Source organism: Gouania willdenowi, chromosome 7 (assembly GCF_900634775.1).
Source record: "Gouania willdenowi chromosome 7, fGouWil2.1, whole genome shotgun sequence".
NCBI lineage: Eukaryota > Metazoa > Chordata > Actinopteri > Blenniiformes > Gobiesocidae > Gouania > Gouania willdenowi.
In genome coordinates, this window is record NC_041050.1 from 21,945,694 (window position 1) to 22,084,080 (window position 138,387).

General features: G+C 40.5%; 3 protein-coding genes and 1 long non-coding RNA gene across 6 annotated transcripts in view; 1 reads left to right on the forward strand and 3 right to left on the reverse strand.

The window, feature by feature from the left end:
- Positions 1–769, forward strand: part of rprd1b (regulation of nuclear pre-mRNA domain containing 1B) — a 9,893-nt gene extending 9,124 nt beyond the window's left edge. Inside the window, exon 7 of the mRNA XM_028451946.1 lies at positions 1–769. This exon is cut by the window's left edge and continues 892 nt beyond it. The gene's annotated coding sequence lies outside the window, so the exon portion shown is untranslated.
- Positions 770–3,774: 3,005 nt separating this feature from the next.
- Positions 3,775–6,082, reverse strand: LOC114466487 (uncharacterized). Of its 2 annotated transcripts, XR_003674443.1 has the most exons (4): positions 5,990–6,075; positions 5,409–5,461; positions 4,467–4,505; positions 3,775–4,183 (listed from the first exon to the last, which is right to left on the reverse strand). It is a non-coding gene; the product is annotated as an uncharacterized LOC114466487 (long non-coding RNA). The 2 variants fall into 2 exon arrangements; XR_003674444.1 differs by lacking the exon at positions 5,409–5,461 and having other exon boundaries at positions 5,990–6,082.
- A 4,773-nt stretch (positions 6,083–10,855) lies between these two features.
- Positions 10,856–37,661, reverse strand: LOC114466478 (protein-glutamine gamma-glutamyltransferase 2-like). 2 transcript variants are annotated; one of them, XM_028451945.1, is made up of 15 exons: positions 37,546–37,661; positions 37,094–37,279; positions 36,767–36,997; positions 36,567–36,685; positions 36,279–36,407; positions 32,170–32,338; positions 31,946–32,078; positions 31,750–31,853; positions 21,811–21,899; positions 20,511–20,664; positions 20,347–20,435; positions 11,875–12,058; positions 11,639–11,799; positions 11,313–11,449; positions 10,856–11,208 (listed from the first exon to the last, which is right to left on the reverse strand). In XM_028451945.1, the coding sequence occupies exons 1-15, from the start codon at positions 37,553–37,555 to the stop codon at positions 11,061–11,063; spliced, it is 2,043 nt and encodes a 680-aa protein (XP_028307746.1). In that variant the 5' UTR covers positions 37,556–37,661; the 3' UTR covers positions 10,856–11,060. The 2 variants fall into 2 exon arrangements, with proteins under 2 accessions (XP_028307746.1, XP_028307745.1); XM_028451944.1 differs by having other exon boundaries at positions 32,164–32,338.
- An 8,161-nt stretch (positions 37,662–45,822) lies between these two features.
- LOC114466475 (pleckstrin homology domain-containing family G member 4B-like) lies at positions 45,823–112,882 on the reverse strand. The gene is made up of 24 exons (XM_028451941.1): positions 112,874–112,882; positions 112,603–112,712; positions 110,172–110,363; positions 108,775–108,895; positions 108,543–108,636; positions 107,917–108,003; positions 94,134–94,250; positions 93,942–94,040; positions 86,895–87,046; positions 80,112–80,250; positions 78,900–79,022; positions 78,627–78,824; positions 77,679–78,334; positions 77,028–77,456; positions 61,940–62,189; positions 61,748–61,837; positions 60,798–61,091; positions 60,510–60,680; positions 60,249–60,426; positions 59,948–60,064; positions 49,947–50,219; positions 49,422–49,660; positions 49,162–49,220; positions 45,823–46,067 (listed from the first exon to the last, which is right to left on the reverse strand). The coding sequence occupies exons 4-23, from the start codon at positions 108,879–108,881 to the stop codon at positions 49,182–49,184; spliced, it is 3,852 nt and encodes a 1,283-aa protein (XP_028307742.1). The 5' UTR covers positions 108,882–108,895; positions 110,172–110,363; positions 112,603–112,712; positions 112,874–112,882; the 3' UTR covers positions 45,823–46,067; positions 49,162–49,181.
- Between the last annotated feature and the right edge of the window lie 25,505 nt (positions 112,883–138,387).

The window sequence follows — 138,387 nt, forward strand, 5'->3', positions numbered from 1 at the left end:
TAATTTCTAGCCAGTTTTGTCTAGCAAGAGAAACAAGTGTCTTCTGAAAAGTAAACAGCCTTGGAAACAAAAAGTAGCAGATCTTGAAGTGTTTTCTTTTTCTGGGTAAATGTGGAAAATGAATAATAATTTCGATGTTACTTATCATGAGGAGAAAGAATAAATCAGGTTGTGAATTTGACTGAACAGTGATATTTTATTTTGAATTGAATGGCCACTTTTCCAGTGAGGAACCTGCATACAACTTCCTACAGGAATTAGTCTGATAAGGAGCGACTGTGGATCATTTTAAGTCTGCCTCTTTATAAACATGGGTAATTTAGAAGCATTTCTGTATTTTTTTATATATGGTTGTTTTAGAGCCAAATAGTCAGCAATTAGTTGGTCAAAGATTTTTTTGGAAGTTTTTCATATTTTATTCTTCAATAGATGTTCATCTTATTCTAACCATTCATCATATTGACAACTGTCAGTTCTCAATGCCACACGCTGCTGTTGCCATTGAAAACCAATGAAAAAAAGTCACAAGTCTATTTATATTTACCTATACCAGCCTGGACTCCTGTTGTTTCCCTGAAGATCAATATACTGTCCTTGTTTCCTAAAGCTGCTGTGAACAGACAGTTTTGATGAATCCTGTCCACAGATATGTTGATGTTCTACTGTAGAATAACCTTGTTGTAGCACAAAGCTAATAATAGGAGGATTTAATTTATTTTTCAAAATGAGCAGATCACCAGGGCCATTAAAAGTGAAACCTTTTGAACAAGTTTGTGCATTTTGTATAGTGGTGTTGTCAGTACTACTGAACATTTGAAGACAGTAAACCTTTTCTTCAAGGCCAGACACAAATACCTATTAAATGGATGTCTGGGTGATCACCATATACATTAAACTACAGATGCCCTAAATTCACATTGATGTTTTCCTTTAATATATTGGTTCATAAATCTGTCACTTTCAGCCTTCCAGGACCTGCTGCCACCACCAAGCTTCAATAAAAGCATCACCTCAGCACGCCTTGCACATTTCACAGTGATATTCAGATTTTTGATTAAAGTTATTACCCGGGATTACAATGTTAATTCTATATCAAAAACGCCCCCAAAGTATTATTGGGATTCCTTCCTGCATCTCTGAGAAATCTTCAATAATCCTGCTCTCTAAGCTGCTTCCCTGCCCTCTTCTGAGAAACGAGCAGTTCAAATGCCAGTGATGTCCAAGAGGGTCCAGCTGCAGAACCTCCATGCCCAGCTCCTCCACGTTCAGCTCCGGAACTGACAGCAGGAAATGACGCGCTCAGCTCCGGAAGTGACATCAGGAAATGAAGAAAAAATCAATAAAACCGATAGCATAGCCATGTCGGCTAGGCACTTCCGGAAGGTTTCTCTGCATTTTAATACCTTTGTTAACCGGATTCCTCAGCAGTGTTACATTGAAAAAACAAAGTACCGTATTTTTCGGACTATAAGGCACACTTAAAATCCTTTAATTTTCTCAAAAATCGACAGTGCGCCTTATAATCAGGTGCGCCTTATGTATGAAGTTAACTACTGTGCTTCAACATACTGAACTGAAAAAGTGTGTATTGTTCTGTATTTTATGTGTGAAACCTGAACAATGGTGAGAGTTATTGTTAATGAGTTGAATAAAGTTTGTAAGTAAGTAAGTAATATTTATTTATATAGCACCTTTTACAGACAGAAGTCACAAAGTGCTTCACAATACATACAGTGCATACAATACAAATTGCAGTTACAGTCACAATAATATGATGGTCATAAAACAACCCTTTATCACTGGAATTTAAAATGCTTTCTGAAACAAATAGGTTTTCAGTTGGCTCTTAAAAGTATCAACGGAATCAAGCAAACGGAAGATCGTTCCAGAGCGTTGGCGCGACCGCCTGGAAGGAGCGATCTCTTCTGGTCTTGTAACGGGTACGGGGGACCATGAGCAGGTTCTGATCTTGAGACCTCAGCCTCCGGGAGGGGGTATAAGGACACAACAAGTCTCTAATGTAGGAGGGAGCCTGACCATGCAAGGCTCTGAAGGTCAGCACCAGAATTTTAAAATTGAAACGAAAAGTGACTGGGAGCCAATTTTGACTTATCAGGTTTGACTTATCTGACTTTTATTTTGCCTAATGCATCATAATAATAACAACCCGGTGCGCCTTATAGTCCGGTGCGCCTTATGTATGAAAATAGACCCAGTCAGACCCATTCATTGATAGTGCACCTTATAATCCAAAAAATACGGTATAATGCACCTCATCAACAACATATAAATTGATCAGCAATTCCGTGAATGGTTTCCAGCATTTGGATTTCCATGAGAGGCAATTGTTTTAAATGTGCTGCTGTCCTATCACAACCTCTTTGTTTTAACCTTAAAATGGGGATAAATGTGGGATAAATTCAATGTTTAAAGATTCACAGCATTAATACCGTAAGTACACATGAAGGTCAAATACTTCATTAAGTCCGTTTTATGATAACTGTGTCATATATTATTTCTTTGTGATTAAAGTAATTCTTACAGCCCAGAGCTCATTGTTTTTTGAAACAATATCAAAACGTTCAAGACGTGGTTTTACGTTAAACGTATGTTTTTTTTTTTTTTAAATTGCAATTTTAAGGTTTTACTAGGATGATATCTCGTGCTCATAATTTATGCACAATTGCATTAACATTACACTAGAAATAATTAATCATATGCAGAATCACATGGCTTGATAATCACTGTATATTGTATATGTAAAATCACAGCTTATAACTCAGATCTAGTAAAAGTAGACCAAGGAATATAGTTATTGCTATATATATATATATATATATATATATATATATATATCATAAATCTAATGACATCAGTAAAATACACAAAAATGTATATTTTGTTACAGTTGTGAATAGGCATACTGTTATTAACTTATTAAGTACACAATGCCAGATACAAATACATTTACATTAGAACCACTAAAACTTACCATGGCGAACACTAACAGTAAATGTTACAATTTAGTTCCAAAGAAGTATCAAACCAGTATTGTTTAAGTTATAAGTAATATGGATCATAATTTGCTAAATAAAGACAAATAAGTGGTTGACAGGAGGCAATATTTAGTAAAGTCAAAAAAAGTACAAATTAAGTTATGTAAGATCAACACAAAACAATATTAAACAAATACAATGGGGTGTAAACACAATGAAACTTAAGGAAGACATCTGTTTAGTGTCTTTATTTAATTTAATTTTAATTCAACTTTATTTATAAAAAGCCAACTAAAAGAAAAAGTCACCATAGTGCTCATAACAAAATATAAAATGAAAAAACAACAATTTTACATAAACAAGCATCAGCTACAGTGGAGAAAAAAACTCTTTTAGAATAGAAGCTTTTATTGTTATTGTACATATGTACAACATTAAGGTGATCTCCAATAATGACATAAAACACACACTTAAATAAAATATTGGAAAAGGAAATATGTATAAATATACATTACCAAAAAAACACTCAGCAAACTTTATACATTACCATACACACAATATAAAAATATAAAGTGACCAGTTAGGAGATAAATAAATATAACTCAGTGTATTGCACTTTGATGTGGATTATTGCACATGTAGTTTGAGTCATGGGAGGAAAAAGGTTATTTTTTGTTCAGGGTTCTCATGGCCCAGGGATATAAACTGTTTGCCATCCTGGAGGTGGAGCTTTGATTGATCCTTATCTCCTTCTGTGGGGAGCAGGGTGGGAGGGGTCAGAGAGGATGGGTTTGATGGTGGCCCAGGAGAGCTCCTCCTGGATGTGAACACCCAGGAACCTGAAGGACCATACTTTCTCCACCAGGTCACCATTGATGATGAGAAGAGCGTAGTCTACCAGGTTCCTCCTGAAGGTGATGGTGTTGTGTGTTTCTTTTGGATATGTGTAGGGACATTTATTCAGAATAATAAGAGGCTACAGTGAAGATATTTGACCATTTTAGATCATACTTTAGGTCAAAGAGTAGGAACTGGTGCAGCTGTTGAAGCAGGTTGTGAAGGAGAAGGAGTGACTAGGATAGGTTCAGTAGAGGTAGGTAGACATTGGGCTCGACTGCACATATTGAGGTGTACTTCCATATGACCCACATCTCTGCACTGTAAAGTGCAACAGCACATCAACATATCTAAAACAAATGGAAGCAAAATAAAATGATTACTACAGACAAAGAATAGAACAAGGACAAAAATAACTTGTATAACTAATAGGAGCAATTTTTTAAATCAGCATTTATATCAGATGTGCATTTACACAATAGGCTGTCTGCATGCATGTGAATCTTACCTTAAAATGTTATTGCATTTATCACATGGACATCAAAGTGCTTCTCCAATTTATATAACTTAAATGACTAGTTTTGGGCAAATGGGGCAGTGATACTGCTTGCAGCACGTTGTGCAGTAGCTCACCTCAGGTTTGACGTCTTTTTTGAAAATTGAAACATACATCTGAAAAAAAAAAAAAAGTTTAAAACATTAACATCAGTGAGTTAAATAGGTTCACTACAACAATAATTCTTTGGTTATTTTGTTTCAAAACCTATGGAAGCCCGTTTCCGCCACTAAAAAAAAAAAAAAAAAATCACCAAGGAAAGTCATAATTATGAGTTAGCAAAGTCATAATTATGAGTTAGTAAAATCATAATTATGAGAAAGAAAGTCATAATTATGAGATAGCAAGTCATAATTAGGAGAAACAAAGTCATAATTATGAGTTAGTAAAGTCATAATCATGAGATAGAAACAATTTTGGTACATCCATCTGTACCCATGGCACTGACCAGAAATCTCCATTTGTTGTTCAATAAACTGTGCTACTTTAGCCACATCAGTTTTATCCTTTCAACGCCAGAGCCTCTTTTTGCTTAGTATCTTTTCAAGGTTGCGTTTACTCAGCATATTTATGTGAATTTGCAAGCAAACAAAGTATTTCATCATTTGTAAAGCCCCATCTAAAGTAGTCTTTGATAGTGGATCAGCCATCTCTCACTGTCAGCTCACCACATGAACAAGCTGCTGTAAATGTGTTTAAGTATCTCGTAATTATGACTTTCTATCTCATAATTATGACTTTCTATCTCATAATTATGACTTTCTTTTTCATAATTATGACTTTCTATCTCATAATTATGACTTTCTTTCTCATAATTATGACTTTCTTTCTCATAATTATGACTTTCTTTCCCATAATTATGACTTTGTTTCCCATAATTATGACTTTACTTGGTGATTTTTTTTTTTTTTTTTAGTGGCGTAAACGGGCTTCCATAATAACCAGATATTTTCCGGTGTAGATTAAAAAAGGCAAAGCCGAGGAGCATTCCGAGATATCTTTAGCTCTGCGATACTGACGAGTCTCGAAATCCTCCGTAATGTCCATGAGGAAGTTCTGTGCCCATCACCAGCTAAAGCAAAAAGGACACGTTTCTGATGCACAGTTGGAAGCATTATCATGCCGGACTGCCGTTAGCATAGCCGTTGGTGTCGGATAACAGTACACTTTCGAGTTACGTACTTTGGCCAATCAGTATAGGAGAAAACCGATAAATGTGGTCGTTTTTCGTATTTCTGTACCAAAGCAAAAGAGCTTCAATATTTTTATATTTCCCAGGGTAAACTGTGAAACCGTTATCATAAAAATGCACTCGATTACGACTGTTATTACAAACTACTGGTATCTGCCACTAATTTCAATGTCATGACATAATAGAAGCTTTAAAATTGTACCTATTTTAAAGAAAAATAGCCCACGTTAGCACAGCCTCATTTAAAAAAAATGCTTTGTGCTAATGTCGTTATTGTATTTTACATCGACAGATCATCTGAAGAAACTAATAGTAATAGTCTGCAGCTGGACCCCTCTCGTCACACTGCGAACGTTGAGGATTAATAATTTTATCGATAATTTAACATAAACAAAACTCTTTACCTACCATGTTCAGAGAAATGCTGATCCGAGAAAAAAAACATGTGTACCACTACTGTCTCCTCTAACAATAGAAGAAGAAGAGTAGCTTCTTCTTCTTTGGTTGTTGACGGCAGTTGGCACCCAAAATGTTGCATTAGTGCCACCCTCAGGAGAAAAGCTGCTGTGCAGGAGCCCATATATGGAGGGTTAGCTTCCGGAGCTGTGTGGAGGAGCTGGGCATGGAGATTCTTCAACTGGACCCCTCTCGTGACGTCACTAGCATTCTGAACCATCCCCTCCAGGAAGTGCCTGCTGCTGGTGCCGCCCCTCCTCAGTGAACATACACGCCCATTCTAGTGTTAGAGGCATGCAAGCGGCCGAAGAACATCTGCTTGGATGGTCATTGTCCTTTCTTATTCAGTCTGCATAGGGAAAATAAACAGACTTTGTTTTTGTACCAAACGATAATGTCTGGTAACCGAAAATGCGTGTTAGACTGCGAAAGTGTAATCCAGTTAAAATGGGAAAGCTGCGTGTGAGGAGAACCGCAGTGCGCACAAATCCAGCTGGGCAGCACAGATGCAGAGGACATTATGTTGCCCTGCTTTCATAAGCCAGAAGCAGTGACAGAAGCGGCTCTTGAACATACGTTGGTCGTGGATCCAATGGCTTGCGTTAGGCTGTGGAATAAACTCTTATTGGGCTTAACCTTAGATACGTCGATCCCAAATATCAGGTTTAGGTATAAGCACTTCTCCCTTCCCTCCGTTCACAATCATTATCATTATACTTAAGTCGGGTGCTGTGTCACCCACTTCAATCCTCCGCACTTGTCACCATAAAATGAGCACAATATACAGTCTACTCTTCCCCACCCCTTCCATTTCCCTACCCTGACGCCCTCTTCCCAGTTCCGTTCCCCCTCACCTTTCTTTATTAAAGTTTTTTTCACCCTTCCTTTAAGGAAGGTTGGTGGTGGTCTCAATTACGCAATGAAATACATTTATTTATTTAATTGCATTAATAAAACATGCATAATTCTCGCAAAAAGATTGCACTTCATGTAGTGTTTATCTTCGACAGCACGTGCAGACAAGAAACAAAAAAAGTCAAATTGTTGTAAAAACCAGATGATTTTTGCTAATTTGGATGTTTCAACAACACTATACAATATTGAAAGTGGGGTGTTAGTCAAATAATTCAGCAGCTGACTGATATTAAATGGGAGATTAATAATAAGGAATAAAAAAAAGAAATGATAATCTTTGCTTATCAGAAATCATTTGTAGTCAAGTAATTACTTACCAATCGCGAAGTGGGAGGCTGAACTCTCAATCACCCCGAGCACTGATTTCTGGACAGAAATTTGTTGTAATACTTTTAAGATGACAAAAAACACAAACCTTCAGCTAATTCAATACAAGGTCCTCCACAGATCCCACATTACCCAACAGAAAATGCATAAAATGGGCTTCTCAGCAACAGACATCTGCTCTCAGTGCACCCAGAATACAGCGGATTCCTATCTACATGCCTTATGGCTTTGCCCCCCAGTTCAACACTTTTGGATTCTAATCACTGAAAAACTGTCCTCCATTTTGGACTGCAGGATTCCTTTATCTCCAAATCTTTGTTTGATTGGAGACCTGACAATGCTTCAACTTCCAGCAAACCAATCACAATCAATCCTTGCGGCACTAGCCATAGCAAAAAAAACAATATTACTAAATTGGAAAGACAAAAAATCCTTAAACATAAACCAATGGCAAAATCTCCTCACAGAATTTATTTCCATGGAAAAGATGTCTGCTCTTAGAAAACAAAAAAAAACAATGTGCTTTGAGGAGCGTTGGACTCCTTTTTTAATTGCATTAAATCTAAATTTTTAAAAGCCTGATGATCTAGCCTGCAAGCGACTGCCAGCACCACTCTTAAAAAAAAAAAAAAGAAATCATTTGTAGTCAAATCGAGACGTCAGTAATCCGAATCGAATCAGAAATTGGGCTGATTGACCACCCCTAAAATGCTGTTTTTCAGAGGTTTGGGTATTGAGCAGACATACTGTAGCTGTTAAACTCTTACACATCGACAGTTTATCAAACATCCCAAGAAAAGAAATTCTGGTATATTCCCTTTTCGATGACTAAAGCAATACTACATTCATCTTGCAAGATAAGGTGGACATGCTCTATGCACAGAAAACTATCAAAACAATCAACACTGTCATCTAAAAGCACAACGGTTCAAAGTCAGAAATGAGTTTTTTCAATTGCTAAAACACAATTTCCAAAACCTTGCACCATTTTCTGAAAACATTAAACAAAAACCTCAGCTTCAAGCACTATTTGCAAAACTGACTCCTTGTGCAAAATGAAACTTTCACCTCAGAACAGATTTACCTGTGCTGAAAACCAAACACTGCTCTCAAATCATAATCTAAGCAATCAAAATGATATACTCTATCAAGCAGTCACTAAACAACATACCAAAAAAACAGAAAACACATTGTTCAAAACTTCTCAAGGAGAGGTACATTTTTAATCACAAAACAAATTTCATATATTTCTGTCATTGTCTTTTGATGAATTAAAACATGTTGTATTGTAAAAGCTCAAAATTGATAATTAATTATCTGCTTGTTGCAATTTTTTTGTTCTTCCTCCTCCTTGTATTCCAATTTTTACAGTACTGTACCCTGCATTTCACAAATGTGTCCTTTGTTTCTGTGATGCTGTAAGTCTTGTTCCTTGTTGATATGAACCTGCAACCAGTCAAAATCTATTGAGCAGTCAGTACTGTAAACAAATGGAAAGCACAATGTTCAGGAACAGACAATTTAATTTAACATTATACAGCCTTCGATGCACTGTACTTCAGTATGCAATACAGTGGGTCAGGCACTTTGTCGATCATCACAAGCAATATTTTCTCTCACATTGTTTCTTCTATCCATTCTTAGACTTTCTCCGTCCCACCTCCAACAACCAGTTTACGCTCTGAACTGGCTTGTATTGGTTGTGTCACACAATTTGACACAAGTGATTGTTTAATCAATGACACGTGTTCTCTATTTGTATTTGATTGATGCCACTTGTGTTTACCAGTATGGATGACGTGACGTTAGAGTGCAGAATGTGTTTTGAGAACGAGAATATGTTTAGAGTTCAGCAGAAAAGTTTAAGTGAGATCTTCAAATTGTGTTTTACCATGTGAAATGGTTTAAGATGTCAACAGACTGCACAATTAGAAAAACTGTAACTGGTCTGCAAGTCAGAGGGTTTGTGCATCAACCAAAATCTACCAGTAACCTGTACAAAATAACTTATTCCAGCCAATTAGCACCATATTGCCACACCCATGGTGGCAAGAGCATAAGCTCACCTTGAGCATCTTACTGATGAAAATGCTTGATTAATTTAATATGACATAGGCCAGCGTATTGGCTGTAACTGTTCAGATTTCTTAACCCAAGTACTGACTATGGTAATGCCGTTGGCAATGATCACTCCACTGGCTGTGATAAGGACTTTTGAAGCTGACTGGAAAAGATGAAAGAAGATGCTTACCTTTCTCAGAACAATCTATTCTTCCTATTGCAAAGATGTGTGCAGTAGGTACAATGTTTCAAGAGGTAAAAGGATAAACAACAATAAAAGGAATACATTGTCTTAATGAATGAAACAATTGATTAAGGAGATGCTGAAAAGGTCATACCTGAACCTGTATTATTATGTATAGGTAAGTTGCCACAATGTAACATTATATTCACTAGAAGTCCCAGGGATTTCTATATCCCCCCAGAAGTCCCAGAGCAGGGTCAAATGAACTCTAGGACCAAACTGACGACTCTGATGGCTACAATTTGCATCTATTCATTTGTAAATGAATCACCTGAGAAATCAGCAGGGGGGAGAGCCTGACTCTAACAATGGAAGTCTGGAATGTTAGGGGGAAGTGCCCTGGAAGCTAAAGTCACAATGCCCCGTTTATTAACTCATTCTGCTTGATGCTGGGGGAGAACAAACACAGACTACAAACATTGAAATAAACAGAGTCACTTGAGGGCAAAAAAACATCAGATTTAATGTGTAGTGTAAATGGGGCCTGAGACAAATCCAGTAAGGACATTGTTACTGAGCACTTCAAGAACCTGGGTGTGCCTCTCAACAATAAACTGTATAATAAGGGCCATAGTGTAAAATTATCTTTTTTTAAATTTTTTTATTATCACAATCCCTTCACAACCTGGTCAAGACACTGATGTGCATCAGAATTTATGAACTTTGATGAAATCATAGCATGTTCAGAATGTGTTCGCAGTATGTTCACAGGTTGGGGTGGGGTAGGGAGGAGCTGGGATAATTTCCATACCTATAGGAATAGCATATTTTCATGCAGCCTTTTGTGCTGTGGGGAATAAATAGCTGACTGCTTCCACCACACAGTCATTAAAAATAAATAATTTTTGTGTTCTTTTTGAATGAAGCTTGTGTTGGAAAGTTGGCATTTAAAAATAAAAAAAGTAACCAGAAAAATTGTAGATGTTATACAAAAAATGACAAAAAAAGGTTGCTGTGTCATAGAGGGTTAAAGCCTCCACCTTATGAGAATTTTAAATATGTATTTCTTACATAGTCCATTAACACATGTAAAAAAACCCAAAAAGAGTTAAAATATCAATGCAACTGTATATAACTATATATTAACTGAAATTCTTCCTGAACCCAGGATGCAGGGCCCCTCCTGTGGTGCGACACTTACTGTCTCATTGACATAACAAAAGCAGCTGAGGACAGGCGTTAGCTCAAATCCTTTGGGTCAAATGACACCTCTCTGGGTTTTATAGGTAAAAAGTTCATTTGACACCTCTGTGGGACTTCTAGTGTTAATTGAGAAATGTTATCAGTAAAACCAATGCTTCAAAGAACTACAAAGTGTCCCTACAGAGATCAGGGTGTTAAGCAATGAAGCTCAGCTTTTACTGCAGGAGACAAAATAAACACAAGATTATGGACATAACATAAAATCAAATTTTCCCATTTGTTATTTAAATTAATGATCAGTTATAATGTGGGTGCCGTTGAACTATGTAATTTTCATTGTTGCACAAAAATATTTATAAAGCTCTTGATGTTCTTTAATTTGTTGCTGTCAAAGTTGACCAGGAGCATACTCGGTCCAGCACTGGAGGGTCTGAACTCAATGTCGGCCTTGGCCTCTTCTTTGGGCCCCACGGTTCCAACCCTGCATGAAGTAAATAAGCAGTAAACAATTAGCATCAACAGCCAGTAAATTTAAAATCAAAAGAACGGAAGCGCAGTTGTGTAGACTTAGGTTGGAGAACTTACTTCAATCCTATGGGCTTGCCATCAGTGAGGCCGAGACCCTCTATGGTGAAGCTACAGTTCTGCAGTGGCTCGGGTAAAGAGTTTAACAGAGTCAGGTGTGCAGTCACAGGTTGGTCCACTTTGGCTTCTCCCAGCAGCTGCACAGAGGAGGATAAACACATAATCAGCCAAGAATCACAACATTTCCAAATAACTAAGGTCACATTACAATCCGATACAGTTCCATCACACACATGTAAAATCATCTCAGATACATCAAGGCCTGTCCACCAGGAGTCAAACTAAATCTGTGAAGCAGCGTTGTCAACCACTGAGTATCTCCTTACCTTGATTCCTATATCCGGTTCATCAAGCACAATTGTCTTCTCTGCCTTATGGAAATCAATGGTCTGCTTATCAATGGTGATGGCAGAAAGCTGGATCAGCCTATCAGAGGTGATCACTCCTCCGTAAGAGTCATACTCCAGTTTAAGAGACAAGTGCCTTTCTAAAAATGAAATATTCCACTGAATATTACTGTTTGGACTTTTTAAGAATGAAACAGGTAAAAATCAGATCAAACCTTCTCCAGATGGCACCTCCACTTTGTCCGATGCAAACCCACAGCTCTCGCCTTGTTTGCCATTATATCCGACTGCCCGGGCAATGAAGAGGAAACTGCAGGTCTTAGTCTTCATGCAGTTGTTTGTAAGGATTGCATTCACTTCAAAGTTTGAGCCTATACTCATGTTGTCAGCCAGCTTGATCTAATAAAAAATAAACAGTAACTCGAAGCATAACAACAATCATCATAAAAAATATAAAGTTGTTTATTGTTATTGTCTGTAAACAGTATGTAAACACAATAATCTATTAACTTTGAGCATTCAATTCATATTAAATGCAAATATAAATCATTTCAGCTTTAAACAATATATAAAAAAGTATTAAACAGTGGCATGGGGGATCATGAAAGTGTGGCGTGTAGCGCAACTGAACTCACTTGCTAAAGCTCATATCTCTTTCAAAACTGTTCACTCGTGCTTCAAAACTAAATTCATTTTCCCATAGCCAGTGCCACCAAAAATGCAAAGAATTGCTTTGGCTAATTTCTTCAAACAGACCGGACATTCTCTTTTTTTTTTTTTTTGTCTGCACATGCTGTCAAAGGTCAACACTACAAGAAGTGCAATCGTTTTTAGACAGCAATGCATGTTTTGTTATTACAATAAAATGATTGAATTTATTTTATTGCATAATTGTGACCATCACCAGCCCTCCCTAAGGAAGGGTAAGAAACACTTTATTAAAGGGAGAATATAAAAAGAGAGGGCAGTGTTACACCTGGGTGAGGGGGGTGGGGGGGAGGTAGAGGGGGAAGGGTGCAGGGAGGAGAGATTCAAGGTAGGAAAATGGAAGGAGTGAGTGGTAATACCTAAAACAGGTATTTGGGATCAACGTGTCTAAAGTTAAGCTCACTACGAGTTTTATCTCACAGTTCAAGGCATGCTAGTGCATCGTAGACCGATGTGCAAGAACCGCCACTGCAAACCCAAGCACTGCCCTGGATCCGTAGATGCAGCCAGGCAAGCAGAAAGAGCGGGGGCCAGGGAGCCCAGGCAACCCCCCCCGGCTGAGCAGCCCCCAGACGCCCCCAAGACACCAAGTCGAGAGGCAGCCACTGCCCCCCACATACACACCCGAGAAAGCACTAAGGAGCCGAGGACCCAACGCACCCCGCCACCGACCCCAACCCCCAACCCCAAGGCCACCCACCAACATCCACCACACCACCCCCACCCTCGCACCCAATCCCCCGCTATCGGCACTCGCCAGCGGGCCCAGAGCCGGCAGGGGCCGGACTCCAGGCCAGAAGGACCCAGAACAGAAGCAGTACCGGGAGCAGCCCGTCCAAGGACAACGACCACACCCCCGGCCGCCCAGGGTAACAAGGGGACGCTGCACGCCGCATCGCCAGCCCCCAGGCGCATCGACCCAGTTCCCCAGAGCGCCCCAGGTCACCTTTTTTTTTTTTTTTTTTTGATACTGCCAGCGCGATGCACCTTAGTTATTGCCATTTTTGAGATTATATCAGTGGAAAGGGTTATAAATGCAGTTTTAGTCCATTTTCGGAAATTTGTAGTTTTTTCACGGTGGCAGACATCACTAACCATCGCGGCCGTCAGATTATTACGTCACCTAGTGGATTTGTCAAAACAAACGTGATTGCCTATTCCTAACTCCTCTCCTAACACCTTTTCTTAAAGCTGCAGTTTGTAAAATAGTTTTTTTTGTTTTATTTGGTAAAAAATTCATAATCATCTTATTGTATTGTATATACAGGAGCGTGACACTGGATTTCAGCCAATCAGAGATCTTTCTACCAACAGATAGCACAATAGCACAAGATAAAGTTCCTACCCTGTCATCTTGAGCGTGAATCAGCAACACTGCCTGCTCGGAACATGTTGCAGCTGGCACTGTCTGAGTGTTCATGCCAGCTGACCGTGTTGACCTCAACATGTTGAGCATTAAAGTTAAAGTTTGTAACTTCTTTTTAGCGTCAAAAATCCATATTCATCTTTGAGCATATTGTAATCCAAGGTGTTCTGAGTGGACAGTGAATCTCTTCTCCTTCTCCTGGCTCTGTATATGAAGTTTATAAATCCAGGAGGGTGATGCTCAGAGCCAATCAGAGATCTTTCTACCAACACGTGTGCTCCATGAGCTGTTTTTGGCGTTACTATTGGTTGCTCAACTGAAGTCAGGTGCGTTCACGAACCCTCGGTAGTAAAAGTGTAATGACGGACGGCCAAGCAGAAGTCTCCATAACAGCGTTAGACACAACAGTAAAACAGCAAATCAAATGGAAAAAGGCAGACCGAGGCAGAGAAGCGACAGTTTAAATCCACAAACACACACACTGGTGTCAGAGAGAGAGAGAGTGAGGACAGATGGGATGGACCGCGTGTAAAGAGAGAAGCTTATTCATGGTGAATTAGTTTAATAGTCAGGATGCGAAGTGATGGTTGTCAGTCCGCTCAGAGCGACAGGCAGCTGGGCTCACAGCCGCTTCTGTGTGTTCTCTGGCTCTCTGGACGAGCCGACAGCAGCAGCTGCTGCTCAGGACAGTAACTACAGAGTGATACGTGCATTCATGCCTCTAAAACACCAGAAAAATCTCCAATAACACAAGTTAAAGTCCATACATTTGTCACTAGTGTTTATTTAGAAAAAAGTCGCTAACAGCGTTCACAAAAAATACCGCTAAGGAAGGTTCAGTTTCAGTTTCGGTTTCAAAACAGAGCAGAGAGAGGATTCTAGAAACTGCAGCTTTAAGGTGACGGCAGAGGCTCCAAAAGCTCCAGTCTTTCTTGCATAATTTGCACACAACTGGGCTTTTGTTTTCCATCTGGTGTTATTAAAAATTACAATGAACACCCGCAAAGCAAAGCAACGACTTCTCCTCTGGTTCTTCCGTAGTCTGTGTATCAGTATTATGGGTATACAGGGAACTTGTGAAATGAGAAAGGTTCAGCGCTGTTTGGAGTGAAAAAAAAAAGTGACTAACTGCAATATCTAGTTTAGTTCATTATTTTTCTGTACGTAATTAATCACAATTAACGCAATAAAGTCCCAGCCCTAATATATAAACATGTTTGGCAGGATTCGCAATCATTGAACATCACGGTGAACTGAACATTCAAAAGCAAGATTCGGGTGCCACTGATGGCGTGTTTTGCAGCGGTTCCGCTAGAATGGGTGATTTTCTTAAAATTTCTGCACCAGCTCACTGTGTTTAGGGACACAAATCTGCTGAGTAGTGCAATTATTGATCATCACTTCACTGAGTCGGCATTTACAATCAGGAGAACAGAGACTGGTATGAATACTCGAGGTAACTCGAGCAGGAGACGTTTGCTATGCCGGTGGCGAGTTGCACATTGCTAGCTAACATGAAAGAGATGATGGAGGAGATGCACAGAGATATTATCAGGAGTTTTGAAACTACAGTTGCAGAGGTTGTAAAAAGGGAGGTCACAAGGGCATTGGCACTTCTGGAGACCAAAAACATCTCATTCGGGTCCACCATTATGGCTCTGGAAAGTGTAGCTAACGACCACGACGAGAGGCTAGCTAGCCAACAGTGTCTATAGAACATTACACTCACTTTTTCAGTTCAGTATGTTCAAGCACAGTACTGGTACATATCACTCCACGAGGCGCCTGACTACGAAGCGCCAAAAATCCATCAAGTGGTGCAGCTTCATCGTTTATCAAAGTTGTACTAAAACATTTTGACATATTAATTTCATACATAATTAGAGGAATACTTAGACATGGTGTAGAAACCAAGATTTCTTTATATGGAGATGATTTGCTTCTATATGTTTCTAACTTGAACTCTTCTATGTCGGCGGCTCTTAGAACACGATAAGAATTTAGACGGTTGTCAGGCCTGATTATAAGGCGCATTGTCGATTTTTGAGAAAATTAAAGAATTCTAAGTGCGCCTTATAGTCCGAAAAATACGGTACTTGTTCACTTAAATGTTATTGTTATAGTGCATAAATCAGGGGAGTCCAAACTTTTTGCAAAGACGGCCAGATTTGGTCAGATGAAAGTGTATGGGGGCCGACAATTCGGCCAGACATTCCTCGAACCATTACCATTGTAAATTAACATGTTAATATGTAACTATATCACTTTGTTGACATTTGTTTTGACAAAGAATAGTACAGTCAAATCAGATAGCAGAAATTTGATAAAACTGTGGTCTGATCAAAAATCAATTCACTGAGACTTTGGAGTTTATTCTCCTCAGAATAAAAAAAATTACCTGCATTAATAAGAAGGGTGATATTGGTGTTTCGACTGCAGTCAACAGGCCAGGTCTGGCTCAAAAGCGGTGGTTTTGATGCGCAAGATGTCACGCAGGTGAGAGTCACTTAGTCTTGTCCTCACGCGGTTCTTGTTAATGTTCATAACCGAGAACGTCTTCTCGTACAAGTATGTCGAGTCAAACAAGCTCAGTATTTTCTTCGCAAGTGTCCGAATCTCTCTATTTTTCTCTTGAAAACTGGTCATAATTTCCTGCAGTGATGGGAAATGTGTGGTATTGGGCTGCGTTTGAGTCAGGTGCCTTTGGAAAAGTAGCAGCTTTGTCCCAAAAACCTTAATGTAGGAATACAGTTGGCTTACCACTGCATTTTGCCCCTGAAGGCTCGTGTTCAGTGCGTTCAGATGTCGTGTTATGTCAACTAAAAATCCAAAATCAGCCAGCCAAACAGGATCAGAGATTTCCGGCATCGGTTGTCTCTTTTGTGTCAGGAATTGTCCGATCTCCTTTCTGAGGGAGTAGAATCGCTGCAGTGCAGACCCCCGACTGAGCCATCTTATGTCATTGTGATACACAACATCTCTATATTCAGCGTGGATGTTGAGGAGAAACTGCTGGAACTGGCGGTGGCACAGGGCTCTGGAGCGAATATAATTAATAGCCTTTATCACAGGTTTCATAACGTGATCATATTTCAGATGTTTGGCACATAGAACTTGTTGGTGAATAATACAGTGAAGTTTTATCGCTTTGCCTCCTTCTTCACTGACTTTTTTGCAGTCTAGCGTTGATAGCCCACTTTGCTCACCAACCATGGCAGGTGCGCCGTCCGTACTAATCCCAGTGATTTTATTCCATTGTAGATTCATGTCATCTATGGTGGAACAAACAGAAGCAAACAAATCTATTCCTCTCATTTGGTCCTTAAGGCTCTGAAGGTCAGGAAGCTCTTCACTCACATTCATTTTATTGTCCACTCCTCTCAAAAAATTCAGTAACTGAGCGGTGTCAGACGCATCCGTACTTTCGTCACATGCTAACGAAAAAAAGTCAAACTCCACTCCTTTTGCCTCTAACTGTCTCTTGATATCAGATTAAATTTCTTCAATCCTCTGTGCCACAGTGCTACGACCCAGGCTAACATTGGCAAACTCTTGCTTTTTCTCAGGACAAATTTTCTCCACTATTTGCATCATGCAGTCTTTAATAAATTCGACCTCAGTAAAAAACTGTGCTGGCGGGCCACATATTATTGATTTTATGACAGGATGCTTTGGGCCGGTGGAAATTTGGACACGGGCCAGATTTGGCCCGGGGGCCGGACATTGGGCATGCCTGGCATAAATCTTCGATTTGCGTTAAACATAGTCTTATCCAGTGCAAATTTCTGCATCAAATATATGACACCAAAAATATACACAAACGTTTCACCTTCATGTGACAAATGCCAACATCCAACTTGATTCAAAAAATTGAATACATACTTTTTGGCTCTGTCTGCAACCGTCAAATTACTGGACTAAAGTTTTTGAAATCATGTCAGTTGTATCTTGGTATAGTTTCTTTGAACATTGAGTTTTCACTTTTGTGGTTGTTATGTACCTTAAAAAATGAAGAGGGAGGGAAATTGCGTGGGAGCAAGTGACAGCAGAAGTCAACTGTTGAATATTTGTTTTCATTTATATATTTATGTTTTTATATAAAATAAGGTTGCTGATTGTTTAAATAATAATCAAATACCGGTAATAAATTTGGAGAGGGGACCGGTGCTGGCTCGTATGCATTCACGGTGGGAAGAGCGAATAAAAAGTACTATAAGGTTTCAAATGTAAGATATCTCAGCCACACACACAGAGCGCTGAAACACTCCGGGTAAAGAAATCAGCCGGTTTATAATAGAAAGAAACAAACAGTGGATTTTTAATGGAAAATTGCTAAATTATTGGAATGCGGCCAGTACAGCGGTGCATTCAATAGCTTGGAAAATACGGTACTAAGATATTTGCAATTTGATAAAATGAAGGAAAACTTCCATTCTGTTGTAAACAATTGCCAAGAGATTTAGAGGTTGTCCATGTTGTTTTGAGAATGTAAGTTTGGTTTCAAGATATGAGTCAAACCAATGGAGAAAAACTGTAATGAAAAAATCTATTGTTCTATGCATGCCAACACAATTTCAATACATTTTTCGTGCTGCTAGGAAAAGATCTTTTTGTACTGCTTGAAAGGAATTTTTACCTTATGTATTTAAATTGGAAGTTATTTCCCTTTCTATAACCCAACCCGAATCCTGAACCATTACTATTTTCCGCAGAATCGATCCTAATCAACCTCAAACTAACCAGCTTCAGTTAGAGGAAACCAAAAGCTTCAGTTAGTGCAATGGTCAAGTCCTCTGGTTTTCACAGTGGCAGCTTGTATTCTGGCATGAGTTTTTTTTCCATCTGAAGCGTATTTTTGCACCAAGAAGCACAAGTAAAAGTAATTCCAAGCAGCACAAAAAAAATTAGAAAATGGATTCATGAACCGGGTTGAAACAGCAGCAGCTGGGCTCTGCAATTTTAACTTTGAAAATCAAAATCAGAAATACTTTATTGATCCCTGGGGGAAACTGCTTTTTTATGAATGCAGAAATATTTCGAATGAAAAGAAGAAACGCTAAAACATAGAAAAGAAAAAGAAAACAGTTAAAACAATTAAATAAAAGTGCACACCTCCAGTAAAATACAACACAAATGTACAAATGAAATACGGATAAATGCAAGAATAGTATAGTGAGCCATCTACCAACTACACTGTAAAATCAAGAAGCTGTTGGGTTAAAGAGAGGAACTGTACACTTTGATTGTCACAGGCAGGTATGATTTCCTGTGGTATTCTGTTGAGCACTGTGGTGGGATCAGCCTGGTTCTGAAGATGCCTCTGTGGCTTACTAATACCCATTACTCTGATCTGTGATAGTAATTACTATAATTACAATTTGTTATGCTATATTTAATTTTTTTTTTGCACAAGTAGACTTTGGTTGCGAACGCAATAAAAAAAACCAATAATGTATACTTGGGTCAAAGGTGCTCAAACATTAGGGCAGCTGAGGCATACAGTACCTGTCAGCAGTAGGTGATTTGTTTTGTTTTTTTTACAAAGGGGATGCATCTTGCTATCCACTTACCCCCTACACTCTCCTTCTCGTTAACCTCTTTCTTCTGGCCCTGCTTTCCGACTTTGTCTATTCTATAATAAAGGAACGTTATACTCAAAGCTTTGATTCATCATAGGAATGGGATCCACACAAGGTTCCTGCTGCTTAACAGAAGGTTTTCCTTGCCGCCATGATGAATTCATGTTGGGTGTGGGATACATATGTATGTGTATATACGTATATATGCATATGTGTGTATCCATAAAATGAAGAGTCCGTCCTTAAGACTGCTCTACTGTAAAGTGCCTTGAGATACCATTGGTTATGATTTGGCGCTATACAAATAAAGATTGATTGAGATTGATTGATTGATTGATTCTCACAGGACACATTACAGTTTAAATAATGCTGCTAGTGGGGGCGTAACGGTTGAGGAGGCGGGCTTAAAATTGTAATCTGATTCTAAACTAATCTAGGGAACTGAATATGCTACAAAATTTAAAAATACACAAACCATTAACATTGAAATTATGAAGTACAACTGTAGGCCTGTTGATAAAATTAAAACATTTCTTTATTTAAACTGAACAGTCATCCATCTCTAAAAACTATACCTACATTATCATGGTTGCGACAATTATAGATGTTATAGATCCAAAAGAGACAAGTACCATCTCTCAAAATAAAAGAACCAAATGTACTTCTTCTGGATCCTTCAGTGAATCCAACAAAGCATACCAAACTACTGATAATATGCAAAATTAGCCTAGATTTAATTTTACTTTAGTAAATGAAAAATGGACAACAAGGAGCTGAAATAACAGTGAAAATGTGATTATAAACTGGAGCTGTTCAAGTACAAAGGTATAACTACTTTCATATTAAATCAATATATCTAGAATAGAACATCAAACTCAAAGTACGTAATAATAGAAGCATGCTTCAAATCATCTCGTGACCCCCACTCAGCATCTTGTGACCTCCCAGGGGGTCGGGACCCCTGAATTGGTCTAAGTGTTCCCTTTGTTTGTTTATTTATTTATTTATTCATGTGTATAATGTCAGTAACTAACCTTAAGATGGAGCCCCGGCTCTTCTCCTCGCTGCTGCAGCTTGTTGTGGTGCTTGGCCTTCTCAAACACCTGCCTCTCCTCTGTGGAGCCTGCAAACCACCAAGATTACCCCTGACTCATGGCTCTTATTGTAGTACAATTCTGCTTGATGGAGTTTGTGGGACCTTCTGGATACTTGTAGTGATGTGTGATGTCTCGTCGTTCATCAGTGCCCACAGCCTTGGTGCTGATAAAACGTCCGACTGATGTTGTGGATCCACTGAACTTGATGAACTCTCCATTTGAGAGGCGCACCAGATCCACAATATCTGCATTGACCTGATACATACATAGACAAAGAGGACCTGTGATGGTTAATTATGTAGAAAACATGTTGGGAAACACTTTTTTTAAAGGGTTTATCTCCCACAGTAGTATGTTAGGACACGCCAGGTGGTTTCCTCACTACAGACGGCTGTAATAGTGCTGGCTTTGTAATTGCATGTAGGGCTGTATTTACATTTGTGTAGAGAGCCCCAAAAGGAGATAAACTGATGTACATTAAAATATACTCAGGAGCCTGAATTTTGATTCAGTGCTTGATTCAATACACTTGCATATTTTTATTTTACAAAAAATAGAAAAATAAAAAAAGAGGAAGAAAATATGTTTAGTTTCCTGGAAATTCCATTTCATTTCAATGCCTTTTTACTGGTGAGGGTGGTGTGTAAAGCTCATTAGAAGATACTTTTTTCAGGACACTTTTTTCAATCAGATATACTGTAATTCACATTCTGATCAGATTGCTCAAGTTGCATGATGATTATTGAAGTACCTAAAGTTTATTGCTAAACAAATAAAACCCTCTTACCATCCTCGGTACAGTATATAACAAGACAATACTTGGACACTGGTTAAAACATATTACTTTCCTTTTACACATTCCAAAAAAATATATGTTGGGCTATTTTGAGTCACTTTGTTGGCCATAGAGGTTTTCGTTGGACTTACCTTCACCTGTCAGGCTAATAACAGGCCCGGTGCACTTGAGCCCCAACCCCGGGCCTGGCTCCAAGGTGGGGCCCCGGTAGCGCCAATCCGGGCGACGTGAACTGCCTTTGTTTTTTAATGTACATATATGGCTATTGAACCGCTCTTAGTCGGAGCCGTCACCTGGGACCTGTTTGCCTTGGGAGACCCTACCAGGGACATTAAGCCCCCGACAACATAGCTCCCAGGATCATTCGGGTACTCAAACCCCTCCACCACGTTAAGGTGGCGGTTCATGGAGGAGGTGCGTTGGCCCTACAATGAAATATCTACTTCTCCAGGATATGACCTGCCTCCCAACCTGAGCAATCTGAAAAAGCCTCTAGCTCCCTGCTTCCCTCATGGATGATCGTCAGAGTAAAAAAAACAACTCTGTCTCTATATATAAAAAATGTTTACAATGAAATGTAATTTAAAATGTTAAGTTAATCTCACCTCAGCAAAAATAAAAGGGACATCATATTTCTTTGTCAGCTCTCCTTCTCTGATGGCCTTCACTGATGCTGGCCCACAACAGAAAATACCTGTAAGGGCCAGAAATCCAGGAAATCCACTGTTTTTAGAAGGTCTTGTGGAATTCAAAACAGCCAAACTAATAGTGTGCGCAATGGTTAAAGGTAAAATAAACTATAAACTGTATACTGTATAAATTCTAATTAAAGCTGCAAGCAGGGGCGGTGTGTAGCTCAGTGGGTTGAGCGCCCGCCCCATGTACGGAGGCTGTAGCTCCTCACCTGCAGCGGGTCCAGGTTCGATTCCCAGCCTGGGACCCTTTCCTGCATGTCATTCCCTGCTCTCTCTCACCCCCTTCCTGTCAAGCAACTGTCATATAAAGGCCACTAGAGCCAAAAAAAAAAAAAAAAAAAAAAAAAAAAAAAAAGCTGCAAGCAGAGTTGAATGGACCCTCGCAACCACACGTATGTCGGGATGTGGCACACGTTGAGGTGTGTTGCATGTCGGGGTGTGGCAGAAATTTTGAGGTGTTGAGACATAGCTGACCATTTTCAAGGATTACATCACAAACTTTCCTGCAATGTTCTGTGCAAATATAGGGCTCTATTCTCCCATGTGCGTAAGTCCAAAAAACCACGCAGCGGTGCTGTTTTTGACTGTGTACTATTCTCCCCCTGTACTTAAGTCAGTCACTGCGCGCCTTCATCCCAGTTACTCACTGTGGGTGGAGCAGCCCTGAAATGTGGGTGTTCCCATTCAAATCTGGCTTTACGCGCATTCTCCGGTGTGTGTAAGTCCTTTTACTCTAACGCGCTTCTAATCCTGGAATAAGTGCAGCGCCCCAATAAGGTGAAACATTATATTGCACTAGAATCAACCAATCAATCAATCAATCTTTTATTTGTATAGCACCAAATCATAACCAACGGTATCTCAAGGCACTTTACAGTAGAGCAGTCTTAAGGACGGACTCTTCATTTTATGGATGCACACATATGCATATATACGTATATACACATACATATGTATCCCACACCCAACATGAATTCATCATGGCGGCAAGGAAAACCTTCTGTTAAGCAGCAGGAACCTTGTGTGGATCCCATTCCTATGATGAACAGCCATCCACGTTATGCTGTGTTGGGTGTGTGCAGAGGAGAGGGTGGAGACAGAGTTGTTGAGACTCTGTAACTCCACACTGAGGATCCCACGGACCTGCAAGACAAAAGCCAGAAGGAGTACAGGAGCAAACACACAAGGGAAGAAGCAGACATAGAGGGAGTGTTAGAGAGAGAAATGGGACCCTCTCCGGTCCCTCTCTAACCTAAATGACATCTCTCTTAATGCCCTCTCCAACCGAGCATGCCAGACCCCCCCGGCAGTCTATGCCTATTGCATCTTAACTATGAGCTATGAGCTGGTTCCTAACTAAAAGCTTTACCAAAGAGGAATGTTTTGAGCCTAACCTTAAAGGTAGAGAGGGTGTCTGCCCCCCGAACCGTGGTTGGTAGATGGTTCCAGAGAAGTGGGGCCTAATAACTGAAAGCTCTTCCTCCTATACTACTTTTAGAGACAAATGGAACAACGAGTAGTCCAGCATTTTGAGAGCGTAGTGTTCTGGGGGGATTGTATGGCACTACAAGCTCCTTGAGATAGACTGGTGCCTGTCCATTTAGGGCTTTATAAGTGAGAAGAAGAATCTTGAATTCTATTCTATATTTTATGGGAAGCCAATGCAGAGAGGATAATACAGGGGTAATGTGATCTCTAGAAATATGGCCTTAGTTACATTTGAAGCCACACAGACTCGAGCATCACTGCTGCATGATTAATTAAAACTCTGACAGACGCAGACTTCTGTCCACGTTGGTCACAGTGATTCAACTATTTTCATACTATGTCCAACGTAAAGTCACAGTTTGATTCACTACAGAGTGAAACAAGTTGTCATATGTGGATGAGGATGGACCAGAAACTGTTCCCACACATATTTTAATGAGGCTCAGCTCAGGTCGCTTTATACAATTAATATTTATAACTGCGTATTATGGAAGCCAATAGTTCTGTTTCACTGCAAACATCCCTCTGTATTAAAGCAGGACGCTCTGCAACCAGGTTATTTCCTCATATCTCCAACGCATCTAACTTGGTCACGCTTTACAGTTATGATGATGATGATGAAGGTGATGATGATCAAGGAAAGAGATTTTAACTGTGACTCAGTCACACTGCAATAATCTGATCAATGATCTGATCAAATCAACATGTTACATTGTTTATCAAATTAAAAGTGAACTTTATCATTTTCACTTATTTCAATCACATTTACAAATGTTGGGAAAATTCCAGGTCCCGTGATTTCTAGACAGCCCAATAAAATCACCGCCTACTTTACGCGGTGGGCGTGTCAGCGGCCTGGCCCGGATAAAATGCGTAGGAGAGAAGCACGTAACTGCAGGCGTGCAAAAAAGCGCTTAAGTCCAGACGGGAGAATAGAACCCTAAATGCCTATGATTTCCTTTTACCAATAGGTGGTGCTGTGACTGTCAATGATGGCTGGGTTAAATTTTCACAAATTTTTTGGCATACAAATGAAAGCTGCTATAATTAAATAGCATCTACTTAGCTCTACAAACCCTCAATAACTACCATAAGCGTAGCACATCATCTATGGGGCGCCATTTGTAAAGATTTGCATGCAAAAAAAAACAGCAGCTTTTTGCCACATTTAGCGGCGACGTTTGTAAAAGTTGCAACATTTAGCAGTACCATTTGTAAAAGATGCGCATGCTAAAATAAACAGCTGCTTTTTGCAACATTTAGCAACAAACCACATTTTAAAAACCTATGTGCATTTTTTAATGTTTTAAACGTTAAATGTTAAATGTAAACGTTAAATCACTCACCAAGTGTAAAGCTAAATTTAGCAAAAAAACACATTTGTGATATTTTTTTCAAATCATCACAAATTTCACAAATATTGCTGCAAATCTGGTCACATAAAGAAGATTGACATATGTTTTGTATCAGTGCCTCATACACAGCAGTTAGAATGTAATAACATTAACAATGGTGTGAACAAGAACAGTGCAAATGGCAACAGTGCAATGGTTTGAGTGTAACCCACGGCAGGTGTGGCAGGGGCTACAGAACATCACAAACAGGGGCTGTGATGTACCAACAGTGGATGGAAGTGCTTCACTGGCAGAGGAGCTCAACTACTTCTTTGCTCGTTTTGAGACCCCACAGCACTTACCAGCCTCAGCCCCGCCCCCACCAGGTTCCAGCACCTCTTCACTCACTATTGAGGAGCGTGACGTCAGAAGGGTGCTCCTGGCAGTGAACCCCAGGAAGGCTGCTGGTCCAGATGGAGTACCTGGCAAGGTGCTCAGAGCATGTGCCCACCAGCTCACGCCCATCTTCAATAGGATTTTCAATCTCTCCCTGAACCAAGCAGTCATCCCCCCCTGCCTAAAATCTGCCACAATCATTCCCGTGCCAAAGAAGTTGTCTCCTGTCAGCCACAATGATTACCGTCCGGTGGCCCTAACACCTATAGTGATGAAATGCTTTGAGAGACTGGTTCTTCATCACATCAAAGGTTGTCTCCCCTCCACCCTCGACACCCACCAATTTGCATATCGGACTAATAGATCCACAGAGGATGCCATCGCCATAGCCCTCCATTCTGCACTCATCCATCTGGAACACCAGCAGAGCTATGTGAGGATGCTCTTTGTGGACTATAGCTCAGCATTTAACACAATCATCCCAGACATTTTGATCACCAAGCTGAACACCCTGGGCCTCCCCCCTCTCACATGTGCCTGGATAAGAGACTTTCTGACCAACCGGCCCCAGACTGTGAGACTTGGACCCCACCTCTCCTCCACCCGCACACTGAGTACTGGCTCTCCACAGGGCTGCGTGCTGAGTCCCCTCCTGTACTGTCTCTACACCTACGACTGCAGGCCAACCCATGAGAGCAACATCACTGTGAAATTTGCTGATGACACCACAGTGGTTGGTCTGATCTCAAGGCACCACGAGTCAGCCTACAGAGAGGAGGTCCTGAAGCTGACAGCGTGGTGCTCTGCTAACAACCTGCAGCTTAACATCACAAAGACCAAGGAGATTGTCGTGGACTTCCGGAGGCACAGAGCAGACCCTGCCACCCTCTACATCAACAGTGAGTGTGTGGAAAGGGTCCACACCTTCAGGTTCCTCGGTGTCCTCATCTCTGCGGACCTCTCCTGGTCAAACAACATCTCTGCGGTTACCAAGAAGTCCCAACAGACACTACATTTCCTGAGAGTCCTCAGGAAGCACAACCTGGACTCAAAACTGCTGCTGACCTTTTACCGCTCGACCATCGAGAGCCTGCTCACGTACTGTATAACTGTATGGTACGGGAGCTGCACTGAGGCAGATAGGAGGAGGCTTCAGAGGGTAATAAAAACGGCTCAAAGGATTATTGGCTGCCCTCTCCCCTCCCTGACGGACATCTACACCTCACGCTGCCTCAACAGAGCACATAGCATCATCAAGGACAGTTCACACCCTGGCTTCCACATGTTCAACCTGTTGCCCTCTGGTAGGCACTACAGATGTATCAAAGCTAGAACAAACAGACTCAAGAACAGTTTCTTTCCGAAAGGCATAACCACTCTGAACTCTCATATGCACTAAATCTACAATACCATACACTGTTATGCAATATTATCTGACTAGTGCAATATACTGGGCAATGTGCAATAGTTTCTATGCAATACGCTGGCACAGTATTATGTTAATACTGATATGAGTGTATGTGAACTTTTTTAAAATCTATTTATATTGTACATACATTGTTTATTTTTATGTTTGTATTTTTATGGGGAGCTCTATCTCATTACATGTTATGTAATGGTAATAAAAGGCTATTCTATTCTTCTTCTATTCTTCTCTATGAGTCACAACATTGCATGGCTTGATCCAGTTGATGCTTGGATGTTGCTTTGTGAACCTCCAACTGCGTAATGAAAATAGAAGAATAAGAGAGATGCACACACCAGTTAAAATAAATACCTAAAAGTATGAATAAACCAAAATAAAATTATTCACACCAATCACACTATCATACCGTCTTCAGGGCCTCTCTCAGTTCCATGTCAGCTACGTCATCTGAAGTGACATTCATCTGAAAGACGTTGTCTGTCATTAGGTAGTCTACAACCAAAGGAGAAAGGAGGGCTGGAGGTTCCCCACCCTGGACTATGATGGTTGACATCATCTGTCCAATAGTTTTGTACACTCCATTCTGAGCATGTGAAATATTCATTTTTGGAACTAATCCATTTGCAGACTCTGGGAGAAAAGAGCAAAAAAAGAATTGTGCAAAAAAGAGTTTTTTGTAATACTAAAAATGTAACAACCATACAGTCAACTGAACTATGGCCTCAGGTATCCCAAATCAAAGAGGGCAACACAAATTTCAATATCATATTGATACTGAACATCAGGAGAAATGACAGCTGTTTGCATGCGAATCTGATCTATGCGTATGTAGCTTAGTCACAACAGCATTGTTTCTCATTAATGATGTATACTGCAGAAACTGCTGTGAATTATTGGAGGGCATTATAAATAATGTTTTTTGATTTTTTTTATAAAACATTTGGTAACACTTTAGTTTAGAGAACACCTATTAACCATGAATTAGTTGCTTATCAGCATTAGTAACATTGGCTCTTAATTAGTCATCATTAAGTGATTATTGATGCCTTATTAATTACTTATTAATGCCTTATTCTTATTAATGCCTTATTATACACTTAATGGGAGTCTCGCAGTCCAAACAGGGTTAGGGTTAGGATTAGAGTTAACGTTAACCCTAACTCTTACTGGTTGTATAATAAGGCCATGCAGAATAAGGCATTAATAAGTACTTAATAATGACGAATTAAGAATCAATATGTGACTAATTTGCATGCTACTAAGCAACTAATTAATGGTTAATAGGTGTTCCCTAAACGAAAGTGTTACCAAACATTTAAAACCACAGCATAGATGTGCATGTAAAATTGTGTACATAACACTGCAAAAAAGAATTACCTTCAAATGCTCCACTGTTTTTAAAGACAGCTTTTCCAAGTAGACGGAAGATATTCTGCTTTCTCTGTGTGTTCATCGCTGGCAAAAGTCACTTACAGCATACCGGTACCCTCAGCAAATCTACCTCTGGAAAACTGTCTGAGGACAGTTGTCCTAACATTCCCTCGGCTGATGTAGATCGGTCTGTAGGCTGTTGTGACCACCCTCTCACTGTGTGCCTTTACTATTCCTATGATTTCTTCTTTGGTCAAAGTTCTTGCAGAAAACATCATAAACATATGGAAGGCAAATTTGACATGAGTTAAAAAGTGAAAATAAACATTTGAATAACACACATTCTTGATTTTTTTTTTTTAACCAGTATCAAAATTATGCTTTTATTACGTTTTGAAATAATATATTACAGCCTAGGTTCACAAAGTGGGGTACGGGTATCCCCAGGGGTACGCAAATTGTCAAAGAAGTTACGTGAATGATAATTAAAAATATGAATAGAGCACCAATCTCTAATGGTGACAAGATTACTTTGCACTAGCCAAATGTGCTGTCAAGATCATGATGCCCTTTGCAACCTTGTACTTGTGTGAAAGTGGATTTTCAGCTTTGACTAATCATGAAAACAAAATACAGTCTTATGTTTGGTAAGAAATGGTGCAAATGTCATTTTAAATGACATAAAACCAAGAACATGTACATTTTATTACCCATGGGGCTGAATTTCTCTTCTTCCTTCTTGGCTATTGGTGTGCTGCAACCAACCTGGACAGGTGCACATCGCCAGCCACTGCACCTGTTTTATTTCATTGCTTTAAAGCTCTTGTTGTTGCAGCACTTTTATGTGCCATCTATTGTAGTGGTGTACAGAGCCACAATTAGAAGACTGTAACTGTCCAAATACCTAACTGTAGTTATGTTATTTCCTGTGTGCAGTGGTGGATTGTGGGTCCAGGAGTTACTATTCAAGTTCTGAGGAAATGTACAGGAGGGCTGCAAAGCTGTACGCTAATGTGTCTCACTGTGCTCTATGCCACATTATGCAACATGCTCACCTGTGCTGGAAGTTCTATTTCTGCAACAATGTACAGATAGCTGCTGGAACAGATTGAGGCAACTTCTTTACCACCCCATGGGAAATTGGAGGTGACTCTTGGTTTCATCACTAGTGAAATGGGAGTATGTGATGCTCTGTTAATCCAAATGATACTCTGAAGATAGCTGTAATTTCACTTTTCAGTTGGTCTTCGGAAGATTCTTTGGAAAATGAAATTTTTCCAACAAGGCCAGTCTGATCTAACCTTGTCCGAGTATTTCCTCTGGGTGTAACAAAAAATGATGAAAAAGGCAAGCATACAACTTCCTTTGTGTATGTTCTGACTTGCCTTCAGCCCAGGTTTCCTGATCGAGCACCAGTACTTCGTGGGATGGATGGCAGATGTAATTGTACAAAATAATACCAATGCTTCAAAAATTTATAATAAATTATAAAAATATTTATTTCGCACTGAAATTCCAACAATGCATCATATAATATAATATAAAATAAAATACTAAATGCAATCTTTAACTTGACCTCATTCATGTGTACATTTAATAATAATGTACAGGCCTATAACTGACTGCACTCAGTGTTCTCACCAGGAATTAGGGGCATCACGTGACATGTGAGCGACTGCCACTGGCGTGAAAATTTTTTAAATTTAAAATTCTCTGAGGGCCAAATTTAGTGAAGTAAAGCTAGATTTTTTTTGCTTTTTTATCTTTGTTACAGCCTTGCCTTATGCTAAAAGTAAAAGGCCTGGTAAACCCTAGCTAGCAGTCAAGATAACGTTAGAAGAAGATGATAGATGATCATATATGTACAGCTACATACACAAAAAGGTGTTCTCTGTATTTAACTCATGAGCATGAGCAGTCGGCTGCCACAGTGTAGCACTTTGGGTTAAGGGACTTGCTTAACATCCCACGGAGATGGCCCAGGTGAGATTCAAAAAAGTAAGCCTTCGATTACAAGCTCGCTTCCTTAACCGCTAGGCCACCACTGCTAACTAATATACCATAGACAACCTTTACTGTGGGTCACATAACCTTTGCTAGCATCCAAGTCACACTGACAAACGGTAGCTTGTCGGTCTGGCTAACTAAGTAACTCCGTCCCAAATTAGTTAAAAAATTACAATTATTAACTAATTGTTAATAATTAGTTAATAATTATTAACAATTAAGGTGCAGTAGGTGAGGGTTTACCTACAGTTTGTGTTGTCACCATGTTTTTCTTCTTCTTCTCACGCATCGAGGTGCAGAGGTTAGGGTGGGGCCACATGATCCAATTTGAATGAATGATTCCATTTTGAAACATTTGGCGTTACACTTGGTGAGCAATTTAACATTTACATTTAACATTTAACATTTAAAACATTAAAAAATGCACATAGGTTTTTTAAACGTGGTTTAACTGTTTATTTTAGCATGCACAACTTTTACAAACAACGCTGCTAAATGTGGCATAAAGCTGCTTGGTTTTTTTGCATGTGAAACTTTACAAACGGCACCCCTAACATTTAACATTTATATTTTACATTTAATACATTAAAAAATGCACATAGGTCAAGGTCTCAAGATTCAGCTGAGCAATTTTAAGTATTATATTACTAAGTTTGGAGCAAATGTAACTGCAAATGTACCAATGTTACTAATAGGTGGCGCTATGACTATGAATACATTTCAAAATGTGGATGTAATCAGACCTGGACTCTTGTGAATTTTGCCACAGACAAGCCGCTTGACATAAGGTCACAGTTTTCTGCATGAATCATCACCAATGCCTTAAGGCTTATGTCACCACATTTGAGGTGAACACGGTCAACCTGCTAATAACAGCACATCAGTGTGTAAAACATGACATTTCCCATCGCCAGGAGGTGGCGCTATGTCTATGAATGAATATTGACATATGGATGTGATCAGAACAGGACTCTGATCAAACATGTAAAGTTTGATGCAGATTGCAGCATGCTATAAGCAGCACGTGATGTTTCATGGCGAAACCAGGGCTATGTCCTGAGACTTTTGAAGTAGATTTTCATAACTTTAGCCAGTATATACAACAGTAGCCTGTTGTATATACTGGCCAAATTTTAAGTGTTTTATAGTTAACCTGTATGCGTCCATAGCTCTTAAAAATTAGCAAAATCCTCAAAGTTTATTTAAAATTGCGGCTTCCTGTTTTATTTTGGGTAAAAGGTTTATTAGGGAATTTTGTTTGTCTTGTCGTGATACATATGTGTATCAAATTTTGTAGCTGTACATGAAACTACTTGTATTAACTACACTAAAGGCCAATTTTCAAGGTGGCGCTAATGAGTCATTTTGCCATTCCCATGTGCAATATAATTCCCCAAAATATAACATTTTTCACCAGTCCCAATAGGCCCTCAAAAATGCAATCACTTCCTATATAAGAATAATAATAATAATGATAAAAACTACTTGCATTACAGTAGGGTTCTATGCACCGTTTGTGCTCGGGTCCTAACAATGAAAGGTACATGTCTGATTATATTTTATGCGTTTGGCAAGTCACAGAACTCCAAAGAAACCAGCACAATGGTGTCAAGTGCAGAAGTAAAAATAGAAAACTTCTCTTTCACCTGTGTCATGGGTTTGTATGTGACCATGTCAACATAGCATACTCAAGCAGGCAAAAGTTTGAGGTGAACCACAACAAAAACCCATATGTTTTTGACCAACAATGTAAACAAAAATTGTGGTCAGTAACTGTGCATGAAATACAAGGTAACCAAGCAGCCATGCAGTGTTTATATAAGTTACCTTCACTTGTCTCCTGCGGGGTGGGATCACTGGTTTGCCACCCACTAAACTCCTCCCCCATGTCAGGACGGGTCATCCAGCTGTCAACCCAAACATGGAAGTTCCTGAAAACAGTGAGGAAAAAAATATCGTATAGCTGCTGTGATGAAATGTAGTTGCACTAAAATGGCAGAGTGGTAGTGTGCTGTGCACTCACCACACTGAATCACCTCCTGACATCCTCTCACCATCTTCATCATAGAAGTTTTCAATCAGCAGGTTGGCGTCAGTATCATGGGCCGATCCAAAGTTAGTAACCACTCGACATGGGATGCCCAGGGCACGGGACACTGAAGGAAGAAGCAGAGCCATGTTACATGACAGTAGTAAGTAAAAACATGTAAAATGAATTGTTCGAGTGGTGAGTCACTGAACTCCAACCTGTGCAAGCCACAGCAGCAAACACCCAGCACTGGCCGTAGCGGACCGGTCCACTCTCTGCCCACTTTCGCAGGATGTCCCCACTGCCGATCCATGAGCCTGGATGAGCCCCACCTGTGAAGTCGCCCCACTCTCCCACCAACACCCCTCTGTCATTGTTACTGTTAATCTGTGAGCAAAGCGTCAGAAGAGGGAAAGAAAGTAAAGAAACCTAATCATACATGAGATAATGTTGCATTCAACCAAATTGTTATAACAAGTCAGACTTCTTATAACATAATTTCCATTGTGTTTCAGGTGTATTCTCAAAAATGTGATTTTGCAATTTATTGACATGTTTTTGTCTAAATGGCTTAAATGAACTTGTCTTAAAGGCTTATTATTTACATTTGTTTCATTCACTGTATACTAATTTCTTCTGTGGTGATATAAGAATTTATTTCCGATGGAAAAGGTACATAACTAAAAATGGTTAAATGAGGATGGCTGTGTTTATGGTGCAGCTGAGAATTCCTCAGCAGTTTGCGCGTGACACAAAATTTAGCTCAAATCTTAATCTATATACAACAGCTGTACAATTTCAGAATCAGAATCAGAAATGTTTTATTGGCCCAGTACAGTTTTTAAGTAAGCACAAGGAATTTGACTTGGTAGTCGGCGACCTTATATCATGCTGCAGAATTTAACATAGTAACGAATAGCACAGCACCTATTTTTACTACAGGAACAGTGAATCTAACCCTTTGCCTTTCCCCCTCCTTTCTCTCACTGACTAAGGCAAATTTACGACCTAACACTTTGCCCCCCTGCATGTCACTGACTAAGGCACGGATACTCTGCTTTCCTCCAAAGAATTAACAATGAGCATGCTTTATAGGTGGACACAGATTTGTAATGCAAAGTTAAAATGTATTTCTCCTACACTGTTTCACAAGAAACCAGAAAATTCCCACAGTAAGGTTACCTACAGTAAAGTTACGTCTTAAGTGTTCCTTATGATTTTCTCTCAGTAATGTTGCAAGCAGTATATTGTGTTTAGTGTTAAACTGACCAGAAAACCATGATCTCTGCTCCCATCTTGCTTTGAAGGTTAGAATCTGACAGTGTTCTGCGATATTTAAACTTCTTTTTCTCAAATCTTTCAAAAAGTATTTTTCACCACACCCACAGAACACGCCCACAAACCAATCACAAGTACACAGCCACCCAAAGCAATTTCATTGGCTGCCGCAAGAATGTCGACTAATGGTAAATGCTTAAACCCGCATAAAGTATGACATCACCATTATAAGACCAAGTGCAAAAATCAAATCTTTGGATTTTGCTGACGCTGGCATTAGTGCCCCATCGCAATGTATTCTTCACTTTTATATTTTCTTTGTAACATCACAGTGTTTTGTTTCATTAGACTTTAAAGGGGACATATCATGCTAAATCCACTTTTTTAGCCCTTAAATGCATTTTGTTGTATATTTAGAGTGTTTAGAAGTACAGAAAAGTTCAAATTAGTCTCTTCAGGTACTTTTTCTTTATATTCTGTTTTGGTCATAATTTTCAATCTGTTTCAATTTCTCTATTCTCTATTACGTTTTTTGAACAATAATATCACAGTATTTGCAGCGGAACTGCCAAATTAGGACATCGACTCCAGGCCCAACACTTCGAGCAATCCGCCATTTTTATTTCTCGCTTTTATTTTGTAGTCCAAGCTCCAGGATGCAGAAGTTACGAGAGGACAAGTCAAAATGTTTGGTTGTTGGATGTAGTAACCCACACGCTTCATTACACCATCTCCCAGCATCAGAACCTTTTCGAAATGCCTGGTTGAGTTTTATTTTTCACGGAAATGTACCCACATCTGTGGGTAAAGTCATTTCAAGGATGACTGCTTCTGCAACCTCCGCCAGTATAAAGAAGGATTTGCTGAAAGACTTTGTCTGATTGAGGGTTCAATTCCTTCTATCTTTGGAGACGAACAGAGCACTTCGGTAAGCTGTAAATAACGCTAAAAAGTGTGACGATAAGACGTCCCTGTCAATGTTTTGTTAGCATTAGCAGTTGCACCGTCTTCATATGTTAGCGCTGTGTGCTCGTTTTAGATCCTTGATGATATGGCCTACGTGATTTAATTTGTCTAAACTTTTTAGTCATTTCATTTTGCCGTTTCTGTCTCCGAAAAGACTGTATTAAAATGCATTTTGTGACGTTAGCTTGGCGCTAGCGTTAGCTCGGTGCTTGTGCTAGCTCACTTGTTAGGGTTCTGCAGGTTCATCATCTTCATTTTCATCTCGCTCCGCCGGGTCAGACTCTGGCTGGAACATGTAAGGCTGGATGGACAAGTCTTCTGTTGTTGACATTTTGTAAATAACGAGTGAATAAAAAGTTTATGCGCCACGAGACAATCGTATCTCTTCTATCAAACTACAAAAATGGCCGAACAGGGTGGAGTTGAACCGAGCGTCACCTCTGTATCCTGAAGAGGGGGCGGGGTATGAAGTGTCTCATTTGCATTTAAAGAGACCGCACCAAAACGAGTTGCTCTCAGAAGCACATCAGAAAAAGGGTAGAAAAGCCTGTAGAGCTATAATAATGAGGAATTCAGACCCAAGCATTGCAGTTACGCTTTATATAGACCACAACTGTATGATTTATATGTAAAAAAGGAAGGATTTAAATGCATGATATGTCTCCTTTAACTAAACATTTTGCATACTCCAGAGGTAAAGCTTCCTTTCTCTGACTGCTGCTGAGCCCGAGCTGTGAGCTAACACAAGATTAAAGCCTGTATATAAATGAGAACCAGACCTTCCACGAGCCCAGAATTAAAGTTGAAATGCCTGGCTCGGAACCAGCTGTGAAACCAGCTGTGGAAAGGCCAACCAAGTCCAGAACTGGACACATCAGATGCACTCTGCAATCAGCAACTACGTTTTCCAGATACAGTCCCTGCTCACCAACATGGTCAGCTAAAGACACGAACAACAGCCTCTCTCATCGGAACTCAAGGTACTCTGAACTTCAAATTCCAATTAGGCCTAAAGTACTGACAGACACAGAACTTTATCTCCATGCTGATCCCACAATGGGGCATGCACACACGCACGCGTACACACACTTTGACATATGCTCTTTGCTAAACGCACCAAAGTATCCAAACCACATCACGCAAGCAAAACGGCCAGTTGCCTATTAAATCCCTGTTCCAGCATTTTCTCGCTAAATAATTTAAAAACATGATTATTTTTGTGTGCCTACAAGCAGCTAAGAAACATGCTCATCTGACCAGATCTCAATCAAGGCTTTTATTTCCTCGTTCCTCCATGTTTGTTCCCGCGCCATCTATACATGCAATTTTCTTCGTCTATTTGTTTTGTTTTATGGCATGCCACTTTGTTTATGTTTCCTTGTCCCCATGATGCACTGCTTTCAACGTCACGTCCTGTTTTTGGTCCTTCGCCCTATACAGTATTTGCTCCAGGTTGCTTTCTCACATTGGAAAAGTCCGCACCATGCTTCGCTCAGAGTCAAACCGAGACCTACATTTTATAGCAGACCAGACTTCGCTTGTTTGCTCAGCACCAGAGTTTAAGGGAGCTTTCACATCGCAAAAAGACCGGACTATCCGAGGAAACGAAGCATGGTGCAGAGCAAAGAGGCATGTGTGAAAGCACTCTAAGCTTTCTCTTTTTACCATTTATTCTTTGCTTTGATTAATAAATGTTTAAACTTAACTATTTGTCTGTGATTCATGTAATAATATGGTTCACAAATGAAGAGGAGACAGTTTGACAAGAATTCACACCCTGAATGACCAAGATATTAATAACTATTCAAGTCATCTAAGACACTATAACTCAATCTTAGATGGCAGCTCGGCTATTGTTAATGTAATATTAATAATAATTAATATTATCATTCTGAAATACCTTGTCCCCCTACACCAGGTTTTAAAAAGCAATATGCCACAATTTTCAATGAAGAGGATGGGTTGTTTTCACTCCGAGTATCACTTTGAAAATAAATTAAAAGTTTAAGGAGCATAAAGAGCTTTTCCAAACAGGGGGTTAAACAGTGACGATTAGCCAGTTACCAAACAAAACCAGCCCTACCATGGCACTTAATACTCTGGTCACATATATGGGGTTCTTCCTGGCTGAACAGTCTCTGTCCGCATCTGACACAAATTTTGGATTATTATCCAGAATCTTCAGGCAGATGTCTAATATTCCTGTATCAAACTGAAGAGACCAAAAAGAGCAGAAGCTTAGTGTAAACAATTGTAAAGAACAACAGCAGTATTGCATTGTTAATATGAATATAAACCCATTGATATAGGCTTAGGTTACACGTGGTATTGTAATATCTTTAATTACTCACCTGATGACATTATAGCGTACCTGTCCAAAGTTCCAAGGTAACCCTTTAATCCGTTTGAAAGTTCCTCTGTAGACCTGTCCGTGCTGGGCCAAAACATACTCCTGCCTCTTTCTCTCACTGTCCATGAATACTCCATCTCCTGTTAATCACACAATGCAAAGGTACAAAACCTTAAGATCCTCCTTTAATAAATGATTCATGTATAATCCTCTCCACTTACGTGGACACCAGGCATTAAAAAGCAGAATAAAGTGTCCCAAAAAGGTCTTCTGCATCTCTTGAGCCACAGTAAGCGAATAGATCCCAATGGGGGCATCAGGAGAAGAATTGATAGATACTGAAATTCTGTTTCCAGCTTGATTGTTGGCAGATGCACTCCACTCAGAGTCCACTGTAGACTCACTGAGACTAAAAGAGACCATAGTGTCTGAGTCTTTTCTGGGTAAGGGACCTGGTGATACAAAGATAGACACAAATAGTAAATCATTTTGACACTGAAAAGCACATAAGATTTAGCTCTTGTGCATTCAATTGAGTTGACAAGCACCAGTTTCCACAATGAATGTGAGCCTGGTTTCAGCAGCTTTGAACTCCTTGCTGTCAGGAGACAGCAATAAAGTAATGCTGAATGGGTGACCCCTCCTGACAATTAAACGATCCTCTCCAAACTGCTCAGTGTGATGGTTGCTGTGATTCATTTGTATGTTCAGATCACAGCGCTCAATCTTCAAAGCTGTATGAAAGAGAAAACAACATGTACAAAAAGGTGAACCTACAGCATTAAAAACAAGAATCTAAATTGTCAAATGCATAAAAATCTGATCATTAAATTAACTTCACTGCAATTTCTCAGATCTGACATGTTTACGCTCAGTCTTTAGTTATGCAATTGTATCCCAGAATATTTGAGAGGATCTGCATCACCAATAAAGCCATCAATGCACAACAAGCTAACCCTTCTTCTACAGTTTAAGGCTAAAAATTGTTCCTCTGTCAAACCTTGACTCATGTTTGTAGAAATGCTCTTGTCCGTCCCGGCTGCTGTGTAGGAAATGCTCTTTGCAGTTTGAGCACTCTCTGAGAGTTACTAACTGTGAAGTAACGGGCTGGGAAGGATATTTTATTGTGTGTGAAACCGGATCGTGACACCTCCCATCTGTCTGGTCCTCATTTAGACATTTCTGTTTTTAGTTTATGTGACAAACTTAGAACACTCCTTCCTTTTTGATCCCAGCTTTGATAGTGCCGATGTGTAAAACTGATCTATTCTCTATTATAGAAACCCAAATAATAGTAAAAACTACATTGATTACCAACTGTAGCAATATATGAAATCTATTGATTGGCCATGCATGTGCACCCACACACATACAGCTCCACTCCACGCGCATGCAAAACGCGCAACGCTTTACAATCAACAATGGCGTTGTCAGAGGTGATGATCATCAGCTGCTGCTCATCACGTCTCGGCAGAGGGAGACTGATCCTCCGCTGCACCTCTGCACTCTACAATGTCAGCATCATTGAACTGTCGGGTCACGCTGCATAAGTTGGCATAGCATTAGCACGGAGTGCTAACAGCTGATCTCCTGAGTAAACATTGGGGCTGTTACACTGAGCAGTATCTCCCGATACGATTGCAAAAACTGCAGACAGCAGCAGCTGAATAAATAGTGCAGTTTGAGCATCCATGTTTAAAAGAAATAAAGGAAAACACCTAAACAAGATAAAAAGAAAGAACAACGCATGTGGCTATGCTAAAACACAGCTAGCAAATTACCTCCGCCAAGTGCGAAGCGGAAGGTTATGTTTTACCCTGTGTTTAGCTGTCTGTCTGTTTGTTAGCATGGTAACTTTAAAGGTTATGAACGGATTTGGATGACATTTTCTGGAAATGTTGATGATGGGACAAGGAAAGGGTGATTTTGGTGATTGTAATAGCCAAATCCACTACTTGGCTACCTTGATGGGTTTTAAAGGGCTGAGTGGCTGACGCGCCCACTGTGTACACCTTTCACTGTCCGATTGACATAAATCACATACAACTTCTTGATATATGCTTATTTTTTCTTTATTTTATGCTTAATTGATTCCGAACCAATGTGTCCATCAAACCATCAGTTCACCTCGACCTCTGGTCTTCACATGGTATAGCATCAAACAGTGTTCGTGGTATTTCTGGTGTTGCGGTCAGAAACTGTTTGAGCTCCACCACGTCAAGCAACATACCCTTGTCCCGGAAGTGGCATCAGATATATAGTCTGACACGCTCATTTAAGACCCACACTTGTATATAGCCAATAAAATGGCCATTACAGTGATGTTCTGGATTACCAAAAATGAGAAAATACCAAAAAATAGGAAAATAGTAGTTGTGCCTGAGCCTGCTCCTTTAAACGCAGTGACTTATGGCTAATGCGTGGTGGCTTATGGGTACCATAAGCCACCACGCAGTGGTAAGGAAGTGCATTGTGGGAAGTGCATTGTGTCCCACCCTGTACTCGTGCTGTACTACACCAATTTATTAGCTAATTAGTTATTACCCTAATCTTAAAGTTGAACACTGTTTATACTGGTATTTGTCATACAAATGTGCTTACCATATGTTTCACTCTTCCTTCCTATGTACACGTACCTTTATCTTAATTGGGACCAGATAGTGGGTGGTGTCCAACCATATTTGGAAGCTGTGTGTGTGGGCAAAAAGTGAGTGCATTACTAGCTAACAGCTCTTGGGGAGCTGTTGAACACTCCACACACTCCACACACACACACACACACACACACACGCACACACACACACACACACACACACACACACACACACACACACACACACACACACACACACACACACACACACACACACACACACACACACACACACACAAGGTATTTATAATCAAAATATACTAAATGAGTGAAATAAAAATAAAGAACTAAACAATATTTATTCAAAAAGTACACAAGACGACAACAGAAATGCACAAAAATATACCAAAAGGCTCCAAAAAAAAAAAAAAAAAAAAAAAAAAAATACACAAAACTAAAGATCTATATAAAAAACAAAACAAAAAAATTACTCCAGAATCACACTACAATGGCAACAAAAAAGTGCACACAGTGCAACCTAAATGGCCTAGCAGTCAGTGTTTTTTTGGATCCTGGTGCTCAAGTAAGCACTATTGATCATGAATGGAAAAACAAATACTTAGCAGATACCACTGTTAGGCCTCTAAGTGAATTTACTTTCGATGACAAGGAGTTAAAGATTTATGCTGTGAACGGTGACATTCGGATGCATTCCCAGCTTGCAAATGTCAATCAACCAAAAGGAGGATGTTCCTGTTCAGAGAAGCTATTCATCTATCCCAAAACCACTTTTTAAAGAGGTGAAGGAATATATACAGCAACTCTTACTAAAAGGGTGGATAGTTAAATCCAAATCGCTATACTCTGCTCCAGTAGTCTGCGTTAGAAAGAAAGATGGCAGCCTGCGGCTATGCATTGACTACCGCCTCTTGAACAAAAAGACTGTTCCTGATTGACATCCCCAGCCCAGAATACAAAACCTGACTGACACTCTTGGTGGGTACGCCTGGTTTAGTATTCTGGATCAAGGAATGGCGTACCACCAGGGTATTGTAGCTGAGGGCTGACACCAGTTCAGTGTCTTCATCACTCCTTGGGGTCTCTACGAATGGGTTCGTCTCCCATTCGGACTCACAAATGCCCCCGCTACATTTCAACAGAGCTTGGAGGAGATGCTAGGGCCCCTCAGAGATGAATGTTGCATCCCTTACCTTGATGATGTACTTTGTTATGCAAAAACATTTGACGAACATGTTGAGATGATCCAGAAAGTTCTCCAGGCTCTTCAACAACATGGTGTAAAGCTAAGGCCAGAAAAACTTTTCAGGCAGGAAGTGAGGGCCAAATTGTGTCAGCTGAAGGAGTTAAAATAGACCCACGTGAGCTTAAAGCTGTTAAAACCCGAGCATCTAAGAACCCACAGATGGTGGGTGAGGTGAGGCAGTTGATTGTTTCTGGGCTAATTTTCAGGATTTCTCCAGGATAGCAAAACCGATCTATTAGCTTCTCCAGTGAAAGCAAGGCTAAATGCAGATTCCAGTGCAGAGTAAAAACAGCAAACGGCAACAGCTGCCTTCTCGAGAACTTGTAACCTGGACAGCTGAACACCAAAAAGCCCTAGCACAGCTGAACACTCTCCTCACCAATCCCCCTGTTTTAGCATATCCCGATTTTATATGCTCCTGTGACAGTGCTGAGATTTTTTATTTGTTTGTGTGTTTTCTTGTTTGTTGCAGCCCAATTTAGCAGGATTTAAAGGGGGGGGATGTAACACAGTTATTAAGGTCTGAATTAAATCCAGCTAAATTGCCACCTGCAACAGTAAACTCAGCGCCAGAGTAGAAATCATAAGGTATTATGGGTAAAAAGTAATTTTTGAACTAGTTCAGGGTAGTATTCTCAACTCTATAGCTATTGAGTTTTGAATTTTGTTGATATGAGATTAGGAGTGTGACAATGTCTCGATACGGCGATATATCGCAATATTTTTTCCCATTGATAGATTATCGATATGCTCCCGCTTAGTATCAATTTTTTTTTTTTGATTTTTATTTATTTATTTTTATCTATTTTTTTCCAAAACCTTTTCTGCTTTTTCACTAAAATGTGCAGGTACGTCTTCACAGAAATTTTGTCACTGTTTGTTGAAGGAACCAATATATTGTTTACTGGAATATTGCACTATACTGGTGTCACTGGTAAGAAAGACCCTATTTTTTGTTTACATAAAGCACTATTGGAGATACTTATTAGTTTACATTGATATGTTGACACTTATTTACAGAAATGTTGCAGTAAAATAGTGTCACTGTTCATAGGACACTTTTTCAATTTATTGTCTTTCAGAGATATAAAATAAAAAAAAAAACATTTTTTCACTTAATCTTTTTTTTCTTGTTATGTCATAGATTATTGTAGATTGATTTCTAACCAATATATTGATAATCGCAGTATCGTCACATCGTGAGATAATCGTTATTGTGAGCTTTGTATCGTGTATCGTATCGTATCGTATCGTGAGGTACCCAGAGGTTCCCACCTCTTTATGAGATATAAAACACAACCAGTAGTCAATGTGCAAGCTGCCAATTGAATGGTCAATTTAAGCTACTAAATGGGTTCATATATTTGTAAATCTGACTCTGAAAAAGTCAGTGCATCACCAGCCACAAACCTCACCGCACATCACTGCACTTTGCTCTAAGTCATGTATAATCTTTTCATTTCCAAATGATGGGCCACATTTTTTTAAAGTGAGACCTCAGGGGGCTGAATTACACTTTCGGCCTGAAAGATCAAACACGGACTCAAAACATAGATATGGTGCTTAAAATTATTCATGAAGGCCTACAAATCAAAAATAAATTGCATTGGCACTACAATGGCCTCACAATGAGACCTACAATTACATAGCACCCTAAAGCAAGTTACCTTCTAAAAACCTAACAGGAGTCACTGCTCGGAGCCAAGACCATTGTTCACACACATCAGCTGTTAGCACTCCGTGTTAATGCTACACCAGCCTATGCAGCAAGACCCGACATCACTTGTAAACTGAGGAGGAAACGATGGGGATGTTTACGGATTCATGGCTCACAGCGCTAACAACGGACTCGATTGTGGAATTGGATGGCTTCCTTTATTCTTTTTTTTCTTTTCTTTTTCTCAAGCCAGTATAGTGACAAGTGTGAAGCTTAGCTATAATGGTGGTGGCTGTGGACAGGGGGAATGAGTAAGTGGTAATACCTAAAGCAGGTATTTGTGATTAACATGTCTAAAATTAAGCCCAGTATGAGTTTTATCCCACATCCCAAGGCGTGCCAGTGCATCGTAGACCAGTATATGTGCAAAAACCGCTACCGCAAACCTAGGAACTGTCCCGGGCGCGCAGATGCAGCCAGGCCAGCAGAAAGAGCGGGGACCAGGGAGCCCCAGGCCACCCCACCACGGCCAAGCAGCCCCCCAGAAGCCCCCAAGATCCCAGGCAGAGAGGCAGCCACCGCCCCCCACACACACATCCGAGGAAGCCCCAAGCAGCTGAGCACCCAGCACATCCCGCCACCGACCCCAACCCCCAACCCCAAGGCCCCCCACCAGCTACCCGTCCCCGCCAGCATCCCGCCCCCCCACCCACCCACACCCAAGTACCCAACCCCCGAGGGGAGGTCCCAGAGAGCCCCCCGCCCGAGACCCCTGCAGAGGAGCCAAGGCCCACGCCCAGCAGACGGCCAGAGCCGCGCCGAATGGGCAGCCGGCGGGCACCTGCCAGTGGGTCCAGAGCCAGCAGAGACCGGACCCCAGGCTAGAAGGACCCTGAACGGAAGCAGCACCAAGAGCAGCGCTACCACGCCCATAGTCGCCGAGGGCACCAAGAGGATGCTGCAAGTCGCCTCTGCCGGCAGGGCGCCAGATCTCCTTTCCTTGATGCCACCGGCGCGATGAGCCCCAGACAGCCCCCCCAAGCCCCCCCCCCCCCACCAAAGGGCCCAGTCACACCGTAACACCACAATTGGATTGAATTTAATTGGCGGCTTCCAACTATTATGCAGTGATGGAAGACGGAGAGCGGTAAGCGGAAAGGTGAGAGTCTGGCTGTGTTTGTGTGCGGAAAGAAGGAGCTGCTGCTGCTCCTGCTGCTCTGGTTCTGCAGCAACGCGCACACACTTTTCTGACTTAAAATCACTGCACGTTGTTTGATTGCGTCATTGCGTCACACGCTACTACTTGGCCTTGCTTTTAACTCACTCCACCGGAGGCCGAATGTGGCTTTTTTTTTGCAATAATCAGCCAAATATATTCGGTTATCGAATATTCGGTGCATCCCTAATTGTAAAGGTTATTAGCTACTATTTTTACCTGGGAGCAAATATTATTCCTGGTTATTGTTTTCCTACTTGGCTTTATTTTCCGGTGATTTGTTCATATCTCTCTTACACTCCGTGGACTAAAGTGTGTTACTGTCCAGCTGTTGCTTCAAAACTACAATCGACAATTACAGCCGACAATAAAAGGTTTGTTGTGTGTTTTTCCCGAATCCCGATAGATGTGATTGGCGCGATACGTCATGTTCTCCCCCTGTCCAATCAGAGCCTTCCCAACCCCCAGACATAAAGCGGAATTAACTAAAGCCGAATAAACCGGTTTTCCATGTAAACCTCAATTCGGGAATTATCATTACCATGTAAACACAAAGCAGAACACTTTAATTCAGAATGGTTTAATTCGGAATAACTATTTCTGAATTAGGAAACATCATGTAACCGTGGCCATTGTCCTATCCATGCAAGTAGCCTACATTTATAAATTAAAAATGCAACAAAAGAGACAAAACACATTTTCTATAAGTAACACAAGTGTAAACTGTGAATTACGTTGATCATATTTATTGAAGGCTTGCACATGAAAACACGCCAATGCATAATTAGGCCAATTAAAAGAAGACCAGGCCAAGTAGGCCTAAACGAGTCACTGAAAATAAGTGTCAGAATAAAGTAATCCAACAATAGGCCAAGTGACTGAATATTCAGTAGGAAATAGTAAAACAAAAATAACAGTCAATAATAATCAATAGCAGATGGCACATTAACTTTACCAGTTATCACCAGTAAACTCCAACCCACATTTCCACACACCCATGCCTATGACACTAGCCTACTGTACAGCCTATATCAGTCAACCCCAACCCCTTTTATTCCCTCCCACTCATATCACAAATGATTATGTTAAATGGGGAGACAAGCCTTCTTCAGCTACATTTTACTTGTTGAAGCCAGACCCCTTTTAACTTTCACCACCATAGCTCAGCTGCAGCTGAGGCGGGCAGCAGGAACAGACCAACAGACGGATTCCACGAAAACTAAAGGGGACATATTATGCTATTTTTCACCATTTCCATTTGTTTGAAGAACCCCAGCAACATAGTATTTGAGGTTTATTTTCCCAAACCCGCTTGTTTTCTGGAGATTTAGCCCTCTGAAAAGTGACTTTCTGACCAATTCTAAAACCGGGCGTGTCTATTGACGCGGACACCACATATGACTCCACACAACAGTTGATCACCAGCGACTTTCTTCACACAGGCCCGCGGACCGTAACCATGGCACCCCTGATTTAGGTGGTGATGCAGTTTTTTCAATTCAGCATTCGCCACATGGGTCACTTAAGGCTCACATCTGTTTTGTATGGGTCAGAAAAATGCCAATGGTTTATTTTCTCCCCTTGTGAGATACGCCTACATTACATATTCATCAGAGAGAAACACGCAAAATGGATTGTGGGCGCATTGTGACGCGTTGAACATGGCAGTCCTGATTACCTGGGGTTTGTACCCTTTATTAGCAAGTTGTTTTAATATCCTTAAACCCATTGATGTGCAGTGTCGATTTTCTAGTGAGAGTTGATTTCTTACCTATTCTCATTTCGGAAAGTCCAGATGATGGATGCTACAGTGTACCTGCTCAAATTTGGCTGTAGTCTTTGCCCAGCCTCCCTCATTGTTAGACCATGGTTGACCACATGGTCAACCAAAGTGGCTTAGATCTCATCAGAGCTGATGGTCCTTGGCCTTCCTTATCCTCCTCCTCTTACTCTCACTCCTCTGGCTCTGCCTCTGTTTCCAATGATGGCACCCAATGCTCCAAAACAGAAGAACCCACCCGTTGCCTTTTAGGGTAAAGCTAATTGCTAATTTTAAAACTGTGTTACAAGTGTGTGCCATGTGATGAGTCAGTGTGCATAATAGAGCAATTAACTTTGGAATTTTGAATGACAGTGTGGTCCTTGTGAAAACAACATTTCTTTTTTTCAGTGTAAACTAAAGTAGGAATTGTGCTTGTAGTGAAGTAGAATTGATTTAGGGGTTGGCGCAAGTACCATTATTTGTGTGTAAAAAAATAAGAAAAACTGTAAATGATGTAGAAAAGGTGTCTTGTACAAGAAAAGTGGGTAAAGAAAATGAGTGAAAAAAGCATGAATAAAAATAAGAAACAAAGAAAATGTATTAAATAAGGAAGATTATTATAAAATAAAATAGAGGCTCCATTGAAATGAAAGTTTTTATTACACAAGATTAAAGATAAACCATAAAATTGTCAGACTAGCAGATAATATATTGAAACAGCAATATTGTTGGAAGTTGAACAACAAACATCAGTTGTTTGTAATTTAAACTTCAGTCAAAGGGCATTAAATAAGCAATTTCAAAGCTGCAGTTTACCCTACAGCCCGAGTCAGCTCTGTGATTAAAATAATATATGGTTAAATATGTCACTCTGGACCTCGAGTATTTCAATAAATCCGAAAAAAAGCAGTCCTGTGGCCCTACTGAGGTCACTACCTGGAGGTCATAGAACCACAAAACAGTTTAACACTGATTCTCCATCTGCCTGAGACTGAGGCAGGCCAGCGCTGGTCAGCATGTGTTCCACAATCTGAAATAATACAACACAAATTGTTAGGATTGCAGCTCATGCTCGTTGAACCTTTTCTTTAAACAAGATGTTTACAAGAGTAAAATTACAATAGTTTTATGGCAAAACATTGAAAAGGTGCAAAAAAAGATAAAAAAAATTTGATCTATCTATGAAGGTCTTTGTATGTCTATCTTGAGCTATGTACTTGGATAAAGGAATCAACTATCAATAACAAAAACACACAGCACTCTGTATGTTTTTTAATCTACATAACACATCAGTTAATATGGTGAATTAATAAGTGGCAAATTGTAGCTTTGAAGAAATCTATGTACCAAAGCACTTCATCTGTTTTGGCTCATGCCTTAATTTGTATGGATTTTTGTGATAGTGGGAGAGTGAGAGCTGAGTTCCATCAGCAGGTCTGCAGTCCAGCAGTGATTGGCCCATGACTAACTCTCCCGACCATAGACATCATATACATTAACGCGTCACTGACCGTTGCTGCTGATTGGAGCTGACATGAATATGCAGCACCATTTTGCTTTGGGGCTACACACTGCTCTAGTGCATTATGTCTATAGAGGACTGATTTATTAAATTGCTCATGAATCACATATTTGTCAAAATACATCAATGCGAGTTGTTCGTGACAAACATCAGGCATGGCGGACAGGCAGACATACAGTAAGTAAAACAAGAACAACTGAGAAAAAAATTAGTTATATTCAGATCTTTATTTAGATGATAGCTTGTATTATTTTTGAGAACAAATTGGCGAGATTCTGAACTTTTGTCACCAAACCATTAAAGGAGCATAGGGCAGGAAATAAGACTCCATAGTGACACAATGGCCATCTGGGTAACTGCAGCCGTCAGCCAATCCGACATGGGGGCGTGCACCGCAGCTGATAATGTGACCCGATGGCTCGGTTTAGGACAGATATTTATAACTGGTGGTCGGGTTCGGTCACATAGTGTCCTTTGCGGACAGCGTTCTTGTAATTAGAATTTAAAAGGTGTATTCAAGGAGTATTCCACTTTCATTTGGCCCCAGTGAGTTGAGGAAGTATTACAGCCTTCCCACTGCAGCAGCTATAAAGAAAGTGATGGCCACTTAACGTTGCTTCATTTAATTGATTTTTAATGTAATGTAATAACGCCAGAGTCATCTGGACATCCAAAAAAGACGTGATAAAAAATATGACACAGTAGATGCAAACCCACGATCTTATGCTCCCAAACGCGCTTCCTTAACCAGCTGCTCCATTGTAACTTTCAAACTATGTGATCAACTCTACGGTTTATAACTATACATCCTACTGTATTACAGTAAGAAATAATGTAAATGTCGAGGGTTAAATGTGTATTCATTTAAATTGACATTTACGCTTTACATTTGCCACAGGTATGTGTCCAGGGAACTTTACTACAGACGTCAGCAGGCATTTTAATGCAGATCAACCATACAGTGTCTTTTCCTAAATGCTCTGCATCCCCAGCATTCTAAAGAAAACAAAAGTTTGCAAAAAAACGTAAACGTGTGTGTGTGTGTGTGTGTTTGTGTGTGTGTGTGTGTGTGGAGGAGAGAGAAAGTTACACAAGCATTACCTTTGAAAAATGTAGCATAACAGCATAACAGCTGGGAATATTTTGACTAAGCTTTGCTATATTAGGGTCAAGTACCTAATTAACATTTTAAAACCTCATATCAACTGAACAAACCAATGAGGAGATTAAATGCTTTCTAACTGTGCTTAAGAAGACAGTAGGTGATCACAGAGGACTTATGTTTAGTAAAATATTCATAGAAATTCAACTGTTTGTTTAATATCGACCATTCAAACGTTCTTGGTAAGCTACTATTTCAGAATTAGAATCAGAAGAGCTTTATTGACCAGGTACAGCTTAGAACAATACAAGAGCCGCCGTCTGCAGAAACTTCCTGGTGATAAGAGATGAGACGACCTTGGCTGGCTGGGGAGCCGAAAGGGAGATAAGCAATGTGATTTGATACAGGCTATGTCAAATTTCCAATAGCCTTCTGTCCTGGGTCTCTCTGCTGTAATCCAATGAGTGGCCTAACTACTACTTCCAAGCCAGGCCTCCAACTTCTCCCAATTGTTATCCATAACGCATAGACGATCCATAAGCAGCTCTTGCTTGCTTTTGATATCGATCAACACATGAGTCTGAGTGTTCAGAGCCCTGCTACATCCTTCAGAAATCACTGGCAGCTTTTCCAAAACAGTCGCAAGCGTAGTACGGACTTTTCGATAGATTAGGAAGCCACCAGCTCCGATCAGCAGCATGCCTACTATCATTATTCCAATCATGTAGATGTCCTCCACGTCTTCCACGGAAAGGATGGACAGACACACAACTCACCACTTGTTCCAAGGGTCAAGTGTGTATCCAGCCGCAAACGTCCCGCTTGGACATGCGGGTTCACCACCCCCGGTTCTTTTCGTTGAAAAAATCTGATCGATAGCACTGAGAGACAAACTAATTAGTTTCATTATTCCGGTTTTGGATGAGTTGCAGAGAGAGGCTCTTGTTAGGCTCACAAGACCAGACAGAGCAGCAGCAGGGAGAGAGATAAGAAAGGAAGGGAGGGAGAAACAGAGAGTGCGACTGTCCTCGTCGAGAGAAGCAAGAAGAGTGCTATAAGCACGTGAAATGGTGTTTTTCCTTCATAAAGCAGTGATATGAAATATTAATATTGGCCAAGAACAAACACGTGACATATCTGTAAAAAATTAGAATGACAGACTTTTGTAGACCATAGGTTGCAGTGTATGAAATGTCAGCCATAGAAAGCTAATTATTATGTAGAGACAGGTTTGAGCCTCCTCAGACCTTCCTATGATTTTTTATGATTTCCTGACATTTTGTGCAAAAACATCTCATGCTCACAAGTAGGTGGCGCTGTGTTTACAGTCAGTTATTTTTATTGGTATGCATTAGTTGTCATAAAGTGATAATTTGTGTGAAGTTTCAGATCGATAAGACCATGAACGTTATTTGTAACGCGTTACTGCCCAACACTGGTCTTGACCCACCTGTTGAGAGCTGCTGGGTTAGTGCAACACACAGCACATACTGCACGTACCTTCTGTTGGATTTCCTTGGTTAAACTTCAGTTGATTTTCCAATCATAAATTCATCACACTGTAATATAAGACACAAAACTGTAGAAAAAAATATCCCCAACTACTTGGAAAAGTAAATGACAATCATTTGTGTAATTTATAAGGTTGGTTAACATTATTCATTCATATATCATTAAAACATTGCAATCTTGTTCATAAATGCTGTGCTGAAAGATCATTTTCAGCTTACTCAGAAGAACAACAGGGTGTTTTTGTTCACCTGTACCAGTGCGTTAGTGTGATGTGGAGCTTTAGAGGTGACACCAAGCTTCTTCCTGCCAATAGCGGGGGATCCATTTATCCTCTGGCTGGGGGTCAGACGGAGTGTTGTGTACGGATATGAACCCTGGGATATGGAGGACGAGTCATCCACTACCTCTGCACTAATGTCAGACAAGTAGCTGCGCTCAGAGCTGGTGAAGACATTTGTACACGCCACAGACGACTCAGTGCTGTCCACTGAAAGAGAAACACAAGCACGAGCATAAACAGGGCAATCACAAAAAAGATAAAAATGAAAAAGATTGATAGATCCATCTAACCTGAGGCTCACTTTCACATATATTTTTAATATAATAGCAGTGGATCTGAATAGTTTTGCTTGTTTCTGCAAATAAAATACTTTGTAGGGCAATCATAAAAGTTAATTTCTAACGTCAAATTTGATTCCTCTTCCTGATTTGATATTACGCTGTAATGGGGAAGAAATGTCGGCCTTCCAGTTTAATAATAAGAGTAGACTCACACAGAGGATGGTGATTTTTCCACTGTTTATAGCTCTGATGCTGATAAAGAAGACTGTTGTTCTCGTTGTCAGTCACAGCTTCAGGAGAGGAGCACACACCTGGATTGACGTTTATTCCCTGGGATTGGTTGCTTGGAAATCCAGCAGGAGGTAGTGAGCCTCGGCCAGACGAGGAAGACGATTGGCTGAAGGTGGTGGAGGTGGTGCTGCCAGAGCCAATGGAGTGAGGCCGGGCATAATCTAGGCCCCTGTGTGAACAACAGGCCACAGGGACTGACACACACAAATACAAAATAATTGGAAAAGTGAGATAATGAGCTGCATTAGATGGTGGAAGACTGCAAATGTGGGACTTTGAAAAACAGTTGACAATCAAGCATTTAGTGTAACAGGAATATATTATTACCATTTCGCCGTTATCTAATGCTTGAGATGGGAAATTACACCATTATTCAAATCAGCTTGACTGATCTGATCTTATCTAAACTGAACTGATCTGATGAAACTGAGGACTTTCAATCTCAAACAGAACATCTATCAGTTCTCACCTACATCTCATCCTGGTACAGTTTACTAATAAACACAAAACATAATTGCTCTAGCATAAATACCCTTCTACTAACAGCAGTATGTAATAAGTGATCAGTTAAGCCATAGAATTATAAGAATAGATGCCACATTGGCTGTAGAGGAGCATGCCTAAAGCGCAGACATTTTGGAACAGTGCTTGCAGAAGCGTTTGTGCATGTACAGTAGATGGAGGTAGGGGACAACTTTATCTCAAAGTCAAATTATTTATAAACTTTTTCACAGACGGTTTGATTTTTTTTTTAAAATGTTACAAATGTAGTTATGGCATAGGATACTTTATTATAAAAATGGCAGTTTTATGACCAAAACAAAACAAAACATTGTCTGATATAACTGATAAAAATACCAGATTTCCCCCTGGATGGTCCAATGAACGGAAAATATAAACAAGATCCCTGGAATAACTTTTCACCGGTAAACTATCTGTAAGGAGTAATATTGACCAAGTTCTTTAGTGAAAAGAACAGCGACAGGACTCATGGAACCCCTCTGCTCTACGTATCTGTTCTATCCATAATCTGTGAAATAGTTCAATAAAATTGTATTTTGTTCAAGGGACAATGGGAACTTAGGAGCTGGACAGCCATGGAAACGTTGTGTCCTACAGCCTGCAACTAATACCGGATTTTTTTAGTGGATCTGCAATGTTGGTGAGTAATGGATTACATGTAACGGCCTTACATAATCAGATTACAAATTATGAGTAACTGTAATCCATTACAGTTCACTGTAAAAAAAATAAATAAAATTGATTCATTCACGGATACATCAAATCTGGAGGCAGATTCCCACACAGAGCTCCTAGAATCCATCAATATGAGGCTTGGTGTAGTTGACTTACTACACAAAGTGGAGTAATTTGGTGTTGCAAAACGTTCAAGTAGTTAATTTTAATTTTAAGATTATGGCTCCCTCTCGGTATTGAGCGTGGTACTTCCGGTTCTGGGTCACCGGTTCATAAGGTCACTGTGCCGCAGTTTGGGCTTAAAAAAGAAGGTCAATATTAAAAACGTTTTTGTACTGCCGAAAGTTATTTAAGTTAATATTTCGTGGTTATTTAAAATTATTCCTGTGACCCCAAACTTCCTTTAAATCACGGGTCACGGAGTCCACTTCCTCCTACGTCTCCATGGCTGTGCTGATGGCCAATACATCTTTTCGCGGTGACATCATCATCTGGAACATTTGCCTTTACAACGCCCTCCTCCATTTTAAGAGAGGTTTACTTTTGCATGACAACCGCTATTTACACTATTTACCACAGACATCACACAAAGGTTTTATTCAATGTTGTACAAATATTTCAGCAGATTAGAGCCATGCACCGATATGAAGGAAAGTTACATCTGGTTGGTTTGGAATCATGTCCATACCAAGAACCTTAATGTTCATGGAAAAACGACCCGACAACATGGCCAGATCTCCAATGGCCTGCTATTTACGAGTACCTCATTAACAGCCCTGGCGTCTACACAATGGAGAAGATGAGGACTTACAAAAACTTGGCTCAGTAGGGAGACGGGAGAGAGGTAAGTCATGCGAGATGTTCTGAGAGTTGGTGAAAATTCAACATGGCGGCTCGCTGCCTTGACTAGTCTACCAACTCTGTTTACTTGCCCATATTAACGCTTCTTACTGTTAAATCCATGCCACAAACGTAAAAGAGATGAAAAATGAAAACAAGCTTCTTAAAGAGACAGTCCTGGATATCCAATCTCGCAGTATGCGAGACAGCGTGATATTCTCAGGCATTCCAGAACCCCCAACGACGACCCAGAGGCTCTGCTGAAAAAATTAATGTCGTCTGCGCTCAAAATCCCAGCAGAAACCGTGAAAAACATCACCTTTCATCGTTTCCATCGCCTCGGTCCACGCAGAGGTGATCACCCACGCCCTATCATTGCCAAATTTGAACACTTTCAACAGAAAATTCAGGTTAAAGTAAAGATTGGGAACTTAAAGGTACGCAATTCGGCATGAATGATCAATTCCCTCAAGAAATAAATGAACATAAAAAAAACCCTGTATCCTATCTTCAAAGAAAACTGAAAGAGAGGCCGTAATTCCAAACTGGTCGTAGACAAGCTTTACATAGATGGCCAACTGTTTAGGGATTCGGACATCACCCCCTGGCTCTACTAAGAAAAATTAAATTAAATTAAATTAAATTAATTAAAAAATTAAAAAAAACAAACAAACAAAGGTAAAAAAAAAAAATAACAGCTGATTTATGAGTGAATATTGAAAGGATAATCCTCCACTCATGGTGTAGTTAAGGTAGCACTATTTGAAAGGTAAAATAAATATGTATGTGTGTGTGTGAGTGTATTTATATACATGTGTGTATATGTATGTTATAAAAACACAAAAAAATGAAATAAAACAATAATAATTTTAACTGTATATGTGTGTGTGTGTGTTTGTATATATGCTATATATTTGCACAGATGTTGGTAAACACGTATAGGCGCGTACAGTCTCACGGGACACTCTCTACCCCATGTCAACTCTTTCTTCTCCAACCCCTAACCTGTTTTTGTTCTCTCGCATCCACTCAATACCCCCCCCAACGCTTTATATAATTACCCCTTGCTTGTCTTATTCTTTTTGGTACTGTTTGTTGTTGTTTTTGTATGTCTGTGCTTTTCACTAACCTTTTCAACCCAGCCCCTTACCCCGTGGTGTTATCGCATGATAAGTATTTCTTCTCTTTTTTTCTTGATTCTCAGTCTCTCACGACACAGCTGTGCACAAATGCTCTCAGACTCTTGGTTATGCTCACATTTGTATGGACTAAACTCCACTCTTTTCCATGTCTCAGTTTACAGTAACATCTTGGAATGTGCATGGCATTCGCTCGCAGGCTAAAAAGATTAAGATATTTGATTATGTATCAAGATTAAATGCAGACATTGTCTTCTTTCAAGAAACTCACTTACTTAAATTAGAAGAAAAATATCTGACAGACTAAAATTTTAAAAAGATATATAATTCGTGTTTCAATTCCAGGCAAAGAGGAGTCTCGGTTCTTTTCAACAAAAGATTACTCTAACATAATCAGCTCCACCATAGACCCAGAGGGCAGATATATTATTATCAAAGTGGTAATCAATAATAAATATTTCACAATTCTAAATCTCTATGCCACCAATAATGACGATCCTGACTTCTTCCACAGAGTTTTTTCTGAGTTATCCGACCTTTCTGCAGACTCATCTTTAATCATCGGAGGTGACTTCAATCTGGCACTCAACACATCATTAGACAGATCCAAAAAGTGCCCAAATACAAAACCATCTCGATCTGCTAAAGTATTAATAAATTACATGGAAGATCTTGCAATAGGAGATGTATGGAGACTAAACAACCCAACTGTGCATTAATCCTTCTCCCCAATTGACTTCTTTCTCTCAAACAATTCCATCGCACATACGATTTCCTCTAAAATACATCCTATAATCATTAGCTATCATGCCCCGATATCCCTCACCCTGAAGTGTGACTCTAATCAGAAATTATCCTCTCTGTGGCGCTTTAATACTTCATTACTTAATGACAGTGAATTTGGAAAAATGATAAGAAAAGAATGGGAGGACTTTCTATTAACAAACGATTCTCTGGAAGTGTCACCGTCCTTACTCTGGGAAACCGGCAAGGCTGTCATCAGAGGGAAGATTATATCATACTCTTCTTACAAGAAAAAACAGGAACAGATTGATGAGAAAAATTAAGAAACTTAAGTAAGAATACGCAGCTAACCCATCTGAACTTTTATGGGAAAAACTCCAAAATACAAAACTTAATCTGGATATCATCTTATCTAAAATAAAACTGATTTTATTTTGCAGCAATTACGATACAAAAACTTTGACTCCAATACTAAATCAGGCAAATACTTAGCAAATCAGCTTAAACACAACAAAGAACACAATTTTATAGCGACAATTTCTGATAATTCAGGTCAAACTTTAAACTTACTTCAGGACATTAACAAGATTTTTCATGATTATTATCAAAACCTATAATCATCAAACTTAAACCCTGATCCTGAAGATATTAAAACCTTCCTCAATAACTTAAACCTACTACAGCTCACCATAGATCAGAAAACCACCTTAGACTCACCATTAACCTTACAAGAACTACAAAATGCTTTGGATAGCATGTCAACAGGCAAAGCACCAGGTCCAGATGGGTTCCCTACTGAGTTCCTAAAACATTTCTGGTCAATGCTGGCTCCAATTTTTTTAGAGTAGTGACAGAGATTAAAAATAAAGGTTACCTAGGAGGCCACATGAATACAGCGAACATTAAATTATTACTTAAACCAGACAAAAACCCCATGTTACCCTCAAGCTACCGTCCCATCTCACTTATTTACACAGACATAAAAAATTTTTCCAAAGCACTCACTTCTAGGCTAGAGAAAGTAGCACAGTCAATTATATACCAAGACCAGACAGGATTTATTAAAAATAGACACTCCACAGACAATGTGAGAAGACTATTTAATTTGATCAACATGGCACAGAACTCTAAAAGAGAAAACAATAATCTTGTCAGAAAAAGCATTTGATAGAGTCAACTGGTCATTCCTCCTTGCTGTCCTTGGCAAATTTGGCTTTGGACAATCATTCATACAATGGATCTCCACCCTGTACTCTAAACCTAAGGCCTCATAACCACAAACAAAATAACATCCCAAAGCTTCACACTGCAGAGGGGAACCAGACAAGGCTGCCCACTCTCAGCTTTACTCTTTGCAATATTTGTTGAACCTCTCGCAGCAGCTGTTCATCAGAATACTGTTGTTAAAGGAATACACTCATCCATTTCAGAACACAAAATTATTCTTAATGCGGATGATATTTTACTCTATTTGGAAGAACCCAAATCCTCATTAGAAGAAATATTTAAACTAATAAACAGCTTCTCTAAATTATCAGACTATTCCATTAACTGGTCAAAATCATCAATCCTTCCATTAACAAAAAATTTATGGAACCCACCAAGCCAAAGCCCTCAATACATACCCGTGTCCCACAAATACCAATAAATATCTAGGCCTAACTATATCACCAAACCTAAATGAATTAATTAAACTGAACCTGGATTCGCTGTTGGATAAAGTCACAGAAGATCTGAGGAGATGGAACAATCTCCCCATCTCACTCCTTGGCAGAATAGCCTCAGTTAAAATGAAAATTTTACCTAAAATAAACTATCTGTTCTCTATGATCCCACTGAAACCACCAACACAATGGTTCAAAAGATTAGATTCTGCAATTACAAAATTCTATGCTAGGAATAAAAAACCCAAAATAAGCCTTTCAACCCTTCAAGAAAATAAAAGCGAGGGTGGTTTAGAATCCCCTAATTTCATGCATTATTACTTAGCAAACCAAATATTATATTTAACAGAATGGCTAAAACCAAAAGAATACCACAACACCTGGCTAGAAATAGAACAGCTAGACTGCAAACATATTAAACTCTCTGATCTCCCTTTTATCACTGTGACCCTCAAACATCATAACTGCTATAAAAACCCACTGTTTGCCTCCACCCTGACTGCATGGTGGAAAGCCCTGGACATTACGACTGTTCCGATAAAAACTAGCATGCTGTCTCCAATCTGGCACAACCCCGACTTTAGAAACAAAAAGTAATTTTCTTCAGTACTTACAAGTAACAGAGACAATCAAGAAAAATACGGCAATAGATCTAATCACCTTGCAACCTCCAGAACTGAACAGAACAAAATAAAAAAAACTCTCAAAAATATACAGAGCACTCTCGAACACTAACTCTAATCACTTACCAATCGCTAAATGGGAAGCTGGACTCTCAATCACCACGAACACCGATTTATGGACAGATATTTGTTGCAATACTTTTAAGATGATAAAAAACACAAATCTTCAGCTAATTCAATACATGGTCCTCCACAGATCCCACATTACCCAACAGAAAATGCATAAAATGGGCTTCTCCGAAACAGGCATCTGCTCTCAGTGCACCCAGAGAACAGCTGATTCATATTTACATGCCGTATGGCTTTGTACCCCAGTTCAACAGTTTTGTTTTCCAATTACTGAAAAACTGTCCTCCATTTTGGACTGCAGGATTCCTCTATCTCCAAATCTGTCTGATAGGAGACCTGACTATGCTTGATCTTCCAGCAAACCAATCGCAATCCATCCTTGCAGCACTCACCATAGCAAAAAAAAAACAATATTGGTGAATTGGAAAGATAGGTGGTAGGGTTCATGGCTCCGGGCCGGGGGGGGGGGTCTGGGATGGGGTGGTGCTGGGGATGGCTACTGCTCGGTTGTGGCGGGGTGTGGCTGTGGGTTTCTCCGCCGACCCGTCTGGGTGCTTTGGCTTGGTTCCCTGAAGCGCGCCTTTGCTGAAGATGCTGAGGCTCACTTGGGGGACCGCATGCCCCAGCGTGTATGGCATCGGGGGGGGAGGGAAGGGTGAGCTATGGGGCCTTGCCCGTGCTGGAGCCTCCCCTTGGGTTGTGCTGGGTGGGTGTATGTGGGAGTGCGGCCTGTGGCTCCTGGCCTGGCAGATCCACGTTGGGGGTGGTTGGTCTGCTGGCTGGGTCGGGTCGGTGCATCCCTGGGGTCTCGGGTTTGGGCATCTCGGGGCACGTTCCCCTGCCATCTCACCGCGGACTGGCTGCAGTTTGGTGTGGCGCCGCGCTGTGCCTGGGGGGTGGGTGCTCCGTGTGGCCGCCATGGTTCGGGGGGGCCGCGGGGTGGGTCTCCGGCTGTGCTGCTCTGCGCGTCCCTGGGGCCTGCAGTGCCGCGTGCCCGTCTGCGCCATTTACCCTCTCCGTTAGCCCGCCATTTGGATGGGCCGGGCTCATACCAGACAGGCCTCCTACATGGACACTTCACTTCACTCAATACCAGCTGGTCTGGTTGACCCACTTGGTGCACCACACACCACAGCACCGCTCCCCTCCATCCACCATTTTTAATAGCACTTCATACATTCACTAAACACACACATTCACTCAGGGATAGGGAAGTGCCTCTCCGAACCCTAAGCCTAACCCTGTCGGGTGGGGGCACGGCTCCTGTTCTGGGTCCTCCCTGCCTGGGGTCCGGTCTCTGCTGGCTCTGGGCCCGCAGGCAGGTGCCTGCCGCTGCCTGTTCAGTGCGGCTCTGGCCGTCTGCTGGGCGTGGGCCTTGGCTCCTCTGTCCTTTCTCGGATGTGTATGTGGGCGGCGGTGGCTGCTTCTTGGCCTGGGATCTCGGGGGCATCTGGGGGGCTGCTCGGCCGTGGGGGGTGGCCTGGGGCTCCTTAGCCCCCACTCTTTTTGCTGGCCTGGCTGCATCTGCGGGCCCGGGGCGGCTCCTGGGTTTGCAGTAGCGGTTTTTGCACATACACTGGTCTACAATGCACTGGCGCGCCTTGGGATGTGGGATAAAACTCGTATTGGGCTTAACCTTAGACACGTTGATCCCAAATACCTGCTTTAGGTATTACCACTCACTCCTTCCCTCTGTCTGTGATTAAGCTTCACACTTGTCACCAGACTGGCTTGATTATACAACATATTAAGGACAATATGTTCTACTACAACTTCCCCACCCTTTCTATTTCCTGCATTGAGTCTCTCCTCCCTGCTTCTTTTCCCCTCCCCCACCACCCCCTCACCTAGGTGTAACACTGCATTCCCTTTTTATATCCTCCCCTATGATAAAATGTGTCTTACCCTTCCTTAGGGAGGGCTGGTGATGGTCACAATTAAGCAATAAAATAAATTAATTTATTTCATTGCAATAACAAAACATGCATTGCTGTCTCACATTGATTGCATTTCTTGTAGTGTTGACTTTTGACAGCATGTGCAGACAAGTGAAAAACCAAAAGCTTGGATGCATATATTTTCTTTAAGGTAAGCTTATGTATGTGTTTTTGTGTCTATATAGGCCTATGTCATCATGAGGATTGGCTCGTTACGCAATGTGGCTATGCTAAGCTCGCACCGCTAATATAATAATAATAATAATAATAATAATAATAATAATAATAATAATAATAATAATAATACAGCCTAAATTAAAACAAATAGGTATATGAAGCACATTTGTTAATTCATAATCAATGTCATAAAATCAGTCAGGAAGAAATTAGATCCCCAAAATACACAACCTACCATTAACAAAATGTCTACTGCAAACATCCAACCACTTTGATTTTGGGTCCCATGTAGCTCCATCTACGTTTGTTTGCCTCAGTGCTTGGATCCATAATTTCCGTTTCTGTCCTTATTTTGTCGGTATTCTGTAAAATGATATCCTTTCCTTCAGCCAGGTGTGGTTATGAAAGCCAAATACTATGCAGGATTTGGGCATTATACGATAAAAATCAGCCATACTTCAAAATCTCCATCATGATATCAGCTGTAAATAGCAGTTGTCAGGCAAATGATGACCACTCTTAAAATGGCTGCGGACGTTGCTAAGTCAAGTGCTGACATCACACGAAAAGTTGTATAGCCGATCTTATCACAAACTATCTGGATCTTCAGACAGCAGAATGTATCTTTTTACTGCACCCACTTACAGGAAGCGAGGCGCACGCACACACACTAAGAAATGTTAAATGCTAAATAACTACTTTTATTTGTACATATGTACATTTGTACATTATTGGATTTTTTTTTTTTAAATCAGATTCTTCCTAAACCGCCGCATTGGTACAAGCTTTACTTATCAATTCATCATGCGAATGTCCCATAGAAATAAACCAGAGAAATCGCACACGCTATTTTACTTTGCACCCGCAAATATACCCCTTTATAATGCTACAGAGTACAGAGTATGTACACCTTTTTTGTACATCCAACCTTCAAACACATACTGTATCAACACGCATTTAGCCATAATTGACAACTCTACTTAAGCTCCTACATGAATACATACTTCCGACGGGCACTGGAAGAAGAAGAAGAAGAAGAAGAAGAAGAAGAAGAAGAAGAAGAAGAAGAAGAAGAAGAAGAAGAAGAAGAAGAAGAAGAAGAAGAAGAAGAAGAAGGTTTCAGATTGTGGGAAGAAGCCGGAGTACCTGGAGAAAACCCATGCAAGCAAGGTGAGAACATCCAAACTCCACACAGAGAGAACCCAAGTGTCCACCCCTGCAGGGCTTGACCCAATATCAATGTTAATTATAATAGTGATACTAACAAACTTATATTAATAATGGCAATGAGTACATTCTTGATTTGGTTCTGTTTAATGTCTAAAATGTTATTTTTCAATCGAGCCTGCCATAGAAAAATCTGTCATCTCTGTGGGACAAAAAAAATCCTTATTTAGTGAGGGTTAGCTCTGTCAGACAATGTTTCATAAAAAGAGATATCATTGATGAATGGAGTGAATGCAGCTCCTTACTTTTGTCAGGTAAGACACAGCTGACAGATCGATCACAGATTGCAGCATCGTTGTGTTGAAGATCAATGAATGGCTTGTGGCCGATTCCCATAAACACCCTCTCCTGGATTCGGATTTCTACAAGCATACATGAACAAACTCTTTTGACTCCCCAATCAGTGATAAACTTCATGAGAATTATAACATAAAGTCACAAAGGACTAATGTATGCCTGATAGAATGTTGGTGTTAACACAGTCCATAGAAACAATGTTATTTACTTAAACAAAGAAGTGTGCAACATGATGCTGCTGTAAATAACCTCTACTGTGAGAGGCCTGATTCCACAGTATCCTCTCCAGGTCATTGGTCCAGACTCTTTTAAGCTCAATACTGGAGGCCTTCAGAGTGTAAGTGTATTCACTTTTTCTCCTGCGAAACCAAATCTCAAAGCACAGACCACTCATAGTGGAGTTGTGAGTCATCCCGATGTCACTGGTCTGCGATGGGAAACACAAAAATGGAAATTCCTGTATACCAATTACACCAATAAAAGATGCATTATTAAAGCATTCATGCAGACCTTGAATGACTGCTTGTACATATACACATCATTTCCAACATCTGTCCTTTTGGTTTTACTGAAGATGATTAGATCTTCAAAGAGAAAGACACGGCGGATGCATTTCTTCTTCTTGAAGAAAACTGTAAATTCATCCTGTCGTACTAGCTGACCCTGTTCTTTCAAATTCACCTAAAAGAGAAGAGAAAATCACAGAAAATCAAAGATTACCATGAACAAAAATATCAGGGAATTACAGAGAAGAGACTATGATTCATTAATCTGTGATGTGTTTTGTTTATATCTTACGTCACAGTCCTGAATGGCGTCCATGGTGAGTAAATCATTGCCGTGGCGCATCTGAAAGCGTACTAGGTCTGCAGCAGCCTCGACCTCAGCCATCTCCCGCTCCATATCACTGCCAGTCAGTACAGGTACGTAAGGAGATGATCCACAACCGCTGGATGTGAACTCTGTTGGCCTGTGTGAGCCTGACAGTGCCAGCATGTCCTGCAGCAGAAGGCTATACTTGCTGATCCTCTGGATGGGCCGCAGCAGGTAGGAGGAAAGGTCCATCATGTCACCAAGTTCTTGCTGCTTCCTCTGAGAGGAGGGGGAAATTTGCATTTGAAAACTGAGTGGGAAAATGCAGTAGGACTGCTTCCATCCAGCATTATTATATTCTATCTATCTATCTATCTATCTATCTATCTATCTATCTATCTATCTATCTATCTATCTATCTATCTATCTATCTATCTCTCTCTCTCTATCTGTCTATCTGTCTGTCTGTCTGTCTGTCTGTCTGTCTGTCTGCCTATCTGTCTATCTATCTATCTATCTATCTATCTATAGTAGATACTGGTTTAACAGCCAGACTTTCGGATTAAACTTGGAAATAACCCTGAGCTGGGAATAATGAAATATCCCCCAGCTCATCATGGGAGGAAAACAATATACATTTCATACACAAATACGCGTACAAAGGTCATAACAGTACACCCAAACAAAAGAGAGAAGAGCCAGTCAGCCAATACAGGCAGCAGAAGGGTACACTTTAGACTCCAAACTGTATACCACTTTCAAAGAAGAGCTGCTTTAAACTTTATTGGTTTGGTCTTCCATATAACTAAGAAATTAATCTCTGTGTTTGCATGCAACTATTAACTGATGATGGCAATACAACATTGCTTTACATGGACAGAATTGTCATGCTAATGTTTTATTAGAACACAGTAAGAAGAAAAATGTAAACTGACCTTAAAGATATCATGATGGCAGTGCAGAATTAGGCCGTCTGACCGCGGTTTGTTCTTGCTGTACAAAGCGTACAAGCCAAAACTCTCACTCTAAGGCAGGAAAGAGCCAGAATGAAGAATATCTTGAAATGTAGTAGTATTTTAGTCATAAAAATAAAACACTGTTGAAAGTGTGTTTTCTACAAATCTCACATGTCTGAGGAAACAGCGAGCCACCGTGGCTGGCTCCCTGTGACAGGTCTCCAGCTCCGGCAGGAAATGGTGACTGTGGAAGTTGTAAAGCTTCTCAAGGTTGCCAAAAATTATTCCTTGCTTTCCCCGCAGTTCCTGAGGAATGTCCGGCCTGTCCATGAGTGGGAAATAATGAGTGAGGATGTAACCCAGCGAACGAACGTACTCTCTCTCTGTGAACACCAGCTCCTCCATGACACGCTGCAACCTCCTGGTGACACCAGAAAAACAGACAAAATGAAATTTACACATACAGTACCTCCACAGAACAATAATATTTGCAATGCCCACTTTTGTTTTCCCATTGGCAATTTATCACAGCATCATAATTACACTTTTGGCCTTTTTGTATTATTTATAATTTTAAGATTCTCATATGGTGGTACAATAAAGTTAGAATCAAATTCCTCAATCTTTCTCTGTAAGTACAAAATACATTTTTCAATAATGCATTTTGTTGTTGTTGATCAATTCAATTTATTTTTACGTTTAAGGGCCTCTACTACAAAGCTAGATCCTCCTATCTCGCTAACTTCTGGGATTTAATTGGTAGGTCCTGTCCTATGAAGCTGGCTAATGTCTGGCTAAATCACCATGGTAAGTTAGGCTGAATGACTAACCTGGTCGAGATCAGGTTTTGTTCTAGCTAGGATCTGAGCAAGTACTAAAGCCCCGCCTCCTGACCAATCAGCTCTCTTAGAAAACGACATGTCCAATCAGAACTTGGATCTGTGAACACGTTTCTGTGTGGATTTGATGTGACGCTGACAAGAGAGAGAGAGAGAGAGAGAGAGAGAGAATATTTATTTTTTCATTTCATCTTATAGGATTATTATCTGATGGACTGACCTACATTTGTCAGCTGATAAAGCCTGCGTGTATCGGGCACTTTCAGACAAAACAATTCATTCATTAATTAATGTATTCTGTGGCGACGCTGAAAGCCTCAGTCCTGTAAGAAAACATAAAATACAAATACTGTCCACCTTATGATATAGGCTGAGTTGTATGAATGCAGCAGCAGAGCCACACGGACAAGGTGAAAGTGAAACTGATCAGACTGTGTTTTTATTCTCAGTTTATAATCTCACTAATTAAAGCATTAACAATCATTATTTCCTGCATTAATTACTTGCTGCTTTTACTCTAGCAACTGTGTTGTTTTTGGTCTGAATTATGGATTTTAATTCTTCATGTTTTTAAAGAATTATTCCTTCATTGTGATTTAAGTTGCTCTACAGTTTCTTCAAGATTCATTGGTCTGACAATGCAATCCCCACCTCTGCCAGGCTGAAATCAACTTGCTTAACTTATCGAATTGTGATTGAGATTGTGATCGAGATTCGGCTTGTTGTCTGACGGTGAATGTTTGGTTAGGTCAAGACCGCTAATGGAGATAAATCCAGGATATAATTGCCTAGCTTCATAGTATAGGCCCTAAAAGCCTGTCAGTAATGGCCTAGAGGGCAGAGGCATAGTTGCAAAGAATATAACAAAACATACATTTTAAATGAAAACACAATCAAACGCCTGCAATGTACAGGCACCAGGATACCAGCCTTCCCCCACATCCTTGAACAGGAATGAGTCAGAAAACAAAAGAATGAATAAACACTTAAAACTTTTAAAAACATCTAAATTTGTACTTATGTGCCTAAATTCGCGTACATGAATCAAGCAAAAGCTTTGGACCAAATCACGTTTGAAATATGGACGTACTAAAAGAGCTTCATAAGACTTGGATTAGAATAGTTTCAGACTTGCTTGCCTTCGTTGTTAAATAGATAATTTTTATTCCCATTTGTATAACTACGATGTTTTAACAACTGCTTTCAGCATAATGCAGGTTTTGGAGTGGCCAAGGATAAGTGTTGTGGTCACATTAAAAATTTTTCAAGTAAGCTAAAATATGACAAACCATAAAGAAAATAGGGCCAACGTTGCCTACTTTAATGTGAAAGACATTTACACAAAACAGTTTCATCACAAATAGAGGTTGTGGATGACGACCCAAGCGTAGAGAGAATCAGGCAGGCGTAATCTTCAAGATAAGAGTCCATCTTTAATTATCCAAAAACTTACAAAAATCGAAATCCAGAAGACACAAGGAAATCGGGGAGCATGGGACAAAACGCAGTAGCACAGGTTTAACTTTGACGGCAAATTTTGATTTAGTTTTAGTCAGTCTTTTGACTAAAATGCAACTTTTAGTTAAAATGTAATTATCAGAGGGGTATTCCATAAAGTGGGTTATGTTCAAACTCTGAGTATGTTTGGGCTCAAATGAGGGAAACTCAGAGTATCCCATTCCTAAACGCGAGGTATGTTCTTCTCTGAGTATGTTACCATGGCAACATTGTCTGTGAACTAAACCTGATCGCTGGCAGGTTTTATCAAAGAAACCCTAGGTTTCTACCTGGCTCCGCCCACCTGAACACCATTTCTGAACACTTTAATGTACCTTGACACTCTTCTCTGAAACACATTGGTAACCCACACCACAAACGTGCTCGCATCATTACTAATGTTGTGTTGCTTTACATTTTTTGGGAGGGTTTTTTTTTGTGGATGCAGGGCATTAAGTGAAAGACACTGAGAGGTTGATCTGCATTAAAACATCTAGTGACGTCTGTAGTAAAGTTCCCTGGATACAAACCTGTGAAGAATGTAAAGGAGGAGATGACAATTGAAATGAATCCACTTTTGAGGCTTGATTGTTCTTCAGACCTATCCATTGATATGGTGACGTGCTGACATGGTGACGTATCGATCATTTCCTGTTTACGCTCTACCGCTGCTTGCAGCGCTCTACTACTGTGTTCTGCTAACTCTAATCAAACTTGTTGTCATTGATATTTTAGCCTTGGAAACACTTGTTTTAATTTTTTACCGTAGAGTTAAACGTACGAAGGTTAAGTAAAAAGCAATCTCGCCTCTTATAGGCAGTGTAATCTCCTTTAAACTTCCTTTTGTCCTTAGCTTAGCTTAGCTTAAATTTAGCACCTATGGCTTCTCTCTCCTCCCCTCCGCTTTCCTGCCCGGTGTGTCAGATGTTTAGTTACTCCTCGTCCTCCTTTAGGGACAATGGTAGTTGCATAAAGTGTAGCGTACTGTTAGATATGGAGGCGAGGATCAACAATCTGGAGAAACAGTTCCGCACCCCTGATACCAAAACCGAAGCTAGCAAGCAGGACCAGGCCGGTGCGGACCGTGCTAGCTCTAGCTTAGCCTCCCCCCCGGCCAGCAATGACTGGGTTACTGTCCGTGGTAAGTATAGTCGAAGGTCAAAAAGCCGCTCGGGACACCACCATGTTCACGTCTCAAACAGGTTCTCCCCCCTCCGTGAGGACAACACACTCACCGGGGAACAAACTCTGATAATTGGCGACTCCATAGTGAGAAACGTGAAGCTAGCGAAGTCAGCGGGCATTGTGAGGTGCATCCCAGGGGCCAGAGCGGGCGACATAGAATCAAATCTAAAGTTGCTGGCAAAGAGTAATCGTAAGTTTGATAGGATAGTCCTCCATGTCGGCACTAATGACTTCCGACGTCGTCAGTCGGAAGCAACCAAAGTGAACATTGAATCAGTTTGTGCTTATGCTAAAACAATGTCGGACTCCGTAATTTTCTCTGGTCCCTTACCAAATCTGACCAGTGATGACATGTATAGCCGCATGTCATCATTTAACCGCTGGCTATCGAGGTGGTGTCCAGAAAACGAGGTGGGCTTCATTGATAATTGGAGATCCTTCTGGGGAAAACCGAACCTGATAGGAAGAGATGGAATCCATCCTACTTTGGAGGGAGCATCTCTACTATCAGAAAACATGGCACAGTCACTGTTATGACATCTCATGAATGAGACCATGTTACAGAGGTGGAGTCCTCCACGCCCCTCTGCGCTTGCCTTAGGACAGTTTCCCTCCCATTGCTACTATGATAGCTGTGTTCATCGCCATGGCAACTGTTGTGATGGTGATGAATATTATTTTATGGAGACGGTGTCTGTCCCCCGACCCATATTTCACAATGATTTTAACATAAAATCAAATAAAAGAGCTATCAATTATAAAAATCTGAAAAAAATTAAAATCTCAAATCTAGAAACACCAAAACATAAAACCATTAGATGTGCTCTATTAAATATTAGATCACTGAGATCCAAATCTCTACTAGTAAATGACCTTATCTCAGAAAATAACTTTGATTTATTCTGTTTAACTGAAACATGGCTGTATCAAGATGAATATGTTAGTTTAAATGAAGCCACTCCTCCCAGTCATTTAAATACTCATATGCCACGAGACACAGGCCGTGGAGGTGGTGTAGCAGCTATTTATCATTCCTCTCTCCTAATCTATCCTAAACCAAAGGCCAATTACACTTCCTTTGAAAGCCTGGTTCTAAATTTATCTCATACCGAATCAAAAACCTGCCAGCCAGTCTTAGTTGCGATAATTTACCGTCCTCCAGGCGGAGGAGTTTATATCAAACTTAGTCCTCAGTTCTGATAAAATACTGATAGTAGGAGATTTTAATATCCATGTGGACAAAGATAGTGATAGCCTGAGCTCAGCCTTTATGTCCCTAATAGACTCAGTTGGCTTTTCTCAAACTATTAATGAAGCTACTCATCGTTTAAATCATACTCTTGATCTTGTTCTAACATATGGCCTTGATATTAATGAACTAAAAGTCTACCCTGAAAATCCTCTGCTATCAGATCACTTTTTAATATCTTTTAACATTATCCTAAAGGATCTCGCACTGTGCAATAAAATAGTTACGAGTAGAAATCTGTCCAATAGTGCTGTGGCTAAATTTAAAGAGGCCATTCCTGCTGCCTTAAACTCAGTGCACCATCCAATAAATAACTATGATATTAATTATAACCCCTCTCAACTGGATCTGCTTGTCAATAGCTCTGCTAGTCTACTAAAATCCACCTTGGACTCAATTGCCCCATTGAGGGAAAAAACTATTAAACGTCAGAGGAAAGCTCCGTGGTTTAGCTCTGAAACTCACACACTCAAACAAACAACCCGTAAATTAGAGAGAATGTGGCGCTCCAATAAAACAGAGGAGTCACGAATACTCTGGCAAGAAAGCCATAGTAAATACATGACAGCCTTACGACATAGTCGATCTACATACTACTCCTCACTAATTGAAGAAAATAAAAATAATCCGAGGTACCTTTTCAGCACTGTAGCCAGGCTAACACAAAGTCAGAGCTCTATTGAGCCCATGATTCCTCTAGCCCTCAGCTGTGAGGACTTTATGACATTTTTTAACGATAAAATTCACAAGATTAGAGATAAAATTAGCCACTCCCTGCCTTCACCTGGGCCTGCTGTACCATTAAATGTAAATAGGCCTAACCTAAACTGTTTCACACATATAGGACTTCAGGAACTTAACTCTATTATTTCATCCTCCAAACCATCGACCTGCCTTTCAGATCCGATTCCAACTAAGCTGTTTAAAGAAGTTGTTCCCCTGGTCTGCCCATCTTTGTTGGAGACAATAAATATATCCCTATCAATAGGCTACGTGCCACAGTCCTTTAAAGTAGCTGTAATCAAACCCCTTCTCAAAAAACCTACTCTTGATTCCAGCACTTTAGCAAACTACAGGCCTATATCTAATCTTCCTTTTATTTCAAAGATTCTTGAGAAAGTTGTGGCGGCTCAGCTCTGTGAATTTCTTCAAAACAACAACCTGTTCGAGGACTTCCAGTCAGGCTTTAGAGCTCAACACAGCACAGAGACTGCTTTAGTTAAAGTAACTAATGATCTACTCTGGCTTCAGATGAAGGACGACTCTCAGTGCTGGTTTTATTAGATCTTAGTGCAGCTTTTGACACTATAGATCACTATATTCTACTAGAGAGATTAGAGAAATTACTTGGAATCACAGGGACTGCCCTAAACTGGTTTAAGTCCTACCTATCTGATAGGTACCAGTTTGTACACGTGAATAATAAGTCTTCTGTGTACACTAAAGTAAGCTACGGGGTTCCTCAGGGCTCTGTGCTAGGTCCAATCCTCTTCTGTATCTATATGCTCCCCCTTGGTAATGTTATGAGAAAATACTCTGTTAACTTTCACTGCTATGCTGATGATACCCAACTGTATGTATCAATGAAGCCAGGTGAGACAAATCAGCAATCTAAACTTGAGGTCTGTCTAAAGGACATTAGGGCCTGGATGGACCAAAATTTTCTTCTTCTCAACTCAGACAAGACTGAGGTCATTGTACTGGGTCCACGACACCTTAGAGAAACCTATGCTAGCCTAACTGCCCTAGATGGCATTACTCTGGCACGAAACACAACTGTTAGAAATCTTGGGGTTCTATTTGATCAGGATTGATCCTTCAACTCTCACATAAAACAAACTTCAAGAACTGCCTTTTTTCATCTCCGTAACATTGCTAAAATCAGATCTATCCTGTCTCAGGGCGACGCCGAAAAACTAGTCCATGCTTTTGCTACCTCTAGACTGGATTATTGTAATTCTCTTTTAGCAGGCTGCCCGAGCAAGTCGCTTAAGACACTTCAGCTGGTTCAAAATGCTGCAGCACGTGTACTGACTAAAACTAGGAGAAGAGATCACATTACTCCTGTATTAGCCTCTCTGCATTGGCTTCCCATAAAATATAGAATAGAATTCAAGATTCTTCTTCCCACTTATAAAGCCCTAAATGGACAGGGACCAGTCTATCTCAAGGAGCTTGTAGTGCCATACAATCCCCCCAGAACACTACGCTCTCAAAATGCTGGACTACTCGTTGTTCCATTTGTCTCTAAAAGTAGTATAGGAGGAAGAGCTTTCAGTTATCAGGCCCCACTTCTCTGGAACCATCTACCAACCACGGTTCGGGGGGCAGACACCCTCTCTACCTTTAAGGTTAGGCTCAAAACATTCCTCTTTGGTAAAGCTTTTAGTTAGGAACCAGCTCATAGCTCATAATTAAGATGCAATAGGCATAGACTGCCGGGGGGGGGGTCTGGCATGCTCGGTTGGAGAGAGGTTGGAGAGGGCGTTAAGAGAGAGGTCATTTAGGCTAGAGAGGGACCGGAGAGGGTCCCATTTCTCTCTCAAACACTCCCTCTATGTCTGCTTCTTTCCTTGTGTGTTTGCTCCTGTACTCCTTCTGGCTTTTGTCTTGCAGGTCCGTGGGATCCTCAGTGTGGAGTTACAGCGTCTCAGCAGCTCTGTCTCCACCCTCTCCTCTGCACACACCCAACACAGCATAACGTGGATGGCTGTTCATCATAGGAATGGGATCCACACAAGGTTCCTGCTGCTTAACAGAAGGTTTTCCTTGCCGCCATGATGAATTCATGTTGGGTGTGGGATACATTTGTATGTGTATATACGTATATATGCATATGTGTGTATCCATAAAATGAAGAGTCCGTCCTTAAGACTGCTCTACTGTAAAGTGCCTTGAGATACCATTGGTTCTGATTTGGCGCTATACAAATAAAGATTGATTGATTGATTGATTTTATATTGTAATACAGTTTGATCTATAGATCATTCACCTTTGAAGTTATGACGGTGCAATGAAATATGACACTGCTCTTGGAAGTGGTGGGTCACGGGTTCGAGTCCTGCTTCAGTCTTTTTTTATGATATTTTTTGGATGTTGAGATGACTCTGGCAACAATATTACATTAAAATCAATATAAATGATGCAATATCAAGCAGCAGTCACTGTCTTTATAGCCAGTGTAACAGGAGGACTATGCAGCCATTGTATGCTGCTGTTACGTATCCTCAAACACATTTTATTCATATTATTCCCCGCTCGTCACGCCACCAAAGCGATAAAGTGATGAAGCCACCAAAAGCGCGACTAATCATGGGTGATTTAAGCCACTAGAGTCACTGAAGTGGCGTTCAGTGTGAACGCACCTTTAGAAAAGGCTCATTTTCCTCAAACACCGGGTGAAAAAAATCACTCTCTTCCTGGTGGTTACCATGGTAGTTCATGTAACCTTCGATCCATTCATGAAGGCTTTTGATCGTGCGCGTGCATGTAACTAACCCAAGGTTTACATACTCAGGGTTGATTAACCCACTTCATACCAGCTGTAATGGAATCAGATACCCAGAGTTTCCCATCGCGAGGTATGTTGACCCAGAGTTTATGGATAGACTCAGAGTTTGTTAACCCTCCCTTATGGAATAGACCTCAGGAGTATTTCATTTATAGTCTAGTTTTAGTCAACTAAATGATATTAAGTTTTTAGTTGACTAAATTTGTTACAGATATACTGTCGTTGAGTCAAATACAAAGCAGACGAGTTCAGCATTTTCAAAGGTTCAATTACTATTAATCAACCTGAAATTGGCTGGTGTTAATGTTTTTAGTTACACAGACAGATTTGATGTGATCATCAACCTATGAAGAAAACTTTTAACACAAAACCCAGATACCTGATTAGCATTAGAGACCTCCAGATGTATGTTTATGGACCAAAAGAACACAGAGCAGCTGCACTACGAAGCAGCACATTCACTTAAGCCAGGTAATTTCAGTTTGGCAAAGTGCGCGTTCACATGAAAAGGGTGGAGATTGCAGCACCTGACCATCCACAGTCTCACTGTGTAGAGCAATTTACGTCACAATCTTTAAAAATATGAAGAATTAAAATCCATAATTCAGATTAAAAACAACACTGTTGCTGCAGCATAAGCAGTAAGGAACACAGGCATGAAGCTGCCGACACTGTAATGCGTAAAAGCGTGAGATTATACAACATTAATTCATCTGATGATAGCCAGACAGTGCTCTGATCAGATTCACTTTATTACAGCACGGACATGTTTCTGTTCAGGTAGTCCTCCTCAATTTATCACACACACTGGGATGACTCTGTCTCACTCTGATGACTCAGTGAACCCTGTGAAAGGGACCGGCTGTGGACAGTCAACCTACATCATAAGGTGGACATTATTTGCATTTTATATCACCCATATAATTTCATAGGCCCCTCCATACTTTGTGAAGAGCAGCGCACCTACAGTATGTTTCAGCATCACTGTCATGCCTTTGAGTCAAAGACATTAATACTTTCATAAGAGTGTTAAGTTAGTTTAAAAGTTACAAATAAGTTCATAATGTACAAGATAAATAAGTTAATTTCATGGTAAAATATGTTAAAAAGCTGTGGTTAAAAAGAGTGATCAGAGTGAAGCTTCTCAACACAAAAGATCTTTGTTTATAGCAGAGTGGGTGCTGCTAGTGCATAGACAATCTTTGACATTTTTCTCGTGCACCAACCTAGCAGTGCAGCAGAAACAAGGACAGAAAGGCCTCATAAACACGCTGTGTGGGCTCTAAAACGTTTAAACCTACAGAAATATTCATCTTTGTGAGTATTGAATGTTCAATGCATTTATATAGAGCCCAGAAATGTGTGGATTTATTACTTTAAGTAAGTTTTGGGAACTCTGTTGTGTTTTCATTAGCCTGGTTATTAATGTATTTGATTAGTGTTAGCAAGCTGTCTGTTTGCATATAACATGAACAATATACTTAGTAATTGCATTTTTTTTTACCACGCACACGATCAATGAACAATGCACAATGTACAACGTTGTCAGTTGTCAACTTTGATTACAAGAGACCTCCATAAATGCAAGAAAAGCAAGCCTTGTCTATGGGGATTTCTTTCATGGTTAGCTGGCTGTCTAGCAGCACACAGTCACGTGTTGTGTGGACAGCACAGTAAAAAGACGATTAAAGACGTTTAAAGTAAGAAAACGTCTTCTCGGCGGGTTTAAACAACACAGAGCAACATTAAGCAACCATGAGTTTACGCTCAGGAAAAAACTATCTGAAAGACTATGAACAACAAAATGATGCAGACGCAAAGCATTGTTCAGATGTCGATGCAGGGCAGCTGGATGCTACAGGCCGACCGTTGGACATGCAGCAAACTCCACCGCCATTCACACCAGGTCCAGGGCTACCAGCAGGCAGTCCTATGCATCATCAGGGTCTTCAGCCGCTAAGGCCTACGCCAGGGTGCAAGCAGCCAAAGCTCAACTAGCCTTTGCTGAAAAAGAGGCTAATATAATGAAGCAGAAAGCAGATTTAGATGCCAACCTTCATATTCTGAAATCTCAACAAGCAGTGGCTGCAGCTGAAGCAGAAGCTGCTGCTTATGAAGGACTTGAAAATCAGAGCGGGGAAATAAACATAAGGCCCCTTACTGAAGCTGAGCCTCTTAATACAGTACAACGAACCAGTGAATATGTTACACAACACTGTGATTTACTCTTTTCTGCAGCTTCTGACAGGCCACGACTACGCACAGAAATGAGAGACAATCAGTCAGTTAACCAGCTAACTACTGCAACCCAGTATGTTCCTCCTCCAATAAAACAAGAACAAAAGGTACCTGGATGCACAACAAACACCCATCCGTTAAACCCAATAGCTCACACCTTTCAACCTCCAAACAAATCGTCTGAGTCAAATGGAGCACAAGCTTTTGCAAAGTATCTCATCTGCAAAGAACTAGTCAGTACTAGCTTATTGCATTTCGACGACAAGCCTGAGAACTATTGGGCACGGAAAGCCTCGTTTGTTGGGGCAAATGAAGACTTAAATCTGTCAGCCAGAGAGGAACTAGACCTGCTCACAAAATGGTTAGGACCAAAATCTTCAGAACAGGTAAAAAGGATCCGTGCTGTACACACCCTCAATCCCTCTGCAAGTGTGAAAATGGTCTGGCAGTGCCTCGAAGAGTGTTATGGCTCCCCGGAGGCCATCGAGGACGCACTACTACAAAAGGTAGATGGTTTCCCAAGATTATCAAACAAAAACAACGGTAGGCTAAGAGAACTTGGTGACCTCCTTTTAGAGTTACAGTGTGCTTAAGCAGACGGTGCACTACCAGGTCTGGCGTATCTGGACACAGCTCGAGGAGTAAGGCCAATAGTAGAGAAACTTCCTTTCAACTTACAGGAAAAGTGGACCACTGTGGGATCACAGTATAAGGTAAATCATTGTGTGTCATTTCCCCCTTTTTCAGTTTTCGTACAGTCTGTGCAGCAACAATCTAAAATGAGAAATGATCCAAGCTTCGCTACATCGAGCCATAACAGGGAAGTTTCTGTGCACACAGAAAGGGCCACGCCATACAATCGCAAAGCTACTGGGTCTGTTCACAAAACAGATGCTGCAGATAAAACTCAAAGCTATCCTGAGCAAGGTTAAATATAGGAACCAGATCGACAATGCCCGATTCATAAGAAACCACACCCACTCAGAAAATGTAAGATGTTTAGAGACAAACCTATTGAGGAGCGACAAGCCTTTCTCAAAGAGCATCGCATTTGCTACAGGTGTTGTGGTTCAGTACAGCATATAGCAAAAGATTGTAAAGTGGCAGTTCAATGTGTGGAGTGCAACAGTTCCAAGCACATATCAGCACTTCATCCAGGTCCTACTCCTGTCCCCAAGAGTGACACATCAGAAAGTGAACAATTCAAAGGTGAAGAGCAAACTCCAAACTCTCCTTCGGTTATCTCAAAGTCCACAGAGATATGTGGTCAAAGTAATGGCTCACGCTCTTGCACAAAGATCTGCTTAGTGAAAGTCTACTCAGAAGGTCATAAAGACAGAGTAGTTAACATGTATGTAGTGATCGACGAACAGAGCAATAGGTCTCTGGCTAAGACGGAGTTCTTCAACCTGTTTGAAATCAAAACCATGCCTGCCTCATACACACTGAAAACCTGTTCAGGGAAAGCAGAAACTACAGGCAGAAGAGCGGTGAACTTCTTCATACAATCCATGGATGGAAAAACAGATGTCCGGCTACCTCCTTTGATTGAATGTGACTCAGTGCCGGATGACAGAACTGAAATACCCTCACCTGAGATTGCTAAGCATCATCCCCATCTGCTACAAATTGTAAACAAAATCCAACCTGTCGACCACCATGCTCCAATTCTCTTACTCCTGGGAAGGGACATCCTCAAGATATATAAGGTACGAGAGCAGATTAATGGGCCCAATAACACACCTTAAGCGCAAAGACTGGACTTGGGTTGGGTTATTGTGGAAGAGGTGTGTGTAGGGAACGCCCACAGCACAGAAGTAAACGTTTACAAAACACACACAGCAGACAGTGGTCGCACATCTTATTTTGAACTATGTCCAAACGTTATTACAGTGAAGGAGAACTATAGTGACACGTCACACCAAAACATGCAGGCAGTCACTAAGTGCATGGACACTGCTGACTCATCATACAACACAGACAAGCTAGGTTACTCTGTGTTTGATAGATCCGAGTCAGATAAAGTTGCACTGTCAATAAAGTCAGAACAAAGAGAACAGTTGGGTTGCTCCTCTACCCTTCCGCTCCCCAAGAAGGAGGCTCCCAAGCAAGCCCTAAAACGCCTGTACTCGCTCAAAAAGACTTTAGAAAAAGAACCTAAAAATGACAAAGAAATACCACCAGAAGTCAAAACATTGATAACTGCAGTATTGCAGTCACAGTTGAGTCCAGAACGTTTTAAAGGATTCTCAAGCTGGACAACACTATGCAGAGCAGTAGCAAAACTTATTCATGTCGCTGCGTCTTTCAAACAAAAGTTAAATGAACAAAAAGAAAGGACAAGTCTGAAAGAATGTGTAAACGTGAAAGAACTCACTCAAGATGAAAACGTTATCATTCGCTCAGTACAACAGGAAGCCTGCAAAGAGACATACAAAAAGATAGAAAGAGGAGAACGGATGAACTCCAAAAATGATTCGCTCAAAAAGCTTAATCCAGTCGAGTCGGTGGACGTCTCTCTTCTGCTGACCTTAAAGACAATGAAAAACACCCTCTGGTTATTCCTTCTTCCAGCCACATTGCAACACTTCTCGTAAGACACTTTCATGAATGTTCAGCTCATCAAGGACAACACATTACGGATGGAGCTGTCCGTGGTGCTGGTTTTTGGATAGTCGAAGGTAAACGTCTTGTGTCCTCTGTCATCTATAGATGCGTCACCTGCCATAAGCTGCGAGGTAAAATGCAGGTCCAACAAATGGCAGACTTGCCTGCACACCGTGTAACTCCTGAGCCTCCTTTTACGACTGTGGGTTTAGATGTGTTTGGGCCATGGACTGTTGTCACTCGTCGTACTAGAGGGAGTTGTGCTCAGAGCAAAAGATGGGCCGTTCTCTTTAGATGCATGTCATCCAGAGCTGTACACATAGAACTAATTGAAACCATGTCAACAGATAGTTTCATAAACTCCTTGAGAAGGTTATTTTCTATTCGCGGCCCAGCAAAGCTCTTGCGTTCAGACAGAGGGACTAATTTTGTAGGAGCTTGTAAGGAACTTAATTTAGACACTGACAAAAAAGCAGTGGAAAAGTACCTCCAGGAGAAGGGGTGCTCATGGACGTTTAACCCCCCACACGCATCCCACATGGGAGGGTCATGGGAACGTCTTATAGGGGTGGCTAGGCGCATCTTAGATGCAATGTGTTGAAAAACGCTCAGACACGTCTCACTCATGAGGTTTTAAGCACGAGATATTGGCTATTATAAATGCAAGGCCTCTTGTCCCAATATCCACTGACCCAGACTCTCCAGCAATACTCACGCCAGCAATGTTGCTCACTCAAAAGTTGAGCGCAGTTTCTGCTCCATCTGGAAACTTCTCTTCAGGATAGTTGTTTGGGAAACAAGTTCAACATCTTGCTGATACATTTTGGAAAAGGTGGAAAGGAGAATATTTGTCTGCTTTGCAGAAACGCACAAAATGGACTGACAACCATCCAAATGTTAAAGAAGGAGACGTAGTTCTGTTGAAAGACATTCAAGCAAACAGGAACGAATGGCCCATGGGACTGGTCATTAAAACTCTGCCCAGCAGTGACAAAAAGATCCGCAAAGTGGAAGTGCGAATAGTAAAAGAAGGGACTACAAGGGTCTTCCTAAGGCCCATCTCAGAGATCATTGTTCTACTTTCCGATACTGAGTAGTATGTTGAATGGCATGTAAGATGAATGTTTTATGCAATGTTTTTGTTATTGTAGTGATATAATGTTATTATATCAAGCGGGGAGTGTCATGCCTTTGAGTCAAAGACATTAATACTTTCATAAGAGTGTTAAGTTAGTTTAAAAGTTACAAATAAGTCCATAATGTACAAGATAAATAAGTTAATTTCATGGTAAAATATGTTAAAAAGCTGTGGTTAAAAAGAGTGATCAGAGTGAAGCTTCTCAACACAAAAGATCTTTGTTTATAGCAGAGTGGGTGCTCCTAGTGCATAGCCAATCTCTGACGTTTTTCTCGTGCACCAAGCTAGCAGTGCAGCAGAAACAAGGACGGAAAGGCCTCATAAACACGCTGTGTGGGCTCTAAAACGTTTAAACCTACAGAAATATTCGTCTTTGTGAGTATTGAATGTTCAATGCATTTATATAGAGCCCAGAAATGTGTGGATTTATTACTTTAAGTAAGTATTGTGAACTCTGTTGTGTTTCATTAGCCTGGTTATTAATGTATTTGATTAGTGTTAGCAAGCTGTCTGTTTGCATATAACATGAACAATATAGTTAGTAATTGCATTTTTTTACCACGCACACGATCAATGAACAACGCACAATGTACAACGTTGTCAGTTGTCAACTTTGATTACAAATGCAAGAAAAGCAAGAAAAGCAAGCCTTGTCTACGGGGATTTCTTTCATGGTTAGCTGGCTGTCTAGCAGCACACAGTCACGTGTTGTGAGGACAGCACAATCACTTTAGCACATGTATGAATGAATGAAAGAAACAATCAATTTATCCATTGGTGGATCATATTCTAAGAGAACTGATTGGTCAAGAGGCGGGACTTTTGTACTCATATCTGATCCAGCTATTATCCTGGTGACCAGTTTAGTCATTCAGCCGAAGTTACCACGATCATTTAGCCTGGTAAGAAGTTAACCAGCATCATAGTACTGGACACAGTCCCTCTGTGTCTCAATAAGTTATCATTCTGTCACCACTCTCAAATAATAAACTCACACAGCATTGTTGGTACTCTGGAGTGGACTTTGGGAACAAAATGTTTCCTCATATTTCCTGAAAGGTAGGCTGGAGTGTTTGTCTCCTGCAGCCTTCTGACCACTCATACAGGAGTCATACGAGCAGAAGCTCCCATGACGAGAAATCTGAAACTTCTGAGCCTCCTGGAAGATTTTGCAAGATGGTTGCCCATGTTGTGAGCAGGACGATGAAGGTCGACCTTGCTGCTCAGGAGGAATGGATAAACCTGCTGTCACAGCTCCTTTGGTGCCCGAGTCCTGGCTTACTGAACGTGGGACACGGCCTCTTCTCCATGGAAACCACTGGCAACCGACGGTGTGGGATTGAGACCTGGCAGCAGCATCTCTCACGCTCCTAGCTCTGTTTGTTTGTCTCCTCCGTGACTCTCTCTCTGATTTTCTTGTGGGCCTGTTGGAAAATTCCACAAAAGCTTCAATATATCGTTCTTTAAAGAGAAGTCGACCTGCATGTAAAGAGGTCTCCTACACTTTGAAAATTCAGCAAAGTTAGAAGAAGTAGACAACTGATACCTATTAGGTATGAAAGTAAAATACATTTAATTCTAATCTTACTATGTAACCAAGCTGTTCTTAATTTTATTGGATTAGAATAGCTAGGTCATCTTGTTACCTTTCAGGTGATGGGGGGGTTACATTTGACCCCTGTATGGATTTAGGATCACTTCCATCTTCAGGTTTAATAATGATGTTGCAGCAGGCTACATTTGCTGAGCTTGGGGTGTTGGTGCTGAGGATCGGCTTTCTCTTCCCTACATCCACAGCTCCTGACACAATATCCTCCCACAGAGGGTGCTGAGGCCCAAGTGTTGACTGCACCACCAAGGTCTGCCCACCAGGAGACACTGTCTGAACATTGGTGCTCATAACATTTACATAATGGCCAATCTGCCAGGAACTGTTGGCTGATGGTGGTTGATTAACCAAGTCAACCTCTTGAATCCTCTCCTCCAACTGTTGGCAAGCTTCCTGACATTTCAACCAGGCCACGTTCCAGAGCTGCATACCCCAGGAACCTTTCAGGGCACTGGCCTGTGCCTTCACCTCCTGGAATTTCTCTGGGCTAAAGTGGAGGAACCTGTCTTGGAAAGACTGAAGGACAAAGTGGTTTGCAGAAGTGCTTGGTCCTGATCCGTATTTCTCCAACAGGTATTGAGTGGCCTTTGTATCACTGTTTGAACTGGAATCCTGTTTTTTGTCTTGTGATGAGTGAATGATGAACTGGTTCTGGTCTAGGTAATCATTGCATTCCTTGGCCAGTGCTGTAGCCTGTGTGTAAAAGAGAATTTAATTCATTGAATATTCCTAACTGTAAAATACCTCATCCACCTTATTCCAAGAATCACTACTTCCTGGTTTTGGGTACAATGCTCTGTGTGATACATAATTAAAAAAGGAAGCACAGCAGAGTGGTATCGTAATTAGCCCTGGGTTCAAGTCAAGTCTTTCTGTGGAGTTTCGAAAGTTAAAAATTTCCTTCCTACTCTGTGGGATTTGAACGACAAATCAAGACACTACTAGAGTGTAAAATTAACAATAAGAGCTTTGTGAATACTAATACCTGCTCACAAAAGTCACAGATGTTGACCATGATCTGCAGTTCTCTGCCACACGCCTCTGCCCTGTACATAAAGTCTTCTAGGCAGGATTTGAAAGTGCAGACAAGAGCCCCAAACATGCCAGTCTCTGAGTAGGACAGACCTCTGTGCTGGAGCTGCTGAGCCTCTGACACTAATGACAAGGCATGGTTTCTGCGGTCCTACATCAGATGGAAAGTAAGTGTTCAGATGTGAACAGACAATTTAGACACATAAAGAGTATTGAACACACTCACATTAGCTTCAATAAGGAAACCAGTGAAGCTATTGAGAATCTGCTCCATTCGGTCCCCTGAGTGCTCCACTGACTCCACCTCCAGCAGTTGACGCTCTCCTTCAGTGTTAAACCACAGCTGGATCTACACAGAGAGAATGTCCAGAACATTGGCTATATTACGATCAGACCATTTGTTCTAATAAAGTGATTCTGATATACAGGTATATGCACTTTTACAATGTGTAGTAGACAATCACCCACAAGTGTTTGTGGACATGATTTTTTTTAACAATTACCTATATATACTGACCACTGCAGGCTGGGAACACTCAACAAGAACTGCAGAAGAATAGATTTATAGACCCACGAGCAAAGGTATTAAAATGTATCTGCTTTCTAACCCATCAATTTTCAAATATTCACCTGCTGCCTGATATAATGCAAACACCATGTATCGAGGCATATAAATAATATTTTATTTAGTTTACATTTCGGTGTCATAATATTTTGGCAGAAAGTAAAATCATTGAAATTAGGGATGTAACGATTCACTCAACTCCCGATACGATTCGATTCATGATACTGGGTTCACGATACGATTCTCTCACAATTTATTTTACAAAATGGGACTGTAGACATATGATGACTGAAAAATATTCCTTTATTTTTTTTGGGTTCAAAACTATAAAAAACTGTACTGTTTTCCTTTTATTTTTCATTGTCAAAATAATCCCTTGATAAACTATTGAAAACAATGCAATTTAACTAAAAATAAATCTTGAATGAAATAAATAAAGGAATAATACAAATGAAGAAGAAGCCTATTAATTTAAATTCTGGTTCTATAGTAAACTGCATAATAGTTCTTTTTCTTTTTAAAAATGCAACTGAAATGTATTTTGTGCCTTAACAATTGGACTTAAAAAGAAAACCAGTCATTGCACTGTATTTAGGTCAGATATTTGTTTGGACCAGCAGAGGGCGCTGGTAACCCAGTGGTCGGTTGGCATGCAGATATCTTGCTGTGAAGAAGAGATGCTATGCTAGCTATGGTTACGAGTAGAAGGCGGCCAGAAAGAAAGTAGTAACAGATTCCGCCCGCCGCCAACACTTCTGGACTGCAATTCAGTTTTCACAGTATCGATGTGAAGAGTGATATCTATGAATCGATTTTTAACTGCCATACGATTCATCGTTACATCCCTAATTGAAATGCAAAACAAGTCTGCACCTGTATGAAGTGTTCCTCCATTTCTTTCAGTTGGAGCAGGTACTCTAGGTGTTCCAGTAACACATAGGACCTTTGTACCAGCACATGGGCCTGTTCCCCAACATGGTTATACAGGCTGGTCACAGAGTCCACTGCATCACTGTAAGAGAAACACAAGAAACCAAAAGGGCAAAAATTAATAAATATATTTGTGTACCAGTTAGTGGGCACCAATGATCGTGTAAATATGCATACGTTCCTGGAGCCTATAAAATCAAGTTATTTTGCAATAGTACACCCCTCTTGAGATGCCGGATGGTGGTCCAGAATCTCTTCAAAGCCATACAGAAGTTGTTCTCAATGGCCTCAACAAACTCCTCCCATGTCCGGGCTTTTGCCTAGGCGACTGAGAGATATTTCTTTTATTTCTGTATTGTTCAATGTCGATCTCTGGTGGGCCCTGAAACTCTGTTTTGGTTTGAACACACTCACTGCACTGTTTCCATGACCTTAAGGTCACGGAAGCTAGACTGTCCTGTGAAATATCGCTAGATCATCTCTTTCGTACCTCTTGGTACAAAAGTGGGCCCAGCCATGAAGATACACAAATTCAGAGAGAAATAGACACCTAGAGAACAGACAGACATGGAGAAACACAGACTGCTTCCTCCAGCCACCTGCCCAGGGGCTTAGTCTACTAAACTTTGCTTGTGAATAAACATATTGAAGTAGTACTACTCTTGTTATCTGTCTATGGAGCTGTTCAATTTAAAGATCTGGGAAGAAGGTAGAAAAAAATATTACACTGCACCCTGCTTGGCCCATTGGTACCTGTGTGCTGCCTCCAGAGTCTCAGAGGCCAAGAAGGCCCAATAGGACTCCTTTTTTTTTTTTCCAATAGGACTCCTTCTTCAGCTTGATGCATCCCTTACTTCAGATGTCCTTCATGTGGGTTTGGGTGTTGCCACTACAACAGGCACAGAGTACTGATTGGCCGTGTCAACAATAGAGGCACGGATCATGGCCCACTTAGACTCAATGTCCACCGCCTCCCCCGAGACATGGTCAAAGCTTTCCAGGAGGGGGAAGTTCTGATGGAAGAATCTGCCAGACAGACCCTCATGATGGGTAAAGCAATTGTCTTCCACCTCCAGACCACTATCTAAGAGCAGTACAGCGTCTAAGGAGTGAATGCTGGCCTATTATTTGCAAGTGACTGACTTGGTGTTTGGAGTCACTGAGATTTTGTAAATTTCCCTCAGAACAATATGTAATATAGGCAGATCACAGAGGGTGAGCAAAAACATGGGAAGAGGATAAACTAACACACAGAGATCAGCTGCAGTGAATGTTGACACAATACACAGCGGAGAAGGAAAAAAAGCTCCAGTTGACCTTTCTAGTTTAGGAAAGTAATTTAAATAAAACAAATGTTAATATTAACAGCCCCTGAAAGAAAATGCAGAGTAAAGTGTGTGTGTGAGGGGGGTAAACAGCCTGCCTATGGCAGCACATGTGGAGTCCGGTGTGACAGCTGCGGTGCAGAGGATGGTGCGCGCAGAGATCATGGATGTCGCTCCGGACGCACCAAAGCTGTGTTTTGACCGTTAAACTCTCGTGAAGCACTGCTGAAAAGGAGCATCATGCCAGAATCAGCTGATCAGCTGAGTCATTTACGCAGCGATTAAACAAGGTTCGTACAAAGCACTACTCAGGACAGCTCACAGCCCTGCTGGATGTTTCTCAGTAGATCTTCTTCAAATGTAATTTTGTGCTTCTGTGCACTCACCTCTCCTTGTTGAACGAGCAAAATTAATTTAAATAGGGTGGTCTCAACCACTTCTACACGCTCACCTATTTGCGCCACAAATAGGATGCAGGAAACAGCGCCACCAAATGATTTAGGGACATACCTGGTTTACTACCCTTTATTTCAGATCTTAGTGAATACACCCCAAAGAAAGCAAACTGAACGTTGTTTGCCAAATTTCAATTGCAGAGTGTATTTCTTCACTAGACTTATTTGCAATATTGTTCTGTGTGGATTTGTCTGAGCTACTCTCCTGTTCCCGCTCAATGGGACACGACAAGGGCCGGCCCTCGATGCAGTGCTCTGAATCAACACACTGCTGCGCGTGCATGCGTGTGCTCACCGCACACTTTAGTTTGGTCAGTGCGGCCTGACAGCCAGGGTCCCAGACGCTTTCCTATTGGTCAGATTGGTGTGTCAGTGGGTACTGGGCATCGCAAGCTTGTTAATTCAAAGTACTTTGCTAACTGTTTACTTTACAAATGAATAATAAACCGAGTAGATGATTTATCTACTGTGCAATTTGGTAGTCTGCCGATCAAACAGATATTAAAAATTAAATGTCTGGGACCACATAGACGAGATGATTTAACTCTTTTTCAAGAAGGAAAGGATACAAATAGCTCTTTCAACCAAGAGTGGTTCAAACTTGGATAATGGCTACCTAATCGAAAAATGTGCTTTTCGGTTTTCAGTGTCTTATTTTTGGAGGGGAAACTGTCTGGACAACAATTGGATTTAAGGACTTAAAACACCTTTCAGAAAGGCTAAAAAAAATGAGAGCTCCACATCACATATGAACAATGCCATTAGAGACCACCGCTTGACAGTGCTTAGAGATGTGACACTGAACAGCACAACTTCCAGACTGAAGAAAACAGGTATGTTTTTGGCAGAATTATTACTTGTATAAAACTATGCGGTAAGGGTGAAATTTCCCTGACGAGTCTGCCAGCTCCTTAAACCCCGGCATTTTCAAGTGCATTTTACAAAGAAAGTGTATTATGACATTTATGACATTTGCCTCCAATTGGAGGGTCTGTCACTTGGTACCAGCAACAACTGCTGGTTTCTACCAGTATTGCAAGAAATACAAGCATTATTATTCTTACAAGTTACAGATCACCTTCGCCAAATGTGTTCCTGCAGATAGTGTACCGGTTTGATGATCCATGCATACGGATGTTGAGACAGACACACGGATCAAGGTACAGACACACAGATGTATTACGCACACACAAATGGTTTTACACATGGCAATTCTACGCACACAGATTGAAACACGCACATAGATAGGTCCAGAAAACTGAAAAATGATGTCTATACTACGAAAGCAGACACACTCAATATCGCAAGTGAAGCAAAAGATGCTGGGCAAGAGTTCAAAATGATTAAAGAATACAGTGCAACCAAGAAGATGCAAAATATCCTTATGCCATCTACTAAACTCGATAACGATTTAAGTGAGCATTTCGACCGCCCCTCTAAGAACCTGCCAGATGAAATCAACAATCCCCAAGATCACTAGCATATATTACCAATGGATGAATGTCATGCAGTAGATGTTGACAAAAGCCCTCCTTCAGCAAAGGAAGTAAAAGGGATTGTGAAGAGCTTGAAAACTGGCTAATTTTTAGGGTCTGATGGATTGGCTTCCGAGCAAGTCAAGTATAACTCTTCGACAAAGCTAGTCACCCTGCTGTACATGCTAATCATGTGCCTGTACAAGAATAAAGGTGATAAGATGGATCCTAACAACTACCTTGGTCTATCTACATTCTCCAAAATCTTTGTTCCAATAGTAGAGCGGCCAACACCAATTTACGAAGTACTCCTGCTGGCAACCCAGTTTGGCTTTAGAGCAAAAAAGGCCACTAATGATGCAATTTTTGTGGTGAAAAACTTCATAGACAATCACAAGGACAAACTCTATCACTGTTTAATCGATTTAAAAGCAGCGTATGACTGGATTGGCCGAGATACTCTTTTTCAAGATCCTAGAGTTACGTACTGGAGCGAAAACGCTTATCAAACTACTGAAATGCATATACGAGACAACAGCAGGAATCAAGCACTCAACATCAGTTTTTGAAACAATATCTGACTGCAGACAGGGAGGCCTCAAATCTCCATGTGTTTTCAACATCTTCCAACAAAGGAATCACCCTTGCAATGGAGATACACGCCTTATCCAAATCAGCTACATTGTCATGTTTTTAAGTGCATGACTGAACGAGGAAACATGCTGAGGATTATTGATGTAGAGTTTACCCGGTTTGGGCTAACAATTTTCTTAACAAAGACAATGTGTTTCAATGTTGCACAAGAGGAAAAATATCTGAGAGCCATTGTTAAGATAAAGGAGACACATTTTGAGAATGTTACCAGCTTCACATACAGTGGGGCAAAAAAGTATTTAGTCAGCCACCAATTGTCCAAGTTCTCCCACTTAAAAAGATGAGATGAATTTATTTGCAAATTATGGTGGAAAATAAGTATTTGGTCAATAACAAAAGGGAATCTCAATAGTTTGTAATGTACCCTTTGTTGGCAATGACAGAGGTCAAACGTTTTCTGTAAGTCTTTTCACACACTGTTGCTGGTATTTTGGCCCATTCCTCCATGCAGATCTCCTCTAGAGCAGTGATGTTTTGGGGCTGTCGCTGAGCAACACGAACTTTCAACTCCCTCCAAAGATTTTCTATAGGGTTGAGATCTGGAGACTGGCTAGGCTACTCCAGGACCATGAAATGCTCCTTACTAAGCCACTTCTTTGTTGCCCTTGCTGATAAAAGGAGGTTTTCACTCAAAATATTCATTCTTTCCTTTACACGGATCAGTCATCCTGGTCCCTTTGCAGAGAAACAGCCCTAAAACATGATGTTCCCACCCCCATACTTTACAGTAGGTATGGTGTTCTTTGGATGCAACTCAGCATTCTTTCTCCTCCAAAAAGTTTACCAAAAAGTTCTATTTTGGTTTCATCTGAACATACAACATTCGCCCTATCCTCTTCTGGATCATCCAAATGCTCTCTAGCAAACTTCAGACGGGCCCGGACATGTACTGGCTTAAGCAGGGGGACACGTCTGGCACTGCAGGATTTGAGTCCCTGGCGGTGTAGTGTGTTACTGACGGTAGCCTTTGTTACTTTGGTCCCAGCTCTCTGCAGGTCATTCCCTAGGTCCCCCCGTGTGGTTCTGAAATTTTTGCTCACCGTTCTTGTCATCATTTTGACCCCACGGGGTGAGATCTTGCATGGAGCCCCAGATCGAGGGAGATTATCAGTGGTCTTGTATGTCTTCCACTTTCTAATAATTGCTCCCACAGTTGATTTCTTCACACCAAGCTGCTTACCTATTGCAGATTCAGTCTTCCCAGCCTGGTGTAGGTCTACAATTTTGTTTCTGGTGTCCTTTAACAGCTCTTTGGTTTTGGACATTGTGGAGTTTGGAGTGTGACTGAGGTTATGGACAGGTGTCTTTTATACTGATAACGAGTTCAAACAGGTGCCATTAAAACAGGTAACGAGTGGAGGACAGAGGAGCCTCTTAAAGAAGAAGTTACAGGTCTGTGAGAGTCAGAAATCTTGCATGTTTGTAGGTGACCAAAGACTTATTTTACAGAGGGATTTACCAATTAATGCATTAAAAACCCTACAATGTGATTTTCTGGATTTTTTCTCATTTTGTCTCTCATAGTTAAGGTATACCTATGATGAAAATTACAGGCCTTTCTCATCTTTTTAAGTGGGAGTACTTGCACAATTGGTGGCTGACTAAACCTAAACTAAACCTACCTTGGCTATGCCATATCAAATGTGGAAGGTTGTTCTGCAATTACTGTCCAGTGTATTGCTTCAGCTCATAAGAAGTGGAATGAGATTAAAAAAAAAACTGCTCACGGGTTGTCGAGTAAATCTGTCCACCCGGGTAAAGTTTCTGTGTGTGCGTAGCTGCCTTATGTTCAGTACTCAAGTCTGTCATCTTAACGCCTCACAGCTGGCAAAATTAGACTCCACATGGATTAATTTTCTTAGAAAACCTGTCCGAAATGGGTTTGAATGTGTCAATGCACCACCAAGACAAAGAGATAAAACACCATCGTTAGAAGGAGACAACATAGACTGGCGCTTCAAATATACCAATCTCGACATACTCCGACTCACTCACTCTACACCGATTGGTAACTAGTCTTGTCCAACACCTTAAGTACATTGATCATATATGTAGATGTCCTAACTCAGCCCTGCAAAAACCAATTCTGTTCCACTCTAATAATAAACCAGTGACATTTGGTAAAACTATGACAACGGGTAATGCAAGATAATCAAGGTTCCTGCCTCTGGTGGAGCAAATCCTTGGCACCCAACCCGCTGAAGCAGTGGAAGGGGAAAATAGATGATGATGATGACATACACACAGATTGGATTACACAAATATTTTTTGTTACAATATTGGTTTCATAAAGAAACAATCACCGCAAACAGTTCCAGATTTGATGAATTGCATTGCGCCCACTGCATTAATTTATTTTCATTTCCCCAGCCCATCAGAAGGAAACGCGCTAAATGGATTGTGGGCGCATTGTGACGTGCTGAGGGGTTTGTACCCCTTATTAGCATGTGAAGTGACATTCGCACATGTTTTAATACCCCTACACCTTTAGTAAATTCACGCCTTAATATGTTATACAGAGTAATAAGATGTTTCAATTGCATCAGATTTTCTTGCGTGAATATTGTGTGGCCCCACCAGTATTTCCATACCAAAATTGCCACTGGTAGTTATGAGAACACTTGGGGAGGCTAGACACAACTAGACATACACATGCACAGGGAAAAGGAGCTGAAAGGTTGAAGAAAAACAGGGAAATATGAAAATAGTTTTTCAACACCATTGAGCAAGAGAGTGAATGAATACAACTCACACACATGTATTACGGTACGGTATAATAACATTTAAGACCAGTGACAGCAGAAGGTCTGTGTTTACCTGAGGTCTTTACAATGGGGATAGTTGAAGTCACTTTCCTTTCTTAGATGAGCCAGGATGGCACCACTCTCCCTCTGCAGACGGACCAATTGGTGATCTTCTAGGATGTCTCTCATCAGAGTCCTCTTGTCCAGTATGCACTGCTGCACATTCTTTGACAAAACATTTTAGATAGATAAGTCTTTATTGTGATTGCATGATCCTATTAAGTACGACATACAGCAAAATGTCACTCACACAAAACAAGCAATAAATGAATAAATAAATAAATAGGACAAAAAACATTGATTTCAATGTTGTGAATCTCCTGTTTGAGGGCAGATGCCAAACACCTGATGTCCTGTCTCCCTTTAGACAGGACACACCCAGTGGTGACTGGGGTGGCAGTCACCCCAGTGGGCAATCAGGCAATGACAGGCTGGCCTGTCATTGCCCGATCCCGTTAGATCTCGGAAGCTAACCAGGTCTGGGCCTGGTTAGTAGTTAAATGGGAGACCACTGAGAATTCCAGGTGCCACAGTGGTATCTGTCATTGTGCCATTGGGCAATGCACTTCACCTACATTGCCTAGTATGAATGTAGTGTGTGAGTGAGTGTTGGTGGTGGTCCGAGGGGCCGATGGCGCACTATGGAAGCCTCGCTTCCGTCAGTCTGCCCCAGGGCAGCTGTGGCTACAATAGTAGCTTACCACCACTAAGTGTGGAGTGAAAGAATAATGCCTGAATTCTGTAAAGCGACTGAGTGTCTATGATAAAGCGCTATATAAAACTGATGCATTATTATTATTATTAAAGTGCTGCGTACCGTCTTAAGACAGCGAGCATTGTACATGTTCTCCATGGAGGTCAGAGGTTGATTGATTATTTTCTGAGCCATTTTAATGACCCTTTGAATTGCCTTCTTGTGTGTCATGGTACAGAGAGATGCAGTACATGAGTATGCACTCAGTGGAAAAGCGATAGATTGTCAGCAACTCTGTCTTTGAGTTGCCCTTTCTGAGAATCCTCAAAAAGTGGATACATTGCTGTGCCAAGGTACTTGTAGATGTTCACTCTCTCCACAGTCTCCCCACTGATGTAGACAAACTGGAGAACAGCCTTCTTCCTCCTTTAATCCTCAATCAGTTTATTGGTTTTTGAGGTGTTAATGATTAGGTTGTTTTCAGCACCTTCAGCACTCCACTCCACCAACCTCTGGGTCTCAGTCCTGTCTGTTTTCTCATTACCCACAGTGATGAGTCTGACCACTGTAGTGTCGTCCGTAAATTTAATGATGATGCTGCTTGGGTGGGTGCTGACCAGTGTTGGGAGGTGATATGTGATTACAGAATCTCTCCTGGTCACACTGCCCTAAGCAGGCCATATACCATTGTACACTGAAAACATTTGCCAAGGTCTTTTCTCAGAGACTCTGTAATTGTTAAGCTTAGCACTATCAGCAGCATACGAAACCCTGAAAGCACAGAACAACTACAGATTCATTAGGACAGATACACATGGAAATCTCTGAATCCCATACTGGTCTGCCTCTAAAACCCTTTGACCCAAACTGGTGAAAATGGTAAATGGACTTGATTTATATAGCGCTTTATCCCCACACTGAAGCAGTCTCAAAGCGCTTTACATATCAGCTCATTCAACCAATCACTCACACATTCACACACCAGTGGGACAGGACTGCCATGCAAGGCGCTAGTCGACCACTGGGAGCAACTTAGGATTCAGTGTCTTGCCCAAGGACACTTAGACACATAGTCAGGTACTGGTATCGAATCCCCAACCTCTCGATCAGAAGACGACCCACTACCACCTGAGCCACAGTCGCCCAAAAACCTTATGTGTCTGACCAGTAAACCCTACAATTTGACTCCGTCTCATTCCATTCAAAACCGCGACAACAGTAAGGGGCTCGTCCAGGATCTAAATACATCAGATAATGAGGTAAGTGCAGAAGTTTCCTTCTTTACATTTCAGATGGAAATCTGTGCCTTGCCTGTTAAATGATTGACTAGATAAAGAACTCATTAAAATCTTAATTTGTGGTGGTGAAATTGTGGGAAAAGTTAATTTTTTTCCCCCAAAACAAAAGAGACGTGAAGCAGCATGAAGGGTCTACATTTCAGATATGATTTGTCTTGTTGCTGGAACTCATAGTCTGTATTTTTTACTATAAATCTAAAATGTAATTCGGGATTTTGCCTTAAAACCCACAAAAAGTGAGTGATTACAACATTAGGCAGTGATTACAACATATGGGAGAAAAGCATGTGCAACATGTAAAGACGGGTGCTTTGGGGGCACCCGCCTGGACAAGAAACTGTAACAGGAGAGTCCCGGCAACTGGGTCTCAGTTAGAGTCTGAGGTACTGATTACAAAGTAAGATGTCAGTCTGAGGCAGGGTTAGTGGCCGCTGCCACCTTTGGTTCATATATAACACGCAAAGGTTTGTGTTTCCCGCTACAGCACGAAGGCCTGTGACTGTGTAACAACTGGGAAACAGAAGCATTTCCAGTGTGATACTGAGTCTCAGTTTATCTGAGGTGCTGTTTATCAGGGTGTTTTCTCCACTGTATTGGGTTGTAACAAGTCGCTCTGCTCTGGGGACTTGTAGGGACCGGTTCTGAACAGTGTAAGGACCAGTGAAGTGCAGTCAGGGTAAGCAAGAAAGGCAGCGCTTACCAAAGGGTGAATTGATATTTTGATTATTTGTTTTAATTACAATATAATTATGAATTATTTATTTTTCTATTTCCGATAGCCTACAGTACCTATAAGTTTGAAAGTGTCAGCATTTTGTGCGTTTCATAGCCTTAATGACTAAACATTGCTATTTCCTGGTACGGCAGAGATGCTGCACAGTCTTACTCCGCTGTAAGGCAGGAGGAGGCCACACCCTCTCCCAAAAGCACATTGCTGCTCTGCATCTGGCCCCATAGCATATGTTTGCGCATGCGCAGTCAGTTCCCCAAGATGAAAACCATTTACGTAAAAAGGTAGCTCTCTACGCTGCCTTTGGACGTAACCGTGCTATGCCATATGCTATATGTACCTTAAGAGTGCATTAGTGAATTGGTACAGCGTGGCCGCTGCTGCTACGTTCTCTAGCTAGTGGCCGGGATAACACTACAGGAAGGATGACAGCGCTAGAAACAATAAAGAAACTTTTTTTTGAGGAAAAACAACAGCTTTTAAAAGATGGGAGACCAACACCTGAGCTACTAGACCTTCAGCAAAGGTAAGGTCAGAACATTGTTCGTATTTTCACAGTGAATGGTAGGATTGACTTTGTGGATGTGTCTCACTGAGGCTGTTCCAAGTTGTTGTTGTTGTTATTTTCTCCATGTTTCTGTGTTTCCAACACAAACAACAAATGTGCTGTCGTGTCATGAGATACTTTGTTGGGAGATTATGGAGGCAATATTAAATAATTGTTTGTTTCTTTAATGGTGTTTTACAATCTTGATTTTGTTAGATGGCTAAATGCTTGTTCATGTGGATCTTGTTGGGTTTTTTCTTTCTTATTATGAATTTCATATTTTGATAAGTGCACTAAGATTACTTTGTTGCGCAATACAAATAAAGTTGGGTTGCCTATCCAACCCTAGTGCTTATGGCACGTCACTGGTAAGGACGGTACTGCAGATCTCTTACACAAAAATATTTTCTCCCAAGTTACCTTAATCACACTGAATTCTCGTCTATGATGCTAATCAAATAAAGATAAATACATAAAAGATTAAAGAAAATGGTATATTGGTCACTGTGGTGTGGTGGTGGTGTTGTTGTCTTTGTTCCTGTTATTGTCCCTGTGATGGCCATTGTCTGTATATTTTTGTGATGTTAAGAGAAAACAAGTAAAATAATTGAAAACAAGGCAGATGGGAAAATAATTAATGAGGTGCAATGATGATGTCAGCATAAAAAACTATTAATAGATAATTGTTAAGAGATTAAACCAGACCCTGTTAACTGTGAAAATAGCATTTACTCTGGAAAATAAAATGTATCACTAATGAGGAGCACTACAATTAGTTAGAAAGTTTACTTCAGACATGAAAAATAAATAACATAAAGATATTAATATAGGTATACACTACTATAAATACAAAAAACAACATTGAGGAGTATGGTGGCATATTGGTTAGCACGTCTGCCTATCAGTAAGGACAATGTGGGTTCATGCCTTCGGGTGAAAACTTCAGTCCTTTCTGTGTGAGTTTGCATGTTCTCCCTGTGTTTGTATGGGTTTTCTCTGGGTACTCCAGGTTCCTCCCACAATCCGAAAACATTACTGTTAGGTTGATTGGAGTCTCTAAATTGTCCGTAGTGAAAACACTGATTGGATTTTTGTTCATGTCTGAAAGAAAACATTAAACATTTAGACTTTAGAGATTAAATCAGATGTTTGGCATCTGAAGTAAATAAGTGTTTGATAGCAGAAAGGGGCAACTTGACATGTGGTTTGAGGAGGAAGAAAGGGAAAAGAGAAGGTAGTGAGGTGTATTTACTGCTTCACGTGTAGGAAATTAAATCATCTAAATTGAACTTTGACTGTGCTAGCCTCAGCATTCCTGGCCAAGCAAAGGAACAGTAGAATCAAAGAACAGGTTCGTTCCTGTTATCACCTCTTTGTTACATTACGATCAAAAATAAACAATCAATCAATGTTTCAAACTCTGGGCTCCGACCCCCTGCGGAGCCCAGGGGATTTAATCATCCCCACAGGTCACTCAGGATGTTGGAAGAATACCAGCTGTTTGTTTCCACCTCAAAATGAGATCATCATGTGAGGGTCTTATCACCTAAATGGACAAATGTTGCTTCCTTTCTTTGTGTCCCAGAAAAGGGTTCTTAAGTAATCATGTGACATCTGAGAACTTTGTGAAAGATATAAGCTTTGCTCTCCTGTTCTTGCTTCAGAGTAAATTTGACCCCGGCTGCTCTCACAGGGCTTCTGCCTCAGCCCTGTTCTTTTGATTCTGCTTGTGTTAATAAACTTTGTGTTATTATGCAAGCCAGTTTCTACGATCCCTTTTTCCACACTACATCTTTTTCATCGTTCACATCTCCACCTGGGGAAACCACGACAGTAGACAAATAGTTTAGAGGAAGAAGAAAAGAAAGAGAAGAAAAGATAGGAAAGAGAGAGAAAGGAAAAAAGAGAAGAGGAAAGGAATGAAGAAGGTATTGATTATCAGTAGAGAGCTAAAGGTTTAAAACTCCTTGGGTGTGTAAATTTGTATATCTCCTGATAAGATGGTTTAGCGCAAAGAGAAAAAGAAGAAAACACATTAGAAATAGGGGATTTTAAATAATATAGTGAGATATGGGTTATACCTATTTTGTTTTTCATCTTTAAGTTACTGAATCAGCAGAGATTTTACAGTGGTTCTCAGCCTTCCCCTCTACAGCTGATGGCAAGGTCACTGCAGGGCTGAGGGGAGTCATTTGAAAATTGATTGAATGGAAATTCGAAAATAATCTGTGATTCTGAATAATATTTAGGTTGTTTTGTGTTTTATATCTTAGAATTCCTTGTAACATTTTCAGTGTCTGCTGGTCTCAGGTAAATAAACTGGCATTGGAAAAATACTTTGTGTTTTAGTCAGATTGATGTTTGTAAAGACTAATACTGAGCACAGTTTAGTGCTGTGAATACAAATAATTAGAATCTGTAAAGTTGAATACAATTTCATTTAGAAGAGGCTTTTATCCAAAGCAATGTTAATACAGGAGCAGTTGGGTTAGGCTGAATTCAAACCACTGAGCCTCTGATTACAAGCCAGCTTCCCTAACCACTATTCCTCCACCGCACAGTTGATCAACACTGGATTATTTTCTGATACAGCACTGATATGAAGCTGTACGGACACAAATGACCCAAAAAAGAATACATTATTTAATTCTAAGTAACTTAAAAGTTACCTTTTCCAGTAACGCATTACTTTTTGGCGTAAGTAATCAAAAAAGTAACTGAGTTACTTTGTGAATTAAGTAACTAGGAACGGCAACTCGTTAAATGTTTTCAGTAACTAGCACAACACTAGTACTGACACAGTTATACTGAATGTGTACAGAGTATACAGAAGAGGGCTCAGCAAATACTCTTGTGGGGATTTGGTGTTGAGGCTGTGGGCTGTGGAGCGATGAGGACCCACTCTACAGGTCTGAACGTGGAAGTTTCTGATCCAGTGGCAGGTGATGCCGTGGAGTCAAATGTCCAGTCATTTTTCTGTAAGTCTGTCAACGAAGAGTAGCCCCACATAATATCCCAGGTGTTCCACGTGAGCGATGGTTTGTGGAGTACTGTGGCGATGGTGTCCTCTGTTGATCTGTTCGCTATGTATGCAAACTGAAGTGGAACAAGCGTGGGTGGGAGGTAAGACATGATGTGATGTCAGACCAGTACCTCAAATAATTTCATTATGATTGGTGACAGGCCACTTGTACCAATCATTTGGGCTGCTGATGGCAGGCTTTTTGTGCAACGCGAGGATTGTGGCTGACTTTAGGCATGGTAGAATAATGCACTGGGACAGTGACGCATTAAATATATTTGTAAAAACTCCAGCCAGCTGGACGAACTGCAAATTCTCTGAGAACCCACCCGGTCACTCCATCCGGTCCGGCAGCCTTCCTAGGGTTCACTGCCCTCAGTGCAACCCTTCACCTCATGCTCCTGCACGATGAGATTACAGCTATGTCGCTGCTCTGGATCCCCCCACCTCGAAGTGTGCAAATAATCTATTCAGCGCCATTGCAAAACCAGCATCGCCCTCTTTCTTTGTAGTGTTGCAGGACTCCCTTCCACATTTTCTTTGTGTTATTGCCACTGAAGTGGTCTTCATCTCCAGTAACTCCAAAATATATTTTGATAGTATTTTGAAGAATATTTAAAATTCCTTTCAATTGTCATTTGCTGTATTAGCATCATGATGGTCAAAGCATCAACATCAGACTAGTTATCATTACTGTACATATCAGGTGATGAGCCATGCTTTAATGCCAATGATACGAGATAAGAAAACACTTAGTGTGTTAAGATACCTGTACAGTGTCTCTCCTCAGGCGTTCCTCTAACTTAGTGAAGGCTCTCAGAAGCAGATTGGACACCTCATGAAGATCACACACAAATGGGAACAGTTTCTGTAAAACACAAGGGTGTGAACATTCTTGTTAGGGCATTGAAAGGTGGAGAGTATGAAACAGAAACAAAAGGAACTGGAACAGAACTCTGACCTGATGCAGCTCCAACCAGTCACAGTAGCTGTGAGACAGCCCTCCTTCCAGACGGGAACTCAGCTGCTTGGCCTCCACCAGCTTAAACAATGTCTTTAACGATGTCACAACTTCAGTCTGTATCAAGATGACAAATGTCAAGCAGAGAATTCCTAAATCCACATTGTCAATGTATAAACAGTTTATAAACACTTTTTTTGTTTTTTTTTTTTAAATCTAATTAGCCGCTCACAGCAACACATCTCCAGCTCCCTCCTCCTCCCTGATAGCCAACACTGCTCCTACCCCAACCCACCAATCCAGGGGGCCTTAACGCAAATTGGCTATCCTCAACCTACTTCCTACTTTCCTGCAGACTTATCCTTTTAACTCCCCCAACCACTACCATCTCTCTTCCCCAACATCCTAATGGGATTTTTCAATGTGCCAATTGCACTCCAGCCACAGCAGCACCACCCATTCAGCCCGCATCACAAATCCTCAGCCCTTCTCCCATCTTCCCAGTTTGACCCCAACAAATCCTATTCAGTAATTACGTAGACTTGGCAGAATTACTTTACCCTTCATTCACCAACACCACTCAGACCAGAGAAATGCAGAGAAAGGGGCAAAGTTATTAACAAAAAAAAAAGTCAAAATTCCAATTCCAAAATAAAAATTCTGCTTCAACTTACACACTTTCCTGCTTCAATTCAAACACTTACCTCTTTATACTCTTCTTCCCTGATATATATCCAGGACATTACCTCTTATCTTACTGCCTCCACCTTCTGGCTGATTTCAGACTTCTTGCAACTCAGATATTTCAAATTCTCTTTCAGTCACTTTTAAACTACATCTTTTCACTCTACCGCAACATGATCTGTTCAGTCTATCCCAATTGCAGGTCAGAATTAGACGATTACCTGTCCATTCTTCTAGACATGGCTATACGTTTTGGGACAGGATTTTACACCAATCATGTCCGTTACGCAAACCAGGCAGCCGGATGCATCCAACAATTCAACCTACTGGGGTGCCCTCGACTATACTATACTGCCGCATCTTTGTAGCACGCACCTTTCTTTCCTACTATCCAGAGCTCCTTCCCACCCCGCCACAGCATGCACAGTTACTACCCCCCTTCTCGCTCACACCATCCTTCCTCAACCCTCTGTTCAACCACCTATTACTAGCAGCACCTCCACCTCCATTAATTCCAAGACCTCTAGACACACCTCGTCAATGTCCCCATACCAAAAGGAGTTGATAAAAGAGGAAGGCCAATCAAGGTAAAGGCCCTCAACACAGCTTTAAAAATTCATCCAGATAAAGAATTTGTTCACTTCCTCCTCAACGGCTTCACTCACGGTTTTCATCCAGGCATAGATGTTTTTTCAGAATTCCCTCACTTTTGCCAAAATCTCCAATCTACATTGTAGATAATCTCTTAGCTATAGAGGTTAACGATAGGCCTGTTCAAAAATCCTCCCTTTCCATTATACCGCATCAGCCTCATAGGCATGACAATAGGCAACCATAGACCACGCCATCACTCTCATTCATTAAGTAGGTCAAGAAGCTTGGCTTTCCAAGACAGACATCACTAGTGTCTTCAAAATCCTGCCCATCCCTCCCAAATTCGGCCTTACTAACTTGTAAAAGCTTTTACTGATCCTGGGGTCCCCTTCTCAGATGAGAAAACATCAGGACCTACCACTTCCATCAAATTCCTTGGAATATTTCTCGATTCAATCTCCTACCAGGCCTCCTTGCCTCCAGATAAAGTACAATCCATCTGCTCCTGTCCAATTATCTCCTGGCAGATAAATGCACCAAACGCCAAATACTCGCCCACCTCGGCAACCTAATCATGCCATCCAAATAATACCTCAAGCAAAGTCTTTCCTCTCCAACCTTCTGACCAAAGCTGCCGCCATCTCCTCCCTGTACAACAGAGTGACTCTGGACCAACTGTGTAAAATGGAAATGCACTTGTGGCTTCATTCTTCTACGACAATATCATCACCAACCCAGAAGATATCCAGTTTTTCCACAGATGCAGCTCCTTCTATAGGGTACGGTGGTTATTACAGAGGAAGATGGTTTGCTTCAACCTGGCATGCAGAAATCAAACATCTCAACTCTGAATCCCACACCCCTTCATCCATCCTTTACAAACTCTACCCCATCAACATTGTGGCCTTACTTTGGGGGCATAATGGTTAAGAAAGTCTATCCTCATACACTCCAATGACACAGCAGCGGTTGGAATCATTGATAAAAGCAGATCACATTCCCCAGCTATCATGCAGTTAATGCGACGTCTCACGCTAATCTTTGTTCAAAATCAGTTCATCCTAAAAGCAGCTCACATTCGCGGTCACCACAACATCCCTGATTTGTTGTCTCGTTTTTCATTTCAGAAATTCAGAACCTTAGCCCCAGAATCAGATCCTCATCCTACTCTGGTCCCATTGTTTTCAAACACAATATTCAACTAACTCCACAGCTAGCCAGCCTCACCATAGCTTTGTAAAAAGCTATCCTCAATAGCTTCACTCCCAGCACACTATCATCCTATCTGACCGGCTGGAAATGCTTCAAGTCCTATCACGCCACATATCAGATATCCTTTCCCTCTTTGGAAGTCATGTCCATTTACAATTTCATCACCCACGCTCACTCAATCATAAATATCCGCTCTACTGCCATCCAGACTTCTCTGGCTGGAATGAAATTCTTCATCAGACTCATCACAGGTGATGGTGAATGTCCACCATCTCTCACTCTCACATTTCATGATTAATCAAAGGTTTAAAAAAAGGGGGGAACCTCCTGTCGTGACCAAGCGTTGGTTGCTGACCGACCTTCTCAGCATAAATTCACTTTGTGCACGCTACATATCCCCCGCGATCGATTCCACCCAGTAACTTTCTTTGGCTTCCTCGGGTGTTCCCAATTCGCCCCCACTTCATCTGATTTCAATCCATTCTTTCACCATCCAAAACCATCTGATATCACCATCCATACTTCCGACTCTAATACAGACACTTTGTCACAGTAAAACAGACGTCTCATACCTCAGCCCCCTATGACCTACATCAACTCCAGATACTCAGTGCACATTACCCAATCATCCACTCTTCCTCGACAAAACCAGAAAAATGGCCAGACGTTTCTGGTTTCAAAAACACCTACAAGTTCACCGCATCCCGGGCATTACCTCTGATCATTACTCAACTCACTCACTTTGCATTGGTGCAGCCTGCGTGGGTTTCCACCTGGTATTCCGGCTTCCTCCCACAATCCAAAAACATGACTTTAAAGTTGATTGGAGATCCTTAGGCTGCGTTCACACTGCAAGCCGCCATGCTCAATTCTGATTTTTTACTCAGATCTGATTTTTTGTTTGTCTCTTTACATTACCATTTAAAATGTGACCTGTATCAGACTCCAGTGTGAAAGGTTTGCAGCTCCAATGTGACCAGCATGCTCATTGTTGCGTTTGTCTCCAGAGAGTCGAACCAGAGAACGAATGAGGAAAAGAAAAAGAGAGACAAATATCTTGTTTTGGCTTTTTGTGATGCCAATTGGCTTTTAAACACAGACCATTTATGATATGAACCTTAATCAAGCTTTGACCCAAATCCGACAGAGCAAAACTGAAACCGATAGGTCCGACAGACATTAGGTATTTGTATTCGTGCCCGACCTGAAACCGAAAATAAGCCTTTTAATACTCTCGCTCTTGTTCAATTCTCGCGCATTAGGTCAAAAGTATAAAGGTATAAACTCGCCATAGCTGACGATGTAAACAGCGAGTCTGACAAATATTTAGATCATTTTTTCCATTGATTCTTTGGTTCTTTTGGTTTTTCCTGGCTTTTCAACAGTGATCAATCAGCTAAACAGTGCTGTTTCACTTATTGGCCTGCCCATCTTGTGCACCTCCTTCAAATTTGTAAAATAATAGCTTATTAAAAATAATCATGGACCTGGTTAGTGAATGTTGGACCTCGTAAATTTACCTTTTCAAAGTCAGAACTTATACTGTCCTTTTCACACACGGAAATCTTGCTTTACCATCAATAACAACAATACATTTTATTTATAAGCACTCTTCAAAAACCTAAACACTTTATTTTATTTTATTTATTTATTTATTGGCCTGTTTGATAAAAAAAAACAAACTGACCAAACGTGGTGGGGATTGTGCAGTTATTGCTGGAGGTGCATCTGGTGACTCTGATGCTGCTTTCTCTCTGTATAAATGAACTTAGTGGCTCTGGTGCATTTGAATATTAGTTTAAGAAAATATAATTTATTTAAGCATTCAAAACCTAAATTGTATTTCTTGAGTATATGTATATATGATATGTGGGAGAAGATCATTCCATGTATGTACAGCAGGGCTGCTTGATTTGGGATGTAGTCTAATTAATTTAAAACAATTGAGATTTATTTTAATAGCTTTGGATACTTTCATAATATGTTTATTAAATTTTAGTTGTGGGTCTAGAACCAACCCCAAATACTTGAATTCTGTTACGTTTCAATTTGTTCATTTCGTGATATGATTTGGAAATTAAGGTTTCTTTTTTTGATTGAGAAACACATGGACACTCTTGGTGAGATTTAGCACCAAGTGATGACATTTTAGACAGAAGCAAGTCATGATTCACAGTTTTGAAGGCCTTCTTTAAATCTAAAAAGACTGCCCCCACCACTTCTCCCCTGTTCATAGACTTTTTCAGATTTTCTATAAAACAGCAATTTGCAATTTTGGTGGAGTAACCCGCCTGAAAACCAAACTGCCGAGGGGGCAGAAGCTGGTGGGCCTCCAGGTGGTCGGTTAGCTGTGTGGCTACAGTTTTTTCAATTATTTTTGACAGTATAGGTAAAATAGATATGGGCTTGTAATTTGTCATATAGTCCTGGGCTCCTGACTTAAATATTAGGACAATAACAGCTTTTTTCCAAGCAGCAGAGAATTTACAAGTTCTAATTGAAAGATCGATAAGATGTGTCAGAGGTTTAATTAATACACTCTGATACATTTTCAGGAAGCAGGTGTTCATATTATATATGTCAATAGATTTAGAATTTGACAATTTTGTTACAATTTTTGCTACTGTTTTCTCATCAATTGCTGAAATTTGGATGAGGTCTACTTCTGCTGTTTGAATATTTAACAGCCTCAAAAACTTGAGTTATTTCTTTTACTGACTGCACAAGGTGAATATTCACTTCATTGGCAATGGTGGCATTGTTAATAATAGTTTCGCCATTAATGGTGAGGTCTTTAATTTCATTGTGTTTACCTTTTTTGTAAGTCAGAATGTTTAAATGTTTCCACAGATATTTAGTATTTCCCCTGACATTGCCAATGAGCTCAGTGTAGTAAGAGACCTGTGCTTTACGCAGTTCTTTAAGCACTTGATCTCTTAAACCTTTGTATATTAGATTGTCAGCAATGAGATTTGTGCTTAAGGATTTCTACAGAGCTCGATCTCAAGATTTCTTAATTCAATATTAATCCATGGTATGGTATAATGATTTTGTCTGCATATAATTTGCAAATAAAATTAGGCATCATCTACATTCTCCAGAGTCATTCTCTGCATCCAATCCAAATTATTTAATTCTCTTTCAAACTGCAAGACTTTAGTTTAGGGAATTACCAGTTTTACATTATCACTATTATCAGATTTGCCAAAGTAATTTAGCTGATTTTTAGTAAATTTTATAACCGTCAAGGTCATGTTATGGTCAAGTCCTTTATGATAGGTTCTGGTTTATTAGTAAATACCAAGTCAATTGTCATGTCTGTCACGTCAATCTTGTCATGTCTGCCTGGTGATCCTAGTAGGTCCTTTAATCACTTGATGGTAGTTACAGTTTGCCATCAGTGTTTTTAATTTTTGCTTAGCACTATTGTCGGACCAATTAATATTAAAGTCACCATACCACAAAGTCTCACTGTATGCATCCAGCTTTTTAACTATAGGGCCAAAATCATCATAAAAGACGGTGGTATGAGAAGGTGGATTATAGAGTACAACAACATTGAAATTCATTGTTGGAGACAGAATTATGTTCAGTGCTGATAGACATTCAAGGGAAGTGTCCAGTTCAATTAAATTGCATTTAAATTTGTCTTTTATGTAGATTAACACACCTCATCCCCTCTCTGAGTCAGTGTCGGCATCATGCGGGGGCATTCGCGGGCAGTGCCCCCCCAGCTGACCTACTGTGCCCCCCCACTCTTCCCACTACAGTGGCAGCTTTTTATTAATCAAAGATATCTGATTGGCTATCCATTCACTGACAGCGGACGGGAGTCTGCTCCATAGATATAATATACTGTGGTGTAGTTGTTTAACATTTGTGCTATTGAACATACCCTAGAGCTGTTGTTAGGATCAGCAATAGAATGTGTATATGTCTATGGCCTGCTCTGTTGATTCACGTGACATTACTCACATTGCTGCATCGCGACAAAGTGAGAGCACTAAATTCTGATGGAGAGCAGGAAACTTGAGAATCTGCTGTCTGAAATATTCAAAATGCCAATGTTTTGTGGAGTTTACGGCTGCTTCAATCGTTCTAACCGAGAAAAAGAAAAGAGATTTTATAGAGTACCGAAGATTGTCGTTCACAAAGGTGAGAAATGTAAAAAGCTCACAGAACAACGCCGTAAAAAGTGGATTTTAAACCTACTAGTGCTGTCGGGAGGAACAGTCTGCTGATGCAGAAGCCACTACAGACATGGGTCTGTAGTGGCTTCTTCATCAGCGGTATTTTAGCAAGCTAATTTTGTTTTTGTGGTTGTGTTTATATAGCATTAGGAATCCGTGTACCCTTCATTCTTTGGTTTTTCCATTTTAAAACCAAATCAAAATAACAAAAAACAGTGCGGTTATTTTGTTTTCCTGATTAAAAACCAAAACAAAAATACAGAAAAAACAGTTCAGAATCAACTTTATTGGCCATGTATGTTATCCACACTCTAATAATGTAAACATTAAATAAAAACAATCAACTAGAAAAAATATAAACATAAATATAAACAATAGTTAGACTATAAGCAGCGTTTTTCTGTTTATTTATTTATTTATTTTAAACTTGTTCTGTTTATGATATTTATGGAGAAATTAGAGCGAGAACGAAAAGTACGCTACACCTTGTTTCCTTCCCCAGGTCCTGGACGAGGTCTCCTCACATAATAGGACTGTGTAGGATTTATTCTAGCAGTTTCCTGGTCCTGCTCATGTTTTCATTCAGTCTGTGGATGTTTTAGCTCGTAAAAAGAAGAAATTGTGTTACTCGGATGGAGTGTTTTTTTGCCCCCCACAGTTTTCTTAATGCCCCCCCCATTTAATACTGCCTGGCGCCGACTCTGCCCAGAGTGTCTGTCTTTTCTAAAACATTGGTTGCCAGCAATGTCAATCATTTTTGTTGGAATATTACTATGGAGCCAGGATTCTGTCAAGCAAATGTAGTCCAAATTGGAATCCAGGAGAAGAATAGAGATTTGATCTCTTTTGGAGATTATGCTGCAAATGTTCAAGTGTCCACCCAGTATTCCTTTGGGCTTGCACACTGGTTCCCAGAGCACTCAGGCATGATTAACAGTTTAAAAGAAGAGATGTTGCCTTTGTTTTAGATCAACGCAACCCGTAGGTGCCACGTGCATTTTGCCTAGCCTGTTACCACGTCTCCAACTCGCCTCCACCGTGCGTGAGTTGGCCTGTTCGGCCGTGTCTTGGTGTGTGTGCGCCGTGGATGTCACCGGTGTACACACACCAAGACAGCGTCACACAGTCATTCAGCATGTCCGCGTATGGATGTGTCGGATAGGGAGACTCACCGGTGGAGCTGCGGTCGGGTGAACATAGGTGGCTGAATTTGTGGGTGGTGCAGCTCCTCGGCCTGGCACTGCTCTGCTGGTAGAACCTGGCGCTGCACCAGCAGCAAGGCCAGATGGTGCGTTCTGAGCTCCAGTGTGCACAGGGGCGGTGACAGCGCCAGGCTCCAACGGTAGCAGGCCTCACGGTGAGGCAGGCCTGTTGCTCAAACGTGGTTAGTCCAGATCCGGGATTAAGATGTATATCCCCCGTCATGAGTATGAGCACAAGCACAACTTTGGATGCATACATACAGCCATGCTTTGATGTTAGGTTGTGAGCCTTGCTTACAATTTTCAAAACAACTACAAAAGTTAAAAAAAAAAACCTACCAACAAGAAAGGTAAATAAAGACAATAAAGAGTAGGAAGTCGAAGTGGTCGGTTGCTTTAATACTGCTTCTCCCATCGGTTTTACAAAAGTGCTCGAATATGTACATCATTCCCGGGTAGAGTCCAAATAGCAAGACCCAGGTAGTCAATGTTTTTGTCAACCAGGGTTCACCTTTGTGGAAGCGATGGGACTGTCTTTGCTTCCATACTGCGGCTGAGCTGCTGCCATCGGTTTTTAAAAGTGCTCGGATTGGCGGAAAACTGTGGTCACCTCCTCGAGTCTGAACATGTGTAATATTATTAATATAAATAATATTAAAACACTAAAGATCTCTTGAATAAAATTTCAAACGCCGTTACTTTAGAAATATCAACAGGGATCAGTATGGTTCTTGGTCAATCAAAGTGAATGTGGGAAAGCTGTGAGAGCGTTGTGATGCTGTGCCTCCAACTCCCAAGAGAGAGTGCGAGATCCAAGATGGTGGCACCCGGTCGCTAGACAAGACAGAAAAACTTTTTCCAAGGATACTACTGCTATTTTTCTTTTCACATCAAACGACCTGGATCTACTTGAGGAATACATCGATGCTTTTACAGGATTTGCAAAATGGACGAAAACTATCCCGACCTCACCCCCGGCCCCACTCCTACATTCACTTCCAAAACAACCTCAGGTAATGAAAAAAAGCGATGGCGACTTTCTCCACACTCCAGCTCAGATTCATCTACAAACACCCCCTGCTGCCCTGAGGTAAGCGACTTTCTATAGAACAGAAACTCACCGGACTCGACAACAGAATCGCACCTATTGATGTATTACACCCCGAATTCCAATCACTCTACCAGAGCCTTGAATACAGCCAGGAACAAATAGACACCCTCACTGCTGAAAACAAGACACTCAGTCAGTAAACACCCTCACTAACCAGCTCGACTCCACCACCTCTGAAAATAAACACATTAAGGAAACCATGCTCGACCTACAGGCATGCGGAACAATCTTGTTTTTACTGGCATTCCAGAACATCCCGCAGACGACCTGGAAAAAACTGTGAAGGACTTCATGACTGTCCAACTCAAACTCCCTCCAGACACTGTCAAAAACATCACATTCCACCGCGTTCACCGTAGGGGTCAGAAAAACTCTACCAACAACCGCCTACGCCCGATCTTTGCAAAATTTGAACATTTTAAACAGAAATAACTGGTACGACAACAAGAAAGACAGCTTAAAGGAACGGACTATGGACTAAACGATCAATTTCCCAAAGAAATCTTGCTCCGACAAAAACAACTTCACCCCATCCGCAAACTCACGATTCAACAAGGAAAAAAGGTCGTCATCTCCGTTGATAAACTCTACATAAATGAACAATTATACTGTGATAAGGACAAAACCCCCATTTTCTTCTAAACCCCATACTTCCTCACACTGACTGTTACTTAATCATCCATAAATTCTAATATACAGTATTGTACTATTGCTTCCCTAATCACCTGGACTCCCCACAAAATTTGTCAAATGTTTTTTTTCTTTTTTTACCCACACCTCTTTTGTGTCTGTTACTTGTGTTCTTTGTTACAATACACATGTTATGTTTTTGCATTTGTGTTTTTTTTTTAATGTTTTACCTGGAGCAGAAAATGTTTCATATATGTACAAAATGACACACACACACACACACACACACACGCACACACACGCACACACACGCACAGAGTCAAATTTCATACATGCACACATACACTCACACTCAACACAGAATAACACATTTAAAATTCCTAACATGGAACATAAGGGGAATTGGCTCTCATAAAATTTATATATGATATACAGTATGCTTATTACAAGAAACTCATCTCACTAGCTCAGAGCAAAATAAACTAAAAAGCACAAATCACACGTTTTCTCATCTAGCTACAATAGCAGAGAGGGGTCTCTATTTTGATCATTAGTAATCTTTCATTTACCCATAATCTTACAGTTAGAGACCCATAAGGACGTTTTATAATAATTAATATATCAATCAACAATAAACCCATCACTATTGGTAACATATATAGCCCAAACACTGACGACCCATCTTTTTTCCATAACTTCTTCTCACCAGTCTCTAATAATTCTAACTGTTAAATCATCATAGGAGGAGATTTTAATACAGTCATCGACCCATCCATGGACAGAAGTAATAACACAAATAAACAGCACTGGCAGTCATCTGAATCAATTAAACAATTCATGAGTGATCTGGGACTTGGCGATAGTTGGCGGCTTCAACATCCATCTACAAAACAATAATCATTTATTTCACCCGTTCACCAGTCCTTCTCACGCATTGATTTATTTCTCACCAGCAATTCAATTATTTCAAATATTTCAGAAAAAAAAATCCACCCCATCATCGTCAGTAATCACGCCCCTGTAACATTCACTTTAAATAGAACCACACCACACAGATCTAACACCAGATGGCGCTTCAATACATCCCTCTTAACTGATACAAAATTGAATGATCTCATTACAAAAGAGTGGGCATCCTTCCTAGAAATAAATGATTCCCCAGAGTCATCTCCATCCATTCTATGGGAATCCGGTAAAGCAGTACTTTGGGGCATAATCATTTTATTTTCTGTACACAAAAAAAAAGAAAGAACAGGAAGAAGAAACAAAATTGGAACAAAAAAATCAAAGATTTAGAGGACATTATTACAAACAACCCAACAGAAGAATCCCATAGTGAACTTAAAAAATACAGATTTAAACTAAATGAAATACTAAATAAAAAAAAACACAATTCCAGATACACAGACCCAGACAAGAAAACTTCCATCATAATAACAAATCTGGAAAATACTTGGCAAACCAAATAATAGAATAGAATAGAATAGAATAACTTTATTGGCCATGTAATGTATGTTATACACACGAGGAATGTGACTTAGACAACTGTGCTCTCTCCATTAATGTAAACATTAAATAATAACAATTAACTAGAAAGAAATATAAACATAATATAAACAGTAGTTAGACTAATATGTGCAAAACTAAATAAAATAATATATCAAGATAACAATAACAAGATGATGAGAAGAAGAAGAAGAAGAAGAAGAAGAAGAAGAAGAAGAAGAAGAAGAAGAAGAAGAAGAAGAAGAAGAAGAAGAAGAAGAAGAAGAAGAAGAAGAAGAAGAAGAAGAAGAAGAAGAAGAAGAAAGATACTATCGCCACTATCCAAAACTCAGCAGGGAGATCAACAAACTCACCTGAAGAAATAAATAAAATTTTTAAAGAATTCTATGCAAATTTATACTCGAAAATAACCCAAACCAAGAAGACACCATTTCATTTTTAAATAACAGTAACTACCCAAACTCAATGAAGACCATATATCCACACTAGAAACCCCAATAACACATGAAGAACTCTCCACTGCTCTGCATCTCATGCCCAACCATAAATCACCAGGACTCAATGGCTTCCCTGCTGAGTTTTTTTTAACAGTTTTGGTCAATCTTATCTCCACTTTTTCAGAGTAATAACTTAAATAAAACAAAACTACCTCCACATATGAACACAGCCACAATCTCACTCCTCCTCAAACCCAACAAAGACCATCACTCCCATCCAGCTACCGCCCAATCTCCCTACTCAATGTAGACCTAAAAATAATAACAAAAACATTAGCACATAGGATAGAAAAAATAATTCAACACATAATCCACCCTGATCAGACCGGCTTCATAAAAGGCAGACACTCATCCACCAACACATGCAGACTCTTTAACATAATGGAACATCTATCACAGCAACAAAATCCAACTATCATCGCCACCCTGGATGCCGAAAAAGCATTTGATAAAGTTAACTGGTCTTTTCTCATTTCAACAATGCAGAAGTTTGGCTTTGGGGAATCATTTATTAATTGGGTTAATATTCTTTACACTGCACCTTCGGCCACTGTTACCACAAATGGACTAAGATCACAACCATTCACACTGCACAGGGGGACTAGGCAAGGATGCCCACTCTCTCCCTCACTATTCACCATCTTCATAGAACATTTAGCTGCTGCCATCCGACAAAACACAAATATCCATGAAATACAAACACCAAACCACCATCATAAAATCAGTTTATATGCCGACGACATACTTCTTTTCTTTTTAAAGAAACCACACTTATCACTACAAGAAACAATTAAAACAATAGGAACATACTCAAAAAGTTCTAACTACTCCATAAACTGGCACAAATCTGCTATCCTCCCACTCCACAAAGAGCTGGTATGTGGCAACCCACACTCCACCCGTTCCTTTATGCACTGGTTATATCACATATTTAGGTGTTCATGTTCCCCCAGGCTATCAGAGTTGTTCACCCTAAACTACACCACATTACTCAAAACAATAACAGACACTCTTCTCCGTTGGATGAATTTACCACCCTCTTTAATTGGCAGGATAGCAACAATAAAAATGACAGTCTTACCAAAAATAAACCATCTCTTTAATATGATTCCTGGTTCAAATCTCTAAGTTCCATTATCAATAAATATTACTGGAAAAATAAAGAGAATCAAACTAACAAGCCTGCAAAAACCCAAGACACAGGGAGGTCTTTCAGCACCAAACTTCCTTCAATACTTCATTGCAAATCAATTACAGTACATATTTAAATGGATCCTTAGCATATTTTACATTCATTTTGTGTGTTTTTGGGGTTATTTGGGGGCCGCCAAACATTATACAGAGGGTCGCATGCGGCCCCATGTCTGCTTTAAGTCTACTCTTGCCTGGAGTACCACATTACCCAGACATCTTCTATTTATTTTTCCCTAAGAAACTCCTAACTGATTAAAGTGCTGCTAAAACTTAGAAACTTTGTGTAATGCTGGATTTATTGGAAGTAGTCAGAGTGGAGGCCACACATTATGTTGTTTCTCGGTTCTCCTGGACTGGGGACATAAGAGCTCTTGTTAAAAAGATTAAGGTTTTACAGAAAAATTGGTTGGATAATCTTATTTATTAGTTTATTTGCTTTATTTTCTAGACATTTTAGTGTAATATGCTTTAGATGACAGTGACTATATATACAACTGTTTATTTCCTCTGTTTGTATGAAGTACTTCATAAACAAAGCTGCAATAGATTGCATATTATTCTACTTTTTATATCATATGTCAGGCGCAGGGCTATGTTTGCATAGCAAACCTCTGCTGAAAATCCTGTTTAAGGCAGAGTTGTCATCCGATCGGTGGTTAAGGTCATAATGACATGCTGTGAAGGCCCCTATGAAAACACAAAATCAATGGTCTTGGTTTTTTTTTAATTCTTACTACATCATAGTAACATAAACATGCATTTCGATGGCAAAAATTCAGAATTGAGCTAATTTAATGACTAGATACAATTGTAGGTTTTACATGGAATACAGAGAAAAAGTGACAATCCTGTAAAATCATTATAAAATATCAATCATGGTAATTTCTTTCTGCAGTATGAAAACATTTTTATCACATCAACAGCTGTTGTTTTCTAGAGCTCATGTCTGATTTTAAATCTGACCTGAATCCCAGGACACTTTTGTGGTTGGTTGTTGCTTTCTTTGTCCACCATCAGCACCAAACTGTTTACTGCCTGAGGATTCAACTCCTGCAACATTTACAAATGATCATTTTCATACTCATTCAAGAAATAGATAAAATGGTGAAAACACAAATGCCATTAACTGTCATCTTTCTCAGTGGAAGCAACACACTATCAGATTTTATTTACATATTTAGAACAAAAGTTTCTAAAGAGAAAAGAAGTGTAGTTACCAAAGGTATCTTTACAATTTAGTATTCATACCTACGTTTTATATACTATAGTAGGTTTTCTAAAATCATGTATTTTGTAATATATTCATATCCAGTCAATTTTATTACCATTATATACTATCAATTACTTTTATTTCTAAAAAAAAAATGCTATTAATCATTTATGGATCTGTAAACATTTGAACAAGTAATATATCATTCAGCCAGTAGTAAGCCATGTTACAAAATCCCAGACACAATTTAGATATTATCACCTCATCAACACCTCATTATCTAAAACCAATTTAATGGATTAATAGTAAAATTGTTACAATTTGATGTAGGCCATCTCCTAAATTCAGCTCATACACAAATGTTTAAAGCCATTCTTACGTGAAGTAACATAATTGCCTTGTAGAGCTCTGGTTCTGGATTTCTCTTCTTTGCATCAAAAATAAGAGTCAAACCAGCATCTCGGATTTCTTTCCTGCAGATTGAAGAAACTCTTTTAAAAGGTGAAAAACAACTTTAAATCAATCTGTTTTGCTGAATGAATACATTTTAAAACCCTTGCACTTTAAATCTTTGTGTTTCAGAGTTAAGGGAGATAGATTACTGCCTTTACCTGGTGATATAGTGGAAGTAAAGCAACATCTGGAAAAGCTCCTGGCTTGTAACTGCTGACCTCCATCCCTGGTGGTCTCCGTAAAGTTCAACTATTGCCCTGCCCATCCTGTCCCTGCACCCTAAAGGGGTTGGGGAAAAAATGTGATGATTTGTAAACCACATTAATAATTTCTGTTCATTTAAATCTTTACTATTAACCAGCCGTCTGAGCCCTTTTAAAAAGCTTTAAACGCTTGACAAGCTAAGTGAAGTGCACAAAAACCAAAGAGGGCTTGCAAATGAGAAGTAGAATTAGATGTTCATGTAAGTCTAACGGGCGGATTCACTAAATGTTTAGGGATAATAAAACATGTGCAAGTGTCACTCCAAGCACTAATAAGAGGTGCAAACTCCAGGGAATCAGGACTGCACGTGTTCAGCGCGTCACAATGCGCCCACAATCCATGTAGTGCGTTTCCCTCTGATGAATATATAATGTAGGTATATCTCACAAGGGGAGCAAAAAATGGGGGGGGGGGGGGGGGGGGGGTGGAAATGCAAATAAATTAATGCAGTGGACGCACTGCAATTCCTCAAAGCTGGAACTGTTGGCTGTGACTGTTTCTGTGCCAAAAATAGTACGACCCACAAAAAGGTGCAAACTCACACACAGATCATAGCTGCAGTAAATGTTGACACAGAACACCGCGGAGATGGGAAATATTTTTCAGTTAACCTTTCTATTATAAGAAAACAAGAAAAAAAACAACAGTCAATATCAACTCCACTGAAAGAATCAGCTCCTGAAAAAAGCTATTCAGTAGCTATTCACAAGTTTTCTTTTTTTCCGACTTATAAATGAGGTCGCACGCTTGTCCCACGCCAGTTAATGTTTTAAATCACAATCAACTTGGAATGATTTGGTATGTGAGGAAACACCTTGCTCTGCCCATACAATGCCTATAAAAGGTCCGGTGAACGCCCTTAATGAATATTCATGTATACAAATTCACGGTGGACCAAAAGGGAATACCAGCAAATAAAGCAAATTTCACTCAATGTGAGGTGGAGGTATTAATTGTTGAGGTGGACACACGCAGGAGAGCATATTTTGGTGACAGTGCGCATTTCGAATGATAGAAAGGCAGATTGCGTTGCATTGCCTCAGAGCGTCAGACTGTGACTGAGGTAGAAAAGAAATGATCAGACATAAAAGCAGAGGAGAAAATGTGTATCACTCTCCATAGGATGTGGGTCTGTTCAACAGGTGGAGGAAAGAGCTCACCAGAGCTTACCCTCACAGACAAAAGGCTGGAGGATCATTGGGGAACCCCTCAGTGTCATAATGAAGGTGGGGGGACACAGATGCACTATATGCGCCAGAAGCATGGGATTAAAACTTGTGAATAAACGTACCTGTGAGAGAAGCTAGTCCCAGAAAGAGAGGGTGGACAGGTCCCAGTGCTAGGTGGTCTGGCCTTTGATGGGCTGAGGCGGCCTTGGAGACATCCTGTTCCTTTTTCTCTTGATGTTCATCTGTTTGTGACTGACTTTCTATTTGATGTTCACTCCTTCTTGCTATCAATACACTGCCAGGCTGAGCAGCATCTGTGGGAATGTTTTGTTAAATGACCATTTTAATTAAATTCAACATTCCATGTGTCAACAGTAGGGATGTAACGATTCACTCAACTCCCGATACGATTTGATTCACGATACTGGGTTCACAATACAATTCTGTCACGATTTATTTTACAAAATGGGACTGTAGACAAATGATGACTGAAAAATATTCCTTTATTTTTTTTGGGAAAAAAACTAGAAAATACTATACTATTTTCCTTTTATTTGTCATTGTCAAAACAATCACTTGATAAACTATTCAAAACAATGCAATTTAACTAAAAATAATTCTTGAATGAAATAAATGAAGAAGAAGCCTATTAATTTAAATTCTGGTTGTTTGGATCAGCAGAGGGCGCTGGTAACCCAGTAGTCGGTTGGCATGCAGATATTCTGTGTAGTGAAGAAGAGATGCTATGCTAGCAGTCAGAGCTAATAGAAAAACGTGACTTTTGCAGATATTCACGTAATATTACAGATATTCTTTCGGTGCTAAAGGGGTAAGGAATCATTTATGAACATATTTAAGAGTCGAAGGCGGCCAGAAAGAAAGTAGTTGCAGATTCCGCCCGCCACCTCAGCATTTGGACAAGAGAAGGATAAATATATATTTGAAAAAAGTACTGCGATTCAATTTTCAGAAAATCGATATCAACCGTGATACGTATGAATCTATTTTTAACTGCCTTACGATTAAACGTTACATCCCTAGTCAACAGTTTGTAAAATATTCACAGTCATGCAAGAGGAATACCCCTCTCTGCACCTGGAATGACCATCTTCTTCCTGCTGCTCTTCGGTGATACAAGTTTAAACGCTGTGCTGTTTTTACATTTGACCACATGTAGCTGCGGAACCTCTGAGCCAGCACTTTCGCTTCTTCTGACCTGTTGTCCACCAACAATAACCGGTTCACACTTCTGTGATGCGTTTACCACTGCTGTGGAGAGGGATGAACATTGCCCTTCCGAAGTACACCAATGTGGGTTTTCGCTTGTCATAGAAGACTTTGAAAGGTTTGAGCACACAGATAAAGTTTCATTTTGTAGCTTCTCTTGAGGCTTGGTGGTCATGTGTTCTCCAGAACCTTTTCGAGGACAAAATGTTAATCCACTGAGTTTGGTGGAGACATCAGAAAAATTCTGGCTGGACAAAAGCACAGGAGGGTTTATCAATGTTTTCAAATCAGGATTTGCTCCATTCATGTTGTGCAGATGATCAAAAGATTTTACAGAGAGCGCATCTTGTGGCTCATTAAGGTCCATAGTTGACTTTTTAACTAAATTACTTAGCGGCAGAGCAGAAACCTGTTTATACTCAATACATGGGGCGCTACTTGATTCTCCTTGTTTCCAATATGGAAATGTTTCTTTTTCTAAAGACTCCTGACATATGGACCCATCAACAGAAGCCAAGTCATTTTGCATTTCAGGATCACACTTTGTATCTGGAACATCACAACCTAAATCCCTTTTTGTATTCTCAAACACAGATCTGTTATAACAATAAAAGAAGCCACCATCTCCATCCTCCTCCAACGTTGCCGCCACAGCTTTCTCCTTCTCTTGTCCTACTGAAACAGGATGTTGAATAGAAGCTTGATAGGAGTCTCTGTATTGACATCTCAACTCTTGAGCTCTGCCACATTTTCCACCCTTTCTTCTTCTTGTGCATGGACAGCAAGGTTTTTCTGAGAAACTGACAGTGCCAATACAAAGCAAGGGTTTGCAGGTGTTGGAGGGAGGCTGTTGAGGATGATAATAGTGGGGGGAGTTTGTAGATCCTGGTTGTGCAAACTTGTGGGGACTTGACACAACAGCAGACCTTAAGCATCTTTGTGACTTTGGTGATGGAGGTAAGTGCATGAGAACTTGTGCCTGTGCAGGAGGTAGAATATTATTGCCTGGTTGTTTTTCTGCTTGCTGGTGTAACTGCATTTGTGCATGGGGATGAATCTGTCCTGGTCTCTGTGGATGTATTTGCATTTGTGCTTCAGATTGTGGGTGTTGAATATGGGATTTCTGTGGTTCTGCAAGTGAATGAGCTCGACCAAATAGCATGGTGGCCTGCAAAATGTCAATGTATTCTCCCTCTGCCACAACCTGATCAACAAGGCCACCTCCCTCTGTGTTTAACACTGATGAATTCTTCAGTGTGTTTTCCCTATTTTCAGAGACAAGCTTACTCTCACTTGACAATTTAGCTGTCACTGGGTTTTGTTTACCTGTAACTGTGCTTTGATTTGGAGCCGTATTTGGGTTGGTGGGGGTGGGTTGGTCCCACGTCTTTGGAAGCACAGAGCCCAAAGAGTTAGTCTCTTTAGCTTGCAATGGCCTAGAGGAAGAAACTGAAGTTGAATCCACCAAGCAGATAGACACAGCTATGCCGTGCTTGGCTGGGCATATTCTGGTTTCCACAGAGAAGTTAGTGGTGTTGGAAGAGGCTGATAAAACTGGATGGTTTGCAGCAGTTGTGGAATATTTTTTTACTTTTACCTCTTTTGCAGGAGGAGTACAACATGATGGATTGGATGAAAAATTTTCAGAAGAAGGAGATGGTGAAGAAAAATCAGGTGGAGGAGCTGTTGCCATACTACTGTTCAATAGCATGCCAACAAAATCAGGCACGGCTACCAGTTCCCATGGTCACATCACCACAGCCTGCTCATTGGCTAGCAAACACTGGCTGATAGGTGTCCCCTGGCGGCCATGGTTGATCTCATTCAACCAATCAAGGCTAAAAAATACAAGGATAGGAATTTTCAGGAATCGGTGTTTCCTTGACTACTTTGACAAATAAATCCTCTTCTTCAAGGAGGCTGCACACCACAATGCGTGCAGATTGGTGGCAAAATTGTGCCACTTGAAGGTGAAAGTCTCCAGGCTGAAGTAGCTTGAGTTTAATGGAGGACAGGTGGACCACAACTTGGCCTTGTAAACACAGAAGCCACCCTCACAATGGAAAAGAACTTCGGAGTACTGAGCCTGGAGGGGTTAAAAACATTGTCAGTTTATATGTTTAGGCTACTTATTATTTGAGTCATCATTCAGTACACAACAACTACTTACACATTCAGTCTGCTGCAGTGTCTCAGATGTATTTGGCTGACACTAGAAAGTCGAGAAGGCACCGTCGGGCATCTCCTTTGTAACAACTGTCAATGAGTCAGGGTTGGCTGAGGAGGGTTGGGGCAGTGGCCTCGAAGGGCGGATACAGCACTGACAGGAGGTTCTGGATCAAGCATTCCAGAGAATCCAGGCTCTATACACAAAGAAATACATAGGAAGAATTCTCTGAATATTTTTGGCAAACACTAAAAAATTTTGATTGATTGGAAAATAATCATGATGAGCCATTATCCAAAACTTAGATAAAACACAATTCTCATTAAAGCTGATCACATTCGGGCTGACCAGTTGACATTGCACTGTCCTAACAGGTGTTTTACACTAAACACCTTTGCACTACCGTGGCATCTTCATTTTAGTGGATCAATGCTGTGCCTTTAAAATACACTGATTTTGTAGTTTTCTGGGTTTTGTGTCAGAATGACATGCTCCAGTTCTCTAATAGACAGAACTCTGCTGCAGCACAGCATTAAACATCTCATGCTCACAGGTAGGTGGCACTGTGTGTACAGTCAGCAGATTAATAGATTCTATAAGTCTGTGAACTTTGGGATGTCTAGTGCAAATATGCGCTGGGGGCTGCTCAATTAAAAGTTCAAGGGGGCGCTACAGAGCCAAATTTGAAAAAGTAATTACAAAAATGTTATGAAATTTGAAGTTTATGTATCGTAACAAAAATGACAGGTTTCGTCACTTGCTAAAATTTCTAACTACTCCAATTGAGACATTCCGTTTTTTGGCGAATGCCACGCTGCCACAGGAAGTGCATTGCGTGAAAACTCATAATCTTCCTGACCAATGATCATCCACTTGTCCAGAGCATTTCTTAACACATTTGGGAAGTATGTGTAGCAAACTGTCAACAATGCATAGCAGAATGAAAAAAGGGCTTTTCTATCACCAACAGGGGGCAGTAAGACTTGTCGCATGAATTGTCATGTCATTGCATGCAAAAACTCGTTTCCTGTTCTGCACATGTTGTTGGGTTTCGGGTGAGTTATTTGAAAAATTCCAGTTTTAAAACTGATGAAACTTTAGCACCCCCTGTATACTTGACAATATGGTAAAATTGACATGATTGGTCTCTAACTTGTCAGGAACATACGTCCCAAACTTCAAGCAGAAACTATGAGCGCTCTAGGATGAGTTTGCTTTTAAAGACGTTGTAGTTTAACCAAAAATAGAGAAAAAGTGGCAAATTTGGGCCACTAAATTTAAATGGTAAATGGACTTGATTTTATATAGCGCTTTATCACCACACTGAAGCAGTCTCAAAGCGCTTTACATATCAGCTCATTCACCCAATCACTCTCACATTCACACACCAGTGGGACAGGACTGCCATGCAAGGCGCTAGTCGACCACTGGGAGCAACTTAGGGTTCAGTGTCTTGCTCAAGGACACTTCGACACATAGTCAGGTACTGGGATCGAACCCCAAACCTCTCGATCAGTAGACGACCCTCTACCACCTGAGCCACGGTCGCCCACATATCAATTTAAGAATTGCACATCCTGTTGGATTTAGGTTATAGGTCCAAATTACATTTCTGCTAATCTCGGTCCATTGCATATACCGAATGCCATCCACCTAGCTCAAACCATTGAAAAGTTACAAACTCTAGGTGGCGCTAACAAGTCCTGAATTTGCATCAAAAAACAAAGTTATATATATATATTTTTTAACAAACTATACCTTCCTGCCAAATTTCATGAAGTTTCCCCCCCGGGAAAGGCCTCAATAATCCAAGCAAAAATGTCAGAAGAAAAAAAAAAAAAATAATAATAATAATAAAAATCTGTACAGAAACAACAGGGCCTTCGCACCACATTTCACTACCGTGAATGCTACATTTTTAGGGCCCGAGCTGTGGCTCGGCCAGCTGTGGCTGGCTGCCGGCAGTAGTGAGAGGGTCACGCTTGGGAAATGTTTGCTGCAGGTACGTTGTATCATTGTTCGCTTAATTTAACAGTAAAGGTCTCGAAACTAAAGCAATAATAGTGGAACTGTTGGAGCTGACTACCAGAGCCGCCGAGCATCTAAAACAGCTATTAAACAATAGAATTGGTGAGTCCTGCTGATGTTATTGATTTAAATGGGTTAGATTAGCCCAACCGCTACCACTCATATCTACCACTACCTGTTGATTGTTTGGTGTGGTTAATAGCGTCTTGTATGCCCAGTTTCTCTGAGTATGATCTGCTGAATGAAACGTTAGCATTGTAACTTGTTTTTATGACTGTGTATTATCTTTTTGATAATGATGAATGTAACTTCAGCACTTTAAAACCAGTTTCTTTGTATTGGTATCCAATGCACTTTAATGCAGTCCAGTTAATCACTGGGCTTCCATGCACCTTATTTGTGGATGCTGGTCTTCTTGATACTTGAGCACTGTAATGAATGCATTAATATAACAAATATTACATTAATTACTTGAATCATATTTATATATATTTGCCCTGCGATGGACTGGCGCCCTGTCCAGGGTGTACCCCCGCCCAGCGCCCAAGGAGAGCTGGAGAATGGCACCGGCAGACCCCCGCGACCCAGTCAAACAGGAATAAGTGGGTCAGAAAATGGATGGATGGATGGATGGATGGATATTTATGTATTGTGAACTGATTACATTGGATTGCTGGAACTGAAATACTGCCAATTGTAATGCAGTTTGTGTTATTGAGGACCGGTATTTCTGAACGGTTTTGATAATGTGTGCACACCAGATATTAAATTGGACCTGTTTTTCATACTGGCCAGGTTGATGGTGAGCTAGAAGCCCAGTCTGGGTGCTAATCCTGAAGATTGTGCCTGGGACTGAACCAACTGAACCTTCACAGCTTTGGTCAGGCTGGTAGGAGGCTCTTTTGTGCAGACGCCCCTCTTTCTTGGTTGTGCCTCCTCGCAACTCATTAAAGGTATAGTCTGCAACCCTTATAAAAGTGACTTTTTGTCATATTTGCTAAAGCTGTCACTATGTAAGGATAGCTTTACATCAAACTAGTAGTTTGTGTGAAAAAACAGGCTCATTGAGTCCCTGCTGCTCCTGCAGCCTTTGGCAGATTGCCAGAATGCACCGCGACCAAGCAAAAAGAACCAATCAGAGCTAGGATTGTGTTTGATGGACTGTCTGACAGCTGTTGCTCACAGGCCCCGCCCCTTTCCCGGGCTGGAGCGACATCTTTTTTACAGTGTATGGTCTGGAGGAGTAGAAGACTTCTTTTTCTCACCTATGGACGCTCAACTGTTGGGCCGTTAAACTGTGTTTGCGCCTTGTCATTACATTCAAAACTGTAACTCTTTTTTTGGGCATTTATGGACCATATGTGCACTGAAATGCGTCTTTTAAAACAGGCATCACAAAAACTGGAAAGGAGGTGGCTCTCCTCAAACATGGTTCATATGGCCTGGAGAAAGAGTTTGCTAGCTTATAGAAAGCTCTTTGCAAAGCTAGAACTTAGTATTACTCAACTTTGATAGAGAAAAACAAGAATAATCCTGAGTTTCTATTCAACACTGTAGCCAGGCTCACCAAAAGCCACTCTGATGAACCCTATATTCCTGTCAACTCGAGCAGTGACGACTTCATCAATTTCTTTACTGATAAAATTTTAACAATTAGAAACAAAGCTAATGTCCCCCCTGCAGGAGTGCTCAATAATTTCTTGAACAAAACAGCTCCTGAAATATCCCCCAACATGCAGTTTCAACTGGTCTATCTGAACTGACCGCAAGAGTTAGTGCTTCCAAATCAACAACCTGTCTTTTAGATCCAATTCCAACTCCACTATTTGAGGATGTTCTTCCACTAATTAGCACTAATATGGTGAACTGGATCAACACATCTCTAGTAACAGGTTATGTGTCACAGGCCTTTAAAACCGCTGTAATCAAAAAACCCTTGATCCAAGTGACTTGTCCAATTATAGGCCAATATCTAATCTCCCTTTTGTTTCCAAATTAGTGAAAAAGTAATTGCAGGTCAACTATGTGATCACCTACATAGGAAAAATGTATACGAGAAATAAGCAAAATCTGCGAAGTAGTCAGCTTAATTTTTTTTTACAATTTTATACATGTTTTAAGGCTGTAAAACCCCTCATCCCACACTTTATACAGTTTTCTAAGACAGGAATTATCATTTCTCTCTTGTTTAAACACTCTCTAAGTTCAAACCGTCGTAGATTTTAAAACATAAACCTGTTTTCAAACATACAGCACTTCAGGGTCACACTGCTCGTGATCAGACATTGATGCCAAACGCATTCAGAGTTTTTGTTGACGATGACACCGGTCTGTTCACTCATTCAACCATGGAGTAGAAGTTGAATGTGATCACCTGGAGCTGTATGAAACGGCCTTTATAACCAGGACCGGACTAGGAAGGATTAGGCGTGGAGGAGAGTGAGGAGGTGGTAGTAGCAGGTAAAAGTTCTCTCTGTAGCATTAGCCGCTAATCACACCGGCTTTTTTCACTGGAGATTTGCGTTTGTGGAGAGGAGAAAAAGGACCGTAGCTCCTCGCTTTAGCAGGCAGTGAAACTCACCGTGTTGGATGTGTCGCTAGTGGGTGAATGCACCATTAGTCAATCAGGACGCAGAACACAATGTGCGTTCATGTGCTGTAAAAAAAAAATGCATCCAAAATTGCACTGTAAAAAAATCTGCGAAACACCGAGGCCGCAAAAGGTGATTAACGCGAGGGACTACTGTAGCCTAAAACGGACATGGTCTCGTTGTTTGGTCACAATCACAGACCGTTACACATAAATGGTCAACATCTCAGACCATTGCGAGAGACTGATACAATCATAACTTACTCATTTACTAAAGCGTACATCGTATAGTTGCGATAATTTTAGGCGAGCAAGTGTTCCTACTGTAGTGCGCCAATTACAAGACAAAATCTCGTCTGTCATGGGTGCATACTGGATGGCCGCTAGACAATTAATATTATTATTAACCTAACCACTAGGAACGAGTGTATCATAGAGTATCATGTTTTTCCTGCAGTCTGTGCCTTCTCCTCACCCTCCACTCTCTTTTCTGTTTCAGGTGTCTTAATGTTGGAGCTGGCGGTTCCTGATTGATGGTTCGCGGCTCAACTAGTCGGGGATACTCAGATGGACTGATCAATGGTTCGTGGTTCAATCAGTCTGGTACACTCAGATGGACTGATCAATGGTTCGTGGTTCAATCAGTCTGGTACACTCAGATGGACTGATCAATGGTTCGCGGTTCATTTAGTCTGAAAAACTCAGATGAACTGATCATTGGTTCAAGGCTCAACTAGTCTGGGACATTTGTTTGGCCAATCCTTCTATCCTATTCTGTTCGCCCTTCTGTCCATTAACCCAACCAGTCAAAGCGGATGGCTGCCACCTCTGAACCTGGTTCCGCTGGAGATTTCTTCCCATAAAAAGAGGGAGTTTTTTCTTCCCACTGTCGCTAAATGCTTGTTCATGTGGATCTTGTTGGGTTCTTTCTTTCTTACTATGCACCATATATTTTGTTAAGTGCGCTGAGATGACTTTGTTGTAATTTATGCTGTATAAATAAAGTTGAGTTGAGTTAAAAAGACAATTTATCAAAAACAAAAAAAATATTCAAGTACATGTAACGGAGTAAATGTAACGAGTTACTATACCCACCACTGGAGTTAGATTCACTGTTCCTGTAGTTCTTAGAAAGGTGTGCAGTGCTATCTGTGAAGAGGTCACAGACTGTCTGCTACAAAAGTTATATTCTCATACATCATGGTGTAAGACAAGGCTGTTCTCTATCACCATACTTGTTTAACTTGGCTATTGAGCCATTGGCTATTGCCCTCAGAGCAGAGGAAAACATAGCTGGAATCCAGAGATTCATAAAACTTCTTTTTATACAGACAATCTTCTCCTCTACATTTCTAATCCATTAGCTTATTTACCTCGACTCAAAGACATGTTACAAACTATTTTTTTCAAAAAAGTCTGCAGTTCCCTGTCAATCTTTTAGCTTTAAACATGGATTATGATACCTTGCCATTTAAAATAGAACACCACTCTCAACTTCAGAAACTTGTTGAATAATACTAAAGTAGACTTAGTAAAATGGTCATCTTTGCCTATTTCTCTTGCGGGCAGGATTAATGCAGTTAAAATGTCCATGTTGCCTCATTTCCTATTTTTATTCCAATTTTCTTACTGAAAAGTTTTTTTCTTGATCTTAATACTCACATGTCCTCGTTCATTGGCATGTATTTACTCCATGGGCAAAGAGATCTCTCTTGGAAATGCCGAGATCAATGACTTTCTATTCTATTACTTGTCAGCAAACATAGCCAAGTTCATTTATTGGACCTCAGTGTTTGAAAACAAGAGAAGTCCCTTGTGGGCACTTATGGAAGTCTTTTCTTCCAGAGTAATGCTGGATGTAAAGTATGGTAACAATGGTTTAATTTATTTCAGTGATCTATTTTCAGATGGCACCATCATGTCTTTTGAAGCCCTTCAGCATGATCATGATTTACCTAGATCACATTACTTTTGATATATTCAGGCCCAGAGTTTTGCAAGACATCGCTAGTCGTTTCCACATTTTGATGTCAAAAACATCAGTGACGTGCCGTCAGGGTAGGCAAGGTAGGCCGTGCCTACCCAAGGGTGAATTTATATTTTGATTATTTGTTTTAATTATAATATAATTATAAAATATTTATTTTTCCATTTCCAATAGCCTACAGTACCTATAAGTTTGAAAGTGTCCGCATTTTGTGGGTTTCATAGCCCAAGTTTCTAAACAGCGCTATTTCCTGGAACAGCTGCACAGTCTTTTTTTTTTTTTTTTTCACTCCGCTGTAAGGCAGAGGGAGACCACGCCCCCTCCCAAAGGCACGCTGCTCTTCTGCCTCCGTTTCCATTAGGTGTTTTTACGTGTTTGCGCATGCGCAGTCAGGTCCCCAAGATGACAACCATTTACGTGCAAAGGCAGCGTAGAGAGCTGCCTTTGCTATGCTAAATGCTATATGTAAGTTCACAGTACATTAGTGAATAGATGCCATGTGGCCGCTGCTGCTACGTTCTCTAGCGAGTGGGCGGGATAACACTAGTCAGGATAACAGCGCTAGAGACGATAGAGAAACTTTTTTTTGAGGAAAAAACGTTTCAGCTTTTCAAAGATGGAGACCAACACCTGAGCTATCAGACCTTAGCGTAAGGTCAGAACATTGTTGGTACTTTATACAGTAAATGGAACAAAAGGAAGAATTGGCTTTGTGGATGCTCCTCACTGAGGCTGTTCTGAGTTGTTGTTGTCATTTTCTGTTTTCGGATGTGCTGCCGTGTCATGAGATATATCTTGTTGGGAGAGTATGGAGGCTATATAAAATAATTGTTTATGTTTCTTTAATGGTGTTTATGATGTTGATTTTGTTAGATGGCTAAATGCTTGTTCATGTGGATCTTGTTGGTTTTTTTCTTTCTTATTATGAATTTTATATTTTGATGAGCACATTGAGATGACTTTGTTGGAAATTGCTACATGAATTTACCAGCAGAAACATATGAAATTGTCATTGGTGGTCTCGATTTGCAATGTGCCTACCCAACCATAGTGGTCACGGCACATCACTGAAAAACATCCTTGACACGATACGAGATTGGGACCCAATTACAAGAGGTAACATTGCTAAATTATATAAAACATTCCAAACAAATGGTATGTCTTTCTTGGACAAAACTAATCTGGATGGCAATAGGATCTTAATGTTGTTGACACTGCACAGAGAGATATAAGCTGTCCAGGTTTTATAACACAGATCATATTAATGTAAGATGTCTCCAAAAACCTGCGACAACTGGACATATGTTTTATGAATGCACAGCTCGACACTCTTTTTGGAACAGTATTTTGATGCGTTTTCTAGCATTTTCCAGTCAGCCGGTAATGTTGGGTGTGGGATACATATGTATGTGTATATACGTATATATGCATATGTGTGTATCCATAAAATGAAGAGTCCATCCCTAAGACTGCTCTACTGTAAAGTGCCTTGAGATACCATTGGTTATGATTTGGCGCTATACAAATAAAGATTGATTGATTGATTGAGGTAAACCCAGCCCACTAATGGCTATAATTGGTGTGCCAGATGAAGACCATTCCTCATGCAAACTTTGTGGCATTTTCCTCACTTCAGGCTTGTTCTGCGTAATTGGAAATCGGACAGGCCCCCATCAATCATATCTTGGGTAAAATAAATGTCGTGTCTAATTCCACTGGAAAAGCTAAGATGCAATAGATCCAAATCAAGACAGAAATGTATTGATACATGTTCACCATTTCTAGAATTCACTATCACTCTTTATTTTACTCCAGCTGTATGAATACCATCTGTGGGTACTTATATATGAACCTGTGCACAATCCTTAGGAGATGTACAGTATGTATGCTTAGTCCTATATTATTGATGCTGTACATCTCGGCCTCGACGACATGTTGTGTCAAATGATGAATGAGTGGTGCCTGATACGAACAGTTGTCTCTTGTTTTGTTTGTAAGTTGAATATTTTTGAAGGTAAGTATTTTTCAAACTCATGTCAAGTCTTTCTACACATTTACACATTTACTCTTTATTTTATGTCCTGTTTGGTATGCATGTTTTTTTTTCTTTATTTTTTTGTTGTTGCTGGGATGAATGGTGCGATGGGGTGTTTTGTTTTGTATGTATGTTTCTACACATTGTGTTACTCTGTGAAATGTGAAAAACTATAAATAATGTTTGAAATCCGGCATCACATGCGCTCTCATGTCTCTGATGAGTAAATCTGTGATCTACCTCACTGGTCTCCTGAAGAAAGAAGTGAATGCGCACTTAACTTAAACAGTGACAGCTTACTTGGCAAAACCAGTGCTCACAAAACCAGGCATAGTCTTCTAAACCTGGGTAATTTAAGCCCACTTTAATTAATTACTCCCCTGCTCTGGTTTGAGTGAGACATGCCAAACGGTAAGGAAAACAGAGCCGTGGAAGCAGGTTTGGACATCCCTAGCATACACTGATCAGTCATGCACCTTCAATAGAAGTTAAGACTTTGCAGTTGTCTACACCCATCAGAGCTAATCACTTGGGGTGGGGGGGCCTGGGGGTGGGGGGGCCTGGGTGTGTGGGGGCGGTCGCGGCCTCACGGACTGGGATCTCTGGGGTGTCTGGGGGGGCGGCTTCGTCGTGAGGGGGTGGCCTTGGCCTCCTTGGCTCCCATTGGTGCCTGGGGAGGCGCCTGGTTGGTTCTTGCAAGCACATCGGTTGTGGATGCACTGGCATGCCTTAGGCTTTGGGATAAACTCGTATTGGGCTTAACCTTTTGTTGATCCTAAATATCAGTTCTAGGTGTAAGCACTCAACTTTTCCCTCAGATCACGGCCACCATCATCATACTTAAGCCGGGTTTTGCGTCACCCTCTTTAAGCTCTCCACATCTGCCTCGGTAGTGGTTACAAAGATTGAACCCTACAACACAATTTGCACAACAGTAGTGTCACATTACACTTCCAGCACAAGCACTCCTTCCACTGACCCACCCTAACTCACTCTCCCTTGATCCTTCCCCCCTCACCAAGATGTGAGGGCTCTTTTTACATCTTCCCTCTAATAATTTTCTTACCCTTCCCTAGGGAGGGGTGGTGATGGTCACATCTATGCAATGAAATAAATTTATTCATTTACTGCAATAATAAAACATGTATAGCTGTTATAAAAAGATTGCACTACGTGTAGTGTTGACTTTCGACAGCATGTGCAGATTAAAAGATAATCACTTTAAACAGCTGCCTTGGTGCCATATCAGCTCAATCAAAAAGGCAGCACAAAGGAACTGAAAGGCTGTGTTTGAAAAGGCATACTTTGTACTATACACTACAAACTCAATGAGTATATAATCTCAACTGTGTATGATAAATATGATTAGGATGATGACCAATGATGACGTTCCCACTGAGGTATACTTCTGAGTTTCCCAAAACACATTTCAAACCTACAACGACAAAAACCGGAAGCACACTGAAGCTAAATATCTCTGTTGATCCTGCAACTTTTATAATTCTGAAAGCATTTTAAGTGAGACCAAGTGACCAAGTAGAATATCAACATGTGGTCACATGATCCGTAAAACTTGCTGAAACACATTTCATACCAACATTCCAGAGATTTTCGAAGACCCACCATTATGCTACTGACAAAACTTCTGGTTAACTTCAAAACAAGAGCCCTCTTGACAAAAGCGATAAAAACTAATGGAAGACAAGAAGAGATACTTTTGTTTTGAAAAGGATGTTTAATTTTTAGCTTGAAGCCGGTCCCAGGACGATTTTACATTCTGCTCGCAATGCATCATTGAGTGGTTGAGTATGACTAGTATGCCCACTTCCGGTGTCAACAGAAATACTATACCACTCTAAATGTGAAGGTAAGGTGATGATATGTAGGTTAACAAACATGTTTGTGATGTACTTTCCATTTAACTACTTGGACGAGACGGGATGTGTTTCTTTTATAAGAAAGAATCTACTCTGTGTAACCTCGTCAGCACAGGGACATTACAGTACCTAATACCGAGGTCACTCCCACAACTACCATAGTTTAGTTAACACTAGCATGACCAGAGTGGTGTCATTTGACACCTATACCTTTAATGTCCAAGCTGGTGTCAGATGGCGGGTGTGAACAACTCAGCTTGTGACCATTGTTATGTTACTGAGGCCACTACTCCCCCCTCAGCTAGGGTGAGGGGGTGGCTAGGTAGGTTCCAGGACACAAAGACCTTTTGTATTCTCCTTTGTGTTTCCCATACAGCAGCTACATAGAGGTTGCAACTTATATTTCAACTTTTGCAACAGAAAGTAGTAAGTAGTAATAGTGAGACGGCAACAGTTTGTTTGCATTCTTGGTGAAATTTATTTAATAGAGATTTTGTGAACATTTCTGGCACTGCCACACCTCCTTTATGCATTTGCCACATGCAAACTTGTCACAATACATACAACGCTTGGTGGCACGGTTTTTCCTGCAGCAACACTTCACCTGGCACAATGCCCTTTTCCCCACATCAGGTGTGGGTGGTTATTGCTGAAGGTTTTGCTCATTCACCTCCTTGGCTGCCATATGAGACTGGGCAAGCTCATTTGCAAGCTCCAGCAAGAAGTCCACCCTCCTCTCCTTGACCCCAGTGCATGCCTGATAAAGCACATGTGCGTTCAGCGCTGCAATGTCAATCATGTTGTAAAACACAGCGACTGGCCAACGCCGTGTTCCTGAACGCACAGTGTACTTTCGAACCATCTGGTCCATGACGTCCACACCGCATTTCATGCTGTTGTAGTCGGTGACTGTGTTCGGCTTTTTTTTCCGAGTAGCCTCAGTCTCCACCACGCTGTGCACGCTACTGAGGAGGCAGACAGTCTTCTTTCGTTTGGGCACATAAACAGTCAGTGTGGCACCAGAGGTTGAAAACACTTGTGTGCTGAATTCCTCAAGGGCCAAATTCTTTTTAGCTGAATCTGGAAGCTCCCGGCGAATCTTATTGACTGTGCCAAGGAGGGTGGTCTTCCGGCTGTGCAGTCGACGTGCTAGTGACAATGAAGTGAAAAAATTGTCGATTGTAACAATTCTTCCTTTGTCCATAAACGGTTCCATAAGCTTCATCACCACATTTTCAGACAATCTCTCCCCAGGTGGACGACTGGGGTCTTTGCCAAGATATGGGATGATTTTGCACACATACTTGGATTTAAGGTCACATGCCACACAGAACTTGATACCAAACTTGTCCGGCTTCGTTGCAATGTATTGCAAGAAACAGCAGCGAGTCTTAGTTGGAAAAAGTTGCTCATCTATGGTGATGTGCCTGCCTGGGTTGTACGAAGTGATGCGGTTGGCAACAAAAGACCCCCAAACGTCAGAGATTGCAGCAAACCGGTCAGTCGCAACTCGTTCACCGCGTGTGTCCTTGTCGTCGAAGCGTAGATGCTGCATGATGTCCTTGAAACGGTTTCGAGCCATAATCCTGTTGATCAGGGGCGGTCCCAGTTTTGCTGACCATGCGTCATGCAGCGATGGAAGGCGGACAATCCCCCACAGAAGCAGGATGGCAATGAACGCCATTAGTTCAGGTATGGCCATGAACCAGTTCTCATGTTGTGTCTGGAGTGCATGCTGGACAGTCCACTCCTGAATGGTCGAAGCATTTCCAGAGTTATGAAGCAGAAGAAACTCTGTAAGCGACTCGTCACCTTTCTTCTGGCCAAAGCAGTTGGCTCTCCATCTGTGACGTGACCTTCAATTGGGCTGTGATGGAGAGGCCTTCCGACCTGTTCTTCACGCCACACTGTGCCGTCTTTTGCCGTCTCTGTCAGCCGCTCGTGTGTCTCCAGGCGACCTCTCTTTTCTGAAGGTGGCGAATCCTCCTCATGTATAGGGTGATCATATTTTTGAGATGTGATTAATGAAACATTAAAAACACAACTGCCATAATCAGCAAACAAAAAAAAGGATGTTTAGAAAATCTTACCGGAAGAAATTTCAGAGTCAGAACTCAGCTGAAGGGATATTTCTTCTCCATCGGAGTCACAGGGGTTGGCGTCATTTAGGATCATCTCCAAAGCCTGCTGAGAGCTGTAAACTTTTGACATCCTTGCTTCTCAGTCGCCAGAGTCAGTGAAATATCTGCCCTGAGTTGGCTATTTTTTCACCTTGAGGTGATAAGCCTTTTCAAACTTTCACTATGGTTCAGTACTTCCGCATTGGGTCAAAGGTCAAGAGGGATAATGTCAGCATAACTGATGGTGTAAACAGAGATTTAGATTGTTTTTCCCTGTTGAAGCATTGATTCTTTATGCATCTTGTGCACTTTCTTCAAATTTGTAAAATAATAGCTTAATAAAATAATTCATGGACCTGGTTAGTGAATGGTGGACCTCGTGAATTTACCTTTTTAAAGTGAGAACTCAAACAGTCCTTTTCACACTCGGAAATCTTTCTTTACCATAAATAGCAACAATACATTTGATTTATAACCACAAAAACAATAAAGGTAAATAGTGAAAATACAGGAGTAGGAAACAGGAGCTTGGTTGCTTTATTACTGTTTTTATTTTTCTAATTTTATTTATTGTGGTTTATTAATTGATCACAACACACATGGCTCATATTAATTTGGCCATTCTTATCCAATAATTCCATATAATGTTATTTGGATTAACAAACATCTACCTGGGAGAAACTGGTTTCTCAACACTGGCCATCATTTACACCAACCCCCAAAGTTTGTCACTGCCCAGCTGCACATTCCGATCGAAAGGCTTTATTTACATAAGAGAGGTGGCCCACTGAGTTGCAAATGAGTGTCATTTGGCGGCCTCTGGGCAGGGCAGCAGGAGTAAGAAAACCTTGGGCATGCTATAGATCTCAGTTTATATAACATAGGAAACAGAACGAGAAACTTTATGCCTTTTTAAAACATCAATAAATGAATAAGTCAGTGCAAATCATAATCAACTTCCAATGTTGCAAAATGGGGACACCCTCTCAGCAACACAGAAAATGCACTCATTCACAAAGTTTTCCATCAGGATCTGAAATTCTCACAGCAATTAGGATTAAAGAATACATCATCACCATACGGCCAAAGGTTTCCAAGCCGATACAGAGGTAAGTTTGTGAAATCTGTTCCAATGTTTGGTAATAGAAGACTGTCCACTTCAGTCAAAACAAGTGTAAACAGTGAGCACTACAAGAACTACGCTGAGCATCATTTACACTCAGAATGCAAGGTCCTCACAGTGTAACAAACTGCTCATCAGGATATAATACATAACCTCAATTTTAAGTACTTAAAGAGTAACTAAACCTCTGCTTACTGCTGACCTGCCACTAGGGGGGAAATTCAAAAACTGCCTTGATTATGGGCATTACTCCTGAAGCAGTGAGACACACCCAGCCAGGCAGCACAACACTGCAGTGACTGAGTGCTGTCTTCTCGACTACATACAATACATGGCCCACAAGCAGAAGCACTCAGCCCCAGAGACACTATGTCACTCACAAACAGTTTCTGCTCTGCTCCCGCCATGAGCCTCAGAACACCGTCACACACACACACAAACCAGGAAGACACACACAGCAGTGAGAAGTACCCGCACGTTCGCGCACACGCAGAGACAGATGGGGATACACACACACAATGTGTCTGTACATACACTCATACAGGGTAGATTAGACCAAAGTCTGCTCTTTATAGAAGCACAGTGTCAAAAACATTCCGCAGAGGAGCACAGCTTTGCATGGACCTTGGAGTTCCGCATTGGAGCTGTCAATCAATGCTCACTGAGGGCTGTGATAGGAGGAAAACTACCCTCCTCCTAGCTTTTATAGGAGAGGTGGGGCCAACAGTGACAGTTGGTGATGCACTATGGTCCAAATAATCGTGTCTCAGCCAATTGCAAAATGAAATTGTAATAGCCGGCGTTCAACATTTAGAGGGAAGTCACTCTAATAATTAAAATGAAAATACTTTCAATAAAATGTTAAAAGTTGGACTAGGATCAATCAGCAGCACAATGTGATACCTAAATATATATGTACTCAGCAGAAAAAGTGTGTTTGGGGTTTAGATACTCTTCAAAGACTAATTAGAAAAATCTCTTTCTCAAAAGAAAGGTAGAAGAAAACAAAACTGGCATGAAATTGTTGTTTATGTTTTTACTGTATAAGTGCTGAATGACCAAATGTCCATTAGATATATTTTTTAAATTTCAGGGTTTCCTCTAACAGAGAATATTACAACAGGAGCAAGCCTAAAATGTCTGGAAGCTGAAACTGAGCAGGACATCCAACACCTTATATAAGTTGCAAAATGCAAGTTTGGAAAATGTTGGAAAACGTCAGATAAATGCTTTAAAAATTGCCTCAGTTTTAGAACACAGATGGAAATCCTTTCAAGAAAGTATTTATTAGTCATAAATAAACCCAAGATTATAATCTAACATTATTAAACCTCAAAGAACAAAATGTGTCACATTACCATCTTTCTCTCTGGGTGCTGTCTCGTCCGTTCATCAGCAGAGAGGCATTTTCTAAAGTAATCCAAACGCAGTGATAATCATTTACAGGGCTGCTTCTTCTGCTCATTGGCTTCTGGGTAAAAGTTAAATCCATTCAGCTAAGTGTCTAATGAGAACCCCGAGCCAGCAGTGTGAGCACCCATCAAGTCAATGTCAAGTCAAGCTGCTTTACATCGACTTTGTGTCAGAAAAATATCTTGCTCCACAACTCACAAAGAGAAATTCCTGCCTTCTGTATCCGTTGAGTGTGTCTCACTGTTTGTTCCTTCCCCCTCGCTGCACCTCCAGTGCCAAGTGAGCACTATGTGTGTCTCTGAAAGAGGGAATGTGACCAAACATGAGGAGAGGTGCGACTGGAGGGAGGACGAGAGGAGAGGCAAAGAGGGACTAAGATTGCACTTCGTGGCATCCTATTACACAACAGAAAAATAAGAGCTTAGAGCCAAGAGCACAGAAGTCAGTGGCTATTTGTAACTAATTCCAGGAGCAGATAGGGTATCCCTCTTTTATAGTCTATAGCAGGGCTATTCAACTGGTGGCCCGTGAACCAAAACCGGCCCACTCCTCCAACTCAACCGGCACGTGGCCAATCTATCCAAAGTTAGCAAATAAATTGTTTAATGTCTGCTAAAAAGTGGCTTTGCGTCACTTCACGGCACTTTGTGCCAGTTTGCGGCACTTTGTGACGTTGTCTGGCACTTTGTGACGTTGTCTGGCACTCCTGCTTACAGCGTCTATTTTGAGACGGGTCTGTTGAATATTATGGAAAGGCTCTTCAGATAAACAGAAGGCATGCCACATTCAAAGGAAAATATACAATATCCAATGGCACTTCAAGACAAGCCATGCCAACTGTGACAACGACTATCCACCAGGTTCAGATGCTCAGCAGACAAAACTGAAAACACGTGCTTTAAACTACCTGGTAACCTTGCTGGTAAACTCTGTTACCATCCAAGCAGGAGTATATGGGTTCAACCAGTGCACAATATGCACACAGGAGTGCAGCTACTTCTGCTCTGTATTAGACCAGGGGAACGCTGCTGTGATCGCATTGTTGAACGGAGCTTCTTTTAATGTGCCAGCGCAGCCTGTGGCAGAAAGCTCAGGAACTGTGTTCAGCACAGTCTTCACTGGGATCTTTATGGAGGAGACCAGACATCATTAATGCTTTTAGAATATAAAGTACATCTTTTACAAATGCGTTGCAGTATTTAATCAGTAATTTGATGAAGTATAGGTGAAATTTGATAAAACACAGACAAGGGACAATATTTAGTCATTAATGGATTTTTTTAAGGCTTTCGTTATTTCTTTTAACATGTGACTGTGTGTCTGCTTGTGTTTAAATAACAGCTGAGGTTTGTTTAATACTTTGTTGTTAATGTTTCCGAGGACCGCTCAATAGGTGCACCACCCTCCCTCTCCTGTCCTGACTGCATTAAACACTCTCTAATCCAACACAAACAGCGTCTAAACTGCCAAAAAAAAATACGCAAATCATCACCGACTCCTAAATACAGAGCCACCGGAGTCCGTTTAACTGTGCCTGTGAAATTTGTGTAGCGCCGCGGCGCTCGGCGCAAATGTGGTCAGTTTGAATCATCTTCACCTGCTGAGTGTTTAAACAACATCTCATCAGTGCTACAGAAGATCCATGAGCGAAGCTTCTGTTGACATCATCGATGACAGGGATTGTAAAGTCTGAAACATTGTAGGTTCTATTTCATAATATTTACATAATATATATCAACCTCTATCTGCATACCTCAGAAGCATTTTCCTCAATCTTCCAATCCCAATTGGCGGGTGAAGCGTGTCGGCTTCGGCTCCGATTCATTTGGTGAAATTATTTCAATTTATCAGTGTTTTTTCAACATTTTGAAGACATTTAAAAAAATACTGTGGTCTACCGATAACCGTGATAATTTTGGTCACTATAACCGAGGTGTGAATTTTCATACCGTTACATCCCTAATCTCAACTGAAACAATTTTCTTAAATATTTGATTACAAGTTTATTATTGACCCTAGTCTAGTGGGTCTAAGTTTCCGCCCGCATCCCCTATATTTGACACCCATGTTTTAGACTTATAAGGTGAATAGAAACTGGAACAGGACAGAGATGCAGATGAAGTGAGTGATGATGTGAGAAGGAAAAAAAAGTCGTTGAGGTGGAAGAGGGTGCTGCTAAGTGTAACACCATACAGACAGCAGCTGTTGTAAAACTGCAGCAGGAATATCTCTCTCTGTATGTATGACCTGTTCACATCGAAATAGAGACAGAGTGACAGAAAGTGCGAGAGTGGAACAGTTCCTCTGACCCTAAAGGCTTAAAAATACTTGGATGGACAATTTGTAGAATCGTGAGGCGCTCCACGCTCTCCCCTTCCCTCCTGAACAAAACTCACCAGTCTTCTTGTGCACACTGTGGAACTCATTGCAACTGTTTTCTCCATAGAGACTATTAACAAATATAGGGACTTTATTTTGTATTAATGGAGAGTTTTCTGATGTTTTAGAAACATGAAAACACATATCACTCAGTGCTGTGAGGACAGATGTTCACAGTCAGAGCTGCTCCTCACATACCAGCAGCTGCAGCCAATCCCCGCTGATTACAGCAAACACACTCTGTCAACACTGCAGATGAATTGGGTCATGTCTTTCCACCTTAGATAATTTTTAATAAGCTATTTATTTCGTCTGTTCTCACTCTCTCTCTCGCTGACTCAGGGCACACACCTACTCCGCGGACTTTGTTCCTCCTAAACACGTTTGTGCCTTTATTCTGTTGCTCCCCAACTCGGTCTTCCTTTTTTCTTCCACACACGCGCTGCAGAAAAATGTGCAGCTTTCAACACAGCAACCATTGCCGTCAATCACTTCCGGGTGAGGTCCGTCCGGTCTAACGGGAATAATATTAAATAACCATGAAATATTAACTTAAATGACTTTTAGCGGTACAAAAACGTTTTTAATATTGACCTTTTTTTTTTTAACCCAAACAAACTGCGACACGGTGACGTCATGAACCCGGAACCGTAAGTCGCGCTCTTACCGAGGGGGCCGTAATTATAAAATTAATGTTTTGACCGTTTTGCTACACCAAATTACTCAAAAAAAACAGATGCACACACTCGGGGTATTGGAACTCGTCGACTAAGTTTCAGGTCAAACTCATACCGCGTCGGGGAGATATTCGCTCCACACACACACACACACACACACACACACACACACACACACACACACACACACACACACACACACACACACACACACACACACACACACACACTGTCTTACACTATCTTACACATTAAAATCATTCATTTAATCTTATAATAATGTACACAAAGACTAACTCCACAAAAGCATTTATTGATCCAGAAATTGAACTGACCTTGCCTTAATTTATAGACTGTTTCCTTCTTTGTTTTCAAATCCTTTTGAACCTCCATCCATGGTGGATTTATCATCCAAGAGTCTTCAATTAAATCCACCATTGTTTGGTCTCTTTTAATTTCTCTTTCTTTCTCACTCAGACTTTGATTCTCTCTCTTTTCCTCGTGTCGATTTCAACAAAACAAAGCGGCATCTTTATTTTCCTGCTGTGAGCTGGCAGTATGAGTACACCCTAAGAATCCTTAAGTTCAATATTGTTTACTGACTTGCACTTTTGATGATCATTTTGATTAAAAACTGTTGCACCTTTTGCATTCAGGGTATGTTCAGCGTATAAGCTAAAAAGAAATTGTGTTAGTGTTTGCTTTACAACAATAAAGCATATTTTTTTGAGAACATGTCTGATCAATATGTATTTGTAATTGATAGAAAAAATGTACCTAATTGTGAGTAAAGTACCCCGCGACCCTGACAAACAGGATAAGTGGGTCTGAAAATGGATGGATGGATGGGTGAGTAAAGTACGTTTTAGGGCTGAAAAAAACTTTTTACCACAACTTTTGGAAAAATGGCCCCCGAAATCAGGCATTTCAACCCGCAACAATCACAAAAAATGCCCGCGAAATCCCGGAGGGACTGGTAAATAAATATTTTCATCATTTTTAATTGATTAATTCTTTGAAGCATTAAGGGACTTCATTAACATCCCACAGTGATGCCTTCGTTTCAATTAGGTTAGTACACACCCAGTGAGAAATGCAATTGTACGAATAATTGGCATAATAATTATTTTTCGGTTTTCTTTCCTCCTAAAATCCCATCCTTACTGCTCCACGTGCCACAAATATAGATGCAATATTTGTCACCTAATCGTAAACCCCTGCCCTCTCTTTGTGCCTCATTACCATCATCACTAAAAGTTAAAACCTAAAATAAAACAGTTAAACCGGGCGCACGGTGGCTTAGTGGTTAGCACGTCCGCCTCACAGCAAGAAGGTCCTGGGTTCAAGCCCTGGGGTGGACACTTGGGTCCTTTCTGTGTGGAGTTTGCATGTTCTCCCCGTGCTGCGTGGGTTTCCTCCGGGTACTCCGGCTTCCTCCCACAATCCAAAAACATGACTGTAAGGTTGATTGGAGTCTCTAAAATGCCCATAGGAGTGAATGAGAGAGTGAATGGTTGTCTGTGTCTCTGTTGCCCTGTGATGGACTGGCGCCCTGTCCAGGGTGTACCCCCGCCAAGCGCCCTATGAGAGCCGGAGATTGGCACCGGCAGACCCCCGCGACCCTGTTAAACGGGAAATAAGCGGGTAAGAAAATGGATGGATGGATGGAAAACAGTTAAACCACCTAAAACATATTCTCAGCTGAAATAAGTTATACATGCAACTTCACATTATGTATATTTTCATTACCAGAAAGTGCTCGCAAGTGTTTACAGGACGCCTTAAATCTGATACTAAATCAAGCAAGTTGCTGTGAATGTAACTCGAGGCAGAGCAGGTCAGGCTAGACAGTGTCAGCACATTTTCTACAAGGTGTCTGTTATTGTGTGTTCAGGCATTTGACGTACATTGCTGCAATAGCCACAGTGTTTGGAAGCTGCTAATCCCAGCCAGTGGTAGAAACAAATGTGCCTTAATCTTTGGCCCTCTATTTTTGCCCTCAGTATCCTCACCACTTTGAGCATGCATTGTAGCAAGATCTGGATTATGTCGCCAGCACCTCATTACCATTCTGTCAAGCCGTTAACATGGCAATAGATAGATTTCTAAAAGCAAGAGAAGGGTTGTTTTAAAGCTGCAATATGGAAGGTCAAAAATCCATAATAATCTTTCAGCATATTGAAAACTAAAGTGTTCTGAGAGATCACTGGTCCTCTCTCTTGGTGCTATAATCAAGCTTTAGAAATCCACTAGCATGATGCTATTTTCAGCCAATCAGAGATGTTTTTACCAACCAAGTGCTCTAAGAGCTTTTTGGGACGTTACTACTGGCTGCTTGACAAAAGTCAATGCACATTCATGTCTTATCGGTAATGAAAGTGCATTGTCACTTGACATTGGCAGGAAATGTCCTCATCGCGGCTTACACGGCAAAAGAAACTAAAAAAAGTAAGAATGACATGGAGAAGCGACTCAAGGAGGTCTACACACACTCAAAGCTGAGGTCCGGTGCGCAGTTTGGTGCGGGTCTCCTCTTTGCTCTGACTTGCAGTGTTGCGGCTGGTGGGCAGCTGTGAACATGACCGCCTGTGATCACTTTGAGATGGGAGGGGCTCTCGGTAGCGAGCGCTGCACAGTGAGGGCAATAAATGCAGTGATACATGCTTTCATCTCTAAAACATCAGAAAACTCTTCAGTAACACAAAAAACACTTGCTGGATTTATCGATAGTTGCATCTGTGGAAAAAAGTCGATGAGCAATTTAGCAACATAGTCACTGCAAACAGCTCAACAGAGAGGGAAGGGGGGAGCGTGTTTGATTCCATACAAGTCTCACAATTCTAAATACTGGAGCTTTAAGTGACAGTTTTATGAGCTAAGGCTGTCTCTGTGTTTATAAAACATTTGGAGGATCTGCTGCTCAGACTAGAAGTTTATGAAACCATCTAATTTGTATTCAAGAAGTTAGTTTTAGCAACTATAACAAGTATAACCTAATATTTTAGCAGTTTAACTGTGAAAGTGTTATTTTCAAACACTTTCACAGAGTTTGGTTTATCTATATAGATAAGGTGTTTTTTTTTTACCCAGGTAAAATATTTATTTCAACAGAAGGATTCAATTGCTAGTTGTCATTCTGTTGCTGTTCCACTGAGGGAACAGCAACAGAATAACAACAAATATCACAACCAGGGAATTGAAACTGCATGAAAAAAGGTTTTTTTTAAAGCAGTCACAAAATTTTTCATGTTCCTTTAATTAAGTTTATATTATTCATTATTATTATTCCATTTTCAGCACCAACTTTAACCATTTTTTTAAGTACAAGATATTTGGAAATGGTCTAAAGAGTCATGTTCTGAGGCCAAAAGTCTGAAAAATAAAGCCAGTGCATATTCAATTCATAATCAGATATTCTACAAACATCATGAAACCAACAGATTCACAGTGAGTACTAACTAACCTAAAGAGAGATGGAGAAGTGATAAAGCTGGTTCTATTTCTTGGTACAGTGCTAATTTGATTAGATTTTTTTTTTTTTAAAAAATATACTTTTGGCCGCTTTAAATGCAAAATTCAATAAAATAAATTTCCTCTATAAGGCATTTCTAGACTTACCCACTTCATTTTTAGACACTAATAAAACATTATTATATGTATCTACATTATAGATTCACGACATACAATAATCAGTCTTTACGCTTAATGCCCCCCAAAAAACATATTTTTATTTTATTATTCCCAAGACCAATGTAGCAGGAACAAAAGAGACACAATTGCCGAGATGGCAAACTTTTTGAGAAATGAGATGAAAATTCTGTACCAATATTTTAATTGGTCCTTTGTAGGGACAGAGTTCTGGGTATGCCATAGGAATTAGAAAAATAAAATTAATTTGTCTGCTTTAATCTGTGGTGGAAGGTAAAGCAGACAGATTCATTTTATTTTTCTAATCCTTGGAGCCTTAATATAAATATGCAACAATACTTTAATAATCAAACTAAGTATGTGTAACACAACTGACCCACTTTGAAACAGTGCACCAACAGCTGTTCAGTTATCATTGACTTCTATGTGACGCAAAAACAGGTTGTTATTTAGTCCAACACTCATGTTAATACACACCACCAATGCCAAACCCCCAAAAACCTTTAACACACTTATTCGGAGAAGTATGCTGCACAAGTCAACACTTGCTTCACAGCAACAGCTCTGCGTTGAAGAAGAAAGATGAGTCCAGCGGAGAAGTGTCTATTTTAACCGACCAACTGCCGTTGGTGAATGACCCTCACATTCAAGCCTCACTGCCATTAATCATTATACGTTGCTCGAGCCTCTCACCATCATCTGAACTACAGGACTCATTCAAAACACAATGTTCACACGTAAACTATGTCTATATGTGAATGTGTGGGATGGATTGTGTGACCGAGAAGCAAACAGAGCAGTCAGTAGGACCAAACAAACACAAGGGACAGGTGCCAAATCATGATGATAATAGAGAAAAAACGTTATGTGGGTGAGAGCACTTTCCAATATAATTGGTTTAATTATTTTATGTCTGTATGTTGGAACAACAAATTAATCATATTGTATAAGAACATTATGGTTCTTTATATGTTCTAGCTTCTGCTTTTTTGAATGAGTATTCTTAATCCTTTTCTTTAAATACTTGTAACACAACATACATACAGTATTTACAACCTATGGGCTATTTCAATCAATTAAATGTGGATTAAACAATTGTGAAAAAAAACTCAGTATTGAATTGGAAGGAAAATGTTGGTACTGCACATTCCACGGTTCGTGCAACCACATCCAGCCTGCAAGAGCTTGTCTCTGAGAAATTTCCAATTGTACTTAAGATTTATTTTAGAGTAAAGAAGGTACTAAAATGTATGAAAAAAGGCAGACTTCTCCAATGCCTCGCCAACATGTAATATTTGTCTGACAACTAAAAGCTTTTAAAAAGGATTAAAAGCTATCTGCACTCGCAAGCAAGGGATGGAGTAAGTTGCATAACACAGAGCTTGTAGACCTCAACTGTATAGAATGTGGGGTGCCAAGTGTAAAAATTTAATATAAAAGTTTTAGCTAACTCATTTTCATTATTGATCTCACTTTTCTCATATTTAGCACATTTTCCTACATTTAACACAACATTTAACTACATATATAGAGGTTAAAAAAGCAATGTGCTAAATATGAGAAAAGTGAGATCAATAATGAAAATGTGTTAGCTAAAACTTTCATACTAAATTTTTACACTTGGCACCCCATAATAGAATGAATTAATGAAATGATTCATGATTCAGAGCAGTAGTTCCTAACCAGGGGTACACGTACCCTTACGGTTACTTGGAGCCCCTGGGCTCGATGGCAGAGTTGGTAGTCCAATAATTGAAGGGTTGAGGGTTTGAATCCCCCTCTATCCAAGTCATTGTCATTGTGTCCTTGAGCAAGGCACTTTACCCACATTGCCTCATACAAATGGTATGAATTGTGTATGAATGTTGGTGCACAATAATGCATAATTTCATGGTTCTGTCAGTATGCTCCAGGACAACTGTGGCTACAATGTAGCTTATCACCACTGGCATGACTGATGTGAGTGACTGGTGTGAATATTTATATAATATATATATTTATATAATATATTTATAATTTGAAGCCAACTCAGGGGTTCACAGAAACATTAGTTTTTTTTATTTATTCAGTTTATTTCCGACATGGTTACATTCACTTTTTTCACTAGTTAATTTCATTTCAAACATTAGATATATTTATAATGCACACAAACATTGTCCTGATCCATCAGTAATCTTTTGTGGCACATTTATCTGAAATACATCAAAAGATGAAGTTAAAATTGTAAAATGGCCAAACTATCAGAAATAGTTTAATGTTGGACCAGATTCCAGAAAGAATAAATGATGCATAAAATGACCTAAGAAGAAATACCTGCTCGTGATATGACAGAAAGGATACATGGGATGAAAAAAAGGTGCTTTTTGGAGCAGCTGTGAAAAATATTGCATGAAGCTCAATTGGCAAGATCAACTCCCATCTATTCTTTAAATAAAAAGAATAAAACAAATAAAATTCAAAAAGTAATAAATAAATTTAGTAGGATTAAATGCAAATATTTGGAAAATGTGTTTCTCAATTGTCTTGGAGATAATTTATGCATACATTTGGAAGAATACAACTCCCAAGACACATGCACATAGCCACTGAGCAAATAGGCAGGAGCCAGGTGATGCTGACTGAATACTTCAGTCCCGACCACACGCACACTCAGCAGAGAAAACAAACCTCCAGTTATAAAACTGGTTACACACACACACACACACACACACACACACACACACACACACACACACACACACACACACACACACACACACACACACACACACGTATATATAACCTCACAGCAGTGCAGGAGACATAGGGATAGACAGACAGTGGCAGCTGCTGTAGAAGTGATACCACAGCTTTCAGGTCACCATGGAGGAACACATAACATAGGCTCAGAATAACACTGCATAGTATGTTATAGTCAAAAGCTGATGTTTCATTTATTATTAGCTAATGATTTGACAAATTATTTAGTTAACATAAATAAAAACTGGCTGGTGGTGGTTGAAAATGTAACACCCCTGCCTCACAGTGTTGAGTACTCCATAGGCTCCAGCCTGTCTGTCTTTGTGTT

Bases quoted from the DNA above. Each gene is read 5' to 3' on its own strand.
- LOC114466478 (XM_028451944.1), bottom strand. The intron at 20,665-21,810 runs GTGAGATTAACT...TGTATGTATCAG, and splicing joins TCCCTTTTATTTTTGCTGAG to GTCAATGCAGATATTGTGGA. The intron at 11,800-11,874 runs GTTTGATCTGAT...TTTCATTTTTAG, and splicing joins GGAGGTGCCATCTGGAGAAG to AAAGGCACTTGTCTCTTAAA.
- LOC114466475 (XM_028451941.1), bottom strand. From the start codon at position 108,881: ATGGGCAGGGCAATAGTTGAACTTTACGGAGACCACCAGGGATGGAGG. The intron at 49,661-49,946 runs GTGAGTCTACTC...TTTCTCTTTCAG, and splicing joins GAAAAATCACCATCCTCTGT to TGGACAGCACTGAGTCGTCT. The intron at 49,221-49,421 runs GTGAACAAAAAC...CTTATATTACAG, and splicing joins ACACTAACGCACTGGTACAG to TGTGATGAATTTATGATTGG.